The sequence below is a fragment of the Leptosomus discolor genome, chromosome 4 (assembly GCF_034619465.1).
Source record: "Leptosomus discolor isolate bLepDis1 chromosome 4, bLepDis1.hap2, whole genome shotgun sequence".
Taxonomy (NCBI): Eukaryota; Metazoa; Chordata; class Aves; order Leptosomiformes; family Leptosomidae; genus Leptosomus; species Leptosomus discolor.
This window is the reverse complement of record NC_141394.1, coordinates 24425624-24569802: the sequence shown is the minus strand read 5'-3', so window position 1 is coordinate 24569802 and position 144179 is coordinate 24425624. Positions and strand designations below refer to the sequence as shown.

At 44.6% G+C, this 144179-nt stretch overlaps 2 protein-coding genes across 4 annotated transcripts; one reads left to right on the top strand and one right to left on the bottom strand.

Moving 5' to 3' along the window:
- Window positions 1–47199: 47199 nt before the first annotated feature.
- ENPEP (glutamyl aminopeptidase) lies at window positions 47200–85131 on the top strand. Its single transcript, XM_086464145.1, has 20 exons — window positions 47200–47813; window positions 52778–52919; window positions 55494–55625; window positions 59770–59890; window positions 62048–62202; window positions 62832–62945; window positions 64594–64728; window positions 70927–70992; window positions 72388–72453; window positions 73750–73901; window positions 77422–77501; window positions 79181–79308; window positions 79423–79478; window positions 80302–80452; window positions 81213–81286; window positions 81388–81489; window positions 81599–81769; window positions 83693–83833; window positions 84653–84731; window positions 84982–85131. The coding sequence occupies exons 1-20, from the start codon at window positions 47200–47202 to the stop codon at window positions 85129–85131; spliced, it is 2829 nt and encodes a 942-aa protein (XP_086320271.1).
- Window positions 85132–118336: 33205 nt separating this feature from the next.
- PITX2 (paired like homeodomain 2) lies at window positions 118337–129659 on the bottom strand. Of its 3 annotated transcripts, none has more exons than XM_086464157.1 (4): window positions 129614–129659; window positions 129284–129421; window positions 120663–120868; window positions 118337–118900 (listed from the first exon to the last, which is right to left on the bottom strand). In XM_086464157.1, exons 1-4 carry the CDS (start codon window positions 129657–129659, stop codon window positions 118337–118339), a joined length of 954 nt encoding a protein of 317 aa, XP_086320283.1. The 3 variants fall into 3 exon arrangements, with proteins under 3 accessions (XP_086320283.1, XP_086320282.1, XP_086320284.1); XM_086464156.1 differs by lacking the exon at window positions 129284–129421 and adding an exon at window positions 121760–122023; XM_086464158.1 differs by lacking the exon at window positions 129284–129421.
- Between the last annotated feature and the right edge of the window lie 14520 nt (window positions 129660–144179).

The following is a 144179-nucleotide window of genomic DNA, read 5'->3' as shown; positions in this document are numbered from 1 at the left end:
CATAAGCACATGATAAGGGACAGCCGTGGCCCCAGAGCAAGCAGGGTAGGGTGGGTGGGAGGAGGAGCTGGCTGATCGAGGAAGGCCCCAGAGTGGGGCAGTGGGAGCTGCTCTGGTCACCTCCACATCCACCAGTGTCTGACACTGCTATGCCTGCCTTTGTGGAGCCTATGGAAGACTGTGATATGTGTTTTGATTGTCTGCTTTCTGGCACTTGCTTTGAATCTTTGATGCTAACACTTGAAAAGTAGCTGCAACTCTGCTAAAAAAAGTAATATTTTGACAGTGCTGAAATTCAAACTGTATGCTGAACTAACTTTTACTACTACTTTGTAAATAAGATTATCAAAGATGTTGATAAGAAGAAAGCTCTGACAATGACAAAGTTGATCACATACTGCAGCACCAGCTCTTCTCTCAGCTGCTTTTTGAAAACTCTGAGAGTTTTGTTATCCAAAAATGAAGTCTCAGGAGTTGACATAATAGCCGTTTCCTGCAATGACCCATTTGCACCATAAGCTTCAAAAAAACCCCAAACCCCAAAACACCACCGCTATGAGCCTGGTGAAACTTAGGAGAAAGTAACTTTGCACTCAATGAAAGGGAAGTCCCTCGATCTGGTGCACTCAGGGTTGTGCAGTCACTGTCACACAGCTCCTTCTGCCAGTCTCAAGGGGCAGAGGCACAAAACACAGCAGCAACTCTTTGCCACCGAGGCAGCTGCCACTGCCAGATGGGCTGTCCCCAGCAGCAGGTATGAATCGGTATGGCAAAGGATGATGCATGACAACTTTTCTGTTTTCTCCCTTGTGTCTTTAAAGGCCAATGATGATGCCAATAGCAGGCTGCCTTTCACAACTTGAACAGATTTTTTTCAAGCTGCTGCATAGTCAGCTGAATTGGTGGAGGCCTCTTTCCTTCCTTTTGCTGCTGCCTAACTCACTTTTCTCTCCCCTCTTCTTTCACCTTTACTCTTTTTCCTTCAGCTTCCTGCTCCCATGTCACTTCTCTTTACCTTGCTGAGCTCTCTTAATAATGAAAAGACACTTTAAGTAGCTGTAAATTGCAAAGATAGTCCAGAATATTATGTATCCTTGTCAGATGCGTTGCTAATTTAATGTTGTGTATTACAGTTAGCAGTTTCTTCTCTGTTTTATCTAATTAAAGTTTAATTCCCTCTAGTTGTAAAAAAAAAATAGTATTTTTCTAACTCAGCTTGTGTTCTTGGACTAAACTGTATTTTCAGGTACAGTTTTATTCCATTTGCAGACATTCCAAATCTCTCGATGTTTGTCCAAAAGAATCCAGCTTAGAATGCAGTTTAAGTTCCTTTTGCAAATATGCACTATACTATCCTGTTTTAAGAGAAAGGGAACAGTTCTTTATGGACAATAGCACAGTCAATATCTTTGGGGTACTTTAACGAGATCCAGTTCCAGATGAATAAATTAAGATTCATGACATCAAGCTTATTGGCGCAGTTGGCATGCTGGAGGGAAGGGATGCCATCCACGGGGACCTGCGCAAGCTTGAGAAGTGGGCCTGTGTGAACCCCATGAGACCAAGTGCAAGGTCCTACATCCAGGTCAGGGCAACCCCTGGTATCAATACAGGCTGGGGGATGGAGAGATTGAGAGCAGCCCTGTCAAGAAGCACTTGGGGGTACTGGTGTATGAAAAGCTGGACATGAGCCAGCAATGTGTGTTCTCAGCCCAGAAGGCCAACCGTGCCGTGGGCTGCGTCGAAAGAAGTGTGGCCAGCAGGCCAAGGAAGGTGACTCTCCACCTCTACTCCACTCCGGTGAGACCCCATCTGCCATACTGTGTCCAGTTCTGGAGCCCTCAGCACAAGAAAGACGTGGACCTGTTGCAGCGACTTCAGAGGAGGGCCACAAAAATGATCAGGGGGCTGGAGCACCTCTCCTATGAAGAAAGGCTGAGAGAGTAGGGGTTGTTCAGCCTGGAGAAGACTCTGGGGAGACCTTATTTGTGGCCTTTCAATAAACTTAAAAGGGGCTTTTAAGAAATATGGGAACAAACTTTTTAGTGGGGCCTGTTGCAACAGGACAACGGGTAATGGTTTTAAATAAGAGAGGGCAGATTCAGACTAGATATAAGGAAGAAATTTTTTTGCAATGAAGGTGATGAAACACTGGAACAGGTTGCCCAGAGAGGTGGCGGAAGCTCCGTCCCTGTAAACACTGAAGGTCAGGTTGGATGGGGCTCTGAGCAACCTGATCTGGTTGAAGATGTCCCTGCTCATTGCAAGGAGGGTTGGACTAGATGACTTTTAAAGGCCTCTTTGAACCCATACTATTCTATGATTCTAAGAGTGTGTGGAATTTTTTTTTTCTTTCTCAAAAGTTAAGAAATTTAAGAAACGGGTTTAAATGTCCAAGTGTTAAAATAATCCTTTTCCACCTACTATCAAGTTAAAAAACCAACAGTCTCAGGATTTCCCATTCAATGGTGCCAACAAGAGAACAAATCTCAAGGAAGTTGTAGGAAAGAGAGGCAACTGAATAAGCACAATAGCTGCAGCAGCAGTTATGTAGCCACATTTTTGATCACTCATAAAATAAACCTTAAGGTTTAATAGCTTAATTTAATAAGATATAACAGAGGACAATGGTCCTTGTTGATTCAGCTATAGATTCAAAGCCACCAGGAAGGTCTTCACTTAGAAAGACCACTTGTCTTCAGTGATCCCTTACGAGGCAAGGGCAGGCTTCAGTACAGCCATCAGGCTGAAGAAGTCCTTACTGGAAGAAACCCAAGTCCCTTGAAGGGGTGAGTCACAGCATGTCCCATAAGGTCCCAGGCTCAGACTCCAGGACACTCTACAGGATCTGCCTACCCCATGGTACTATCTTAACCAACACATCCCAAGGAAAGCAATGCAAATAAGATCTGCAGGGTGGGCAGCCATAGCCCTGAACAGTGACATCTTAGTTTTGGCTGACTTGTATTCCATTTAGAGAGGTTTTGAGGAATTCCTGAGGTCTTAGCTGGTCTTAGCCATGGGGACAACTGAGAGAGGGAGGAGGTCGTCACTCTTGTGCACTTAGCTACAATTAGCACGTAGCCCGTGCTAATTTGGTGGGAACATCTGTCTCTGCTTCTGGCCTGTCTCAAGTAGGAAAACTTCACTCAAAGCATCTTTACCTCCTCAGCAGATCGTGGGAGATCAGCTAATGAAATGTTTTGCTTCTGAGGTCTTGTTTGGGCCTTCCAATACGTTGCACTAGGTGCCCCAAAGGAAATAAGTAGGTAAAGAGAACAAAACTTCCCTGCAAAGGAAATGTCTATGGAGGGAAGACAACACTTCAATCAGAATCAGCACTCCCTGGCACTCCTTAAAGCTCTAGATGTTGCCTTTGGGACAGTGCAACTTGACTCTATTAAAAGGCATTGATAGAGCTTAGCCCACTGCACCAAGCACTTAGACTACATTTATCAATAGGGAGTTCGATGTGAAAGAGCAGAAAGCTCAGCATTGTGCAGGCTCACCTCTTGTTTCAGGCAAATACAAAGAGAGGAATTTTGCTGTGTTTGATTTTAAAGGAAAATGGCCTCCCACATGGCATGGTTTGTTCTCAGGTTACTTTTCCTTGGAATTCATCTTTTTTTTTGCCTGCTCCAGACAGTTGACTAGAGCCAGAGGAGTGATCACACTATGAAGATATTACAGAAAACACAAAGTAATACTTAACACCTACATGCAGCTTTTTTCTGCAACTTAGCTTTGCACTGAGCTGCCCATAGGCAGACCCCCACAAAACTGAAGAGAGATTAAAAATGATGAAAAAGAGCAACTGTCAACAAAACACAGCTCATCACTGTGTATTAGCCGTTTCCAGAAACACAGCTATTAGCAACAAGGGAAACACACGTGGCTAAATGAAGTAGCTTGAAATCCTGCCCCAATGCTGCATATACGAAGTGACTATGAGGTTGTAATAATGGTGACAGCACCGTTTATCTGGCTGGGAGTTACTGTTTTATCAAACAAGTAGCATTGCTGAAAGAAAGAGATCTGTGCCCCAAGATACTATAGCAGAGGTGGCAATTGAGTAGATAGTGCATTGCCCTCTTTATGATAAACACAATTATATAACGTTATTATGCAGTGGTATTTTTCACAGCCTGCTTTTGCATATATGCCATTTTAGAAACACAATAAATAACTGGAGGTGTTCTTCCCTATAGATTGGACTACCTGAGGTTGTTCACATACTAGACACTCAGTGCTCGGAAAGCTTTAAATAAACTGAGCCCAAAGAAAGGAAAAGAAATCGAATACACCATTAGAGGAATAGAAGAGAATTTATTTTCTCAAGGCAGTACTCTATAGGAGTTATGCATCAATTGCAAGTACAAAATGAAAACTGTGGTTTCCAAGCTAAAGGGTGCTGCTAAATGGGAACTGTTAACAGTGGGCTAGATGCACATTGCTTCTCACTTGCTTCTTTTTCCTTCACCAAGTGAAAAGGGACAGATTTTCTCATCAGTTCCTCTAAGTCTCACAATCCTTTTTATTTTTCATGCTAAGGACAGAAACAAGATAATGGAAAGAAAGACCTAATAATCACCTGCACTGAATTTCTTTCCCTCAGCTCTGTTGTGCTATCTGACCGCAGGAAAACAAAGGGTGGAGGGTAAACTGATAAAGGGGATTGGTTAGTTTTGATGCGTGAATCGGAAGAAAAATGCTGGCAACTATTAATAAAAGATTCCTGCTTGATTTGTAAACTAGGGAAAGGATGAAAAGTCATTAGAAGCTTGCAAGAGAACTCGGAGTGTTAGTGAAGTCAACCGTACTAAATCAAAACAAGCGTAGATGTTCACAGAGAAAGGGAAAATATGTGAGTAGTGCCTTCAAAATAGACATTTACAATCAGAGTATTTCAGATAGATCCTGAGGAATTATTTTTTAGCCTCCTTCAATAAATTCACAGTTAACATCAGATTCTTCACCTGGATGAGTCTGTTCTGAGACTTCACGTTTAGATCAGGAACAATTCGCTAGTTTTCAGGAAACTGGGTGTCATTTTCTATACAAACTCTAAAGCAGTATTCCTTAAACCTTTTACAGATGCACACCCTTTTGTGGTGCCTCTCTTTCTGAGTGTTTACACAAGCCAGGAGAAAAACTACTTTTAACTGCTGACAGAACATCAGTCACACCAAGGTGGATATTAGACTCAATTATAAAGATCCTAGACTCCTCCTCTTTGATTCCCAATGATCACAACACACTGAGACACATTAACTTGGAGTATAAGAAATGAGAGGGCTATTAGCGTAGCTGCTGTTTTATTCTGACATTCATAATATTGTCCACATGAAGTCCATCATTTCAAGGTAGCTATGAATAAGACATAAATCATAACTATAACCCTCCAGAAAGTCAAATATTTCTGGGAGCACTATGAACAAACCTGAACTCCCAGACAGTTCTGCTGTTTGAAGAATTATATGAGAATTTGTGGCTCCTCATTAGCAGGCAACAATTATCTTCAGTATTGATGCTACCCAGATGTGGTCTTGTTTAGCCTGAAAGCAGGAGAGAGATTCTGTGACCTAGTGAAAAGTATTAGAGAAAACAGTCCCAGCCCTTGCACAAGCTCACACAAGAGAACCAATCCAGAGCAGTAGTGCTTAGAGGGAAGGCACTGCGGTGTTTAAAGGGTGTTATTGTACAGTTCACCCTAAACTGTAGATTAGGTCTATAATTGGATACCTTATAAATGAGAATTTTTAAAGCAAGAAGTGAATCCTTACAAATGGGAAAAAAAGTGTCACTGAACTACTCTTCAGTATGGAGGTTGTTTAACGAACTGGATGAAGGGATTTTCAACTTTATACAAGACATTTTTATAGTTGGGCTATGTTTGTTAAACTTGCATTAAGTTCGTCACTGGTGTAATTCCAATGACACTAGGCATGGGAATGCAACCATTGGTTTGGGCTATCTGGTTGCTACAACTTTAGTTAGACTAAACTCCTCACCCTGAACTTATTCAAGGAAGCACACAGATCTGGGGAGAGCGGGAAAGAGGGAAAAAATCAGATAAAGTTGAGTGAAGAGAGAAGTGTCATTTAGATGCCTACACCCAAAATTAAAGCCCTGAACTTGGAGCTAGGTACTAATGCTGGAGGCATATTTTGTCCATAGATATTTCACTGTTTCCCCAGTCTTGACATAGCTGAGCAAAACAGCTTTAGACAGTGCCCAAGCGAAATCAGGGTCCAGAAATCAGCAGTTTTTTGGCTAAAATTCTCTGCAGACCTCAGTGCAGTAGAAACTTCTAGATTCCTATAGAAATCCTGAAATCAGCCTCCACAACAGAACCTGACTGAAGAGTGCATTTGTATTCCATACCATTGAAACAGCAAGACAAAAGCAACTGTGGGTTAATCATATAGATGAATGACAGGGTTTGAACACCTATGGACAATCTTCAGATTATTTATGGAGGAGAGAAACTACTGCTGTCTAGAGCCATTTTTGAGTGTCACACCAATACAGAAGTGTGTGTTATTTATAGACTTCAAATAATGGATACTGTATAAATACTTTATACAAAACAAGAATTAAATCCAAGGATCAATTTACCGCCCTCCATTCACATTTGTTTATTTACCTTGATTTTACTTGTGTTCGATCTATTGATTGCATCTACCTTTTATCTAGAGGGTTATTACATTAAATGTATCATGCCATTCATTTATACTGTATTTAAAAACAAGTTTTTCAATTAAAAATAGATCTTTTATGACAAAAACACTGACCATATGAAAGTCACCTGAGGTTAATGTGTACTCAGCTGGGAGAAAAGAGAGATGGGGATTTTTTTCCAGTTTAGGTAGCTGGAGAAAATCCATTCCCAAGCCAAATCTTAAAATTTATATTTGCAGTACGAACAAAAGCATTTTGGTAAACTAGGTGCAATAATGTTAAGAGAACTGTTCTTATTTCTTTTCCTTATTATAGAAAAGATATGCACATCCCAACAGTTAGGATTCCAGATTTAATGTCAAATCCCCATTCGGGCATCAAATTCTGATTTCATCACTTTAATAGAGGTTCAGTAACTTAAACGACTTCAACAGAATCTTAAATTGCCTTCACAAGTCTCTTAGTTTCTTTAATCATGTTTCAGTCATTTATATTATGAGAACTGCTGAAGTATGTTCCATGTAAATTCAGACTTGGCCTTTTGTACAGATTTATAATTGGAGATGAACATTCAGGAGTGATATAAATAACCTAATTGAGGGCAGCCTTGGTGTAAAGAACTGAGAGATAAGAATGAGACTACACAGAGATCCTTAAACTTCTGATTTAAAAACTAATTGATACAATTTATTTCAAAAGAAAGAAGGGAATGATAAGAAAGAAAAAGCTCTGCTGAAACAATTTCAAGGATTGCAGCTGAGAGAACTCTGTCACCCAGACAAAACAAATGGGGTTTTACAGTCAGGAGGGGAATTCAGTAAACATGAGGAGGGTGTCACTTGGCCAATTAGATCAGCCGAAACTGTAAAATCTCAAAGGTCATGCCAATTGTAATGGCAGTGCTAGGAGAATTAATTAAAAACTTGAGAATTGATTCCTCAAAGAAGCAAAAAGTGAAGAAATGACAAGAAAGAACTTACTGTCAGCAGACAAAGATGTACAAAGTTTTAGAGAAGAGAAAAAAAAAAAAGAGCACATGTTAAATTCAGAATGCACATATTAACTGACAGAAATTAAGGAAAATCGAAAGAGTTCTGGAAATGCTCCCTGGCTTTGCAAGAGAGATTCATGACTTACTGCTTTGACATCAAAGCCTTATCTGTGCTGAAGATGATGCTCTTGAGAAGTTAATCTTAGGCTAAATGAAAACTTAGATATTTTAAAAGACAGAACACTTAGTGGAGGAGAATTTTATTCCAGCTCCTTGCAAGTAAAGTTCAGACTCAGAAAGGGAGAAGTTCCTCATAACCATTAAGGATTACACACTTGGTGGTTACTGTTGATGTGGAAAGTGATAAGACGCTAAAGTGAAATGTTACAGTACAGAAGCACAAGACTGATGGATTTTCTCCAACAGATTTGCAAAGGGGACTTTTTTAAAAGAACATTATTTTTTAAATTAAAATCTAGGTTGGTTAGTTCTCTATATCTTTAATGACTTTTAAAACATGGTTTACAATCTGTTTGTACTTGTGAGTAAGAGGGAAATATGCAGTGTGATTTTTTTTTATGTGCTGACGGTATAAAGGTTCACTCATCCTATCTACAAACATCAATTAGGTACAACTAATCAGGACATTTGAGTGTTGAACTCTGGCAGCAAACACTGGATGAACTCTGGAGATCTACGTCTCTGCTTGCCTTTTTAAGAGTCAGGCAAGTAGGCTTTTAGATATTTGAATGAGATTTTTATGACAATCAAAGTGACTTCAGAAAGAAGTCAGATGCATCGGAGAGCACTCTGAGCTTATGGGCCAAATTCATCCCTGGGAAGCCTAGCAGCAGCCAGCACTTTTATTGCCAGCAGAGACCTCTGTCTAAGCCTTAGGAGGTGATGCTGAGAAGGTTACAACAATGAGGGGACATAAAACCAGAGTAGTCCAAAGAGAACTGTACCGCATCCTTTTTGTGTCAATGAAAAAAATTCTCACTGTTTCCGTGGGTTGTGATTAAAATTTACCAGAAGAAATGCTCCAGGACAAGGTTTGCAAGGAGTAAGAGAAGACTTTGACTGTGAGTATAAAAGGAAATGCTACTGTAATTTACTACACCTAGTCCTAGTCTTAGATTTCATAGAATCTCCTAGAATATCCCGTTCAAAATAAATCACAGGTAGCACTGGTTAAAGCAATTGCTGCTGAAGGTGTCATATATTTGTAAGACATATAGCTGCAACATGAGACTATTTGTGAGATGGAGCAAAGAACTGAGCAGTATCACAGCTCAGAGATAGTTTTGGATTCTTAATTATGTCAGCTCAATTGAGTCAATACAATGTTCTATCAGAATAAACAAAAGGCAAAGTGTCCCTAGACAGATAGAAATGCCCATATATAGACATCACATTTGTCTACACCACACCTACATACTGTGTTACATCTTTCCAAAGTTAAGCAGCAAACATGGATACTTCAGACATTTTATTTCAGAGGGAGCATTCCCAACAATCAGCAATTGGACCATACTGGTATCACTGGGATGTGGACTTATTTAGTATGGTCTCCCATTAAAACTTACTAGTAAGGTATGAGCCTGAGCTTCACCGAGTGCTTATATGTCAACGAAGACAGAAAATTCCTATTTCTTGTAGAAAATCAGCTGACCTTAAAGGCCTCTAACAAGAGCAACAACTTGTGACATGCATAAAGGCACTGGTCTGACGTGTGTGGGTAAATCTATTGACTGAAGGTGCAGAAATCCAAGATTTTGCATACGTTTTCACCAAAATGATCAACTGTGGGTTCTTTTTTTCAAGAACAGTAGGTGCTTCTGGACTTTTGTTTCTCCCCTAATAAACCTTATGGAGGAAGAAGAAAATATTAGGAGCATCGATGTAGAAGAGACTACTGCAGCAGTGTAAAAAAAGAGCACTGAAGAATGGGCATGATAGCAGCCTCCAAATATGTAAATGCTCTTCATTTGCTCCCAATTCCACAGCGGCTACACAAAATGCACTGGGCTTACACTGATTCAGGAGTATAGACTAGATAACCTCTCAACCCTCATTCCTATTATTTTCTATGAATCAGCAGAAAGAGAACCTCCCTTCTTGTGCAAATCTCAGTTCTTGAGTCTCCAAACTCCCATTTTTCTTTTCAGGTGTCTAAATTATATAAACACAGGAATCTTATCATTAGACATAAACCAGACCCAACACAATTACAACACAGATCAGTTATCAGTGGATTCTTGGTCCTGCCCTTATTGACTTTTGTAGATGAGAAGTGCAAACATAAAATACACATGATGCAAACCTTGTCACACACATGCACAAAAAAAATCAGAAATAATCGCTGTAGTGATTCCGCTTGTTTGATTTGATCATGTGCAATTTTGCCAATTTTTGTCATGAAGGAAAGTCCATTTTGTTCATACATTATCAATGTGAGCTAGGAAGCTTTCAAGGTGTCTAATGGTTACTGCAATCCCAAAGTGTCTAAAAGACCATTTATTTCATGCCCAACTTCATCTTTATTCATCACAGAGTAAACTATAGTTATACATATTCTGAGATTTTAATAAAGAGAGTTTTACTGCCACAGCCCTCTTCACCATATAAAAGATGTCTAGTCAAGCTGGCAAGCTTCCCTTTCCTTAGAACTGTTTTTACTGTATATTGAAAGTGAGATTGTAGGACAGCAAAACCAGGTGAAATGGGCTCACGCTGAACACACACTGAATATGAAGGTTCCCTCTGTCTTTCCTGACATTACCAGCTTTCCTCAGGCTGCATCATGTGATCATTTATGAAAGTCACTTTGTGATCATTTCTGGTAGACCCAAATTAGCCTCCACTGTTTTGTGCTGGAAGACAACTTGCCAGTTCCTTGGAGAAGCAAACCAGCAGCACCATAAACAATAAGCTCTCCAAAGTCAGGCATACACATGTTTCTTGTTTCAGCCTTGTCAGTCAAGCTACAGAGATCTTTAACTTCAATTATTTGTAACTGCCTGGAAATCAGCATAAACTGTCCATATGGGAAACCTGACGAAGCTGTCAATAATGCCTGTTTCACTGTAGATCTATGCCAAAGAACCTTCTGCTCACACAAAATTAGACAATGATTTTAATTTTTCATTTCAGTTCCCTTCTAGGTATTTTAGGAAGAAAGAAAAGAGCCTACAGTTAAGTAAAAATGTAAGTCAAGGATATATGCATGAGGAAAGCATAGACAGCAACAAACTAGGAAGCATAACATTGTATCCATTACTGAGCCCCCTGGCACATATTCGACTGAAGCTACTTTTGGCGGCTTGCACATTTTGCACACAATTTATGATTGGATCGTGTCTCACTAATTTTAGACTTCAGGCAGATTAAGTTTGGCATCTGATTTTCAATAATATGTAGGAAACACTGGAATAATTTACACTCCCATAGCACTACTATAAACCCAGAGTAATGCAATTTAAACCAGTAAAATGTATGAGTTTGCATCTGGGATGTTGAATTCATTTATTGCATAGTTCTGCAATTTATTTCTGAAGTAAAACCCAGGCTCTGTTGAAGTCAATAGGCATCTTAGCATCTGCTTCATCACGACCCAGATTTTAGCCTTATAATGTGTGCTTGCACAGCAGAGGGAAAGAGGCAAAAAAGAGATCAATACGATTTTTTTAGTTTCGTAGTCTTGGCCAAAATGGTCAGAACTTGGAGAGGGAGACTCTTTTCAGAGACTGCTAATTTTTAAATTTGGTCAGAAAGTTCAATTTGGTATCCTGCAGCTGTGGCTGACGAGGGAGATCCTCTGCACCCCAGGGAGGCTCCAGTGGCACAGGAAAAACAGCGCCCTCCTGAGAGCAGCTGCTGCAAGGGCTCCTTTGGGCCGGGAAAAGCTCGGTGCACACTTTGGCTCAAAAGAGAGAGAAAGGAGGCATTGCCAGCGCAGACCATTCACCCCGGGCGTCTGCAGGAGGTGCCAGGCTGTGGTGCTTTCCAAGCGGATCGAGGCCCGTTTCTCACAGCCCAGATTTGGCACCAACTGAGTGTTGTTCCTTGGCAGTGCCTGTACTGATTAAGATCACTGAAGCAAAACAGGGAGAAGAAACTATCCTTTCCTCCCCAAAAGCAGTCTCTGCAGTGCGAGGCTTAAGCAATGCAGAGAAGCTGGATCCCATCTGCTTTCTTCTGGGAATTACCAACACAGCTCTGCCTGAGTTCCGTGCCCATTTGTGACTTCTCATCATCATACAGCTAGTGTAAATGATGTGGAAATACTCCTACCCATGCAATTACAGCTCTTTTAATCACTGTGATACAAGCACATCTACGCAGAAAGCACTGGAAAAGCTGATATTACCCAGAACATTCCCCACAAAAAGTCAGCCATGAAAGCTAAGCCATTTACAAATTTTGTCTAGGACTGGATGTCTTTTCCTCCTGGAAGATCTTACATCGACTTAGGATTGCAGAACATATCTAGTTGTCTTAACCAGACTGTTGTACATCAAGGAGCTTGTGTTCCATGCACCAGCAGCCCTGAGGAGGCGCAGGCACGTGCTGTGCTATGCCGTAATGCTGCACGTATTTCTTAGCCTTCAGGACCACGCTGTGCTGTACAGATCCCTTAAACCTAAACTTAACTGCTTAACTGTAATGAAAAAGGCTGGAGGTTGCTCCCGCCTGGCACCAGTGATGATGCCACCAGCATGTTCTTGTCTTTATCTTGAAAGGAAGCAGCGTATTTTTCTTCTAAGAAAGCCCTATAAAAATTTTGAAGACCACCAATGCCAGCGAATCTCGTCCCTGACAGGAAGCGTGTGTGGTGCGCCATGCCCTGACGATAAGTCAGTCTGATGATGCACCAGTCCCAGGGTTCCCAGTGTCAGAAGGGACACAAGATTTTATAAGCTGCTGTCATCTTCGGTGCTGAACCAACACTCCTGGTGCAAAACAATGTAGAGGAGGGATTTTGACATCCTCATTTTCTCCTTCTACCTGAATACTCGTAGGGGCACATCAGGGAAGCTAATTAGTGCTATTCAGCAGATGCAAGGACAGCAGGATCTGACCCTGCAAAACAGCTGATTTTCCAAACCGTTTTCCCGCTTTACATTGCATTTCCATCTGCTTCTTTGAAAACTTACATGCTTATATCCAGCCCGTCAATAATCCCATCATGTACTTGGACAGCCAAAGTTACTGGCTTAGGCACTCAGGTAGCACACAGTTCACTGGGATCAGGTTTGATACCGAAGCTTTTCATGGAGTCAGGTTGCAGACTGCAGCTGGGAAAGCTATCGTCTTCTGAAATATAGCCCACTGAATTTAGCAATGATACAGAAGTGCAAATAGGTCTTTGCTTGCTGAGGAGCGCAGACAGGATCTTCTGTGTGTGTTTGCCACTTGCAGTATGGGGAAGAAATGACTGTGAGCTTGTAAGAAGAAAGGAGAAGTCAGAGAAAAATATGTCAGCACGTGCAAAATTGAAACCAGATATGCTCACACAGCAAACTCATATTCCTTGACTTCCTGGAAATCTGATGTCACCTCTCGTTTCAGATCACTTTAGTCTGCTGCATTTAAAATGCTTCCTTTGTATTTGGAAATGTTCTCTGAGCCTGCAGTTCAGGAAAGACTCTGAAATATCTTGAGATGAGAATTTCTTGATTCCTCATCCGGGCAGCTGAAATGTGGAAATTCAGGCACTTGTAAACGAGTTGCTGTGTTGTGCCATCCCTCCAGCCCCTGCAGGCTGTGATCTGGGGAGCTGGCAGGATACTGCAGCTGGCAGGGCTCCTGCTCCCTGAGCATGCGAGCGAGCAAGGCACACGCTGTCAGCTTCAGCACCTGCTAGCTGGGAGCAGAGCTTGCCGCAATGATGCGCTATCCATCTCATCACTTGCAAAAATACATCTATATCCGTGATAAAGCTGAAGTCTTGTGTTTCCTTTAGTTGGTTTTCTAGTGACAGATAATGCTGCTTATCATCCCTGTGCACCTCGTGCCCTAAAAGTTGTCCAAACAGCAGAGGATGTGAACTGCAAATTCTCTGTTGCAAATGCACCGTAAATACCTTGTTGAAGACCTTTTAAAGAATATTACCTACGGTGAGAGAAGTACCAATTTGGAGAAATCTGCTTTGCCATAATGGGTTCTCAGAGGTGCTTTAAAGCATCATCTTAGACTATTACTTTAAAACAGATAGAGTGTACCTGTTGCTGCCCGAAAGTGTGTGTGTGTGTGTGTGCCTTTCACATGGAAGTGCTATGGCACAAACTAAGAAATCCTCTTTTTGTCAAAAAAAAGGCTGAGCAACAGTTAACACTTCTCAGCAAACAGGCCCATACACCACTCCTGGCTATAAAAACAGCCATGAAGAGCAAGCAGTTGGCCTTAGTTTATTGTTCTGCAATAGAGTGTAACTTGGAACAAACAGTTTTTTAAAAAGCAGGAGTTTCAGGAAGCTCAAAAGTCTTCAAAACTGGCTTTTGTATTTTCCATGTTAAATACAACACTGCATTCCTGCCCCAAAAAATTGTTAGCATAACTGAGAAAAAATGCTCTATAGAAAGGCATAAGCCATCAATTCTAAAGACAGGATCAGCTCTAAGCATATGGAACTGAACTAAGGAAAAAAAGCTTCCAAAAATATTTGCGGAAGACATTGACTTCCTGTTCTTACTCTTCTTTAAAGGCTTATCATGAATCTTTTCTTTCTTGTTTGTTTGCATAGCTTTCTCTCAGTAATTACCTCTCTCCATCATTTAATTGTCTGCTAAGCTCCATATTAGTTGACTTATTTTCCTCCTTTTATTCACCTAGTTTTTCTTCTTTTATTTCCACTTAGTCTTTGCATATTTAAATGTCCTTAAGATTCCTTGAGGCTTTATTCTTCCAGACTGCTCACACCCTGAAAAGGTAGACCTGACAGTTCAATTTGCCTGAGGTCATCATTCTCTGGGAGAAGATGGCTTTTCTTTTCCTATCCTTCCAACTTCCTCATGGGTGCAGACCATAGCAGGTCTTTTCTTATTCCTCTTCAGAGAAGGAGCAAGACAGGAGGTTAAGAGAGAGAGAAAGCTAACAGGTACTGCTTGTGTTTCTTCAGATATCACTGCTTTTTCTCCAGTGATGAGCATCCTAGCAGGCCCCAAGTCCTTCAGTCATTTCTCTTGAGGTCTCCACAGTCCGGTAAATCTTCCCATACTTCAGCACTGAGGGAAGAGACACGTCTGGTCACAGATGGTCAGAGAAAAAAAAGCAAACCACAGTGGGATTAGAACTACTGTTTCTTAATTATTTTAAGATTTGAGCAGTTGGTGCTGCAAGAAATCAGCCAGATGACCCCTTTCCTGTTGCATTCAAAAAGGGTTTCCACTTGGGTGCTAAGCACACCGACCCCATCTTCAAGCAGAGGTCCGAATTGTCAGGTTTCAATAGGAAAACAGTACTTTCAATATCTACCTTCTGCCTCCTAGACTGTCAGGTAACGACATTTTGCAGAGGTAGGTGTAGAAACAAGCAGACACTGAGTGGCTTTGTACTGCATTATTGTGGAACAACAACAGACAGCTCTTTTAGACTTTCTAATCTGTGAATCTCTCTCACCACACACAGACACATATGAGAAACACCTGTAGGCTAACATCACCCCTAGTAACACAAGGCAAATGCACTTATGCATCAGCTGTTGAGCAGTGTGTGTTATGCAACGTGACACCACACACATGCCTGAGAGAAGAGTTCAGAGCAAGAAATATTTTGCAATTGAGACTTGTTTCAGTGGAAGTGACAGAGCAGTGAGATCAGCAGAGCAGTGCCATTGGATGTAGCTGCACAGAGATTGCTTGTGATCCACGTGACTGGCCAGTTGGTCAAACTCCTTATGGCACTTCTAACTGAGGGGCAGGCAGCACATCTTGTGCAATGTGTAGCAAGGAGTGTTTTGTTATGGCAACAATGCAACTCTTTGGTTATGACGTTCTCCCCGTTTGCTTCAATCCCAGACATCATTGGCTGCCTTGCACAGATATACATGTTTTCTCCCACCTCGCTTTCTACTTAATTTCCCCACTGTTATCACCCTGGATACTTCCTACTCATAGGGACATATATTCCACGTCCGGAAGAAGTCTTAAAGCTAAAAGATTGTTGTGTCCAAGATTAGGACACTGAAGGGATGAGGCTGGGATGAAAGTAACCAGTCCAAAAGTCCTATGTAGCATCTCGAACCAGACTTTCAGGTTAGTAGGAAACCATGCAAAGGGCCAGGATTTAACAACATTATTGTGGTGGGAAATGGACAGGTAAAGTTACAAGTGGAAGAAAAAGCGCAGGGAACAGGCCAGAAAGACAAATTCTTGTTTTAAAGCCATTCCCATCTTAGGCATACTGAGATAGATGTTACTTAATATAGTGTCGTGCAGCTGGATGCACACCTAACTCCTTCCAGGCTATGTTAGCATCCTGTTGCTAACTGGTTGCTTATCACTAAAGACAAACAAAATGCATGAACAACATTTGCAATGCAATGCAATGACAATCTATTAAATGAGGTAGGGTTCTGGGCTGTTCTGCTGGCTTTGCAGTTCTCACAGTGTAACCCCTGACACGTCACTGCAGCTTTCTTAATGTCTTTCCTGTCCCCACGACTGTGTCTAATTGCAGTTGGAGAGCACTGAGGAGAGGGATGAACCAGGACTTTTACTCTCATCAGCTGCTTTCTATCTAGCACAACGTAGGCCTTCTCTTACTTGAGAACTCCTGATATTCCTGGAGAAAATTGAACCAGAAATATTTATGTCTAAAAATCTCCAGACTTCAGGGCTGCCTTTGCTGGGCTCAGAGCACTGGGGTTTAGGCAGACCTAGCACAGGAATGAAACCGTCAGCATACTGACTGAAGAAAATGTTTTACATCATCTCTGAAATTGAGGATCACAAAACTTACAGGAGGTGGAGACCCACGGTGTTAAAAATAGGATATTCCTGGATGCTTTGAAGAGTTCAGATGTACATTTGAAAACCCCAAAAAACCCTTAAGATCATGATTTCCCTCTTCATCTGTAATCCCTATTGTTTATGGAGTATTTTAATTTATTTTTTAAAATCTTGCTACCTTATGAACATAGCTGAATCTAAAGTTAACCTTTGGAAACTTTACTAACATCTAAATGTTTCCAAATCTGAGATTTCCAGACAAAGTACTTAATCTTTGTCACTATGTTTTTATTTTCCTGAAAGGGGGCTGATTATTTTTTTCCCTGTGCAACAGATACCAGTTATCTTTGAGAGAAAGATTGGTTTGTGGTTAAAAGTGTGGCCCAGGACTCTGGAAATATGCATTTCTAGTTTGCTCTACTACAGGTAATCTTCATGATGTTGGGCCATTCATTTGATCTTTCCTTGGCCCATTTTCCCTCTCTAAACTGAAGAAAATAATATTCCCATACTTCATAAAAGAGTTATGAGCATAAATTAATTTATTTTTATGAGGTACTAAAGGGATTCTGATGAGTACCATAAAAAGGCTGACTTACAAATAAAACTCTGTATTCTGGTTTTCCACTGATATAGCTGTTTTTCTCTACTTCTTAAAGCAAGGACATTTTTTCAGAGTAATATTTTTCACTTTTGACACTTCTTGACTTCACCTCAGAACAATAAGTACTTGTACATTGCAGCTGCAGTGATTATTTTTATGCATGACATGCTATGCATGAAACTTTCAGTGTCCTTTATAGACAAACAGAACAGAATACTTTCTTTTAAGATTTATTTTTAAAGCCTGTGAAAAAGCACCAGACTTGCAGCTGACAAGGCTGAAGCATAGCACCTTTACACATAAAGCAGAAGGAGGATGGGAAGCAGAGAGAAAAGCACCACTTATGATTGCCATGCAATCCTAGGGAGGGTTGACTCACAGGTGAGACAGCAGAATAACATCCAGGTACTTCAGCCCCCTGATCATCTTCATGGCCCTCCTCTGGACCCCCTTGAGCAGCTCCATGCCTTTCTTATGCTGGAGCCCCCAGAGCTGAATGCAGTACTCCAGGTGGGGTCTCACCAGAGCAGGGTATGGTCAGTAAGGTTTAAAAAATAGGGAGCGAAGTCATCTGTTTATACTTAATGCATTGGCTTCTGATTAAACTCTGTCACTGTCATGTTGGGTCAGCAGAAAGGCTCATGAAGTGTTACAGCAATGCAAAAAGTTTATCCTGCTACCAAAAAAATAAAGTTAATTTTAATACCAGCTTTGCAAAGGAAATCATGTGCACGAGCTCATTTTGTTTACTGGATGTACTCATTTCTCTATGTATATTTATGATGACACCCAAGCATTACGTAGAAATTAGCTATGCAGCACTATTTCAAAATTCACATAGGAAATTAAAGCCTTCAAAATATGCACAGAAAGAAATCTTTTGACTACTATAAAAAGCACCTTTGAAACAACTTGAGAAAAGAAAGCAATTCAAAATCTTTTCCTGTGCTTGAGCAGTATTAGGAATAATAGGGAGCTGTGTGACACCATACAGACAAGAAGATTGTTTAAGTAAGCCCCTAGGCAGGGGAATTCAGTCAGTCCTCAAATTATCCTTCACTCAGAATCTCATCCAGCTGGATAAGAAAGAGCCATGGAAGAAGGAAGCATTTTAAGCCATATACTGCCACTTGCAGGTCAAAATAAGTCCATGTCAGCTGCATAAGGCAAGAATAGAAGCACACAAATCCAGAGATGTGTTTCTCGGTAAGAGACTCAGTAGATGCACTCTGGAAGAATTTATTTAACATCCTCGAGAGAGAGCAAGTTTGAACAAAGCCAGCTTTGCTGCCAAGGAGGAAGTGCTTAGCAACAACTACATCTCTTAGAATAACTGAGGTGTGTTTGGGTGACTGGTGGCACAGAAGGATGTCCCAGTTTTCACAACAGACGTGAGTGCACGGAAACATCAGCACGTTGAGAAAATGCTCTTGGATGACAGAAACAACTGATGACACAGTATGTGGTCAGCTTGGGACTGCACCAGGGTGAGTCCTGGGCTTGGGAAAAGGCACACATGCTTTTAAGCTATCCTGATCTCTCCTTGGAGCCTCTCTGGCCCTTGGTGCCAGTCCATGCTGCCTCAGGACAGGTCTACACTGTGCTGAGAGCAGCGTTCCCTGTGGGGTGGTTCTGCTACCTCAGGCTTGGGTCCTGTTCCTCCCTTCTGCCAAGGGAGAAGCCCTTACAGATTTGGCCATTGTAGGTTTGTGCTCTGAGCTACTTTTCTATAAAAAGGTGTCTGTGAGGCTACCTATGCTGAGGGCTTGATCCCTTGCCCAGAGGAAAAGCAGCAGTTCAGGCTATGGAAACCTCCTCCAGGAGCTGCATACAGAAGAAGCGAAGACCAGGAGTCAGGAGGGGAAGGAGGGCAGTAGACCTGCCATTCCCAGCCTACCACGATGCCTGGAGCCTCGGAAGCAGGCAGAAGAGCTGGGAGGTGACAGAGCCAAGGTGACGCTAGTTCAGTCTATCCCACTTGGCACGCTCGCCAGGCTGAGGTCCAGCAGCGTTTCACCTCAGGTGGCACTTTGAAGCCGCTGGCTACATTTAAGCAGCCCTGCAGAGCTCTTGTAGTCTTGAGAAACAAAACACAGCAGTGTTGGCCTCTGGGTGTTCACTGCAATTTATATTTGAAGGGAATTCACAGACTTTCTGCTGGTTTTGGAGGAAGCAGGGACAGAAGAAAATAGAGTTTAACACATATGTAAGAGGTGGCCCTCATCTCACAGCAGGGATGCATTCCTGCTGACATTTTAAATTAATAACTTGTCAATGGGGCCTGAATTAGACCGTAAATATCATATTACTGCACATCCATATTATTCCTGCATGATTTCATCACAATAACATCCCAGCCATAATTTGGGCTGATGTAAAAAAATAAAAGCAGTAATAAGTGTAAGACTATGAAAATATTAATTGCTTTCAAGTCAGGAGGGTGACCAGGCACTGTACCCGTTCAGCAAGGGAAGACAAACTGGGACGTGTGCTCTGGCTCATACGCTGCTCTACTCTGACCCACTCAGACAAGTGGAAAAGAGAATTTTTTGATTCTGTTGAAAGGGTGACTGAACCTTCTTGTCTTCGGTTTTTGGGTGCAAGACTAGCTGATTGCACTATAGGGAAGAAATAGCTGTGTCTACTGTTTCCATGAAGTATTTAAAATAGCTGAGATGCTAGGAAGCTTAAATAATGGTATTCACTAAATTAAGTGGAAGTGAGAAAAATGCTATGGAATTAATTGGTAATAGTAACTGAACATGCTCCTTGATTTAAAACTTAATTGCCCTGTTTTAGTAGAAGATTATACACATTTCACTGGTTGACAGAGAGATAATAATAGTTGAACTTAAGCTCAAAGTCATTACTCACTATTTCCAGATCCTTTCATTCTTGCAATTTTTGTAATTAGGGATTTTGTCTTAAGCATCCTATAACAGTTATAAATGGTTTACATTTGTATAGGATTCTCCCTGACAATTTTTTGTAGAAACTTGCTAATTTGTACCATGTGTTCGAATCTGTCGGACTGAATTTAAATTATTTTAAAAAGCAAATGTGCTACACATACATGCATACAACATTAACTTGGGAACTTAAAGCATTGTGTATCTCCATATTAATTTTGTTTGCTTATTATGACTGTAGTATAGTATTTATATTTCTAAGAATTTTGGCAAGTCTATATCAGCAGAAGTACAGCAGTAACTTAGACAAACTAAGAGTGTATTAATATTCTAAATTTGGGATTTTCATCATTTTCTACTGTTAATCTTTCTAAAAGAAATACAAACTTGGTCTCTACTTGGAATAAATGTATTAAATTGGTTTTATAAAAGCCTTTCAAGAGCAGATGAAAAGGATATTTGATTTTAAAAGTTTGTATGTTTTCAAGCTAGACCTTACTCATACTTCTATGTCAGTCGATTCCTCAAAGGTATAGACATCTGTCAGTCAAGCAACTAATGGAGAGATAAGAGCATCCTCACCATCTTTCCCAGAAAGTGCTGTATGTAGCCTGGCTGTAACTCTCTGATTAAGAGGGAAAAAAGCAATATAAACACGTTTGTTATTCACACCACAAGGTTCCATTAGCGAGCTTTGGTTGCTCTCAAATTCCTTGGCCCGTATCTGGTTTGATGCTGCAGGCATCAGAGAACTGCATCTGATTTCTGTGACCAAAGGGTGTGGGAAAATTACAGCACGATCAATTAAACCAAACCTTGCTCTGTAACCTGGGCATAAATTTGCTTCCTGGAGCATGGCTGAGCAATTTAATTCTCTAGAACCTGGATTTGCTGAAATTGCTTTCCACTTCTTATAATTTAGTTTCTTCCTGTATCTTCTGTTTTGGGGTCTATGTATCAGATGGCATTAATATTGACCCTACAAATGAACCAAAAGAAAAACTTCCCAAGTAAAAAAAAAAAAAAATCAAGGATTTTGACCACTACAATGAAATGCTATTGAGGAAATGTTAAGATAATAAGAAAAGCCCTGAACACCTGGAATTCTTCTGTCAGGTCCTTAGGTTGCTAATATAAATCAAGCACAACCGAATCAGAGGATGCTTGCTTCTAAGGTTTCAGACAGCAGTTACCACATGTTTTTGAAAAGTATACTGTATGAATCTAAGTCTGGGCCCTGTCCCTTTTCGTATGTGCTCAGGTCACATTCTCAGCTCCCCACCCCAACAAAGAGTTGATTGTTAACCTTCACGGACACGTCAGGGTCCGCTGTGCTGAACTCGTCGTCACACTTTCTTCTCCTTTCATGCCATTCAGTCTCCATCTCTAGCTTTGTACGTTGCATAGAAAATTATATATGTAGGTATTCTGCCTCAGTGGCCCAGCACTTTGTGAGCCAGAGAAGTCAGAGTTTCTTTTTGTGAGGTTAAAGTTCATAGGATTTTTGCGTCATGCGGGAAGAGCCTGATACTGGCTAGAGAATCTGAAATAAATGTGCTCAGCACGAAGAATTCATTTACTGGGCAAATTTTGGCAGAAACCTTCCCTGAAGCCCTAAGACATGCTGCTGTAAAAATTAGCTGAACCCCCTGAAATACATTTTGATATTTTTTCATCCATGTTCAGGTCACAGCTGTTACACAACCTCCTTCAGAGGATTATGGAAATAGTGATCTAAAGCCCCAGCTGATCAAGATACTTGTCTGGGATATGAAAGAGATGAGAACTTGGACCTGGGATTCCTCTGTCACAGGGAAAGCTTGGACCTGTCAGTCACATCTGGTGAGGAGAAGGTCAGAGGGCTTACAGCAAAGTAGGAAATTAAAGTTGAACGTTGGACACTTTGCAGAAAGAACAGAAAAAATTCCCACCCTACTGCACTAACCCTGTTGCAGGAGGCACTCCCCATGCTTTTGGGTGCCAAATTTCTACCAATACATCTTTTCCTCCCCCATGGATTTCGTCTCTGGCCCCAGCCCAGGACTGAGACAACATTCGAGTTTGTTACACAGATGAATAAAAGTTGAAATTTAAAAAAATTGGAGGAAATGCAGAGGAGGCATAACACAATGAAGTTTCGGTTTGAACTATAGAAGACACAAACCAAAATACTATATCCCTCTTCAAAAATTGCTTAAACTTAGACTAAGATTTTAAAGTTTATGTCAATTTTCCAGCTTAAACACATGTCCAAATTACATAAACCCTAGGCCACTGGCAAATAGAGATGCAAACAGCACCCGTATTAAGAAAACAAATTCAGTTCCAAAGGAAGATTTAAAAGCATCAATAAAGCAGGCTCCTAGTGTGAAGATGCCCACAAATGAGAAATGCCATAACCCCAGAGAAATGTTTCAGAGGCAATCCTTATGAACACTACACAGTTTCATGGGCACCATTTAAAGACAAAAATATAGTGGTGTAGTGTGTAAGTCACAAGAGCACTTAAAAGCCCTATTACCCAAGAGAGAAAGAAAAAAATTCAGGATTTTCCACAGGTAACAGAAAGAATAGTTTAAGACAAATATAATATATTCTTGTATAGAAAAGAACTAATGATTCACTTACTTAGACTTTTAATGGCTAGAATGAGGTAGCTGCATTTATTAAAGGAAAGAGTCATGGAAGAAAGGAACTTAGTAAGTGTTTGGGGCCAAGAAGCAGCTTCATCCTTTTATGTATTTAATACAAAGACATTTTTCACATTTGGTTATTAACTTCTTGGACATTTTGAGTTGTTATTTTTAAGGCCACTATTATGAATGGGTAGAAATACTTAACATAATTTTAAATGATGGAGAGTTAAAGGGAAATGATCAAGCATCTCAATTTAGCATAGATGTTGGTACAAAATAAAACCCTAGATCTAAACAAGAATGCTTTTCTTAAGTAGCTTAATGACAAAGAAGCATTTCTGACTCTATCACACCTCCTGTATTAATATAGCAAGGTATTTTGATAACTATCTTTGACGTATACAGTTAAAGATCTCATATAAATGTCTCAAGGCAGTCAGTAGAGCAAGAAGTCTGGGACTATACAGGGTTATCAGTTCAGAAGGATGTGGTGCTGGTTTTGTTTCAAGTCTCATAGATACTGATGCACTACTTAGTGCCCCAGTTGCTACTAACAGGAATATCAAGTTCAGTTGTATGACAAGAAAACCTGTAGCCTTTCTAATTTAAGGGACGGGTTCAGAATTTCATCAAGTACACCTGGAAGTTTCCAAAGACAAAGAGAACCTAACATACCTCAAAACACTGGTGTTTTCTAAGCCAGACCCACATTGGTTGGAAACTGAACCCTGATATTTGAACTTTTGCCTCTTCAGGCTAGTTCTTGTAATTCAGTTTCTTCTTGCAATGCAGAAGACTGTTACAGAGTGAACTTTCCTTCTGCATCCAGCAGGACAAGTCTGAGTTGTAGCCAGTGCTCTACATTTTGGACCGACAAGGAGTCAGGTCCTCTGACTTCTCCTGTGCCATTAACCTAAGAGCACAGGCCAAAGACACTGCATCTCTCTGCACGAAACCAAGTGATAGTTCCGTCATGTTTCCCCAGGTTTGAGGTTATGGTCCCTCAAAGCCAGCTGTGGACTAGCGCTGCTTCTTTTGATCTCTAGTGATGCTAAGCTAATCAACCTAAATGGACCTGAGCTGCTTTGCAGAGAGTCTGGTTGCAGGTTTGCATCCAGGTTATCAGTCAGGGCTCTAACAGCTGCAATGGAGAGCTAAGCATCCTGGTGTTAAATTCTGCCAGGTACCCAGCACCTCCTCTCTCAGACACTACTTCTGAGCGCCGAGATGTTCAGACCTTTAAAGAATAGGACAATGTCCCATTTATTTTGTTCTTCTAGTTTTAAATCCTGTATTAATGCTGTACTTGTTACTTGGCCAGCCAAATGAGACTGTGCCTGTTATAAGTCAACAGCTGAGAAGCCTGGGGTTTAATACTTCATATAAATTCTGGCACCACTCAATTTCCTCAACAACATGTTCTCAGAGTTGACTGAAATTCCAGGGGGGAAAGAAGTGTATCCATACATTAATGGGATATGGGAAATGACAGCTCTGCCTCTGACAAAGTTTCTTTAACGAGATGTATAATTTTTCTCGTTAGCAAACTGAAGAGGTATGCTTTTTCTGTTAGAGATGCAAATGTAACATTTATACGGATCAGTAAATACTTTTCCACTGCAATGTAAACAGGCTTGACAGTTTGAATTTGCCACGAATTTCACTGATAATTATGGAAATGACATACAATAGCAAAGGAAACTATTTTCTTAAATATTCATGTGGGAATATTTATGTTACAATTATTATAGCAAGATACATAAGATTCAAAGTATACTGACCATAAGCGTACTGCAGCTCTATTCTGCATGAGCAGTAAGGAAAAATTCATTGCCATCCTTTATAGTTACGGCCACAATAATTATTACAAATCATTCTTATTAGTCTGCCTCCAGGGGTATGGCTGTGTAACCCATCCACAAGCTAAGTATGTACTGCAATGTAGACTGCCAGAATATGTCACCACCACTGTGCACCGTACAGGATTGCTCAGCCCCTTGTGGCAAGGGACCCTTGGCAGAACGAAGGATTCCTGGCATTTCAACGATAAAAAAAAAATAGTTTCTGGACTGGTCACGTTTTTTGGTTTGAGGAAGGCCTGCCTCCAAGTAGTAAAATCCCCCATGTCACAGCAAGGTATCAAACACATGAACAGAGTCTTCTCGTCTATCCTGACATGGTGCTCTGAGATAGAAATGAACCCCTTTCTTCTCAAATAACTGAACCAGGTCATCATTATTAGCAAGAATGAGAAGAATTTTAGATCCTGCCCCCAGTCTGAAGGCTAAGAGAACTCATTAGTAATATACTAAAGTTAGCTGGCCTACAACTAATGCCCACTGAAGTTTTCTGATAGCAGTATCTTAGAAAAGGCCTGTTTGTAAAATTTGTTGCAAGAATGGAATGTTTTGATAATTATTCAAAACTCTGAATCTTTTAAAAGCCTCGTTAGACTTTAATAAAATCTTCTGATTTATGGGTCAGAGTTTAAGAGATAAAATAAGGAAAAGATCTCACTAAAATAAAACTCATTGAAATTACAGAAGATGAAAAAGAGGGATGAAGTTAAAACAGTGTCTTCATCCCAGTTTGGGGAGACTTTACAGAGCCTTAAAGATAAAACACCATTTGTTGTCTAGATCTTTCTTTGTTCCAGTCCTGTGAGGAGATGTTAAGGTAATATTAGATCTTGCTTCCCAGCAACTCTTTCCACATACATGACAAGCAGAAAATTCCTTACCTTGCATCTGAATTTAAGACTAGTGACATGAGGAAAACAACTAAGTCTTTAAATGATGTTAAAGTTCCTTTTTGTAGGAGAAATATGCAAGTTTCAGACACACAAGACTCCCCCAGTTGAAGTAGCTTTGGTACTTGTGATACAGACCTCTCTGAACAAGGGTTTCTTGACTCTTTTAAAGTCAATGCAACTGTTGTCACTGAATTTTCGGCAATCTCAGAAAAAAATCAGTGACAATATGCCATTAGTTGTTGGCTCCTCTTCAACGTCTGGAAGACCTGGTTCTTTCCTAGCAAGGTCACAGTGATGATTGTTTCAATGAGATCCCACTATGAGTCCGTTACGCCTAGGATACCTACTAAAAATGTGGAAGCTGAGCAACTGCTAATAACCCCTTTGAAGATTAGGAGAATGGTTTTCACTGAGGTCCCTGGAAACGCAAACAAGAATATTTACCTGTAATTTGTTCTCTGACCTTTTCATACTGCTATGATCAGGATTCCAGCTTTTCAGATTAACCCCCAATTGACAGTAAGAAGCCTTACCTCTGCACCAGGCCATTACCACAAGGAAGTGGCTGTATACCATAAGCAATGTGAATGCAGCTCGTGTGAGCCCTTAGCCTGTAAAATCAGAGATCAGGAAGAAGAAAGTGGATTGACAAAGAAACAGATCCTTGCCCCAGAATACTACCTGCAATCCTCCTCTTTTATCTAAATTGGTCTTAACCAGGGCAAGTTGGTTAAAGGTTGTCATACTAGGGGAAGAGCAAAAAAATATTACACACATGGTATAATCTTTACTGCATTAGTCCTGTTAATCATTATCTCCTTGACAACTAATGTCAGCAGCAAATTACAAAGCAGATGAAATCTCTAATTTCTGATCTGATCTCACCATTCCCTTTGTATTTCTTAGTGTTGCAATAGTAGAGGCTATTCCTGAGCGGAACTTCCTGAACTTACGCTAAAATTTTTATGGCCGCCTATAAGTTTTGTAAGACTAATCTGTATTAGCAATAATACTGACCTTTAACACAAAGATATCTAAGGATCAGGACACACTCTGACTAAATTAAACATTATTGCATCCTTTAAACCTAGAATTCTTACGGTATGAAGGAAGTACATGTAATTTTCTGATATAAATCTGTACTATATTAATATTACTTGGTTTAGACAGTTCAGAAAAACTGATATGATACTATGAGTAATACCTTACTTTGTAACATGTAGGAAATATCCTTCTGCATCTGCAAATATCTCTGTATTTATTGTCCTGTAAGAGCATCTACGAATCACACAAGCATCAGATCTTTAGTGTGGCTACAACTGTACAGATTCAAACCTCTGCCTCCAGAAGATTTTCTTGCTATCCTTGCATTTGGATTCAGAATTAACATGTCCTTCAGCTAGTCAACAGCATAGGAGGGCAGTGTTCAAGAGGAATATAAAATACAGACAAGGGCAATGGGGTGCTCTGATCTCTTGAGGGATCCCCCCTTTCATCTTTCACAAAGGAGCACATTCAACAGTGATCCACAGCAGTACTAATAATCAGCAACGGTCAGCTTTGTTAGCAGGAAGAAAACAGCCCCTATACCTCTCTGGCATTCACTTCCACTGAGAGTTCTTCCTCCCCTTTGGACAGTGACCCACACTGGCAAGGAGTCTGCCCCAGCCCCGTGTCAGCCACACGAGCAAACTGTACCCAGTGCTCACCTTCTGCCCCAAGCTCAGATTGCCAGCTGCAGCACATGAAACCTTATAATCCCACCATAGTTAAGTCCTTCTCCAGACAAAGGAGAGCTGACAGCTGAACGAAAGGGAAGATTTCTTGTCATTCAGCTGCATCATGCTATGACACTTTGGAAATGAGAAGAAGAGGGCACTGGAGTTAAATAAGTAATTAAGAATTTAAATAAAAGAGAGCATCATATGAAAATAGATATTATAAATACCTAGGAACTTCCTATTTCAAAATTCAAGAATGGAAAGGTAAGGGTTACGTAAAGCTAAGATAATTTTTCCTTAGATATGGACCAGGAAGCACACTAGTGTGATAATTGTCCCAGGAACTAAGGTTCAATTGTAATGTCCCAGCACAATTCCAAGGTATCTGAGCACTAATAACAGTTATCAAGTCTTTGCTGTCAAATGCATTGCAAAGAGAGGACCTGGTAATAAGTTAACAGAGCAGTTTAAAAGAACATAAATGCTCTTATGCACTCAGAAGCCCATGTGTGCCAACATGGAATAAATAGCATTTTCCTTGTTCAAACGAGCTTGCATATTCATCGCAATTCACTGCACTTATTTGCTACTAAAAAAGTGTTATAGAAAGAACAATATCTTAGCAAATCGTCTGTTGTATCAACCCAATTACTGATATCCAAGCCACAAATCTACAACAGGGCAAAACATCCCATTGCTTATAGCCTCACGTGTAGGTCCCAGTCCAGTACCTCCATGTATGTTCATCTGACAGATTTCCACAGAAACTTTGGACATTGTTGAAGCCCTGAAAGGCTGAGATGTTCTGCAGTTTGTCCAGGCTCAAAGGAGATCTATGATTGCACTGGAACTTCCCATGAGTTCAGCAATAGAGGGTATCAATTAAATGTTAAGGCACATAGGGCTGATAGGCTAAATCTTGAGGCCATCAAGATGTTGCCATTTAATAGGTAAAGTTAAAGCTTAATTGTTACTTTGAATATATGCCTAATATAGTGGTGCTGTAACAGATTTGTCACTGCAGTATCTAAGAGACTAAGATGGCCATCATTAAGCTGGCATGGTTATTTATTATACCTTTTACATAGAACTTAGTAAACTATAAGCATGCTTTCAGTCAAAGTGGAGTAAACTTGAGGTATATCATGATGTAAGAGCTGCTGCTGAGGGGAGACGGTAAATAGAACTTTCTGTTGGAGGCAGATGAGGATCCCGTTGATCCCTAAGATTAAATCAGACCAGTTTCAGTGAAGAACCTACACCTCTTCTTTTGAAATGACGCATCTATGCTAGCTTCTGTTCCCCTTGACAGTTCTGCACTTCAACAGGAACTTCAGGCTTAGGGTTTACGTCTACTTCCTTGGTATCTCAAGTGGCATAACAGTGACAGGCTCTGACCCATCTTTACTGCAGTCATGAGACTGAGAAAATGCTCACGTATAAATGCCTGTGAAGTAATCATGCGCACTTCACACGGATGCCTGTTGATAAATAATTGGCACTGGTAGATTTTATGGCACATAATGCATTTATCTACTTTATAGTGCTGCTGTGCCTTAGAAGAAAGGGAATTAGTCTCAGCAAAATCATTAAAATCTTGCAAACAGATAACTAACTAAATGGAAGCTTCATTTTCTTTTCTGCAAACATCTCCAATGTTAGAGAGGAAGGCACAGGTAGAAAATGAGAGCTTCTGTCCACACTGTAGGACTTTGCCTGCAGGAACACATAACAGGTATCTCCTGATCCCAGCACTTTCAGAATAATAAATCTTGCTCTCATTGACATGACGGAACTCCACCATTGTTAAAACTTTTTGCTCAGAAGCCCTGAAACCAAAGCAGAGCATCAGTACTGTACTTCCAATGTATCCTTGCCCTTTCAGTAGGAGAGGAACAGGTGCTGAAACAATTGCAGACTTAATGAAATTGGGCTTGATCATTGCAGCTTATAAAATAGTTCTGCTGAGGAAACATAAAAACAAAAAGCTGCATTTGGGTGTCAGAAACACAGCCCCCACAGAGCTCCTTTGAAAGGAATGATCCATGTCGTTGTTGCTTCCTGAAGGTACCAAGAGCTGAACAATTCCCTCCTCTCCAGGTCATGTTGCTAATACAGAGTGTGCCATATAGGTCCCCTCAAAGGTGTATCCCACACATGGAATTAACAGGTATATGGTCCTACTGCACCTGTGCACATTTTCTTCCTGTGGCCCTGAAGGCTTAACACACTCTAGAGCTTAAAAAGTTTTTTCTTCCCCAGAACAGATGTCTTAAGTCACTATTTACTTGGTGCACTCAGAGAAGCTCTGTAGTGTCTATGTCTTCCACATGCTTTCAACATCCTCACAACTTCCAAGGCTCCCTGATGAGGCATACTCTGCAAACAGCTATTCTTTCAGCCAATCCAGCCACTTCTGCAGCCCAAGAGAAATTACAATGTGCATGCACACACTCTTTCAGCCCTACTGATAGTCTTGATTTCTCAGCTGTTGTACTCCGCTGTTTTATATATCCTGCAGTAGCAGAGCAGATGTTGATTTTGTGGTGATTTTTAGATCTTCAAAGATCGCAAGGATACAAAGAAGGAATCCTGAATTTTTATTCCCACTCTGACACATCTCTCCTGGCTGCATCATTGTGCCATGCAGGTGGATAATCGAGGTAGTACATTTAAAACAGGAACAATATAGCATATTAGGTAGGTGAGTCTGCATATCAGGTCATTCAGAACTGGCTTGATTGTCCCTGTGCAACTCTGTGCAGTGTTGTATAGTCCAAACCACCACAAATTATCACTAAAGTGGGAATGCTACGTTCCCGATTCACTGTGTCATTACGGAGTTGAATCCTTTTGTAATGCTGTTCCAGATATATAATAGCCATGCAGAAATTGCAGTAATAATCATAACTATTTTTCAAATAGTTATCTAAGTCATTTGAGCATCACGCGTTTCACTAGCCTTGCTTTTTTCTTATCTCTGTTGTGTGTCTCATCTGTAATTTAGGTCTTGGCAGGTGCTGCCTGGCTAAAGGTACTATGAATTTCTTAAGGTTGTATTCTGCTAAACACTCTCCTATTTGCTGCTAAACAAGCAACTTGATTTTTTCCTTCCTTGTTTTGAAGGAATCACTGCTGATCATGGTAATCTGCACTTTGGCAAAGCTACCCTTTTTATTCCTCATCAAAAAAAGTCCTCATCAATGTCATTGTTCAAGATCTCTTGACACTGTTAGAAATACTGAATCTCACCCCCACTCCCCTGCTCTGACACACTAGCCATTTCAATAATTTACAAGAAGCAAAGCCATTTTTGCACTCCCGTGAGTGCAAAACAGGCCTTTAGGGCACCGACCAGCCTTATCTGGGACCCCACCCAGACCCCTAACTATCGGGGCGCTGTTTGAGATCAGGTTGGGTTTTTAATCCCTCCTTCAAGCTCTGACACACCCTGTGCCTGGCCAAGGTCTCTCACACTATGGATTGACTTCCCAACTAGACCCCACCCCTGCCTCATCACTGTAGGTGTCCATGTGGCGCCCTAGTACTCTGTCAGAAATCTCACTTTTAAGGGTGGGGACTTTCCTTGTGCTAAATTTTTGGTGCTATGACCAGGAAGTCTGTGGCTTTCCCTTTAAGGCAAGTCAGCTTCTTCTTTAACACCAAAAGCAGCCTACTTTGAAGTCCAAAACTGGAGCCAAGGAAATATTTAGGGTATGAGGAAAAACTGCCAGTCCAGAAACATGCCAAATATATGTTTTGTGGCCATGCAGAGTTTTTGAAACATTCTGTTAGAAACTGAGTAAGGGGGGAGGGAGAATTTCAATCTTTAATATGCTTCCAGGTTCAAGAAATTTTTTCAACAATACTTACCTGTAGTCAAACTCCAAGGCTATGTTCTTATATTCTGTTTTATTGTACAATATAAAATGTTATTGCTTTGTCTTCAGTTACCACTGCTTAAGAATTTGGAGCTGTCATTGGTTTGCTTGGTTTTTAGTACCTTGCATAAAAATATCTAATCTCAGTAGAATCATAGAATCATCAAATGGTTTGGGTTGGAAGGGACCTTAAAGATCACCCAGTTCCAACCCCCCACCATGGGCATTGTCACCTTCCACTAGACCAGGTGGCTCAAAGCCCCATCCAGCCTGGCCTTGAACACTGCCAGGGAGGGGGCAGCCACAGCTTCTCTGGGCAACCTGTTCCAGTGCTTCACCACCTCACAGGAAAGAGTTTCTTCCTAATATCTAATCTAAATCTGTCCTCTTTCAGTTTGAAACTGTTATTCCTCATCTTATCACTACACTCCCTGATACAGTCCCTCTTCATCTTCCCTGCAGGCCCCCTTTAAGTACCGGAAGGCCACTATAAGGTTTCCCGGGAGCCTTCTCTTCTCCAGGCTGAACAACTCCAATTCTCTCAGCCTGTCCTCATTGGGGAGGTGCTCCAGCCCCCTGATCATTTTCATGGGCTTCCTCTGGATCCACTTGAGCAGGTCTGTGTCTTTCTTCTGCTGCAGGCCCTAGAGCTGAACACAGTACTGCAGGTGAGGTCTTACCAGCAAAGGGGCAGAATCACCTCCCTTGACCTGCTGGCCACGTTTCTTTTGACACAGCCCAGGATGCAATGGGCTTTCTGAGCTGTGAGCACACATTGCTGGGTCATATTCAGTTTTTCATCCAACAGTACAGTGCCCTCAAGTCCTTCTCCACAAGGCCTCTCTCGACCCACTCATTGCCCAGCCTGTATCTGTGCTTGGCATTGCCCTGACTCAGGTGCAGGACCTTGCACTTGGCCTTGTTGAACTTCATGAGTTTTGCATGGGCCCGCCAGGTTGGCATCCCTTCCTTCCAGGGTGTCAACTGATCACACAGCTTGCTGGCATCAGCAAACTTGCTGCAGGTGCACTCAATCCCACTGTCCATGTCACCAACAAAGAGGTTAAACAGCACCAGTCCCAACACCGACCTCTGAGGAGCACCACTCTCAATTGATCTCTACTCAGATATAGAGCCGTTGACTGTAATTCTTTGAGTGCGACCATCCAGCCAATTCCTTATCCACGGAGTGATCCATCCATCAAATCAATGTTTCTCCAATTTAAAGACAAAGATGTCATATGGGACAGTGTCTAACGCTTTGCACAAGTCCAGGCAGACGACGTCAGTTGCTCTTCCCTTATCCACCAATGCTGTAACCCTGTCACAGAAGGCCGCTAAATTTGTCAGGCACAATTTGCCCTTAGTGAAGCCATGTTGGCTGTCACAAATCACCTCCTTATTTTCCATGTGCCCTAGCATAGTTTCCAGGAGAATACACTCCATGATCTTGCCAGGCACAGAGGTGAGATTGACTGGCCTGTAGTTTCTTGGGTCTTCCTTTTTTCTCTTTTTAAAAATGGGGGTTATGTTACCTTTTTTTCCAGTCAGCAGGAACTTCACCAGACTGCCACAACTTTTGAAATATGATGGACAGTGGCTTAGCAGCTTCATCCGCCCATTGCCTCAGGACCTGCGGATGCATCTCATCATGTTCCATGGACTTGTGCACCTTCAGGTTATTAGCTGGTCTCAAATCTGATCTTCTCAGCAGATGGTTCTTCATTCTCCCAGTCCTTGCCTTTCCCTTCTGCAACTTGAGCTGGAGCACTTGTCAGTGAAGACTGAGGCAAAAAAGTTGTTGAGTACCTCAGCCTTCTCCATACCCCGGGTAACCAAGTCTCCTGTTTCCTTCTGGAGAGATCCACATTTTCCCTAGTCTTCCTTTTATCGTGAATGTACCTATAGGAGTTTTTCTTGTTGCCCTTGATGTCCCTGGCCAGATTTGATTCTACCAGGGCTTTGGCTTTCCTAACCTCATCCGTTGCTGCTCGGACATTTTCTCTGTACTCCTCCCAGGCTACCTGTCTTTGCTTCCACTTTCTGTAGGCTTCCTTTTTGTGTTTCAGTTTGGCAAGGAGCTACTTGTTCATCCACATGGGCCTCCTGGCATTTTTGCCTGACTTCCTCCTTCTGAGGATGCATTGCTCCTGAGCTTGGATGAGGTCATCCTTGAATATCGACCAGCTTTCTTGGGCCCCTTTTCCCTCCAGGACTGTATCCTATGGGACTCTATCAAGCAGGTCCCCAAAGAAGCCAAAGTCTCTCCTAAAGTGCAGTGTGGTGAGCTTGCTGTGCACCCTTCTTGCTGCCCTAGGGATCTTGAACGCCACCATTTCGTGGTCACTGCAGCCAAGGCTGCCCCTGAGCTTCACATTCCCCACCAGTGCTTCCTTGTTGGTGAGAACAAGGTCCAGCACAGCACCCCTCCTCATTGGCTCCTCTGTTACTAGGAGAAAGAAGTTTTCACCAACGCATTCCAGGAATATCCTAGATTACTTATGCCCTGCTGTGTTGTCCCTTCAACAGATATTGGGGTTGTAGAAGTGCCCCATGAGCACCAGATCTTGTGAACATGAGACTGCTCCTATCTGTCTATAGAGTGCCTCACCCACTCGGTCTTCCTGGTCAGGTGGCCTGTAGCAGACCCTCACTATAAAGTCGCCTGACCCTGCTCTCCATTTAATCCTGACCCATAAGCTCTTGGTCGGCTCCTCACCTATCCCCAGGCAGAACTCCATGCACTCCACCTGATCACTGACATAGAGTGACACCCTCTCCTCGTCTCTCTGCCTGTCCTTCCTGAAGAGCCCATATCCTCCCATTCCAACACTCCAGTATTAAGAGTCATCCCACCACATCTTCGTAATGCCAGTAAAATCATAGCCTACAGGGGTGTGCACATCTCTAACTCTTGTTTATTCCCCATGCTACATGCAGAAGCCTTCATATGCTGAGCTGTAAGATACTAGTAATGGGTGTGACATCTCATGATCCTGCCACACATAGGCTGTGGAAAGAAGTGTTAGTTCAAAAGTCACATTGTTGTATCGACTTTACAAGTGGCTGAAAGGATGTTGGCTCCTCTGTTTATAATGTTAATGGGAGCTCTTGTACACTTCTTTCTGACAGCAAGTTAGGCAGTGAAGGGGCTGGGCAGAGATTAAATACTAATTCAGAAACTTTCTTGGCACGGAAGCAGAAGTCTTTTAACATCTGTCTTGTACCCAGAAATAGTAAGAAGAATATCTTATAGGAGCATTGAATTTTATTTTTATTGAGAAGTTACTGTATTCAGGTCTCCTGAATTGTGAATGTTTCTTTAATAACTGTTAACATACTTCTGGTAAATGGATTTCTTCTTTTTGCACTGAAATTTCCAGAATATGAAAAGTAAGAACTGTACCAATCATCATTAGCATAACTGTAGAAAAAGTGGTATGTTGAGTAACTTCATTATTTCTTTAAAGCAGTGCAAGACAAGAGGTTTCATGTAGCTCCTATGAAATGCACATTGTCTTTGTTTACAGCACTTTTTCCATCTACTCCTTGCTCAGATTATACTCTCATTCAGTTGATCATATCAGTTGGTCAGTGTGAACATGAATCTTTCTTCATTCAACATCCTTCTTCGTCCAGTAAAAATTTAATCTACTTATAATATTTCTGACTTACTAACCCAGAGTGTCAGCGTGCTTTACCAGCTTCAAGACCAGCATCTCAAGGCAGGGCAAGCTGTACTACTTGCTGTGTAGTCCGATATGAAAAACCTGCAGACCTTTCCTGTTAATTCCTCTCTAAAGAACATAAGTTTTATCATTTTACCATATGCCATGCCAGGAACTGTCACTAAAGATAGTACTTTAACCCTGTGTATGGAGAAAAGCTTCCAAGCATCTCCACTAAACATCTCTCTTCTGCAAGTGCTCTGTCCTCAAAGTTCTTTGAAAGAAAGATTAACATTGCCTATTGGAAGATACCAGGAGAGATGAAATTAAGACCTTGACAAGAAGTACTATACAGGTATATTGTTGAACAGGATTCAAAGATTAAACAAAGACAGTCATGGCATAATGGAGTTGAGGAGAACAACTTTGGATGAGATGAGAAAGCAACTGACATAAGTGTACCTCTCATCACTTTGGAAAAATGAACCCAACAGGAATAGTGTCAGCAAGTGTGAACTGAGACCTCACAGCCATATTCTAGAAAGTGTAGTGCTTCTTTTGAGTGGCACCAGAATAAGTATGAAGGACCTGAACAGCTAAACTTTTGGGTGCCTGTGTATTGTTATTGCAAACGAATCCTGTGCATGTCAGCACTTTGAGCATTTTAACAGAGTAGGTTCCTTTTTCATTCCAGAGAAGTAACTTAACAGCTATCAAGCACAAGCAATGGTGCAGTTTAAGTTACGCAGTAATGAAATGTTGGAGTCTGGCTCTAAAAACAGCTAGGTTGTAAAAAGAAGTAGCACAGTTCACTTTGTAAAAAAGTACGTTTCAGAACCAGAATGACCGAGTGCCCCTTAAGTATCAGCAATATTAAACATCTGACTTCAGAATGGGATAGCAGAGAAAGATTATCGTTCTGCTGTTTACATGAGTAAAGGGAGGTCATATAGGTGCAGCAAAAGCCTGTCCCTTTAGCCTGTTGGCTTCTTTTTAACAAAAACCGTCACTGAAAGATGCACCTAAAGCACAGTCATGTGCTGGGTAATCTCCCACACAAAAGAGCATTTGAAATTTAGGGCCTTGTTCATACAACTCTGAGGTTGTTTAGCTGAATGTCACTTTTTAAAATCATTCGGTGGTGATAAACGTTCATACCAGTCTATTTTTCACACTTGCTCCACTTTCTGTATGTGAGAACACTAATGTTATTTCTGTGTAATTTGACAACTATTAAGGCCACTCCTGATGAAAGAATAAAGTCCAACTACATGTAATAAGGTAGAATAACTTCTAGCATTTCAAAACATACCGGTGAATCCTGAGTAAACTATTAACCTGTTTAACTAGAAGACTAATCACAGTACTATAGTACAGGAATCCCTCTGAAAATGAATACTCGGTTTCTGTTTAAGCAACATGCTGCTCTTAGAGCAAACAGCTGTGGCTACCTATACTCAAAATACTGCAAATCTATCAGCACAAGTCTGAAACAGGACAGAATCTTGACACCATTTGCGTAATCAAGCATATTGTTTCAGGTTCCCTCACTGCCACCTTCGTACAGCTGCAAAAACTAATCTGTTTTGTGCTTCTGGGCATTGAAGAGAACAGGCGTGTTAAATCCAGATGTTCTCAGGGCAGCCTGCATGGGAGGGAACACAGTCTGGCTCTTCCACTCCAGCCTGAGTGGCTGGCCAACAGGGGAGTGGATTATCTTCACAGAGAATCTAGTGTGATGAAAAGGAAACAATACTAAATCAGGAGGAAATAATTTTATTCTCCACACCTGTTCTTCATTGATATGTGAGTGAGACATCTGTTCCTATTTACAAATGAGCAATGAAGTTGCCATCGAGTAAGACAATGGAAGCTTGTCCTCATGAGAACAGCAAAAGTACCTTTTCAAGATAGGCAGCTCAGGAAAGCAGCACGGGTTTCCACTTGCTGAAGCAAGAAAGTAAATCATAATCTGATACAAAAATCGCTCAGAGCCACATTTCCACCACTGCTGGGTTACTTAGTTCACAACTTTTGGAATTCAATTATCTAAGGTATAGAAGTAATTGCACAGCTTTGGGGACAGGGATAAACACAGATCTGGTCCTGGCTGCTCTTACGTTGATGGGAGATGGACACGAGAGGCTGCGTGTGTGACGTTAACACAAGGGAATGGTATCTGAAGTGTTATATATCTGTCATTGAGTCACACAGGTGCCAAAAATAACCCAACCAAAACCAACAAGGTTGCCTTATTAACTGCCCATCCAGGGAAATATTTTTACATATATGCATCCTCCACAGAAGATACACAGAAATCTCACTTAGTCATCAGGCCTCATCTTAGAAAACAAGTTCCTTTAGCTACCACCTCCTCTGACCACTCTCTTCCCAACCTTTTTATTCAGAGCAGTTGAGGCCATTTCCTCTGCTCCCTGGTCATTGCCTGGCTTCACCCCTTGCTTTCTGGGTGAGGTTGTAAATCCCAGCAGATCAAGGGATTTGGAGCTGTATTTAAGAGACTAGTTCATGATGTTCCCAGGGGGGAGGCAGCTTTAGTGATTTGCTGCATAAAAGCACTTTCTTTCCCTTGTTACAATGATTTCTGACACTCTTAAAGCTGTAAATGTGTGCTGGAAAACACCCAAGAAACTGAATTATTGAATTTTCACCGGGCAAAAGGCATTGATGGGTGAGGGTCTTTACTGACCCCAAAAGAGGAATGCAAAGGCTTTGAGGAGGCACTGTATTTAGCATAGTAGAAATGAATCAGAGACAGTAGAAATGATGGTCTGTCCGAATTGAGATAGTTCCCAAGGATTTAGTTAGCAGACAGTATGGACAGACAGTATCCCTTGTTGGGGCAGACAGTATCCCACTTGGTTGCTCGAAGCAGTTGTGATACAGGACTGAATGCGGGATCAGCACGGCTCTGGAGAATCTCTCTAATCCCTGATACGCTGGGTGCTCTGCCCTGGGTGAGGCTGCGGGATTAGTGCTGAATTTTATTTCCTGGTGGAATGACAGAGCCAGATATCAGAGTCCTCCTCTGAGCCCTGCACTTACAGTCATCAGATAAAAAGCATTAATAGGCCATAGAGAGAATTTGCCTGGACACGTGCATGACCTGAAACAACATCACAACTTTCCTCTCTGCGGGACTTTTTCAACATATTGCAGGAGACAGAAAGTCCTGATTCTTACCATACTGCAGGGAAAAGCCAGCACGACAAGAGCGCAGACACACAGCTCAGTGTGGTGATGGCAATAATCCAAACAATTGGACAAGCATAACCAGAACTCACTTCTTTGTTAAAATGAGGCTGTATTTCTGCCTGCAAGTCTAGATATAGTCAGGGGTATAATACTGTTTTTGATAGGATTCCAGGAACGCGGAGCTGCAGCATGTAATACATATAAGCTTTCAGGACAAACTTGGAAAGCTGGTGCTGACTTTTTTTACTACTTATCTTCTTTTTTGCTTTTTCTTCACAAAAATGATAAATTAAATTACAGTTCTGGTCATTCCCTTTTTTTTTTTTTTTTAATTTTTCTGAAGATCCAGAGATAAATTGAATGCTTAAGTTCATTAGGAAGCACTTGAGAAACTGAGCTGCTTGTTTAAACGCTTCATGTGAATTTGGGAGTCTCAGCTGAGTGTGTGCAATATTGCCACAGGACAATAGGGAACAGCTTGTGCAATATGTTAAACTACAGTGAGTCTGCCTGAAGGTAAGACTCTGAACTGTGCTTTCTGTCCAGCACTGAATGTGCAGGTACCTCTTAGAGGAAGTTAAGAGTTAAGAAAAACAAACCCCACCTTGGCAAAGCATGAAAAGTCCTTTCTATTTTTCTACCTAGAACATTTAGGGGTTTTACCTGGTACTGTTAGAACAGCACTGTTAAAATGTTCCATATAGTCAGTAGCATGCCTTTGCAATCTAGGCAAAATATCACCAGAATATGAGCAATTCAGGTATCTGTCCTGGTCTGGGACAATAGATAACGATAATAGTAAGCAGGAACGACTGGGGAATGGAAATAGGTTTCAGCGTCCTTTTACATTAACAACTTTGTGGTCAACTACAAGGACAGTATTGTTTTGAGCCTCTCTGTAACTTTTGTTTAGCTTTAACGCCTTCTCCCATTTTTTGCCTCCTAAAGGCTGTGTCTGAAGATATGAACATCTCTGTCAATAACAGAGATATTACAGACCAAAATAGATGGAAGGAAGAGGGCGGCATAGCTTTTGGAAAAAAAAAGCTGATCCTCCAACTGGAGTAGACAGACTCGGATCTTGTACAGAGGTGCCTTTATGTCATAGTCAACTTGATGCACAAATTTTTATATAAACTTAAGAAAATTATTAAAGTTCTGTCTCTGAGAGAGCTTTTTGTTACTGTGTATCACTGTAGCAGTGTATCTTCCTCAAGAAGTGTTCCATTCTAAAAATCACATGGAACTTAGAGGTGTGAGGACACATTAAGTAGATTGAACATTGCTTTATTGTTACCCTAAGTATGTACTTCAGAAACAACCTTTTTTTCACAGAAAAGTAAAGCATGATCATTGTAAAACTATGCTGAACAGTTTGTCCTTTGACTTTTTAATCTTTAGACTGACTCACCAGAATTGAAAAATGCTGTTGATTGCGCCATAGATTGAGTTCTGATAATTCAGCTGGCGATTGTCTGAGAGTCCAATAAGTGCTCTTCTCAGCTGAGCAGATATTTTAATGGAATTATTCAATTTAAAAGAACTTCATTTAAAGTCATGTGTCATTATGAGAAGTAAGGCAACAGAATGAGAGTCTGTCGTGTAATACAAATACATATGTTGGTTTACAAATAATTCAGATGAATAGCACATACCTACCTGCGTACATGACTGTGCTAATATAATTGTCCTATCACTTCATTTCATCCTCCCTCTCCATTTTTTATTGCCCCACTTTTTTCTTGTGTCTAATACCAGCAGACGCACTCTCTGGGCAATGACCAAGTCTCTACTCTGTCTAAAACTATTAGGCTGCTCTTGAACGTAAATATATAACTAGAAAAAACTTCTGTGAGGAAGAAGCATCAAACATCCTATGGCTAAATGTTTCCCTCAGATGTAGTCATAAATGTAGGCCTGCACTTCTCTGTTCTACTTCTTGATCTCTCTGCAGTGGATGGAAACATTATTATTGACTTCAGAAGGAACAAGAAACTGCTCCAAAACAGCATATACAAGTAGTAGTATGTGTTTCTAAAAGACATTAGGACAGAGGCTAAAAAGTTGGCATATTCATTTATTAGGGTTGTTGATATTTTTTGAGGCTACTATTACCAGAAGCTCTTGGAAGGAAGATTCCCGCTAAAGTCTGTCATTGGGGTTTGAGGAAAAGGAAAAGAAAAAATTGAATTAAAGCGAGAAGGGAAAGAAGGCTCTGCAGGAAGTGCCTGGCTGTACAACAATATCCCATCCGTTAGCTTATCCTGTAAAACACCAGTGCTTAAACTTCTCCAGGAACAGCAGGGACAGTGACTCTACAAACTTAAAAGTGATTTGATGCGTAAGATCCAATCTCATTTGACATCTGTTTATCAGTGGAGAAGGTCTTGGACAAAGAGTTAAAACCTTGAACTGGATCCAGATAACCCAAGACTCTATTTGGTTATGTCCCCAACTCTAAGCCTCTTTGGCTCTGCTTGGTGTTGGATGTAAAAGATGCAACTCCTTAGTTGTTTTTAAAAGGAAGATGAAATTTTGCTTTGATGATCGCTAAGATCTGATGTTCCTGTGTTTCTTTGATTTCTCTTCTGCTGCTTTTTCTTCAGTGCAATCTTTACCAAGTGCTAAATTTTGCTGGTCTGTTCATTTATGCTCTTGGCAACCTGTGCTGCTGCACACAAGCTCAAAATAACATGTTATATGCCTGAACAAAAAGAATCCCCATCCTTGTGTAGAAACACCTACTATTTTAGTTGCAGCTGCTCGTAATAAAAATTAATTTAGATGTGAAAACTTACTGTTGGCCGATAAAATTGTACTCCCAGATCAGCTTGGGTTTGCTAAGACAGAACAAAATATTTTATAGTATTCTTTCTGTGTGAAAACATTTGTCTGACTATTGCTCTGAAGGACATGACTCCCAAATAACAACAAATATATATTACTCGTGTCAGAGCCCTCCTCCTAATGTGACACCCCCTTTCAGGCAACCTTGCTAACTGGCAGTCCAGTGCATGTACCCCACCACCCCTCACATATGCGCCTGTTTGTGAAAGTGTGTGTGGTCAATGACTTAGGAACTTGCCTGTGAATCAGTCAACTGATCTCTATCTCCTGCTCTGCCCAGCCACTGCAGCACCTGTTGGCAGTGGCTAGGGGGAGGTAGTTTCTGATGAAAACTACCTTGAAAGAGAGAGAGATTCCATGGGGATATTGCAGGGCAAAACAGATTAAGTAAATGTGGTTGAAGTACCAAAGACATAGCTTGTTCCATTTCCATTTTGCAGGCAAATAGATACATCCCAGGGGGAGGAAGGGAAGGAAGCCAGATCTATAATTGTTTACTTTCTTTCATGCCCCAATCTCTTGATTAATTTTCAAATGCCTTAATATTACTACAATCCTGTTTACAAAGGGTGGGAGGGAAAGGATTTTTTTATATATAATAGTAAATGAAATGGTTTATACCACTGCAATTGTTTCCTCTTTTATCAGCTTTGCCACCCTGGCCAAGAAAATGAAACAGGTAACAGACTTGGAAGTAACCTAAATACATGTTGACAGACAATTCCCCTGAGATTACATCTCCAACTAAGCAAAAATGTTTAACTGCTGTCTCCTCTTCCATTAACTTGGTTTCATTTATGAGACTTTTCTAGTGCCTTAAATCACGCAAGCAATTATTTTTCTGTGACTTGGTGTGATTTCTGACGCACTTTCAGCAGCAAAGGACCACATGAATTTATAACAGAACATCAGAAATCTTCTTGGTTCACTGCTCTGCTTCTCAGTGGCTTGCACTAGATGCTTCATAAACAGCACCTATGGCCTCTCACTGTGAATGCCACTATGAATGAGACATATGTGAGATTAACATGAAAGGTTTTCTTCTAATCTGTGTCAAATTTATTGCCTTTGAAATCTCTATGAGTTTCCTTGCTATTATATTACAGGATAGGTAAACTGTCTTAATCTAAGCTACCCATTATCATATCCTATTGCTCTTTTTTCAGATTCTCAAGCACTCTGCTACTGCCTGTTATGGAATTGCTCCCCATGTGCACAGTTGTAAGAGAGCAAGATTCAGTGTCTTAATCTCTTTTGGTGATTAAAAGGATGATTGAACCTTCCGTTCTGTTTGTGTTGCCAGTTAGTTTGATGTCTTCTTTTATTTCCACTGTATCTTTTTCAGTAAGACAAGAAACCCACAATTTACTATGAGTGAAAACATGCCTTCAACTGGAAATAGTGTTTTCCACAGCAATCTCCATTACCTGCTCAATGAATCTGGTATCATACTTGGATTTAGTACTACCACTGCATGCTCAGCAGACATGGGCTAACTAATGCTTTGTTTTCATTTATTCAGCCTCTGAACACTTGTCCCTGCTTGTAAGGGAGAAAGCAGTACAAGTAAGCTTGCCCTGAAGGTTAACAGTTTCAGGCTTTGGTCAGTCAAGGTAGGAAGGAATTTTACACCTCTCCTCCACCAAAATGCTTTTCTTCTCATGCCCTGCTATCTAGACATAGAAACAGATCAATATAACTGTGTACCAAATGACACAGCAGTGCTCAAGGTCAGAGATGGCATCTCAGGGAACTGCAACTCATATCAGATAGATTAAAAGTAGTGCCCTGAATTGCAAGTGGATAGAGGAGGTCTTATAAGGTATCAGTCAGCCTCACTCACAAAAAAAAGAGAGTGGAAAGCAAGTTTTTGATTTTAAGAGGATAAAACGCCTCCAGAAGTTCATCAAGGGATTTCCACTGAATTTCTACACTGAAGTATTTGGTTTTCCTGTGGACCTGCTGGTGTTCCAACATATCCTAGAGGCTACACCGTAAAAGCTTGTTGCTTTTCTCACTTTTGCTTCAACCAGCATGTTATATATGGAGTTCGTCAGTCTGCAGCAGGAAATAACGCAGTCCTCCCAAGGCACCGCAGCCAACAGTACCCTACAGCTGGGGCCAGATTTCAAAGATCTAAATGGGGAAACAATTATAACTGAAGAAATCCTGACTGTCTTTCTCAAACCAGTTCAAAACATTTGCATTTCCAAACAACACAAACCAAAAGGACTTGTTTTGTAGTTAAAAACTGTCATACAAAAGATTATGAGTGAAACAAGGACCGCTGCAAGCCAATAATTACTAAGACTTGTGAACTCTAGGGAATTAATGATTGCTAGAGGGTGTTCAAAGCCAAAGATGGAGACAAGATCAGTCATTACAGACATAGGAAAACACTGGACAAGGGAATTATTTCTGACACAGTTCATTTGTGACCTGGTGGAACACCACAACCAGTTTCACATTTCTCAAACTAATGTCCTAAACTTTTTCTTGGTAGGGGGCCACAGGGGAGAGGTCTACAAGTGCAGCTCTGCCAGAAAACAGTCACTATAGCAGATTGCTTCATGCCTTCTTTTTTTGCAATGACAAATATAACAAGGAGTGTTAGTTTAGCATAAAGAGGGCAGGGAGGCTCCATTTATTATCCCTAAATCTCATAGCAGAGGCAGGTCAGAGAATAGAAGGAAATCAGAGGTCCTTAGACTCTGCTGCCCTCATGTTGCCTTAATGTCCCTGAACACAGGGAGCCAAAGACCTCCTTGGCATAGGCCCAGTAAGTGTTTCATGTTATTCCAAAGATGGATTTGGCTCAGAGAAGTTTCATTTGTTATGAGTTGCAGTGGAGTTTTTTTCTTCTTCTTTTTTTTTTTTTTTTAGCATACTTCATTTATGTCCATGTCTTTGATGCTTTCCAGAGCAGCTCTCTTCTCATTGTCAGCTTCAGTTAAGGATTTCCTGGGACTATGTGACTTCTCCTTGAATGCCTGCAGCAGGCCTGTGCTACCGCTGATCCTGGCTATCACTCATAGAAATTTTATTCCATTTTCTGAACTTAAAATTGGAAAATATATTGGAAATGAATGACTGACAATTTGGGGATAAAAATTAGGAATCATTTATATTTCTGGAAGTTTTCTGAAAAGATATCTGTATATTGCTCCTACAAACATGTACATGTCCCCACCAGCAAAGTCATGACAGCGCAGGGTGACTTCATACCCCCCTCTATTTTAGGTAGTCAAAGGGGCAAGGTTAAGACAGTGTGATAACTCTGGTGCAGACTGAGAACTAAATTCTAACTTAAAGTGAAATTGCTTAAATTAAAAATCAACACTAAACAAATCATAGCAGGCGTTAGCATTGTCCAGGTGACTGATTGTCAGAGTGTTTTAATCTCTTTCCAGTTTTCTAGAAATTAAACTAAAGCAAATTAAACACCTCCAAGCTTGGTCAGCAGTTGCCTGCAGTGATGCTTGTGGTTTACGCTGGAGCAGCTTAGGGTGAGCTTTCTTCCACTTTCCATGTGGGGATTCATCATCTTGTGTCAATGCGAATAGGTCAGTATCCATACCTTATTGATGAAGGCCATTGTGGTCTCCTCTCTGAGGAGGCAGATCCTTTTCCCTGTCCCTTTCTACTCGGAAACAGCCAAGCAAGGAGAGCACTGGCATTGCCTTTGGGAGCTCTGCCCTCCTTTATTCCTCCTGTGTAGAGGAATTAATAGTTTGAGCCCTGTCTTGTCCTTGGACATGTGTACTGGGTCATTGGCAGCTAGGTAGCTTCTCAGCACTGCTAGCTGATCCCAGTGGTGTCAACTAGGAACAAAGCATATTTCTGATACCGGAGGCATAAGTCTGCACATAACTACTACAATCAGAAAGATATTATACCTGGTTTTGGCTGCAACTAGACTTGAACCTCAGTTTTTATCAAGAGAAGATCAATGTTAGAGCTTGCATGTAATGGTGCTACTGCTCTTGGCTGGCAGAAGACACCAATAATCTCTGCTGCTTGTTGAGCTAATTCATTTGTCACTCCTCATTAGCTTAAATGACTTTTACTGCTAGTGTTGTTTTTAAGGCTTAGGATAAGAAATACATATGGTTTTGCTGTTTAGGACCAGCCCATTTCCATATGTTTTCTAGCTCTTCTTGAAGGATGTAATTGTTACCAGTGGAGAAATCTGCAAGTCTCTTCATAATTACAGTAAATAACCTGCTCTGTAGTCTATAAGCTCAAACAGTATTTTTCATCTTCAGATTAAAAATGTAGCAGAAAACCTCATGGCTATGGAGAACGAAAATGGAAGTGACGTAAAAAGCATGCCTGAAATCAAGACACATTTGCTATCTCATCACTTACAGCCTGCTCTGGCTTAAGATGTCTTACTTAAAATCTATTCTCGTTTTTTCCTTGTGCTGTCCAATCAGAACAAAAGAAAATCTCAAATGGTTTTAAATGTTAAGACCATGATCTTCAATGCTGGCTCTGTTGCTAGAAGTTAAATTCTTACCCAATCCATTAAAGAGCACTGGTTTCCCATGTCATATCTAGTTTTGATCATAGCAGAGAAATGGGAAACAATAAAAACAGACATAATGTGAAACAGATTTTTAGCTTTCTGCTTGATTTTTTTTTTGCATTGGTTTTTCACTTTTGCAAATATCTGTGTAAGAGTTAACTTGATGCTCTGCAAAAGAAAGACCTTTTTTTGTCTCAGTTCCTGTTGGAAAACCTTGCCTTTAAAACAAGATGCTATATAAATAGCAGTATGCTGTAAGAGCGCTGATGCAGACTGGGTGGCTAAAGTTCCCTGTGGTGGCTGGTGATATTTCAAAGGAAGACTTATAAAGCTTGTGAGCAGATCCATTTCTAAACAGACTGGATGAAGTCTATCCCGGAAAAGCTCTTTCCCTTGTTCCGTGCATCTCACTCAGAGCATGTGTTGACTGATTCTAGGGCCTAAGTCAACCCATCTAGGTGAAACTTAATCCACCTCAAAAAAAAAAAAAAAGAAGAGGCTAAGTAGTCAGAGAGTTGTAACTGATGTGAAGAGCAATGTTAATCTGTCTCGTAATAAACTAAAACAGGAGGTATGTAACCAAACTGATGTGCCTGATTAAAAACCTACTCAAGTGGACTCCATAAGTGTAGGAAAAGGGTTAAGAGACCCAGGGACCAAGGTTTCTGTTCTACACTGTTTTCCTCTAGTTCAACATCAAACGAGGTCAAGACTACTGCTGTACTCAGTTTCATACCGCGTTAGCAACATCTTGCTTGCAGGCTTAGCAAGACCTTACTTACAATAAGTTCCCCCAAGCAGAATCAAGCTCTATTCAATTAATTTGTTTCAATGAAGAACCACATCATGACAACATGTAGTAAATGCTAAACTAGATCTTTAGTATGTAAACCATTTAACTGCATATTTAGAAGTGTCTCTCACAGCAAGGGTTCACAGGCGGCATTGTAATCGAGCTGACCAACAAGGCAACGCTATCCCAAGCCACCAGCCTGCATGTGTGGTTATAAGGAACCTCCTAGAAAAATGGCCCTATGAGAGGGGGAGAGGAATAAGACATGTTTTAAAGTTTGAAGTCAGTGATCAAAATTTATTGTTCCACTGTGCATTCTTCTGCCCGTGACTGCCTTGAATTACTCAGCAAAGGTAAATGAGCCTAGAAAAGGGGAGAAACAGTTGAAAAGGCTTCGAAAGATGTATGTGAATTTTGCTGGACTTTTGAGACTTTGGAGATGTCATTTCACAAACGATAGGGTGGAAGTTCAAAGAAATCTTTGCTAGTAAAAGGAAAAAGTAAAAAAATCCTCAAACCTCAAAAATCCAAACAAGACACAGAATGGGAAAAAAAGGAAGAAGTAGTGGCAAAAGTTGAGGTTTGGAGCAGTTACACCTCTATCTGCAAACTCTTTCTGAAAGCTGCTGACAGAGCTTTGGCATCTGATCATCTCCTAACTGCTGATTAACATAGCACTGTTTTATATTTAACTCAGTCCAGAGCAGGAGGGGCTGGGGGTGGGGTTGCACTGCTTATAAGGGGAGCACGGCAGGAACAATGTTCTTCTGTGTCGGTTCCTCCGTCTCCCAGCCCAGCTGCACTCCTTTTGATCACTCACATTTCCTCCAAATGCATGTTGTCTTTAATTAATTGAGTGTGTTGTGGAAAGCGAGGTGGGGGAGACGGGCAGAGAACAGCTATAGCTACACAATTAAAATACAAACCAAGTCTGCTGAGTTTACTGAATGCAAGCATTGAAGTGACTAATAAGTTTTTTTATGGTTAATGTTTTGCTGTGAGAACAGACCCAGGAGAAGAGATGGAGGGCATGGATTTTGAGGATAAGAAGTCCAAGAGGTACTGCATGAAGGCAAAGCATGTGGCTGTCATCTGCGGCGTCGTGGTTGTTGTAGGTCTTGCTGTGGGGCTTGGCGTGGGATTGAGCAGACCTAAATCTCAACAACCTTCAGAGGGAACAGACCAGCCAACAAACCCTCCTCCCCAAGTGGAGTTGGGGCCTTGTCCTCCTAAAAATGACGAGACTGGAGACTGGAGACATTTTAGGCTACCTACTTACATCAAGCCTGTCCACTACGATCTGGAAATGAAGCCTGAAATGGAGACAGACATTTACACTGGGACAGTCAGTATTTCTATTGCTTTGGAAAAATCTACCAGCTACCTGTGGCTCCATCTGCGAGAGACAAAGATTACAGAAATGCCCACACTACGGAAATACTCGGGACAGCAGATTGCTCTGAATGACTGCTTTGCGTACCAGCCACAAGAGTACATAGTGATGAAGGCAGAAGCAGAGCTCTCTGTCACTGATGAAAGTGATCCCTATATACTCACCCTGAAGTTTCAAGGCTGGCTGAATGGTTCCCTGGTTGGGTTTTATAGGACCACCTATACTGACAACGGACAGATCAAGTAAAGCAGTTTTTCTTTTATTTATGAAACTTTCTTCTTTATTTCTGCTTGCTCAGGCCTGCTCTATCCCTGTTTCAGCTTCTCAGTCTTGTCTCTCACCAACTTGCTGACGTTTCTGGGCTGTTCTTTAATTTTCTCATTCCCTTAAGTAAGATGCTGTATTCAAAACCCTTTGGCTGTTGACAAGTGAACGAGAGGTTTGTTATTATTATTCTGAAAAACTTTTTCATACTCTATTGGTCCCAGGTTACCTTGGAGCTTTACAAATGGCTCCCTCAGAGAGCTGGAGGGATCGAAGCCTGTTTTTATCTCTGTGGTAAAATAAATAGCATACAGCTTTCACCATTCTCTCCTGTCACTCCCCAAGGTAATAGTTTTGGTGTAACATGTTCTTGTGATAGTTTTCCTGACATCGTGCCTCCTTGATGTTGTAAGCCTAAGGAATATCCAAACAAGAACTTCCTGCTCCTTCCTGCAGCTGGTTTAAATTATGGGTGGGAAAGCCCAAATGATGAAGGTTATCTTTGACTTGCATTTTTTGTACTCCAGCTCTTCCTTTTTGATATATCAATAGTTATTGAAAGAATACAAAGCCTCTCCCAGTTCAGCTAACCCATTCTATTTCCCTGGTTTGCACTACTTCAAGGTGGAAGCCTGAAAAAGCCATTGCCCACTGCTCAAAGGCATTTCGTCGCAGTTAACGTATAGAGAGAACACTCAACCATTTACCAATATTTCAGTTTCTGAAGTGACTCATTCCAGCCTTTACGGCTAGAAGATAAACTTGTCTAGACTTTTCCAAGGCCCTGTACCAGCAACATGGAGACAAATACTGGTGTGTTTTCACAGCACTTGTTTGCCCTGTTGGGACAATGATGTTATGAGTGAGAGTAGCATCAGCTTCATTCAGACGCTGACAGGCAATGCCAGGAGTAGCAGCAGTGACAGGCACCACCAGCAGCAAATCCAAGAGGCAGAGGAAAAAGCAAGCATTGATTTTTCATACTTAAACATAGTTATCTGAGCTGAGAAGAAGCCATGAAGAGAACAGCTCGAACCCCAGACAGATCTTTCCCTCTTGTTTTCCTCCATCTACCACCTCAATACTGCTCTGACTTGGAAGGTGCTTTGTTTTATACTTTGAGCATCTGACATCTCCACAGTATTTTTAAAGTGTAACCTCTTGGCATCTTTCTGAGTTGAGGTGTGTTGCTTCCTTTTTATCAGTGGAGGATACCTAGATATTAAACGAGTTGCCCCAGGTCTGTCACAACACCAGAACAGCAGGACCAGAATGCAGGTCTCCTGAGTCACAGAGCAGGAGAGGTGAGCACCCATCCCTCAGATCCAGATGGTGTAGGAAGACAAGGAGCAAGCATCTGACATCAAGAAGAAAGAACTTCTAAGCTAAAGAAAGCATAAAATGTGAGGTCACTTTGAAAGAGTTCCTACTTCTTGATTTGGGTGCTGGAAGCTACAATTGCAAGGATGATCCTAGTCAGCAGGCCGCAAACACTCAATACAGAAAGGAACTTGAGTGTGTAAGTTTATTTGTTAGGCTTGAGAAGGGCTCTAATAAGAATGAGGGAATGGTGACTTCTGAAATGCTTTTCATGTGGTTAAGTTTGGGCAGATTGTTTGTGGGGGTGGAAGAGGAGATGTACATGATAGTGATAAGTAAAGCTTTGAAATGAAAGCAACTACCAGCCAAGTGGTGCTGCAACCACCAGCCAAGTTGCTGCTATGCGGCATGAGTGTAGGTGATAGGATGGGGTGAGGAAGGATGTCAAGGGAAGGGTTTTATTGCTTATTAAAACCGCATTTTCCCTTGGCTTTCTACTCAAAATCAATGCTGACCAGAATTAGCTTTATTTCACCTTTGCCTGAGGAGACATCACCCTTGGAAAATTTCAACCCAAATAGTTCCTTTTTTGTCATGTTGTAAGAAAACACAAATTGCATCAAGTAACAGCAAATGTCAAGGCAGTCTATTAATAGTGGATGTCAGAGAGAAAGGGGCTGAGGTGAAAATGAGAGCCAATGTGTAATTAACCTACTCCCCCTTCCCTTCTGGGCAGTGTTAGAAGCACTGAGAGAATTAATAACACTGGAAAGTCAGTTCCCAGGGCTGAGCTGCTCCCCAGCTGCCTATCTGTGAAGGCAAAGGTTTGCCAAAGCATTGCTATAATGCCTTTTGTTTACAAACTGGGCACATGTCCAGGCTCTGCTGTCGCTTAGATTCAAATCTCCCACCACATTTTGTGGAAAACAGGTAGACGTGTGCTGAACATGCCTGCAAGTCTGGGATCTCTGGGAGGCTTAGTGAGAAGGACACCTCATTTGGGAATCCTGTTTAGACAGATCACACAATCCCCATCAGGACAAAGGTGCTTTTGGACATGCCCAGAAGCAGATCTTGAGATACCCTGGGAATACAACTATTTAAATTGACATGCACATGTGGGTATGGAGCAGTAAAACAGAAAATTTGAGAATGTAGATTTTAGACATAGACCTGCCTAGACCCTCCTGTGGGTACTTGAATCCAGCTGTAAGCTATTGCCCTGTCTGTGCATTTCATTTCCCCATTGATGAAAGGGGAATAACAGTCCTTCTCTACTTTGCATGACGCAATGAGCATAAATACATTACTATTGTGTTATTTTCAGATATTAGGGAAAGGAGCACAACAAGAATCCTTGCCTTGTGTGATGGCATTTTTTAACTCCTTAGTTACTATTCCAAAAGAATGTGCTAAAACCCCCTTTTATTTTCTCCTTAGTATTACAGATAATACAAACATGTCACAGCAGCTGGTTTTGCTTTTGCATTACTATTAGCGACAAGCTACGGCTTCCCTTTTATAGGAATTCTCTCTGTCCTCTGTAAAAGGAGAATAAGAGGCTTATAAAACATACTCAGCTGGCATATCTCTAACAGAGAGACTGGTATTTAGGATTCTATTGATTAGGGAAAGGCAAAATATTTTTTAGTGTACAAAAGTAGCGTTCCTGGATTTCTTCCTCAAGGAGAAAATTTTCTCTGAAGAAGAAATGAATCCAAATTTAGGGAAAGACTAGGAGAAAAATGCTTTTATTTAGCTCAACGTGAGGGGTTTTTGCACTAATCCGCTGTGCTTTGGGGGGAAAAAAAAAAATGAGGGGGATCCATCATGGTTCTAAATGCAGCACTTTTATTGCAGGAAAAACAGCTGGATGCAATCTCAGCCAGATCTTCACTTATTACTATCATATTTACAACTGTCACCTCTAGTTCACATTTAAAGGTCTCAACATGAACAGCAAGTAGAAGGGTAGAAGCCACCAAGCACTGAAGAAAATCTTATCTAAAAACTACATTATACAGTTTGAAAGGAAATTACAACTTTACATGTTTCTAGTGCCACTTCTATGAATGCTATATAGCCTGGAGTTCTCATCATCTACCCCATAGGAATTGTAGGGCTAAGGTTTTGCACTGCTGATGTCTGTCCTCCTCCACAAATACATGAGAACAGATGGATTATCACCTTATAAATCAACAGAGATATCACAGTGTTATCAGTCTGTAGGAACAAGATATAAATGTGTCAAAATATATAGCCCATTTTTAAAGCAATAGCTGTGAAGCATTGCCCTGGAGACTTGAAGTTAACTTAATTGTGAAATAGCTTTCGAATCCTACAAAAAGTAGAGAGTGAGATCAAACAATTTACCAAGCAAAAGAAACTCTATTGAGCCTGAAGTTATGTTAAGGTGAATGTTCATTATGCTTTCTGCCCATGAGTTACTACTCCAATGAACATGAATGGTAAGAACTCAGACATATTTCCTCCATCAGGCTTCTAAATGACCCTTGCTGCTACAAGTTCCTAATGACCAGTTTAGTATTTAACTGTCACAGGGAAATGCCAAGGGCAAGAGAAACATTGAAATACTGGTTGTCAAGTGAGCTTGTAGGATTGCTGCAGATCTGCAATTTATGATGTACACTTTTAATTACTTTTTGGAAAGAAAAACTACCTTAATATAGTTGGAGCAGCTGTAGAAGCACTGTCAGAAAATGCTCGACATTCCAGATTAATTGGAGAAGCATCTGTGATCCCTTTCACCATCAATCACTGGAGAATATTGTCTGCCACTGGTTCGTTAATGGGGGATCCCGATACCGCTGTGAGAAGCAAGCACATGATATGAACATTCACAACCTTCACCTCATTTTTTTGTGTGACCCCTATTGTCTAGCTCTTCCAGCTGTTTTTGCACAACTGAGATGACTTTCTAACCCCCCTGACACAGCTAGCATAGCAACAGTTAAGTATTAGGATGTTCACCTGAACTTTCCATGCTTTCTCCAGCAGTTTCGTTAATGGAGTCAGGGCAACTAGCAGAAAACTCTATATGTGATAACTGCAGAAAAAGAAACACACAAGCAGGATGAGATTTTAGGGGCACTTAGCAATTCCAAGGTGTCTTCTCAGGAGATGTTCAAGACTCCAGTTCTAAGATATGCTCTAGTGTATAAACAACAGATGGAGTGACTTAAGTAAACATCCCTGTACCAGGACCTTAATTTTCTTTCAGATTATACCATCGGTAGTTTATTCTAGACGCATAAATCAATGGGAAAGCTCATCAGGAAGGTGAGCAAAATTTTTACCATCCATGAGGGGTCATTTCTATCTTATTGCCTGGCTCCTAAAAATATTTGATGATAAGAAATTGGCTTTAGCTTTTGCTCTGAAACCTAGAGGATGTTGATGACAGACTTTGAGGTGTACATGGTACACATGCCTATATGGTGTTAGCTTGTGCATTTCTGATGTCAGCTACTTTTATGGATGGGCAAGTACACAGAAATATTTGTAGTTTAGTTTGTGAAATGGCTAAAAATTATGCTTAGGAATTGCAGATAAGATTTAAAAGGTATATAATGAAGGCTTGCCAATGTGTTGTTTTTTTAAGGAGCATTGCAGCTACTGATCATGAGCCAACAGATGCACGGAAATCATTTCCTTGCTTTGACGAGCCCAACAAAAAGGCAACTTACAACATATCTATCATCCATGAGGACGCGTACCAAGCACTTTCAAACATGCCAGTACAGGTATGTATTTTCCAACTCTGCTGCCTAAATGGAATGGTTCTGTAAAGCCACTGGAAAGGTAGCATGGATCACAAGATCCTTGCGTGCTCACAGACTCTACCACCCAGACACTGTAAAGCTAATAGTTAGTAAATATTCCATAAAATAAGGCTGGTTGGTTGGTTGCTGAGGACTCCCAGTGGTCCACCAACACACAATGTGGCAATACAGAGCCAAATCCAAAGCAGAAATGAAACGTCTCTTCTGTCTTTAGCTAGACGGCCCTCTACTCAGATATTCTAGATAAGCATCCTCTACTGAGTATAAATAGGTAACAGCAAGTTCTTCAGTCAGACCAGGTAGACTCTGAGAAGGAATAATCTGGAAGACAGCTGCTTCCCAGATAGGAAGTCTAAAATGATCACTGAAACTACATAATGGTGCAAAGCGAGGGTCTGCTGATCACGATCTAATGGCAAAGGATCCTGCTAGCAAGAAAGTCTAGGATTACTAATTTTAATAATACAGGATCTGAAATCCCATCTGTCAGCTCATGGGTGTGGACACTTATCAGTCCACCATAACTGTAATTTCCTAAATAATCTATTTCTGGACCTGGTGGGTCAAATTCCAAGTTTTGTACAAAATTCAACGGCATCAATTGTCTGTCTCTGGGCCCTCTGGAAGAAGATTGAATGACTTTCAGCTGAGAGAGTTTCTAAGGAATAGTTTAACTGAATGTGTAGTCCAATGTATGATTTCTAACGAATATGTTCTGAAGCGGGAGATAAAGTGCCAAGTTTTTTTAAAAAAAAGAAAAAAAGAAAAGAGCTTCCAGCCTCCAGGCTGTTGGCAATAGCATCTTCCCAATCACTCCCCCGCCGAGAAAACAAAGGTCTGCTTTACTGTGTACTGCTTTATTTAAAGAGTCCTCCAAACCTTAGCTATCCCCTAGCAATGTAGTCTGATACAGCTGCCTCGCAGACTCTTTGCAAATTAAAGCTCTGACCTATAGTTATTAAAAACATTTCTATGATACCTAAAAGAGCACCATGATGGATGACACATGAAAGGAGAGTGTTTGCTGCACCTTTCCTCAGAGACCTTAGATAAATGAGGATACCTGTAAGGAAGGTGAGGGGAAGAGGCTAGATGTTATCAAGATCTAGTCGGTTTTTAGACTTTACATCTTTACACGTGGACCTTGCCTCTAGTAAGGACGTACAAAATAAGCTTTCAAAGGTTCTACTGCTTGTTAACTAATTTGCTAAAATCCAAGTACAGGCACTTGGTAGATTACGCTGGGGTCATACTCAGGTTTGACTAATGTATGATAGCAGAGCATTTTTTCATCTGGTATGCTCACAAGGTCAGCAGTTCTGTTCTTAGTAGTGAAAGATCTTCAGGAAATCTTTTAAATGGATGGAAATGTAATAGCTTGTAAATGCAAGGCACATTGTATGTTACATGTTCTGTAGTAGCTTTGGTGGTGTGGAGCTTTATAATCAAGATGGCAAAATCAGCTCAGCAAAATTGGAAACTTGTACATTTCATTTGCATTTTTCACTAGAGTGAATTTTTTTTTATGTTTTTGTCACCAAAGTTCTGACTTTGTTGAAAGAATAAAAATTATTGAAATAGCATCAAAATGAGACAAGTAATGGAAAAGTAGTTTGTGAATATCTCTGTGAAAAGGGGTTTGTAAATGTATCTGTGAGAAAGCTTTTTTGCTCATGGAATCATATTACCTGTAACATTCACTATCTATGCTTCATTTATATTGTATTTATAACAAACAAATCTTACAAAGTATTGTATCTCTAGTAGAAGGTTAATGCCTTTTATATGCTGTTTGCTTTTGTCCTATTAAAGTTAGTCACCCAGTCAGAAGCACAAAAAATTATCAGATAGGCAATAGCAGATAATGAATAGTAGAAATAAATATTTAGAGAATGAATCACATAAAACAGGTTGTGGGTTTGGTCATACAGTTCAGTTGAGAGTTAAGGACATTTGGGAAAATCAGGAATGGCTTTTAATTGATTTAAAAAATAAAAACTATGGTCAGCACTAAACCTCACATATGTTTAAAAAACCCACCACTTAGCAGTACTAATTTGTATCTGAATGAGTTCAGGATAGATTCAGTAGACTGGTCCTTATCCTAAGCAGCATCTCTACAGCCCCTGATTCCTACACGATACATGTATTTAAGAGAGAAGAGACTCTCTGATCTGTCCAAAATGATGTTATTTTATGCAACTGTTTCAAGAACAAAACACACTAGTATTCACTGGAAAACTCCTATTGGCAAAATTCTTGTGCATGTAAGTGATTTTAAATCCTTGATGAAAATTAGAACCAGGTAAACTCATTTAGCAGAAAAAAACAAAGTCCCATTTCATGTATTGCAGTATTACAAAAAAAAACTTTTTGTCTGTTCTCATGCCATCAGCAATGCCATGCCAGAAGAGGTGAACATGAAGAGGTGATTTACCATTCCTACGTAGTCCCAGCCTCCATAGAAATATTGTACCCTCTCTGCATGTGTTTGCAATTGCAAAAATCAAATTAATTATTTTTCCATTTCTGCAGCAAACTGTACAGCTCGGTGGTGGCTGGACTCGGACAACTTTTGAGAAGTCAGTTCCCATGAGCACTTACCTGGTATGCTTTGCGGTGCACCAGTTTCAGTGGATAGAGAGAATATCCGCTAGTGGAAAACCTGTAAGTCCTGTTGCAGCCTGAACATGGTTCAGATAACAGATGTACCATGATTTGCATTTAAAAAAAAACCCAAAACATCTCTTTTTTAATACAAACAGGTACATATTTTTCCCTTTCCTATAGCCTGTTTTGTGCAGCCTATTTCATCAAATTAGGTGTCCACACTGGTCCATCTGACCCTGGCCACGTACAGTGTTTTGCAGTCCTTCCCTGCCTCCTGTCTTCGTGAGATCCCCCTCAGTACCTCCCATACAAGCACATCAGTGAGAAAGAAGCACTATTTCTCCAACCTCATCCCTGACTTAAAGCCCAGAGTCTGAGGGCATGTACAAGTCCAGGGTTACAAGACATTCACAGGCCATGGATACAAATACTTTAGAGTTTTCTGTGTGTTAAAAGGTGTGAATCTATGCACTTGATGTCTTCCTATTTACAGTCCTGGAGACACAGGACTACTATGCTATGTGCCATTATGTATTTGCTCTAATACTCATTTTACAACAGTGGCTAAAGGCCCAGTGTAAGTTCTTTACAAATAAGTACAGAAGTGATAGTGCCCAGCTAAACGGCTGGATATTTGATAAGTGCTCTAATGAAGTGCATATGTTTGAATCTGAATCCATAAAATTAAAATAGCACCTTTATCTAGATGCAACAGATAGTCCAATCCAGTTCTCACTTAGATTCAAATCTCCTGAAGGTGCAACTGGTCAGTCATAAGGAGATCACGAGACATTACGCTGAATCACAACCTGAAAGCCTAAATACAATTTGCTTCTCAAAATAAACTCCTCATTTAGCCTAAACCTAGTCTGGGATTCTCAACTCTCTCTTAATTATCTAATGGTTTACATCTCTATTTTCAACTGAGACAGAGGATGATCCCAGGGCTGTGTGCTCTTGCTGCTTCCCCTTCCTTTCCCCTTAGGGGTGTAACACATGGTCTTGCAGTTCAGCTACGCTGGCAGCACTTTCCTCCTCTTCAGGAGGCAGTGACACCAATGGACAGGGAATCTGGACCAAAGCCCCGGCCAGATCGCTGTTCCCCTAGCAAGTAAGCTCTTCTTGACTTTCTCTATCTGAAAAAGCTTGGCAAATCCTTACTTACTTAAGTCTGATGTGAAAATCTGCCTTGCATAAATCTCTACGGTGCTGATCCAGTTCTTAGCAAAGACTTCCTGGCACAGTGCTGTGCTGAGGCATCCCTCTTCTATGCCCTCACTAACATCATGCTGTACATTTATATTATTTCTTGACAATTATCTTAGGCTAAATTACACTTAGCCAAGCAAATGGATCCCGGTTTGAGACAGCAAGGCAATATTCTTAGATCCCTGCTGCTTGGCTAAGTAATTTGCAAAACAGGAGAACATTTTAGGCCACCCAACCACACAATTTTGTTAACCAGATGCTCTTCATCGCAGCTACTCCATTCACTATCAGGGCCAGGACTTGGTTGTTTGGCTTCGATAGATATTCTCTAGTGTTTAGTTATTTTAAGAATCAGAATTTGTGCAGCTTTTGGAGAACATAGTGCAGTAGGAAAAAAAAAAGAAGTGATGAAGAGGTATGTAAAAATCTTTATTTTCCAGATGCAAAAGTTAACATTCTCTGCCTGTCCTTGCCACACTCCAGAATATGGCCCTGAGGTCAATATTAGTTTTTTTTTTTCCCCCAAGAAAAACACTAAAGCCCTCAGTGTTCCTGACTGATTGTGGCTTTTCTAAATAGGGGGGAGTGTTCATTGAAAAATGGCAATTAAAGTGTGTGTGTAGAATCAGGTGTATTTGTGTCAGTATAGAGGTTGCCTGAAGAAACATCTTCTAATTCAGGCCTTGGTTACTACATATTTTGTTAATGCCACTCACTAAACAATGTCTGAGGACTTGCCTGCACTAGAAAACTTGGGTTTTAAGTGAGGTTAAAATCATAACCATTTCTTTTAGCATGGACATTGTTTTACCAATGTAAAGTACATGTATAACATAGGTTTTAATTAAGGGAGCCACATAAACGTCATTACTAAAAATTACTTTTTCCCCAGGAACACCAGGCTCTCTTTAGAGTTTTTAATCAGATATTTAGAGAGTCCTTCTTCTAACCAAACAGTTCCTTTCCAAAAAATTTGAAGCCCAGCTGAGCAAAGAGGTATTTAGATTCACCAGCTACTAAAAAAGAATATTCCACAGTTTGCTGTATAAGTTTCCAGCAATAAATCCCTCATCCAATGGAAAGTACCAATGTGATCCATATATTCCTTTCATAAACAACAGCAACAGCATAAAGCTCACATGACCCGGTAAATTGTTTAAAAACTTCTGTTCACCCTGAAAGCCGTCTCCCTAACAAAGACATTGATGGAATCAATGGCAGGAATTCTGCCTACGGCTGGAAACAATGCTCCTGAGCTGATTACCTGTCAGGTACCAAAAGTCTGGTTTGGAAAATCGCAGAAGAGATTATACAAATGAAACCCAAAGTCAGTTCTAGCGCACTCTGAAGATTTTGGAAACCATTAATATGGATCAGCTAGGGGACCAAACACTGCTAAATTGGGTAAAGAGCTTACTGAAGTGGAAATTGCAGATTGTAATTGCAAACTGACCCTGAGGGAAATCCCCTGGTTGGAATGGATTCCCGATTGAATTTCATAAGCTTTTTTTGGTTTTGTTTTTTCATTGCAGCTATATTTCTGTCTACTTTCCCATCCTCCCCTCTCATTGGAGGAAGCGTAATTTCATGGTACTGAAATCAATGTGTTGTCGGGCTCCAAGAGGGCTCCAAAAGCAGGCTGGAGCCTTTGCTCAATTTGGATCCTAAACTCCTGGCTGTAAGACAGCACTGAGAAGTAAACAAGCCACACCAACACAGCAGAAGAATGTGGCCCATTCATAGATGAGAAGGATTGGTTTTCCTAAAGCCAGAATCTTTTCTCCATCTAAAGATCTCTTACATTCCATACCGGAGATTTCAGGGGACAGTGAAGAGAACAGCCTACAGCTTCTGCCAGTGGACACTCCAGTGCTATGGCTCTGCTCTGGGGCAGATATCTGTGTGAGCTTTGGGACAAAGAAATTGAGGGAAAGACCCTCAAACGATTCCATAAATTCTGAAGTCAAATCTTATCTTGACGATGTGGAGATGATGTCCAAAAAGGCTTTTTCAAGCTGTAAACCTCATGGTTATGGGTGCCATAAGGACCTTAGTCCTCCAGGACTTGAGGTTTCCTATTGCTTGATAGTAATAGTCAAAGCAGTCCCAAACACCAAGTCTCAGGGATGGAAAGGTCAGCACTCAACACACCGTTTTTTGCATTCAGGAAAAAACATATGTTCATATATGCAAGAGGAGCACAGAAATGGTCACTGAACTCACACAGGGCTACCAAACGTGCTGGTTTTCCCGGACCTGCCTGGTGGGAAGAGAGACAGCTGATATTTGTCTGGGATTTCCAGAGGCGCAGCAGCCCAGCAGGCACCGTAGCTGTGACTGGGCGGCTGTAAGGCCTGAGGTCATGGGCAAACAGCCACTCAACCTGCATGGGCTAGCATGCCCAGGAAGAGTGACAGATCTGGTAAATGCACTGTCTTCAAAGGGTCTGAGATTCCAAACATATAAAGACAAGAGGAAATTGTGATAATAGTAAGTAGGAAAGGTAGGAAGAAATTGAAGAAAAAAAAGGTGTTATGGGCTTTAGATATGTTTCAGGACAGGTGTGCTCCTAAAGATTGGTCTGATGGAATCAGTCCAGACCAATGAACTGCTCAGAACAAGTGGATTCCCTTCAATTGTGCTTGCACAGGCTACCTCCTTGAGAAAACCAGGCCTCAGGGAAGGAGAGGCTGGTATGCACCCAGGCCCTGCTCCAAGCTTGGCCATTGTGAGCTTCTGGACCTGGGTCTTGCCAGCTTTAGGCATACTGTGGAAAGCGTGCATAGCTTATGTTGACTTGGTCTCTCTTACATACAACATTTGAAAATATTTTTTGAATAAATGTTTAGGGAACAGAATTCAGTGTTCAGGCCAGTCTGTTAGAGAAAACCTGCAGTGTTATAGGTATGTATGTTAAATAATTTTCAATGCTTGCCACCTTCTAATTTCTTTTAACTGAAGACTGTTATAATTGTCTCCTTGTATTTTACAGCTGAGAGTTTATGCCCAGCCACTGCAAATAGACACGGCAGAGTATGCAGCAAACGTGACAAAAATTGTATTCGACTTCTTTGAAGAGTACTTTAATTTGAGCTATTCTCTTCCAAAACTAGGTGATTATTAATACTTATATTTTCCATTTTGTTTGCTCACTGTCACAGTTCCATTTCTCCTACAGGTCTCTGTGCTTTGGTGGAAAACATCATGAAAGCATTTGTTGCTAACTGCTGATATTATGTCAGGATGTTTTAAAACTGTACCCATGTAGTTCAAGATATTCTTAAATATCATGATGGAAAGTTGATACCAGTAAGAGTTTAGTTACCAGTTCTCACAGTTCAGTTTGCTGAATTGAAGCACCAGTCCTGACATGGTTATTTTAAAGTGTCTTGTGGAAAATCAGGGGGAGCATTCATGTCATCAGCAAAGGAACATCATGAGCTAAAATAGAGTCAGAAGTTTTTTGACAAAAATATATGTCACTTCCATGGGAACTTCTGGATAAAAACCAGCAGTGAATAAATGAAGATGTAAACTGCCAGAGAGTATGTCATACTATTTATTAACGTTAGTGCAACATGGGCATGTATTCACTTCTTAGAAAGATTAATGTGGTTCAGCATATAATTTGTAGCTTCTACTGCTGGGCTAAATAAAGACCCAGAGCTAAACAAGAGTGGGCACACTGTCAAATTTTGCCCGTGGTTACACAACAAGAAAAGAGAAAGTAGTGCAGTTGGGCATCCTTTAGCTTGGGCTCTCTGGACTCTGGATCTGGTTTGTGCTGTTTTAACTAATAAAGTTGGGAATGTAATCAGAGTTTTGGAAATGCCCCCTCCTAAGACCTCCAAAGAGGTAGTTCAGTTAGGTTCATGAACTTAAAAGGATGGAAAAATATTAACTAGAAACAAGTTAAGGCAATGTAATAGGGAAAAAACAAACCCAAACTTTGAAGATGATTAACAATGCTATGCAAACCTTTTGTTGGCTATTCATGCATGTACCTGTAAGGCTAACTTGTATTACCTTAACAACGGATTTTTACCTCCTCCTTTCAAAATATCATGTGAGTTTACTGTAAATATCTGTTTTTGTTTCAATGACAACTGAATTAGGGAAACTAGTAAAATGTGTTGTTCTTTCACACACTGGTCTCCAGTAATAATTGGGACTATATTTCACCTATAATTCATATTCAAACTTTCATTTTCATAAAAGTCTGATGACTTTGCCATGTCAGTGTACAGATAGGGGCCTGTCTATGCTACAGGGTGGACTAGCAACCTCAGGTCAGCAGTATCAGAGGGCAGATGCTCTTGTAGATTTTACACTGTTTTTCTCAGAATGTCTATTTGTTGGATCACAAATCTTGTCTTACTATGTTATTCCCTCATTATTAGGGAATTATTAGAAGTCATCTAGATCAAACCTGATGAATCAAATATGTTTCTGCATAATGATTTATTTAAATATTGTAATTCACATTGATTTATGGCTTCTGGCATTGCCATTCTCCTTGTGATCCTTATTTTGAATGTCAGTGAAGCCCTTGCCCGACTATCAGCTTTGATTCTGTAATCAAATTTTTAAATTAAAATAAGTAATTCCTATCTTCTGTTAGGGTGGAGTGAGGGTTGTTCATTCTATTCAGTTTTAAATCCATCTGTACTTTTTCACTAACCCACATAGAATGGCTGTGGTCATTATTTGCAGAAGAAAATGCCAGTCCAGTTGAGTCCACAATTCTCATTTAAACCTGTATTGATTGCTGACTATAAATGAGTGACCCCCATAAATTGCTAGGAGTAGAAGCAGATGTTGTTCACTGCATGGGGGATTTACTTCAGTTAACATGTCAATAAATATTTTTAATACAACAGTGTGACAAACAATGACATGCCTCATTATGCTACAGATATTTTCAGGAGGTTTACTGCATACAGCACATCCCCAGACAATACTATTAATTTCTGGAGCCAAAATTAAGCAATGTGTGATACGCACGCTCCCAGGAGGCGGCATAGCGTCACGTCACAGGACAGATCCTCAGCTAGTGCAACTGATCCTGATCTCAGCAGAGCCACGGTGCTTGCTATCAGCTGCTCTAGGCCAGTTCCCTGCTTCTTAAACACAGGTTATAGACTGTAGTACACAGCAGTAAGCCAGAACCATGAATGGTAAGCAAAACACGCTGCGGATACACAGAAGGAGGATGAGCTAAATGGCTTAAAGGATACAGTGGTAATCATCTTATCTTTCTTTCAACGTAGATAAAATAGCTATTCCAGATTTCGGGACAGGTGCTATGGAGAACTGGGGGCTGATCACATACAGAGAAACAAACCTGCTGTATGATCCCAACGAGTCAGCCACTTCCAACAAACAGAGAGTAGCTGCTGTGATAGCCCATGAGCTCGTTCATCAGGTACATTTTCGAACACGTTTCATTTCTAGAGTGCTTCAAATGCATAGTCACAACATTTTAATCTTAAAAATATTGTCATTAACTCTGTCTCAGGATCTTCTACATGTGCTCACAATTCAATTGCAAAATATCGTGTTAAAATGTTCACCATTAGAGCTTTAAAGTACCGTAACTACTGCCTTTGAATTTTTCTCAGGAAGTTAGATGCTTGGGTCCAGACGGTGAGCCAGCTTATGAAAATCGGTCTGAAATGTCTTAAAGGAACTAATTTGCATGTGCAGATGTCTCTTTTGGGCAAGAAAATAAGGACAACTAAACACTGTGGAGGCTGTCTGAAAACATACCCTTACAAGCACGAATCATCAAATCAAGAAGAAGAAACTAAAAATATATTCAGTGGCATATGAATCATTAGCAATCTCCCCAGTAATATGTAATTTTATAATAAAAGTGATGTTTTAACACAAGGCGAGACCTGAATTCCTAGTTAAACCCCAGAATTATGATAATTTTCATCTGGCAACAGGAAGAAAAGTGAACCGACGAATGTTCTATGTAGAGATGTGAGATGCTGAAACGTACATTTACCATTTAGCTAACACTATGTCTTTCAATGTTTACAATTGTAGTGGTTTGGAAATATCGTGACCATGGACTGGTGGGATGATTTGTGGTTAAATGAAGGATTTGCCAGTTATTTTGAGTTCCTGGGAGTAAATGCTACAGAACCAGATTGGCAAATGGTAATTATTTGTGTCTTGTGGCGGGCTGGTGGGGCTGGGGGGAGCATTTTGGAAGTAAAAATTAGACAAGGATGATGAAGACTTCAAGTATATTTATAGAAAACTGACATACTGCTGTTCACTATAAAGAAAAAGTTGGTTTAAGCTTTTCCACCTACCTGTGTTATGGTCTGAAACTAGTCAAAGTAAACTTTGTAAAGTTTGAGTCTGCAGAGAAGACTCATTCTTTTTTAACAAGTGAGTGAAGTGTTTGGTTATAATTATGGCAAATAATACCTAGCTGGATTCTGGACAGAGCCTTAGCAATTTTGCAAGGTTGAAGACAGAGATTCCCTTTCATTTATTTAGTTGGGCTGTAGTGTGTCCTTACAGGACTTGTCTTAGGATCATTATCTGACTTGGTGAGTGCTGGGAACCTGGACCTGTCTCCACAGCTTAGGCTATTCATCAAGGAAAATATCAGATCCCCTATTCAGCTGTTGCCAGCATTTTAAGTGTCATTTCAAATGCTTCAACTCAATCTCTACTCCGCACAGCGCAAAAGTAGTGATAGTGAATGAATGGCCCACAGCACTAACCGGGCAGCAAAATCAACTCCAATCACTTTAAGCATGTTGCAGACAAAAAGGGCAGACTTAAATATGCATTATGCTCTGAGAAATCTTAACAGTGCGTGAATAAAGGGAGGTTTCTTGTAGCCTCCTTCCTCCCCTCCCAAACAGATATGATGGCGCTGAGCATACATATTTCCCCTAGCTGCCCAGGTGTAGTGAGATTCTGGTTACTAGAAAATAAATAGCATATGCCAGTGGAAGGAAGCAGGGTAGGTTTTGCATAGGTTGAGCCCATTGTCAAAATCTACTGGCCCCTGAGCCTAGTGACTTCAGAAGCAGGCAGTGCCTACTCGGTCCTTCCCCTGCCTCCCTCCCTGCTCCCTCTTCTCATCCACGTTATGTGAGGCTGAGAACAAAATTATTCCTGACACACTTTTAATATTGAAGTAGAGGACCTGTTGCGTTAACTACATAAGAATAATTTTAACTACTGAGCCTAAAATTTAAAAGACATTTCTGTATCTAGACACCATGTTAATTTAAGATCTAGAGCCGTTTCACTGTTACATCCTAGTGAGTATTAGAAAAGAAAACTAAATAGAAATTAAGTGGATTTTGGTCCATATTGATTGGGAAGTGAGGGGATTTTGACTGCAGGCCACTTAATCTTTTAAAAAAATTTTAAGTACTTTTAAAAAGTTATAAACCTTGGGATGGGGAATGCTGCCTCCTTCCTCCCTCCCTCCCTAGCTCCATTTTTGTAAGAGGAGCCCATAATGCTTTGCAGATATTATCACACTGCTGAAATTGGTAATACAAGCTCCTTTTTTTTGCCTACTGTGGGGGGTTTTGTGTTATGATACACATGGGAAAATGGGATTTGCAAAAGCAATTTATCTTGGTTAAGCAAAAAATTTATCCCTCCCCGCTCAGACATACAGTAAGAGTTTGCAAGTTCTTCTTTAGATAAGGTGAAATTTCATTCAATTTCCAACTGCCTCCCCCTAGAGAAGCTGCAGTTCAAACTACTTATTTTATGAAGTTAGGTGTATAGTCCTGCCTTTGTTTCTATTCTAACATCTTCTCTTTCTCAGCTTGAACAGGTTTTAATTGATGATGTGCTTCCTGTAATGAAGGATGACTCTTTGTTGTCTTCCCACCCAATTGTGGTCGACGTGTCATCTCCAGCTGAAATCACCTCTGTGTTTGACGGGATATCCTACAGTAAGGTAGGATATTCTCCTGTTGTGACTTTGGATGCAAAGAAAGTTCAGGCTTGGGAGAGGAGATAAGAGTCAGGGTAGCTGGTAATCAGAACTCCTAATCCACTTGGGCTCTGTCTGTGTGGATGCTTTTTCTGGGACGTTCCTGATTGCTGTCAGTGATGATTCAGTCACAAGCAACTGTGAGAGGAGCAGTGCAGCCAGAGCCTCAATCAGCCACTGTGCGCCACGCAAACCAGCTCACAGCATGCAGAGGTGCAGGGAAGTCACAGTGTCAGCAGCTTCTGCCACTAGAGTTGCCAGTTTTAAAATCATCCTAAACCAGATGCTAAGCTCATCCCTCTCCCGTCACCTGAAGTGCTAATGTAGCCCAGTTATGTCAAGCCTCATAATCTAATGCAAGGGCAGATGATGCAAGGGCAGATGTCCAGGTGTCCTCTTTTTCACTTCCCCATCACACCTTCAGGGCAATACAACTTCTATTTTGAGGAGGCAGGGCAGGGAACCAAGCAGTGAAAACAGGAAGTAACTTTTTGTCTCATTTTGCTCACAGTATCCCAGCCACCCAAGAAGCCTTAGCAAAGATGGGCTACACCAGCCTCTACTGACATTGGCCCTAAACTGGGAGATAAGTTAGCTCCACTTTTCACTGAGAGTTGTGGAGTTCAGGACTGACTTGGAGCGTAGTAATCTGTAGCCCAGGAGGTGATAGAGGACACTTGTTTGACATGGTTTTTGCTCATCCTGGGGCTGTCCCTGTCAGTGGTGGTGGGAACCAGTGCCTATAAAGGCTCTCTCAGGAGCTAGCTGGAACTGACTGGAAGAGGCCTGTGTGGATGAAGAAGGAGCTCCAGGACACAAAGAGAAAGAGAGAAGTTACAGAGAGTGCAAGAAAGGACAGGTAGACTGGGAAGAATACGAAGAAGTTGTCCGAGCAGCCAGGGATCAGTTAAGAAAAGCCAAAGCCCAGACAGAATTAAATCTGGACAGGGACATCAAGTGTAACAAGAAAAACATTTATAGGGATGTCAGTGATAAAAGGAAGACTAGGGAAGCTGTGGGCCCTCTCTGGAAGGAAACAGGAGAACTGGTCACAAGGGATATGGAGAAGGCTGAGGTTCTCAATGACTTCCTTGCCTCAGTCTTCACTGACAAGGGCTCTAGTTGCACTGCCCAAGTTGCAGAAGCCGAAGGCGGGGATTGGGAGAAGGAAGATCAGCCCACTGTAAGTGAAGATCAGATTCGCGACTATCTAAAGAACCTGAAGGTGTACAAGTCCATGGGACCTGATGAGATCCATCTATGGGTCCTGAAAGAACTAGCAGACCAAATTGCTAGGCCACTTTCCATCGTATTTGAGAAGCCATGGCTGTCAGGGGAAGTGACCACTGACTGGAAAAGGGGAAACATCATGCTCATTTTCAAAAAGGGAAAAAAGGAAGACCTGGGGAACTACAGGCCAGCCAGTCTCACCTCTGTGCCTGGCAATGTCATGGAGCAGATCCTCCTGAAGGCTCTTCTACGGCACATGGAAAATGTGGAGGTGACTGGTGGGAACAAACATGGCTTCACCAAGGGAAATACTGCCTGACGAATCTGGTGGCCTTTTATGATGGAGTTACAGCATCAACTGACTAGGGACCAGAAACTGATGTCATGTATTTGGACTTCCACAAAGCCTTTGACATTGTCATGCATGACATCCTGGTCTCCAAATTGGAGAGACATGGATTTGGTGGATGGACCACTCGGTGGATTAGAAATCGGTTGGATGGTTGCACTCAGAGAGTTGTGATCAATGGCTTGATGTCCAAGTGGAGACCAGGGACAAACAGTGTTCCTCAGGGATTGGTACTGGGACCAGTGGTATTTAACATCTTTGTCAGCGACATGGACAGTGGCATGGAGTGCACTCTCAGCAAGCTTGCTGACAACATCAAGTTGTGTGGTGAGCTTGACACACTGGAGGGAAGGGAGGCCATCCAGAGGGACCTTGACAGGCTGGAGAGGTGGGCCCATGCAAAACTCATGAACCTCAACAAGGCCAAGGGCAAGGTCCTGCACCTGGGTTGAGGCAATCCCAAGCACAGATACAGGCTGGGCAATAAATGGATTGAAATTAGTCCTGGGGAGAAGGACTTGGGTGTGCTGGTGCATGAAAAGCTGGACGTGAGCCAGCAATGTGTCCTCACAGCCCAGAAGGCCAACCGTGTCCTGGGCTGCATCAAGAGAAGTGTGTCCAGCAGGCCGAGGGAGGTGATTCTGCCCCTCTACTCTGCCCTCGTAAGACCCCACCTGGAGTACTGCATCCAGCTCTGGAGTCCTCAACACAAGAAAGACATGGAGCTGTTGGAGCGAGTCCAGAGGAAGGCTACCAAGATGGTCAGAGGGTTGGAACACCTTTCCTATGAGGACAGGCTGTAAGAGTTGGGGTTGTTCAGCCTGGAAAAGACAAGGCTCCGGGGGGACCTTACAGCAGCCTTCCAGCACCTGAAGGGGGCCTACAAGAAGGCTTGGGAGGGACTTTTTACAAGGGCCTGCAGTGATAGGATGAGGGGTAATGGTTGGAAGCTGGGAGAGGGAAGGTTTAGACAAGATATAAGGAAGAAGTTCTTCACCCTGAGGGTAGTGAGACACTGGAACAGCTTGCCTAAGGAAGTTGTGGATGCTCCATCCCTGGAAGTGCTCAATACCAGGTTGGATGGAGCCTTGAGCAACCTGGTCTAGTGGGAGGTGTCTCTGCTATGGCAGGGGGGGTTGGAACTAGATGATATTTGAGGTCCTTTCCAACCCGAAACATTCTATGATTCTATGAATACTCTGGGACTGTCTGAGCCGCAAGACGCTGGGATGCTGGTGCCATCCGACTGCTGTTGTGACCAGGGTGCACAGAGGCCTCCCTGAGCCCGCAGCCTCTGGTAGTACTAGCTGTGTGGGGCAGCAGCCAGGAGCTTGGCACTTGTGGAAAATTAGAGAGGCCAGCAGCTGTGCTGAGGGTCGCCACTTTGACGTGGTCAGCAGGATCCAGGCAAAGGGGCTGAAACCGGCCCGTCTCCCTCCATATCAGATATAGCCAAAGCCATTTTGTCCTTAGACAACCCTTAGACACAGAACAAAGCAGGTGTCCCCCAGAATCCCCAGTATGTAACCAGGGAGTCCCTTGACTCAAGCATCCTGACAACACTTGCTTCTAGTCATTTTTTTCAGTGCATTAAGAGGTAAGTCTCAAGAAGCACAGAAGGAAACACCCCTGTCCCTCTTCTCTCTCACCACCACATGTGCCACCATGGTGAAGAAGAAGCTGGGACTCTGCTCACTCTCTCCTCAACCAACCATCTCCCATGTTGCTTCTGACCCTGATACACCATGTTTATGTTGACAGCTTCTTGTATGTCTGTCAGTGTTTCCTATCTGATGCCATAACAAGTCTCCACTGAAAGCACAAAATCCACCATTATTAAATCCTGCTTGTTGCTTTCCCTCCAAGCTCCCATTATCAGCTAAACGTAAAGTATGTATTGCATTGACTGTAACTTTAGCTGTGTTAGAGTCTGCAGCCATAGATATTACTTTTATTAGCTAGACTTGATCCATTCATTTCCATCAGTTTTCTGTTTTCAATTATTAAATTCTCTATCCAACAATATAACCAGTATTTATTGCAACATAAATGCCTCACAGTCAAATCATAAACCATGTGAAAACCTGCATTGTGTAACACTGTTCTTAAACCAAACTAACAAAAGTCAAGAAACATACAGAGCTAAATCAAATACTCTGGACCAAAATGTATTTTAGTGGTGAGCTAAGCAAGAGACATATTTTTGCATGGTTTGAAAAGACAATGGAGAAAAAAAAAATCCCAGTTTTTATTCATCGCTTTGTGCCTAGATAATTGCCACATGAACTCATTTTTTTAAGCAAAAACACTTGAGGACTTGTGCATTGTTTGGGAACAGTCTGCCTGGGATATAATTTGGCTTGGGATATAATTTGGCTTGAATGAGAAAGTCTTCACGTAGATTTAGCTCAAATTACTGTTAGTATTTATACATAAATGCATGACAAAATGTACTTGTTTCTTTTTGGCTTTATTTTGCATTTTTCTTATAAAAACAATCTCTTCATGATAATATCCATCACTAAACAAATAAAGCATAATTTGGAATGCTCTCTGTTAGTTTTACCAGAGCAATTACAGAGTTTATACAATCCTAAAACTCTAATTAATTACCTAAGAGTCTGTGAAGTCATTGCAGTGTATTCTGTAAGGGAACCTCTAACTGCTATATAATCGGTTGGGCACTATGTGCCTAGGAAAGCTATGCTAGAGTAGAGCTGGTGACTACACAATTAATGTATATAATTTTTTTTATCTGCTCTTAAAAAGTAAGTGCATCTCACCTGTTTTCTGGTTTAATCCTGCCTCTTAGCTTGGAAGATATTATTAGACAATGAGATTTTTTGTCTTTGGAGTTCAAACATTGCTTACCTTTTCAGAAAACAGATACTTAAATGAGTTCTGCTAGAAATTTGCTCTTGGACCCCCACATTTTTGGAACCTCTCAGCTAAAGAAGTTTAGGATTAAACATTTCACATTTCTGCCACATACAATCTTGTCATATGTCTGGCAATTACTAAAACTCTTTAGGAGAAATTATGTGGGTGTTGATGAAAGACTCCCCCCCACATCCCCATCAGAAACAGTCAGCTATTCAAATCAAGGCTACCTTCCTGAACCTCCCCAAATAGCTGAAAGAAAGGAAAGTTATTAAAACACTGGAGTTCCTATAACCAGTCATTTTGTTAGGATGAATTTTTCTCAAACGCACTCCGTCGTGGACTACAGAGGAATGACAAGAGTAGGGGGAAGAGACTGAAAAGCAGTAGTAGAAGATACAAGGGGCTAACTACACATTGCAATTTAAAGCAAAAGAAATCTCTGCTGTTTCCAAATGCATGTACAAGTGCCTGTTTCTACTCTCACTTTTAATACAAATGGGAGGGGATGGTCTATGAGAGGTGATATCAGATAAGTGGCTGATAGACAAAGTTGAGGAACTGAGGTACCCTAGTGCTTACACATGACCTGATGATCAGCATTAATCATAAGCAGCCTTAGGTTTACCACTAATGGATATCTGTTCTAGATTTTACTGAATCATTTTTGAACATATTTCATGGCAAATACATCACTGCATCAGAAAAGAGTCATCTGCTGAGAACCTTGACTCTGCGACAATAGTCTGGAAAGCAGTTTGAGGCATATCTGTTTAAACAGTTCCTCTTCTGTGACTCGTGCAGTCAGGTTGTTATTCTCAGACATGTAAATAGGGGAGAAAGGATTTACTGAGAATTCAGATAACATTCTTGTTTTCATGGGACAACTGGATTTTTAAACCATTCATAGCATTAGGCTCTCAGCCGCCCTTTGATTTAGTTTGGAAAATGAAAACATGCTAATCCTAAAATCGCATTTTGCATTTTAGATTGGGTTTGAACTGTTTTTGGTTTTCATCATTTTGTGCTTACTCTGTTCTTTGTTCCTCTTGACTGCTCTGCTTCTCCCTCTTGTCTTCCCTTTACTTCTTATTTCTTTCAAGATCTTAATTGTTTGTTTTCTGTGACACCCAAGTAAGTAACTGCTCTGATCCCAATTCTACCCTGCTTCAGAGGCCGAAACTCTTACACCAGTCCTCAGCAAAGCTCATTCTGAATCTTGAGATGGCATCTCTGACATGTAAAGCCTCAGACTTGCAGCATTTTTGGAGCTCCCTACCTGTTGGGCGTTCAGCTGAAGTCACTTCCTCTGTCAGGCTGTGCTGCTGGACAGGGCTAGTTCTCCAGCTGCCCTCACCCCTGTCCTGTTCAAAGTGAAACAGGGATCACCACTCACACAAACTGGTAGGGCAGCAGGACAGTAACCCCCAGCAGCAGGGCTTGGGAGCCCTTCCACTGGCACAGCTGAACTTGGAAACGTGCATCTAATCACAGGTAAAGACCAACTCTCACATCCAGAATAATGCTCCAGGAGGCAGGCATGCCAAGCCATGAAGGAATTAGAAAAAACACTTCCTTAGTCACATAGATGGTTTCTAATTTTGCCTTATAAAACATTCACTCACATGTTGCTTTTCAGATGAATGGAAATCCAGTGTCAAAGCAGCATGGAATGACCTTCTCCCCTTTCCCTTTGTCCTCAGGGTGCATCGATCCTCAGAATGCTTCAAGACTGGATTACACCAGACCTCTTCCAGAAAGGCTGTCAGGTAAGGGCGTCACCAAAACACTCCAGAAATGAGGCCCATCTTCATGTGACAGTAGCACAGCCGTATTCAAAACGGGAATATCAGAGATCCTGGTATTAGAAGCAAAAGTGTTTAATGCATTTCAGTACTGAGTGGACAATGTCAAAGGGAAGGAGTTCCATGGTCCCACAGAAGCAGGAATGTGAATTGCATTAAGATCTGATAGCCTGCCAGTGAGGACCTAAATTCATGACAGCTTTTAGTGGAGAAACCTCCTCCACCCCACTGTTGTCCTGTTGTCAGCTAGGATCCCCTTGTTCAGCTGTAAATTATGTCTGCAGCTTCATCTGTCCACAATCCTCCAACCCACCCAAGCTTGCTATGCAGAGACACTCTTATAGCCATAAGCTCATCTGTGCCCTGATGCAGGGACACCCAGCCCTAGGAAGCCCGGGTAATAAGGAGTAGAAAAGGAAGATACAGCACATTTCATAGTCCTTTCTTGTGGAGGAAAAAACATGATGCTACAACATTATGGGAAGAAAAAGAGAAAGGAGCCTTCCCAGAAAGGGGAAGGTTATCTGCTCTTTTCTCTGAACCAACGTCTGTCAACTCTGAAGAGTTACAGCTCAGGTTTCTTCTTAGCTCCTTCCCTCCTTGAAAGCATCTTTATGGGCTGCTACAAGAAAGTTGTATTTTCCTTTATTTGTTCTTTCAAATATTCAATCAGGACAGTTCCACAAGATAGGAAAATACAGCCACATTGTCCACAAGAGACTAACACTCCCCCTCTACTCAGAGCCTTCAAGAACATTAAAGTAGGCAACTGTGGCTAACAGTGAAACAAACAGCACCATCTACTGACTAAACATCACCAGGATCCAGATAACAGGGTAGGAAAGCAGCCGCTGAGCAGCCAGGTGAGACACAGGACAGGAACTGTGTTCAAGAGGTGCAAACAGCTGAATACCATTATTCCCTGTAACAGTCATTTTGATCACAACTTAGAGGTGACTAGACATTCCTACTTCCAATCTGAGTCCACAGCTAGTGAAATATAGCTTCCTCCTTCTAAAAAACCTCTTACATTAGACAGAAATTTGCAACAGGTTATGCTGGTATCCATTCAAACAAAATACAAAGAACTCTTTAGTTACATATTTATTTCACACTAACAAGTCACACTGGAAAATGCTGACTTTTAGACTTAAGGGATGCATTGGAAAGCAAAGGAACTTCATCAGCTAAATATTGATCCATTTAACCTCCTGCTCACAATATTACCACCCATGGATAGATACTCTGTATAACTGATCTGTACTCTCTGTATCTCTGTACAACTGAACACGTGTACTGCTTTCATAGGCAAAGAGGAAAGACCTAGTAGTATTTTCACAGTTTTCTACCTCTGTCTAGGCATATTTGAAGAAACACCATTTCCAGAATGCCAAGACACAACAATTTTGGGAAGCTCTGGAAGAGGTATGTTTTGTAGCAACTCAGACCCTTGCTAATAAATGTTTCATATCTCATCCACTGATTTCAATTTCCAAAACTTTTTATATTCTGTAGCTCTTCTGTCAATGAGAGATCATAAGCTAGGCAGCCTCCCAATATATTCCAACACATCTTATTTCTGGCAAATATATATTATTTCCTCATTTTTTGGCATAAGACAGTGGGAGTGGAACACGAAACAAAAAAGGAGGCCTTGCTGACAAACAGCCTGCTACTGAAACATTCCCCACACAACTCAAACTCATTTAATGGGTGAAAACATCCCTCATCCACCCACACATGCACCCCACACTCTCCCTTATCTCTAATGACATTCAGTTGTTTGAAAGCTGTCGGCAGCATCCATTCCCAAGTAATTCTGGTGCTTATCTCCATCTCTGTCTTCTAAGTCCCAGCTGTGTCATTCTCTGTGCCATCATTTTCTGCTCTTTCCTTGTTCTTGAGGCTGGGCTGTTTATTACCATTTATCTTATTACCGCCAAAAGCCCACCTGCATACTACCAGGTTCTTCCCCTGATGATATTTCCTTTCCTCCCACCACTGTGAACACTCATACAGCCCAGGTTGTGCTTTCATGTCTCCTTTCAAGTTCTCATCTTCTCCTTGGTCCCAGACTTCTTCCTGCTCAACAGGACTTCTTCCTGCTCTCTCTCTGGTGCTCTGCATCTTCACACCATTTACCTCATCTGAAGAAGGAAACAGTAACCCTAGCTCCCTTCCCTAACAGGCGGCATCCTGGGCAGGCAGTGGCAGCTTTCTCCAGCTACAGTCTCTAGGACAGAAGATCACAGTCCTAGAAACATGGATCAAATTTTACATTAGTGCACCTGCTGGTGGTTAATACTCCTCCTTCACACTCAAAACAGGGCATACTACAAGGAGACTTCTGGCTTTGAAAATCCTCTTTATGTTCTTTCTGTCCTGTTTGATTATTTCCTCAGACAAAAAAAAAAAAAAAAGGAGAGATCCTGGAGCATGCAAGGGGCCTCAAAAGGTCCTCAGTATGTCTTGTCCATGTTACTGGCCAGTCTCCTGCCCACATACTTCTCATTTCCTCTGTCTGTGTTCAAGTTTCCAGCTCATTCCTTCTTTCAGTGACAGGCACCATAAAAGGATTTAATGGAGTATTTTTGGTACTGAACCTTCTCTTTCCTCTGCCCCTTTCTGTTCTTCTTTCTCTAAGTATCAGAGATATTTATCTTTGTTACCTCTTTGGACTGAATTTGCTTTTTCACTGCAACATTCTCCCCTCATTCATAGGCAAGTAATAAACCTGTGAAGGAAGTCATGGACACATGGACTAGGCAGATGGGCTACCCTGTTTTGGAGATGGGAACTAATTCAGTATTCACACAGAAACGTTTTCTCTTGGATCCCAATGCAAATGCTTCTCATCCTCCTTCTGATCTTGGGTGAGTTCCTGCTGTAAATGTCTATCCAAAACAGGTAGAAATACTCTACAGATACTCTCTTCAACTGACACACATGTAGGCAGTGTTATACCCATTCTTGCTAAACTTACTCTCAACATTTGTTTTTAAAAAGAAACCAGCAGCAAGATAGATACAAATATTTCAAATTTAAAACAACATCAGCCCTTTGTCTCAGGGTTTCTTTCCGAAACACAGCAGAATGAAATTGGACAGAGTCTCTCAGAAAATCTTATTTCCACACACAGACAGCTCAGATAATTGCAACTCATCTGTTGAACCACTGCAAGTTATAGTCTGCCAGACTAAGGAAAACTGACACAAAATTGTCTCTGTCCAGAAATCAGACACCAGGTATGTTATAGCATGATAGTGTATTCCTGTTCCTATATGGTACGGGATCTATAATACCTCACAGGGTCTTCACATACAATGCAGGGTCTTCTCCTCATGTCTTAAAAACATGAGTTACTGTGAAATAGCTAGTCATGTATAAATACTAGTGATCCTCATCAAGAGCTATTTTTTTCCTATTTAATTCAGGATGGTATTCCTTAAGTTTACTCATCTAAAATGTTAGATAGTTATCAAGTCAGTTAGCTGTCTTGGGCCCTTATATGGCCAGACAGCCAGCTGCAGACACTCAGCTACCCTATTCAAGACAGGTGGGATACTGTATAGGAGCACATTTGCTAATTAACAGATGACTAACCTGAGGGAGGATGAACCCTACCTGTGGGCTGGTGGACCTGCACAGAAAAACAGCTCAGCTGCACCATGGCATTGACCAGCTGAATAACTGTTCAGAGCTGGCATCGTGTATATTCTTAGCCAGCCTCAATTTTGAGGCCATACAACTTTGCCAACATTTCAGTGAAAGAGATTCAAATTAACCCATATTAGGAAGGTTTCATTCCTTGAACCGGCCCAGTCAACTAAACAAGTAAAACTTGCATGTGTGAGCCAGAACTAAATCTACCTAAATGCAATTTTCCATTAGCTTCTACTAGTTACTTTAATACAAAGAGCAAGAATAAGGAAAAAATGAAGAGTTGTGGCCACTTTATTTCGTTCTGATTAAAAAGAAAAAACTTGAGCAGTGAGAAGGCCCCTGGTACTGGCAGTTTTAGATAGGTATCAAAAGAGTTGGGATGAGATAATTACCTGTGTATTTGCAATGTTGTATTTCTCCCAACATAAGCAGAAAAGTTTGCAGGCATTTGAAGCCACTCTAGCTGCAAAGTACAGCACTGTGCCATCTGACAGCTAGTGTTACACGTTATTAGGGCAAAACTACTTCTTTGTATTAAAAATTTTGACTTACTACACTACGCTCTGAGGGAACAGACTCAGGAATCCTACTTTTGTGTGACTTTAAGATTTAAAGTACATTGCCATTTGTCATTTCTTGAGTAGAAATCCCAGCATTGTTCCTACCTTGACCTGTCAAGAAACTGACCTGTGCACTGCCTCTGCTATTCCCAAAGTGAGAGGGGAATTTGTTTCTGAATATGTACTTTTTATAAATGACTTAAAAATAAAAAGTGAAGTAAAATACATTATAATGCTGATATATATCCTGGGACAAACTTACTCCCCAAGCCACTGAAAATCAACACCTCCTCCTTCCACCCTCACATATGGGGATGAGGAAGCTCCTGAAGAGATCCTACCCCAGATGGGACTGGCCTATTTTGTGTCCGGGTGCAGGGTTTTGATTTAAGCAGTGAAAATTTCAGGCCTTGTGTATGCTTTATTCTCTGAACCCTGCAGGGATAATCTCCTGCAAGCTGCCTGCTTGTTTCAAGCATGTTTGACTTGAAAGAGTCCTCTCCTGCATGCTGGCACTCAAAAGAAATGGAAGTTCAAAAACTCGTGCTCTTAAAATAGTGCTGCTGGGCAAATATGTAGCTACAGCATAGCATGTCAGGAACGTGTCCTCAATACTCACAGTTAACAGGACACAGCTATTTTATCTTATGTTGAGGAAAAGTATTTGCGTATGTAATCTCAGGAACACATTAAAAAAAATAATAAAATCCACCTCATTAAATGCGTTTACAAAACCAGGGTTTTTAAAAAAAGAAATCTTTTATGTACTTTTTCTCAGGAAACACAATACTGGGGCTTCTGATCAAACAATAACCTCTCTAAATTCCATGGCAGTAAGCTCCATAAGAGAACTAGTAAAATCTAGAAGTGCATAAATCTGTTAAGATATTTTCATTCAGAAGGCACAAAAGAATAGCTGATCTTTCTCCTCTCTCCAGAGGTCCCTTCCAACCCCCACCATTCTGTGATTCTGTATGCTCACAGCACAGTCTGCCCTCCTCCTTCCCTGACTGCCTGGTCACGGTCTTAGGCTGTGCCATGGCTCCTCTCCAGCCCAAATATCTCAGCTTCATCCTGGGCACGCCCTGGACTGAGGAGCCTGCACCTACCCACTGAAAATATTCAAGGAATTGAGGAGCAAGATGTAAGGTTCACATTTGGCTCTCAGTGCTTTATAATGGAGGAATCAGCGTTGTCTTGGAGAAGGAATATAAGCTGGAAAAGGCAAGAGGTCCTACTGACTGTATTGCAGCTATTGCTTATGCTCTTTCAGTTTTCCCATCTGTAAAAAAGGTTTCATAGTACTTAACCACCTATTTCAAGTCAGTTTTGCAAAGATTAACCGCTGTCTGCACAAAGCCCCAGACACATCAACATTTATACTGACACCAACCATCCACGTACAATGAACTTTTACTAAATCAATTGCTTTATACAGTGCTAGACTGTTGTCCGACATGACATGAAGATAGTGCTCGGCAAGGCTGCATGTTCCAGAGCTGTGGTAATAAGCCACACAGTATAGCACAATGGAAAGTCTTTCACATGATCTCTCTCTGATTATGGGTAATTATTACACTCTCCAGCAAGAGATGAACTAGCAGTTCCATTGATTTAAAAAACAAAACAAAACAACCCCAACAGACAAATTGTGCAGCTTTTAGACTTAACTTTAGGCACCTAATTAACGCAGTACCATGTTAATTTGACTAGCACGTCAACATCAGACACTGGACAAATTCTTACCCTGCTCCCTTGCTCAGTCCACCAGATGCATTTTGAGAACTCTATTGATAAATACAGAGCATGAGGACAAGCTACTGCTATTCCCCATCTCTAGAGCACGAGCATGCTCAGACACTTCATGCTTTTTATTTTACTTTTCAGGGAATATAACTGCCTCAATCATACCACACTGATATCTGATATTTTGCTGCCTGAATAGAGTATCATAGCACAGAAACATCTTTACAACATAAACAATAGCTATCAGTAAAATGCTGTGTTTTGTTACAAGGGATATTTGGTACATGTATATGTACATAAACACACAGCTGGCCTCATAAAACAAGATGTAAGCATCAAAATAAACAAAAAGATACGTTAGAGTTTTATTTTTAGCTTTGGTTTCAAATGTCATTTGATTGTCTTTCCCTTTAAATAATTTCAGTTACAAATGGAATATACCAGTGAAATGGAGACTTGGGAGTTCAACAAATTATACTTTCTACAACACATCAGATTCTGCAGGTAAAATTCCCCTTCTCTTTTAAGAGTAATAAATGGAAAATGCATTACAATGTCCTTATCAAGAAATAAAATACAGAATTAACTTCCATGCTTTTCAGTTTTCAGGTCTGGGAACCAGCACACAGCTTGCTTGGGCTGCAGTTAGCAGTCATTTCTGCAATAAGATGATTATTTCTCCTATACACACATTATGTCAATTTAGACTCAATTCAGTAAAGTGCTTAAGCATGTGTTTAAATGCAGTCCTATTCAAGGAAGCATCTAAGCATACTCTTAGTTATGATGTACTAAAGTCAAGGGGACTTAGACATGCCCTTTGTCGAGTCTAAGAAAAGAGGTGAAGTGGCAGCATGATGGATGTACCTGTGGCATGGTAAACTGGCAGTCTGAGTTCAGTTAGATAAAAAGAGCTACAAATGATTAAACACACTTTCTAATGCTGATTTCAGGAATGAGAAAATACCTACACAGGTATTTTTGATGATTGTTCTATCATGTAGTCAAATCTGAATTTCTCATTCTACAACTCTAGTGGCCAAAAATGGGGAAAGAATGGGGATAAAAAAGGAAAAAAAATTACTGACTTTCTGAGTTTTTAAATTTCATCACATGTTGGAATTTTGGAAATACCACAATCAGTTCTTCTCTTTTGTACTTGTTTGAATGTTACCTATTTAAAATGCAATTTGTCATTAGTTCTGCTTTTTTGTTTACCTGGTTGCTTTTAGTATCCCTGAAAAAGCAAGCAAAAAACTGTTACGTCATGATGCAAGTCAGAGATTAACACAAAGAAATTTTCCTTTCTAACTTCCACATGACATCACAGTGGGCTGCAGGAGGCTATAACTTGACAAAGTCTGCAAAGGCATGATGAGGTGCTTGCTTCTACATCCGTAAAAATTTTGGCTAGTAGGGCAAACAGCAACTGTAGGGAAAAAATGCCTTTTGAAACACCTTGTATGGGTAATCCAAACAGAAAAGAGCTTTTAACTCCAGCCACCCTCAAACCACAGATTGAAGACCACTGCTTTCAATGGGCAATAGGAAAACTGTCATAACTAGCAGCACCAACTGGACCAGATCAAGCTTCTGAGAAAGGAACATTTTTCAAGGATTCATTTAAAATTGGAAATTCCTTAAACATGAGTGCTTGGGTGAAGTCAGCCTATTTTGTAGTTCTTTTATCTATAACTACAAAAATGAATCAGAGGAGAGTACAGGGAAGAAAACTCTTAAAAAGTTAGCTGAAATAAACTGAAAAATTAACTAATGGAGGATAAAATATGGGAACTTTAAAACTAATAGTAATTATAAGAATGAAAAACCTTTCAAAAGAGATATTTGCAAAAACTATGTCTTCGCAATTTTTTACTTTTTACAATGACACAAATTTTCAATATCCTCACCCTAATCACAATGATCTCCATTTTAAATTTAACAAACTATATCTGGCCCAAGTAATTACCACAATTCACTATTCTAAAACAAGTACTGGCATTCATTAAAATCTGTAACAACTCATCTTTACTCTTAGCCATTTAAAAAAAAAAAAAAAATAAGGTTTGAATGTTATTTTAATATTCATTAAAACCAAATATTAATTTTGGAGTCAAGGGATCTCCGCTGAGTTCTGTGTCATGTAAGATGCACACGTCGATCACTGTTTGTTTGTTTTGCAGGAATTACGATAGCATCGCCTCCTGATACTTCTGTGAATATTAATCCAGACCACATCGGATTCTATCGGGTGAATTATGATAGTCAAAACTGGGCCAGGTTGAGCACTCTTCTGGTCAGCAACCACAAAGTGAGTGTCATAACGTTCACCTGTCTGGTGGGTCTTTTATAAAGGTCTGTAGAGGCTGTTTTTTCTGCAAATAATCTACACATTCTTGATCATTCTTTTCATCTTTTCACACAGGATTTTTCAGCTGCTGACCGTGCAGGGATTTTGGATGACGCCTTTTCTTTAGCAAGGTAAACCAATTCCCTGCAGAAATTTCAACACAAGTTTTTCACTTTCCATTGCCTATTCGTTAGAATTAACTCAGGTTGCTGAAAAAAATTTCGGATTTTTTTACAAGTTTTAATTGTTTATTGGTTTATGATATCCCCCAAAAGGGGCAAATTCAAGTAGGCAATGGCAACCTGCAGTACCAGTGTAGTCAAGCAAAATGCTCCCCGTCAGTTCAGTGGCAGAAAAAAAAGGGCTTTATTTGCACAGGTCTTAGAAAGAGTTGGTTTTGCCATGTAAGTAACAATAATAGAAACACTCAAGAAGAAGTTAGGTGTCCAGAAAATCAGAGGCATGCCTACAATGCATAACATGGCATTAGGAAGTTACCACCTCAGCTATCTTGCTTAGAAACTTGCTTGGAAACTTCTAGCTCTTGTACACAGCCATGCTGACACAGATAAACTTTAGGTGACCTTCTGTGACAGCCTTTAAGTCTGAATCTCCTCAGCCTTTCAGGATGTCTCCCGAGCTAGTAATTCCTTTTTGTGTGGCAGGAGTTAATGTAGTCTGTTGAGGGCTATCCACTTCTGGGCACGCTGGGCTGCTGCACACTGTGAGCAGCCCCCTCACAGCAGTGAGAGCTCTTGCGGTTAGGCATTGACCAACAGTGATCCTCTGTGGTTTCTTTGGAAAACACCTCCCAAGTTACATTCCAGACTATTTTGCCCCTCACAAAACTTATTATTTCAGACCTTCTAAAGTAAATAGGGTTCTAATATCTTTAAAGCAGCAAGGTCTTCCAATTCATTAAAATAACAGAAGTTACGTTTTTTCCTTCCACAGACCTGGACTAGTGAGTTACTCTGTTCCCCTGGAGCTCACAAAATACCTAAGAAATGAAACAGACTATTTACCTTGGCACAGAGTTATATCATCTGTAACTTACCTCGCAAACATGCTTGAAGATGATACGAATCTCTATCCCCGGGTTCAGGTGATGAAGCAAAAAAAAAACATTGCTGCATGGGACCACTGGATCTGACAGTTCAGGATCTGTAACAGCAATAATATTGAAGTTCAAGTGATTGTCAATGTTGCTGAGCTATCAGTATTGACTTTTTGTTACTGTACTCTTAAAAAAAGTGATGAAAACTGCTTAGTGCTGATCTCTGAATTACCTGGATTCTCAATTCAGTACTATGCACTTGGAGGAAAGAAATTATGCCTAATTATTCCTATAATCCATCACCATAAGTCACAGTATAGACATTTGTTAGTCAAGGCTGTCGTGCATCCAATAAAGATGTATAGGGCAGCAAAATCTCTATCATCTGTCCTCTGCATGAAGGATGGCTATACCTCAACGTGGCAGTTTGAGATAGCAGGTTGGTTTGTTGACCTAACATGCTGAACATGATTTAACGGCCACTAAAATAAGTATGTCCTGAACTCAGCATTATCTCTGGAAAATGTTCGGGGCAGTATGTCCTTGCTGTACCCCAACCTTCATTTTGGAGCACGGACAAGGCTGGAGAGAAGCAGGTTGCCTTTGTCCTATCTGCACATCAGTATTGCAAGCACTCAGACTTGGCATGTTGTGGTGATCTGGAAAGATCGTGTGTGTGCGTGTTTGTGTTACTTTTTGTTTAAGAGATAGTAGTTCTGGGAAAAATGAAGGAGAGTAAACTATGAACAAAAATGTGTTATTATTTAAAGAAATATACACAAATAATCAACACCCTTTTCTACCTCAGGAATATTTTCGCTACCTGGTAAAACCCATTGTGGATCAACTGCACTGGAATGATTTTGGAGGACATTTGGAGAGGTTGAACAATTTTATTTTTTTTTCCTTTTCGTATTATTGACGGATTTGAAGAACGCTAAGCAGAAGGAAAATATCTCTCTCTCCCTCTCTCTCTTTTAAAGGCTTCTCCGTGCATCTGTTCTAGACTTTGCCTGCAGTATGGATGACACAGAATCTTTGAACAATGCTTCTAATCTATTTGAGCAATGGCTACAAGGAGAAACGTGAGTGCTCACAGCTTTTGTGGCTGGTGAAGAACACAGCATGTGATTTGGTCACAGATCTCAAGCAGGAAAGGGGGAAAAATATTCAAGTACTGTTTCTTTATTTTAGTATTCCTGCAAATCTCCGACTCCTAGTATATCGCTATGGGATGCAGAACTCGGGCAATGAGTCATCATGGAATTACATGTTCAGGAAATACCAAGAAACTTCATTAGCACAAGAAAAAGAAAAGCTGCTGTACGGCCTGGCATCAGTAAAGAACATCACCCTTTTGGACAGGTGATTTAAACACACAAAGATTTTTCTTTCCCTACAGAAGCAACTGGTCACCGTTTTCTCATTCCCCTCTCCTCTCTCCTGTGCTGTCATTTTTGTCAGATTGCAGCATGAGGAATGCAACACATTTTCAAGACCAGTTATCTAACACCCCCCTCTGAGATTGTACTATAACAGAAAAAAAGCTTTGCTCCTTTAGTGGAAAGACATTGAACACATGGTATTTTCTGCACACAATCAACAGCCTTCAGCTCTTCCAACAGTGCCTTCACCCTGCGTAATTTTAGCTGCCTAATAATTAAGCATCAGGAGAAAAGTAGTTGTCCATGTTTCCTCTATAATTAGCGAAGGGAGGCAGGACCTCTAGAGCACTGTTCTATCACAGACCAGGAAAGGCACTTAAAATCAATGGGAAGAATTGCTTTTTGGTGTTGCTAGTCACCCTCCACTGGCTACTGAGGGAGTTTGCTTAGACTAGATGTCTACCTTCTAAGTAGCCAAAATTAGGCAAAAAACCTTGAGCAATTGTTACTAACAGCCCTATGAAGGCATTCATGTGAAGTTGCAATGCTCCCTGAAGTGCTGTGCAGAGGTACTTGAGCTAGAACCAGAAATGGTATATTCATGCCAATGATGGGGAGTACAGATACTGCTCGAGGCTGATCCAGCTGTCAGGCTGGTCAAACATCTCCCCAGGCTGCTGCTCTCCATAAACACACCAGCTCCTTTAAGCTTGTCTGATAAGTTTGCATGTACTTGTATCGTGTAGCAGAGATGCAGGCAAACACCTTCATCAGGGCTGTTCACCCCTTTGTTGGAGCCCCATCAAATATCACAAGATGGAGCAGTCTCTGCCTGGAAATGTTCCAAGTTTAAACAAGATGAAACAAGGAAGTACAGGAGGTTTAGGAAGAATAAATATTAAGAGTTAGAGTAATTAAAATAGTGGTAGGAGGCAGTTGTATCATAAATTCTTGTGACCACAACAGCCGTAATCTAAAGCCACTCAATAACTAATCAGTGACATGATTAAGACATGGATTAATTAGCTAGATCAGCCTATATCTGCACAAAATAAAAAATCCCCCCTAAAGCAGGACAACTTGTCTCTTAATTTACTATTAAAATAACAACGAAGGGGAAAAGAGCAAACAGATTGAGAAAATTGTCCCTTGCATATTGGAAAAAAGAAGACAACTCTTAATCCCAGCACACAACAGCCTAAGGGTGCTTTTGTGCAGCTGCTGCTGTGAAGCCACGACCATACTACTCCTCTCCCTGTAAACGTGCTTGCTGAGGGAGTCCTCCACTCTCTCAGTCAAAACCATTTGTGCTGTAACTGAAAGTATAACTGCAGCACTTGCAGGCATGCTATGCCCAAATGAATTTTAATTTTGTGTGGATAAGAGTTTCAGAACAGCACAGATTTCAGTGTGAGCAAGCCACCTGCATGTGTGTTCATGGTCCCTATAAGATCCTTATAGCCTGGACTACTACGTTTTTGGCACTTGGCTACCCGAATGGGCTGGACTACCGACTGGTCCAATCTTGTTTTCACTACTTGATTAAAATATAGGAAAACTAAAGGGTTCTGGCTATTTTCAGGTAACTTAGAGACATAAACCCTACTTACGTTCTAAAGAGATGCCTAACTGCTTAGATTTCTTTCAATTCAGTTCTCTCTTGACACACTTATCAACAGATACTTGTGGTTTAGATCAGTGTACTTCATCTCTAAAATGCTACAGACAAAAAGAATATTCCTGCTTGGAAATGGGCTGTAGACTGTGGTAGCAACTACTTAAGCAACATTAGCATTGCATTATTTCTCATCATCATCAGCTAAGTCTACACTGAACGTGTTAATTTTGCTTTCCACGGTCTTTCACGGAAGGGTCTCATTGATTCTTATGGCATTTCCCTTAGGTATCTGAAATATATTTACAACACCAGCCTCATCAAAACCCAAGATGTGTTCACAGTCCTGAGATACATCTCATATAACACCTATGGGAAAACCATGGCCTGGGACTGGATACGACTTAACTGGCAGTACTTAGTTGACAGGTACGCCAATGAACTCACTGGAAACTACATCCATCTGTATATCTTGTTATATGCCATGCTTTTCTATATTTTCACCATACAGCTATGATCACTGGCCTTTGCATAACAAAAACTGAAAGCTTATTCAACACGATTATATCCATCTGCTGTGAAGAAGTACTTTGTTGCTAACTTGAAAACCATTCTTCCCCTAAACGATCACTACAAATAAAAGGTGATTAAAAAGTGTAGAAAGTTCTATCGAGGCCATAGAAATCTGGTTATTGCATGGAAATTAGTCAGTCATGTCTCCACTCTTTCTAGAAGCACTAGATGGCACTCTTTCAAGAAGACCTTGCACAGAATTTTTTTAATTCCTCCTAGCGGTACCAGCCAGCAGCAGATGTACAGACGAGCGGTGGAAGTAACAGCAAGCATTTTAGCTTTGCTTCTCCCTATTTGAGTGACTTATCCCTCCTTCCTCCTCCTTTGTAAGTGCTTGGTGAGGGCACAGAAGCAAAGCACACCTGCAAGCCTGGACCTGGGAACTGGACAGCATGTCTTGCTGAGCAGTAATACACATAATTTCCAGCACGAGACAATAACTCATTAATGAAAAAAAAAAATCCCCCAGAAAAGATCACTCCATTAGTAAACACACTTGAGAAGAGCACAGATATTTTATAGGAGTACTATTTCATAAATACTTCCAAAAATGCTGAAATCTGAGTGAATCTGTTTTATTCTAGCAGTTAGAAGTTTAAGCTTCGGGTGGTTATTTGTGCCTTTTCTTTTTTAATGGTTTTGCATCAAACATAATTCATTAAATTGTTTTTCTAGATTCACTATCACTGACAGAAACCTTGGTCGAATAGTAACTATTTCCCAAACCTTCAACACTGAGCTCCAGCTTTGGCAGGTATGGTGACAGAACTTCTCTCGGTTTTAGGTTAATATATTAAACAATCTACTTGCCAGAAAACTCGACTTTTTATCCTCTAAATGTTTAAAGCAGTATGAGTTACTGTAAAACTATCCCAGTGCTACTAGCCTGAGCTTATATATCTCTCCCAGCCAAAACTGCCCTTGACAGGTTCCTGTAAAAAGCCACTTGCCCAAATAACAGCATTATTTGCTTCATGTCAATCCTGTTTCTCTCTCTTTTCCAGATGGAAAATTTCTTTGAGAAATACCCTAATGCTGGGGCAGGAGAATTGCCCAGGAGTCAGTCAATTGAGCAGGTGAAGAACAACATTGAATGGATAAAAGTAAACAAGGAAGAAATACGTATCTGGCTAGAAGCACAGACAGGCCCTTAAAGTCTTGCTTTGTTAAAAATACCAGGCGCTCATTCTAGGCACTCAGATCCTCAGAGATATTTAGCAATGTGGATTTCTCACCTGAGTACCTTAGAGGACCAAGGCCTAATATTTTTTCTACAAACACTCAGGAGAGCAATGTTTCTATAGTTGCTGATCCCAGATCCTGCCAGCACTTGTGTGCAGGAATAGCTTTATATTTTGAGAGATGATTTGCCTGAACAAACAGGACAAATGTTTAAAGTTACTCAAGGCAGAAGTGATGGCAATACTGGGGTCCTCACTGGTCAAGCTGGTCTCACTCCTTCCGCATACCACTCTGAAGAGCTACTTCCTGGTTCATGCAGAAGTATGTCTAGTACACTCAGGGATTTCTTTCCAAGTGCACCTCATAGGAGCTCTTTCCTGGAGGAAAGGGAATTAAGCAGTAATTTTAACATTGTCTGAAAATCATCCCCTGTATTTATAGCCATAAAAATACTGCATTCGGGATTTAGCTTTGCATTCTGATACTACAGAAAGGCCAGTTAAGCTTCCCTCTCCATTGATTTTTTAAGTTTAACTACCGGTACACAAGGGATCAATATTACCAGCTTCTTTTTCAATGTGATTCATTGGGATTCTGTAGCTTGGCTAGGGGTTGTCTTGGGTTTTTTTGTCTTATTTCTAAATCTTGTCAAAAGGAGAACTTATGGCAGCCATTACTGCAAATAAGACATACAGTACTTACTGCCTTTTTTCTTAGGGAAAAATAAAATTAAAATATACCTGGAAATCTCAGTCTCTTTCTAATAAAATGATAAAACTGCCTGGTGTATAGAAAAGCAACTGTTATATAGCCCAGCTATGCCATACATATAGCTTTAGTGAGTTTTGAGGGGGAAAAAATTTATTATCTCCTCTAAGAAAATAGCAAAAAAAAAAAAAAAAGGCAAATTCAGGAAGAGAGGGCAGATAAGCCCCACTGCTGCAATTCAGTCTCTGCAGAAACGCAGGCAGCAAAGAAATGACTCTTGGTCCCAATTCCTTTTGCCACTACAATGCTGGAGAAGGCAGTGGGGCCACTCTGCCTGCCCCTCCAAAGCTGGGAGCTCCCAGGTTTCCATGTGCTGTGTCCTGACACTGTACGGGCAGTAGACGTGAGCATCAGCCCTATCCTCCTTGCCTTCTCCTTGGTCTCCTGAGTGGAAAGGTGCAGCAGAAGGGAACCAGCTAGAGCCAGTCCCTGGCCAGATGCCCTGGGAGCAGGACCACAAAGAATCTCACAGTAGGTAACCCTGGGAGAGGTTAGGCACAGCTGCAGGAAACTGCAGTGGGATGGGAGGACAGAAGCATGGAAAAGCACTACTCTTCCTTTCATCCTGCAATGATATTCTAAGGGAAAACTGGTGTGTTGAGGAGATGGCTCTAATGTACAGAAATCCTGGGATACAGGCTCTGCCTGGGCCTTGCTACAGCACAGAGGGCTCCAGAGAAGCTTATATAGTCCTAGATGGAAACACTTTACCCCATGCCCCCAGCAGATTCAGGGCTGGTACGGTTTTGGGCCTCTCCCTAAATACCCAAATAGCTGTGACAAGCCCAGACAAATCTGATGACCAAGTCAGTTGTCCTGTCAAAGGAAAATGTCAGTCATTTGCCTCCTGAAAACAAAACATGACAGGATTTTGACTAACAGTGGTTACAACTTGCTATAGATACCAGCTGCTCTTCAAGGTAAAGAGGTGGCAAAGAGCCAGGCAATTCCTTCCAGTTTTTCTTCTTGCTCAGATTCACACACCAAAGACAGTGAAAGTGAAGCTGCTGCCCACACCCAAACCTCCAGTAGCTCAGCACACAGGGAGCAGGCTGCCCTTGGGCAGCTGCCTGCTCAGCAGGACACATGCCAACTCGCCTTCATGATTTTACAGTTTCGATGAGTGAACTGAGGGAACAGAAGCCAAACAACAACTCTCTTGGTTTCAAGGTCACGAACTGGTTTGGTAGCATCACACTGTAATACTATCAGCATGTTGTATCACTGCAACTATACACTAGTGTGATCAGCTCAGAAAAATTGTCTGTGCGCTGCTGGTGCTGCGTGTTGTGATTTAAAGTTTTTAACTCCAGCTGGCCATGATGTGCAACAATGCAAAGCCAATATGAAGATGTTCATACATATGAACATGCACATAGTTCATATGTGCACACAGCTCAGGTTTTTTCCGTTTCAGAGAAGATTTAATGAAATTTGGCAGAAAGAACTGGTTCTCTAACTCTTCATTAGCTTCTGCCACAATTTGCTGTAGAAAGAAAAATATGAGTACTATGGGAACGACACAAAATTAAGTAGTTACTTCAAGAGATTTCTGTCCTTTGTTATGTGTAGCCCCTACTACCACTAGGTGGGATGAGGCTGGCCAAGGGTGTCGGCTACAGTTATAGTAGGCTTTCATCAAGGAAAACATAACAAGTAATGAAGATTTTCTGTGGTGCTGGAAAGCTATAGGTAAAGCAGCCTTCATCCAGATCACACAGACATACCACTATTCCACACAAGGTACATATTAGTAGAATTTTGTATCACTGTAGTAGAAAAAATAAAGAAAGGTCAACCAGAGAGAGACAGCAGAAAAACACCAGTGAGGTAAAGAGAGAGTGAGAAGCTAAGAACAAGCCTGAACAACTACTGGGCTCATGACTGAGTGAATGGAGAAGAGAAGGGGATTTAAATAGTGAGCCAAGCACTTGCCACCTGTTATTTGATTCTCACTCTCTTCAGGAAGATGGAACCATACGCAGCTTTTGTGCCTGAACCACACTGGATCAGAGACATTTGACTAGTGCTTGTATCTTTTTGATGTTACAGAAAGGTTAGCTGGATTCCTACACCGGTCTGAAGTGGGTAGGTGAACATGGAAGTAAATCCAAAAACCCTAGAAGAAGGCTGCTTTTATGATAGGGTAAAGGTTCTGTCAATTTTAAATAATGTTCTCTAGATTATGCAGTGCTCTTGCTACCTTTAAACGGCTCATGAAGAATGTATTATATGGCATGTGCCTCTTTCAGACTGTTTGTCCTAGACGGATAACAAATCTGGTACATGCTAAATCTTTCGGTCAGGAACTAGTGCATTTACAAATGGTCTGTGATAAGCTTAAGAATGCCAATTTGAAACTGAATCCAAAGAAATGTGAACTGTTTTAAAAAGAGATAATTTTCCCTCGGTCATTCGATCAGCAAGGAAGGAATTTCTACTGATAAAGGCAAGTGAGGGAGTGCAGAACCGGCTGGCCCCTTAGATCCACACAGCTTTTTGAGGCTCTGCTATTCCTGTGGTACCACAGCAAAAGCTATTGCATGCAGTGAGGTAGAGAAATGTTTTGCGTAATCGAAGTGCGATGTGGTGGAGTTAAAGAGGGGCCACTTGTGACTGTTGCAGTGTTGCCTTACACTAGCTCTGCAAATCCTTCTCCTATCAGCCACAGCTGTGCGTCCTATGGAGCCTGAGCCCATGGGCCCCAGGAGGCTGTAAGCCTGATAGGCGCATGAACACACTTTATCTTGATGATTCAGGTAAAGAAACAACTGAAAACACTGTGTTACTGCATGGAACAAAAAATGGATAGCACCAATGCAAATACCAAGGTGGCTACAACTCCCCAACTGAGTCTGCTTCTAAAGCAGCAGTTAAGATTGCCACAAAGTACGCAGACATAAAAAGAATACCACATACATATGGTATGTCACACTGCTAAATTAGGACATGACTAGGGAGTATCCTTCTGGTCTTCCTACAATGACCAGTGCCATTTCTTGGCTACCATCATTTTGGTGATGGAGTCTTCCAGCAGCTTTTGGGGCTCAAGATGAAAGGGCAAAAGCTAGCTTGTGATGGGCTCAGGAGAGACTAGCTAAACAGGGCCAGAAGGGTAGGACCTTACCCTGTTGCTAGCAGCAGCAATTCCACACTGACAGATTAAAACTTCATCTTGTGTTATACGTATCCAATTATGAAAGTTAGTCAAACAAAGCTGTGTTTGCTTTCCCAAGTGTTCTGGCAGAAGCCAGCTGACCTGGAGGTATTCCAGCTTCACATCCACACCTATGGCAGTTGAATGTATGCTTGTATGTGGAAAACTGGTACAGAAAGATATAGCTATATGAGACTAAGGAAGTGTTCTTCAGCTCACAGGCACTACAGGGGTTCATACGGCTGACCATAAACCTGAACTTTTCCAAGATGCGCTTCAGAAAAAAACACAATTCTATTTATAAAAACATCTGAAAAGTATTTAGTTCAGATAAGGCTGAGAGTTCCTGGCCTCAATGTATATCCTAAAGAGTTGTGAGGGAAGAGCAAATCCTGAAAAATACGACCATGATGCAGTATCTGAAAGAGACCATTCTTAACTAGCACTCACTGGTTGTTTCAGTAATCCCTCACCCACAGAAAACCTGTCCATGTCAACCCTCTCTTCTCCACAAATTGATGTCCAGAGACTGCTATCAAGCTGACATCTGCTTGCTGGTGGTTTAATGAAACTGAATGCATACAGACAGTCTCAAGAACAAGGCAGTCAGGGAAAGGAAGAGATCCAGGCATGAGAGAGGACTCTTCAAAAGGAAGGCTGGGGATACAGGGTCATTATTCTTACTAAGAATCAAAGTTACTTTGAAATAAATGTTGCAGTTATATATGTGATATCTACCATACAGCCTTCACCCTAGCTTAAACCATCAATGTTAGTTTTCCTTTGGAGATGGATGAACTAGCCAGGTGACCTCTAAATATCCTTTCCAGCACTTTTGAATTTTTAAAATTCAGAGACTGGTCACTGACAAGGAGAGCAAGGCCAAGCACAGATCATGAGGTTCTGCAATTCCAGAGCTCCCATTCTGTATTGCCTGCTGTCAAATGCATTCACACACCACAGGTCAGCGAAGAAGCCTATCCAACCGCATACCACAGAGCTGCAGAGGTCATACCTGTAGCAGCTCTGTAACTTGGGGATATTTTTTATGCCTTTTGCAAAGAGGAAGCCTGAAACCAAACAACTGCGGGATGCTCTCTGGAGGGTAGTTAACATAGCTACTAGCCAGAGCAAAAGTCACACAACGTTATGGCAAAAAAGGTGTTAAGCTGTGGGGCAAGTTTTTATAAGCAAAAAGAGTTGCTGTGGCAGTCTAAGAAGCAGATTTTCCAGGTGTCTGGTGGGCAGCCAAAAACTGATTTGATTCATTTATTTTAGCAAATAGTCACTTTCAGCAAACTGGAATTACAGCCCACCCAGGTTTGTTAAGCAGCTTCAGCTGGAGAAAACACTATGGACCTGAAGTTATAAAATCACTGATGAAAAGTTATCACCCCCTCTTTTTCTTGGGCTGGAGCACTTGCAAAGAAAGCAAGCAGATCAAGGCTCAGTTCTGCCTCCTCCACAGAAATGCACATGAACTCTTCCACATAACTATACTGGGACTGGTTCTCCAAATTCTCTTGTGATGCTTAAATAATAGCCAAGATCAAAAGCAAATTAGTAACTTTCTAGCTTGGTGCTTCACATGAGCATCCAAGAACACAGGATTGCCAGATCTTTATATTTATTATCATTTTAAGTAAAGAGGGATGTCTTCAACAGAGACTGCTAATAAGCTCAGATCTGCATTAATAGGCCCTAAGTAATTAGAAATGTAGAGGAACATCGTTCCGTAGTACAGTGGTTTGAACAACAGCCTGAAAGGGCAGATGTGGTTTAAAATTCTCTCCAGCAGAAACAATAATTCATCAAGTCTTGCACCTCCCACACAAGGTCTCCAACCACTGCACATAAGGGACGTTCCTCTCCTCCAGTGCTCTTGTAAATGCAGCCCTTCTTTTGCTTTACCACCTCAAGGACTCCAAACCAAAAGGCTCAGTCTTGTGAAAGGGAACGTTTCTGTGTTACGTGAGACAAGATTTCAGCTTTTCATTTCCTTAGCAGAAAACAAAGCTTCATTCAAGCTGCACAGACTCGCTCCCCTCCTCCCTAGTTCAGGAGAAAAACAAACAAACAAAAATGTGCTCCCCCAGCAAATGCCCCGAAATAACACGACTGTTGGCTTCATATGTGGGCTGCTGAGCTCCTCGGCCAGACTGCAACAGAGGAAAGACAAGCTCCAGGCATGAAAGTGAACCAGCACAAACTAGGAGGTGAACTGGAGCAAACTACACCCTCAGGTATCACCCTAGCCACAGAACAGAAGCATACAATTGCATGGTTTGAAAAAGGCTGATGCAAGCAGGGACTGGTTTAATGAACCTTGAGTCAGTCATCACGTATTATAGAAACGGAACAGCCAGCAGAGCCAACAATGCATAATTAGCATTGAAACAACCAAGGGGAAGGTCAGTTACAGCTAAGATTGGATTGCAGGAGGGGGAAATCAGGTATGGTGCCAAATAGCACGTCTTAGCTGGCACTAGAATGGCCCAGTCAGAAAAGTCAGGGGTAGGATGAAGGACGTTATTCGTGCAAGCATGATGCTATGCTAACACGCCGATACAACGTCTTCTACTCTGCTCTGCACCCCGGCCAGACTGCTCCCCACGTCCCCTACTCATGTCTGCAGACGCACGGCTAGAAGAGAAAAGAGCAGGGCAAGAAATGTTTGGCCATGTTTGCATTTTGAAAGAACGAGGAACATCTCATTTGGCCAAAACAAACTGCTTATTATGATCTAATGGATGGGTGGGTTTACTCAGGAAAAAGACATTTCTGATGTACCTTCTGGGCTGTCCAAAAGAACATGGAAACCATGTGCAGGACAGAGGAACAGAGAGGCAGTTAAGTTGCCAAAGCAGGCTGACACGCGTGTCCTAGTGACACAGACAGCCTGTGTTTTGTTTATTTAAACACACCTGGTTTAGATGTTAACAACTCTGCACAAAGTGTTTAAGAGTTCTTTGCAAAATATTGAAGGGAATTTTACTATTTTAGCTAGGACACCTTACTTAGGAGATGAATGCAACCTATCAGAGACAAATCAGATGGGGAAGATTAAGGACAGAAAACAGAAAGCATCAGAAAACGTATTAGTGAAGTATCATCAAGTTTTTACAGTGGGAAATGTATTACCCCAAAAACATATGCTAAAGTAAAACACAGATTTCCTACTATAATTAGGAGCTATTGCTCAAATACTTCTTGAAATGTAACTCAAAAATTTTGATCTATTTTCTGTGTGTGCTAGAAAAAAATGAATATTGGTAGTCTGGGAAATGTGGTTTGTCCATGTATTTCCTAATCTCACAGGGCAGCAACAGCTAGAACCATTTTATGGTTAAACGAATGGTTTAGCAAGGGAAATAAATAAGATAACCATGCAGATATATCATGTTGATGAACTTTTTTTCCTCTCATAAAAGAAAGAAAAAAACCCTCATTTATGGGAGATGGAGAACGTGCAGCGAAGTTTTTCCCTATTTTTATTTCTCCACAGTGTATTAAGAGCAGCCTCTAGCGACATTTGGTTGCCATTACATTTAATTATTCGGGCTTTAACAGCGTGCATGGTTGTGGTAACACTTCCTTAACTATTTGTAATTCATCTCCAAAAAAAACCCCAAAGTTGCCTTATAAGATCTTACGAACAGCGCCAGTCATTAAGCACACAGGTGCATCTAAGTAACATCATGTAAGACTACTTAACCTAGAACAAATGGGAATCATTAAGGCTAAAATTTGTAGGCATGGAAAAAACAACTAGCCCCCCATAAAATAAGCTTCTGTGTTACTTTCGAAGATTATATTTAACCGTTTGAGCCATCAGAAACTGCTGAAAATGCAAATTATATTTCAAAAAGCAGTGAGCACTGCTACAAAGGACCAAGAATCCAAACACTCAGAACTCGAGTCAGTCACGACGAGCTCGCATACGCTGCCTGTTTGCAGCAGGCGCACTGGGCTATGGCACGATGGCTGTTGTACCTCAAGCGGTCGTTTGCAACTTTTTCAAGAAAGCTTTGTAGCAAAAACAGGCATGTGTAATTTGCAGCAATCATAAATGCCCATAAACTGCCTTACACCATCCTGAGCCAGGTATTTGTTAGCTTTTTTCACCTATAACAACAGAGACATTAAAAAGATTTTACCTGTCCTTGCAAATTTGACGGTCTTTACGAAGACACGCCACACACTTGTGCTTCAGGTGGTTGTGGGAACAAGCGTCTGCCCGTGGTCATGCCAGGTAACTCGCTGAGCTCAGCAAAATGCTGAGGGGCCACGGCAGGACCCACGCTGCAGTCAGGAATAAGCTCCCGCTGCCCGAGGTGTGGCAGGGAATGCAGAGCTGGTGCCACAGAGCTGCTCCCCACCAGCAGCAGTCTCCCCCTCAGGCCTGCTGGTAGCCTGCGACAAAACCCTCAACACTTCCAAAACAGGCTTGTGTTCGTTTTTTTTAATCCATTGCTTTTGGGAGTTATATGTTCTTTTATTCCTCCCTGAAAATAAGTTAGGAAATATTTGTTTAAGAAAACCTAGCACTTGCCTTTAAGTCATTATTTCATTTACAGCAGAACAAATCATCCACCACTGCCTGTGGTAGCTGCTCTCCTGCAGACATGGTTCTGCTCAGACCTCCGGAGAACTGCTCCATCCAGACAGGTTTTGCTTACAGAAAATGGACCCAGGCTTATGGTCAAGACTATGTCTGTAGCCTCAGCGATTCAGTGACACTTTCACAGTGTTAAAAAGGGAGGCTGGAGAGCAAGAGCAAGGCTGGGAAATGCCTAGGCAGGACAGCAGTCAAGTGTCAGGCACTTGTACCCTTAGCACCGAAAGGGCAGCATCTGGCAGAGGCAGTGCTGCCCCTCTCCCTCAGGCAGACAGGAGGAGAAGCCACCGGAGGAATAGGCCTCCCTTGCACAGCTGACATTACACAGGCTATGGGGAACAAAGCCCTGCACCCAGTGGTGGGGCAGAGTTCGCCCTGACAGAAACGAGGTTTTGGAGCATGAGGTCCCTGTATTCAGGCATGTCTCCTGCCTCCTCTCACACCTACCTTCTCCGGTGAGGTGGCCTTGCTCTTACGCAGTCTGAGGGGGCCAAGACCTCTTCCAGATACTCATCTCACACCTGTCAGGCCACTGTGGGGGCACAGGTGGGGTCTTGGCCCTGTTGCTGGGCTCTGGCTGACAGCTGAGTTGGGCCCCCGTGGCATGGCGGCCTCCTGCAGCTACACTGCTGCGAGCGCCCGGGGTGGCTCTGGCTTTGCTTCACGCTGGCCATTGGGCTGTGACCCCCCAAAGATGTCACTGACTCAGCTCCCTTCATGGGCTGTCCCCAGCAGGGTCACCTACGGCCCGCTCTGCCTCCTCACCACGGTAGGGTATGGCAGCAGAGCTTGGGGATGAGCTCAGCCCGAGGGAGGGGAAGACCCCTCCCAGCACAGCATGTCCCTGGCCATCCCAAGGCCGCCATCACGAGGGAGAACTCTCTCAGGGGGCCGGGAGCCTGTCAAGTGTTTGAGTTTTCTCCACGTAGCAGGCAGGGCTGCAGAAGCAAGATAAAAAGGCCCTGCCGACATACTGTGTGGTCTGCAGAACCCCGTCCCTGCTGCGTGAGGCTGGACAACACCCAAACCTGCGGCAGGTCGAGTCCCCCACACCGCTGGTGTGTGAGGGAGGGCAGGGGCGGGTGGCCGGGGCCGCTCTCTCGTTACAGCCACTCATCGGAGGCTAATCCAATCATCCTACTAATGAAATCAGGCTGTGCCGCTAATGAAATCACCCTGTGGCAGCCAGCGTCGCTTCGCATCGCTGCTGCTCTCGCCATCAGGTCAGCCGTGCTGGTGGGCAACCTCTGCTTAGAGCCCCCCCAGACCCACTCCCACTGGTGGGGGCAGGCAGTGGGTCCACTGCCAGCCACTCCCGCAGCACGGGCGCAAGCCCTCCGCCATCAGCAGCCACTGCCCTGCCCAGCAGACGGCGGGGAGCAGAGAGCAGGGTGGCTGATAACGAGACACCAGTTACTGGTTTTCCACTTTGCCGCCGGCATGGTTTTGCTCGGGGAGCTGCTGCCTGCGTGCGTTGGGAGGGGAGGCCTCCCGGGCCAGACCCTCCTCACATGATGGCCTCCCCAGGCCACATGGCAGAGATGCTTGGGGAGGGAGGTGGCGTCGGCAGCACTTGCAGTGACTGCATGGCTAGCTTCAGGATAATGTTGCTAATGAGTACCTCACATGAACTAGCAGAGAAACATCCCAGTACCGTCATCCTCGCCTTTCCGGGAGTTATTCCGAGTGTTCCTAGAGTGGGTCTATTAATCAAAAAGAGAAAGGGCATGCATTTCCTTATGAAATGCTGTACTTCTGATACTACCATGCCAACATGGTAGGAGGTACTGAAAAGAATGTTAACGATGTTCTTTTTTAATGTCTTTTTGCTCCAGAGCCTTTTGAAGATGCCACAAAATATGCCATATTAGTATTTTTTGCTGCAAAAGCTGCTGGATGTAGGGAGAACATCCTGAAGCATCTGGCTCATGTTTGGAGTGAGGTCTACCTTTAACTGGATTTTTTTTTCCAAACAACTTGGAGTTGAAAGAAATGAAAGAGACAGTGATAACAGTATTGTTTGTATGAAACCTATTCATAGCAAAGGCTTTAGCATTCTGTGAGCTAGCATGCGTCTCCAAAGGTCTGATAGTTAATTGGTGCGTTGTTTAAGGGAAGGTTTTAATGGTGTAGGAGTCATAAGCCTTTGTAAATAATATTATCTTAAATGCAAAAGGCCTTATCACGTGCTCCTTGCTCAGGCAAATCTCCTCTTGAGATCATCTGGAGTTTTGTCTGAGTAAGGAGCGCAGAATCAAATCCATAATGAGCCAACTGCTTAACCGAGAGGTACAAAAAAACATTCAAGCAGTTTTCAGTCACATCTGCTAAGACATCAGTACTGCTGCGATCTCACTAGAGGGAGCAATTTATTTTGAAATATTAGTCAATATTAGCTCAGTACTTAGCCAGGGCAACAGTGGGTCAAAATTAAGACTTTTCTGAAGTAAATACGCATTTTAAGATGAAAAGGCAAACATGCTGAATAGAGAAATGAAAAGACAACTCTAGTTAAAAATCCTAACTTCTGAAACAAAGTGTTGTAAACAGAAAAAAGAATCTATGCGTTTATGTTTTATGTTGTTTTTCCTGCTGAAACACCGACAGTAGATGTTTTGTCCCTATTTCCAGTAGAGACTACTGTTTTCAGAGATTACAGATCATTTTGGTTGGCCCTTTAAAATAAAAGTTTTGCTTTTATTTTAAAACATGGATAGAGCTATTGTCTTTTTTATCATAGGCTGTAAAAGGAAATAAATTCCCAGATGCATCAAGATTCTTAAAAGTATTGCTAGCATTCAAGTTCTGTCAACATTTGCATCTTAAATCATTATTTAATGTTGAGTCATAAACACCTTTCTGTAAACATTTATTTAGTGCCTGACAAGGTTTCCCCTCTAAAGGGGTGGGGGTGGAGTTGCTCAAAAAACCCAGGGGTTTAAAATATTTTTAATTATATCTTTAAAGGCTATGTCCTAAATCTGTCACGGTTCAATACTGTCCTTATGCAAAGTCTATATCTGGGTAAGTTTGTTCTGGACTTGTACAGTGCCTGGCACAGTAAGGTTCTCAGAGACCCGAGGCACTGCAGCGAAAGCAAATAATACAGATTTAATACTGACTGTTTATGCAGTCTGACCCTGAGTGGCACTTAGCTCCTGGGTCCTGCTGTCTGCCTCAGCTACATCTTGACTCTGTGTTGGGATGAAGTGTTGGAATGCAATCCCTCTGCTTTGCCCCCTGCCCAGTCTGGCGGGAGGAGGGCTATGGGCTAGGAGGGAACAAGAGTGACCTCCACAAGGTGTAGTAATATGGAGCACCCCTGTCCCACAGGCGAGACATGGCCACCAGGAATTAATCCCTCCTCACAAAGCTGAAACGATCTGTTTTGTGCATCTATGTGAGTGCAGAAGCTAGCTCTTTGTTTCATGCACTCAGCAAAGAGTCACTGGATGCAAAATGACTGTCTGCTCTGGTGGGTTTTGGATACAGCCTTTAAAAGCCCTAAACCTGTCATCTAGTCCTCTAAAGTGGAGTGTTCTCTCTATGGAGCACCAACTGTGTGATATAATTTGCAGGACAGGAGCTGAAAAGGTCTACATGTTACTAAACAAGCTAACGTCACTACCGCCCACGATATGTATTAGACCAAAGTTATCGGTATTAGCAGAAATTATCAGCACTACAGTTGCATTTGGTGACGATGGTAGCTCTGTGCTTTATACAAATAAAAATCAGTTTTTACTTTCCAGATCTGACGTACACAGACGACAGCTTCCGCCCATATTCTTGCTGCGTTTCAGGAGGCTGGGTGGAGGTATGCGCTCTGCACTACCCCAGGCATTGGCCGCGTGCTGGTACAGAAAGCACGATGTTATGCTTAAGGAAGACACGCTTGCGATACAGCAGGATCCTCCTGGATCTAAGTGCCATTTATCACAGGGTAAGAAACTGAAACAGAGCCCAGGGAAAGGAAGAGGAAAAGAAGAGCCATGCAATCTTCTTCTCTGTCCCAGCCTGGAAGAACAGCCTCTCTTTTACTGCCGCTGACATTTTACTCTGAAGAAAATCAAGTCTCAGTTTTCACCGGAAAATTTTAAAAGAATAGCAAGCAGAAGCGAGTGCAGATTTAAGGCTACCTCCAAATGTGATTGAGTAGCGGGAGAAAATAACTTTCTGTAGTTTTAATCTCTACTAGTCATGGAATCAGACTGAGATTTTCTGGTAATACTTTATAAAAAAAAATCAGGTCCTGGTTTATTCTACTTGCCTTATTCTACAGGTGAGTGCAGATTTAGTAGATGTGGCGTCAGGCAAGGAGGAAGGAAAATCTGACAGACCGACAGAATGTGACTAATAACCAGTTCATATAGAAAGGCTTTTTGTTAGCGCTGATGTAACTCCTTTGCTGAGCAAGCAGGGAAAAATCTGTTTGGTTCTTCAGCAAAGTACTGAAGCACAAAGCCTAACCTTAACTACGTGAATACTGTCAGTGACCGAATTTGTGTATGTATACCCAGTGTTAGAAATTTTAAAATATTTGCATCCACATTTAATTGCTGAGGGATCTCCCACTACTTTGAGAAATTTTCCAGAAAGAAAAATCTGCATACTAAATCAGATTTTTAAAAAAGAAACAAACATGGGTACAAGTTGCCTTCATGTGCCTCCTCTCCAGCTTACGACCATTTCTGGTGACACCTGCTACTCTGTGTGAGTGTACATATATATATATATATATATATATATATTTCTGCTCTCTTAGAATTATTGCAGCACCTATCTTTATTGCATTAGGTCAAATAGTACTGATAATAAGCAAATGGTAGGTAGTATGTAGGAGACCATGCTGTACCTAAAAATTCTTTTAGCAGCTTATCTCAAACGAGGCAGCAGCAATAGCCTGAATTCTGAATTCCTTGACTTCTGTTAGTGAAAATCATTGGTGGCCTAAAAAACGACCTGAACAAGTTAGGTATGTAAAGTGCATGTAATCCTTTAATATTTAATAAAAACATAATATTTAGTTGTCCATCTCATCAGAAAGTTCTTTATGGACCAAGGCTCCTCTGGACTAGCAGTGATGTTAAAAGAACAAGTTAGCCTTTAACATAACAAATTTACGATTTTATTTGTTTCCCATCAAAATGTGTTGCTGGTTCAACGGAGATTGAGATTCTTAGTATGACAGACGTTTTAGGAAAACTTTGGAGGGCTCTGTATTTCTGTTACTTTAAAATGCTTAGTATTACATGTAAAACCAAACATGTTATGTGTAAAAAAATATATACAGCTGTTGTATTTTTTACAACCCTGAACTTAAACACAAATTCCTTCCTTCCCCACATATGGTTGGAGGAGGGGGGTTAAGCTTTCTCATTCACAAAACTACGCCTCATTCACACAACCAGAGTGCTGTACAAAACCCACAAAGGCATCCAGTAATCAATTGTTTAGAGGAAAGTGGCTTCATCTATTTTTGCTACAAGAAAAAGTTGTGCTTTGCAAAAAGCCCTTTGCCCTTTGCCATGTGAATTAACAGTGTACTGCTGTTAATCTAAGTGGATTAAAAAAGGGTAAAGACTCCTGATCCATGAAAGCCTGCTCTATAGCTACATTTTGTACGAGTGTAACTGTGTCGGTTGTGTGGGAGACCTGAGGAGGGAAGCAAAAGGGGGGTCTTTTAACTGCACCTACAGCTTCTGGTATCAATTCACTCACAGTGGCAGGACGGTGCTTGCAATTCATTCCTTTTCCTGGGAAGGAATAATAATATCAGTATGGGGTCTTTATATTGGTATAATGGCAGTCACGACATGGGGGAGTGGGGAAAGATTGTGCTGGTGTTCTTATGCTCGAGTGGTTGAAGCAACACGGCTTCTGTGTGCAGACCCCGCTGAAATAATGCATTTCCCAAGAAAGACAACACCGCCATTCTGCAGTAATAAAGCACTGGGCTTAAGAATTTTGCTTATGAGCATATCTAGGAACTTGGCATGCTGACTAGATAAATGTTTAAAAATAAGTCTAGTGCCCAAGCTGACAAGCTTGTGCCTTTTTGAATATAGTCATCTGAAGAAGAAAATGGATTTATCTGAAAGTCTGTTTCATTTGACAGAGGTTCTCATCAGGGATGTAATGCTTACTTGCCATTTTCCTTACTCACCTGAATAGTTTTGGTATCTGGAGACAAAGAAGATTAAGAGGGTTGTAGTCTATTAATCACCCTTCTCTTTGTTCTCAAGCTACCTCTCTTCCTCCTATCCGTCCTCCAAACACACCTCTCTTGCCAAATCTTTAGAAAAAAAATAATCGCTGCTGTATTCTTTCAGGGACTCTAGCACTTACTGGTACAACATGTAATACTTGTGTCCAATTTGTTTTGTTGGTATCTGAATGGGAGCCAGTAAAAAAAAAAAAATCATATAAAAATGGAATTTTATAAATAACAGATGTGAGCTCTTTTTGTGAAAAATGTTTGGTTTTTAAATTTTGTTCCTGTCTCTATTTTCCTGAGGGTAGAGGGCAAATAAAATTCTCCAGGGGAAGACAAAAGGAAAAGTATCATCTTCATTTTTAACATGGTGAAATGAGCACAGAGAGGCTAAAGTCAAGAAGTTTTCACAAAACTGGGATACCTCAGAGGTGACACACGATTCTTTGGGTACTCACTGTTTCATGGTACAAATCCCACTGGCATTATTTACCTGTAACATGTCTAGCAATTATTTCCATTGGACAAAATAGGGTTTGAAGAAAGGATTTTGCAGAAAATTGTCTTGTTTGGTGTTCTGTTAGAGCCAACACTTCTTAGCCTCCTGCTCTGTTACATGAGGATCTGGGTGGCACTGATTACAAACCTCCTCAAACTCCAGCTCCCCACATCTCCCTTCTCTAGCTGTCATAATAGCAAGTAATAATCTCCATGCACAGCTATGAAACTGCTCATGTGTAGATATAAGCTACTAACTGTTGATGTTGACTTGTCTCCATCCCAGGGCCTATTGCAGCTCCATGCCAGGCGTGGTGAATATTGCACAGCAAGGTCCTGACCTGACATGGGTCAGGACTCATGGGCTGGGGACATTGCTAGGACACAGACGTGCGCTGCAGAAGTCTAAAGTGCTGCCACTCCTGAGCATGTAGGCACCATCCCAGGAGATGAAGGCTGCACATCAGTACTGCTCTTTGGTCCCCTGTCCCCATCCACAAGTAACGATTCAGCTTGAGGCTTCTCAGCAGTGTAGCAAACCACCATTTTCCTCTCCTGGGATAAGAAGACAAAAGTAGAGGCAGCCCACTTTGCCAGATGGAGGAAAGAGAAAACGGGATAGGCCAGAACCGAGCTCCCGTGTGCAAAATGCGGGGGACTGAGGCATGTCACTCCCAGTCTGGCTGATGGTGACAGCCCTGCTTCCTTACCAGTCACAGCTGCTGCCTCCTCAGCCCAGAGCCCTTCCCAGGTGGAAGCTGCAGCCACTTGGCTTTGCACAGCCATGGCAGAGGTGATGCAAGCAGCAGGGCCCAGCCACTCGGGCTGAGCTGCTTTCCCCAGCATGAACTTCACTGTGCCAGCGAAGAACTCCTCTAACCACAACCACTGTCATCACCTTCCTTATCCATGCCAATTGCCCACTGCTCATGCTTACAAGCTCCAGAGGTGATATAACGCATTGCAGTTCTTCCCTTGTCTGTGTTGTCTCTTGTGGTGTCCAGCTGGGCATGCCCTTCCGTCTCAGGTAATGTTTAGCTCTTCATCACCTCTACAAAGAAAGCACTCAGCCCTCCCTAAATTTCAGTCTGGTCTGGATGACTTAATTCTTTTGGCAAGTTCTGCTTTATAAAAAGTGGCGATTCCAGCCACCACTTGGCCACAAATTCTCCTTAAGATCTTCCAAGCTGGCCAAGGACAAGCCTGCCCAGCGCAGTGGAGCGTGGGCTGGATAGCTGAGGTTCAAAAGTGCAGCCTGAGGATCTGTTTGACAGATGACTGGGTGGTTCCAGAAAGTGAAGCAAGCAGCAGACCCCATCTCACCATCATTGTGGGGAATCAGCTGGGACATACTGCAGCATTTTGACTTTGTAACACATTGATACATGTTTCCTACAGCAGCCATAATCTGATGAGAGCTGGCGGAGGCTACAGCACGTGTAAGCTTCAGAGAATTTAGCTGCCCAACTCTAACAAGTCTCTCCAGACTATGTCCAAACTAAAATGTCACAAATTTGGCTAGTACTACTTAGGAAAACAAAGGGTATGTTCCTGATATCAGAGTAACCCCGTCAGCAAATTTACATCCCTGCTCCTAGCGTATACAAGCCAGTGCTTTGCAGCAGCATGGAGGTGTTTTTCTCCCTTTAGAAAATGAGCTAAACAACAGATAAATTTCGTTATCCCTGGAAATAGTCTGAGCCATTTCTGCTGAATCGTTAACCAAAAGATAAATATATCATCAAAGACAGGCATCCTTCATGGATGCTTTTAGTATGAAGGAAAGTACAGAAAAATTTTAGTAAGTGTCTAAAATTGTCTTTTACAAAAGGCAACTTCACATTCTTACGGATGCCATGTAGTGCCATGTTTCCCAGTAACAGCGCTTACTATTACAGGCATCTGTGCCACACCTTTTGCTGAAGTACTTCTTCAAGGAACAGGAAAAATGTTTCACAAGTAGTGTGTTAAAAATAATCTTGCTCTTCTTAACCCATTAGCAGTGGGGTTAAATATGCTTCAGTGTAGGATCTTCCCCCAGCTGCTCAGATCCCGTTATCCAAAGGACCTCATGTGTGCTGCCTTCCCCTCCCCTACAGAGACAAATTGAGTTGTCCGTATCCTATTCTCATCTTCCCCTTCTCACAGCTATGGTGACGGAGTTTTACAGTCCAGAAACCACTGAGCTGCAAGCAAAAATATCAGTGGTTCCTCTGCTTGCTTGGAGGTGCATAAGCAAACAAAGTGTGGTCTGGGACACCATCATTCTCCCCCTCAAGGGTCTTCAAAGCAGCTCTGATAAGCAGCATCCTGGGAATGTAGTTTCCATGAAATAGTTTTTGACAGCAACATCTAATCTACTGAATAATATAGTCCCGTGGGATTCACAGCTCATTGGGAAATACCCGGATTCATTGAGAAAAAAACTTCTCCAAATTCTCCTAGAAAAAATCTTCACAAGCAGATCCCTGGGAGGGTCAAAGACCTGGGTCTACGGCAGAAGCAGAAGCATCTTTCTGTGAACTAGAAATCATCATTGCCTTTTGCATATGGATGCATTGAGGTGGGGAGGTTAAGTGACGTACCCAGGGTTACAAAGCAACCAAGTGGTAGAGCAGAAAAAGAAATCTGGTGTCCTGACTCCTATTTGTCTGTAGTTTCTATTCTCTCATTCAGTGATGCTTTCAAATCTGTAGTTAACTTTACTATAATGCATTTAGAATGAATACAAATAAATATTTTTTCTTGTAGGCAATAAAGATGAGTTGATTCTGCACAATTGTAAAATTCTGTAATGGATAAAGAATTCTTCATTTTATAATAGCTATTAGAATGTTTGTTTGTAGGATTTTCTTGGGCTGGAAACTTCAGAAGAAGCATTGCTTTGAGCTAATCATTTAGCAAAGGACAAAGATGCCTTAGATTGCTGACTTGTCCTATGGTTAATGGTTCTCTCAGGCCTTTCTCTGTCAAATGTGGCAACTATGACATCAAATATTATCTCTGTAAACACATGCCAACTCAAAATAGCACATGGCAGGGAAGGACGAAGAGTTCCTTATCCTGTATTTTAGCCAAGATTATGGTCACCATCATGTTCCTCTTACCACAGGAAAAAAATAGACTTTCAGTTCAACTGAATTTTCCAAAAGTTAGTTTTTAAAAATAAATGAGTTATGCAACAAATCGTTTCACTTTCAAATTAGCCACCTTAGGGGATCATACTCCGAGTGCACAAAATACTGAATTCTTATTTCTGGGATGCCAGAATTTGAGTTATGATATACTATTTGCAGAGGCTCACGATGGGCATGAGGATAGCTACAGCTACTAGACTTTTCCCCAAAGCTCTCGCAGGGTGATAGACCAGCAGTTCAGACAACCAGACTGTTTTGTTGATCTGCCACTGATCTGCCATGTGACCTTGAGCAAGTCTTTTCGCTTTTCTCCAGCACTGTTTCTCCTCCTACAATTTGCCTTATCTGTTTAAATGGCAGCCTTTCTGAGCAGGGAATTTCTCACCTTGTGCTAGCTAGCAGTGCTTCGCTGAATGTGAACCCGTCTTCCTTGGGATTATTGTATTGCAAAGCTAGCAAGTAATGCTACCAATTAAAAGCAGTAGTATAAAACACTAATAAGCTATTTTTCCAGAGGGGATCTTAGCACAGCCAGAGGAGCAGTGATGCCTCTTTCTCCAGTACTTCACTTCTGCCGCTCTTCCTATCCAGGAGCTGAAGCTGTGATGTAGCGTCACCAACACTGTCGCTTTATGGTCAGGTTTTTGGGGGCAAGCCTCAAAACCTTGAAGGCGTTGGGTCAGCAACACGAAGCAGAGCTGGACAGGCTGTGGCTGCTGAGCCGCACTTAGCTTAGGAGCGGGCCAAATCGGCTCCCATGCTGGGCTTTATCAAGGAGGACGAAAGGTGCTCCTAATCCTGGCCATGAGTGAAAGTGAGCCTGAGGAGCTGCCAAGGTTTTCCTCTGCCTGCAGTGCTGGACCTCAGCTATCTGCACTCGCAGCCCAGGTTGGCAGTATGCGCTGTGCCAGGGGCTGGGGACCACCAGCAGTGGTCAGCTCCAAGGAGGGTCAGGCTCACAGGCAACACAGCCCTGCTGAGCCACCCGAGCAAAGCCACAGTCATGCCAAGTTCTCTCGCTTTAACCTGCACACCCAGCCTGAAGTGGCAGAGGACAGATATAATCCAGGTGATCTGCAGCCCACCAAGACCCCCGTGCCTGAGGAGGTAGTTTATACACAGCTGAATGACATGCCTGCTGGGCATTGAAGAGCCACAGCCTGCCCTAGTTTTTCCAGCGTGGATAATTGTCACTGGCCATGTCTTGTCATGAAACACACCATGAATAAGAACAGGTACAGAGTTAGAGGCTTGCCATCCGTGCCTTCAGAGTCACGGCTAACGGTGCATCTCTCCAGAATTTATATCCAAGAGCCTCACATATCCATTTAGCAGGGCATTTGCATGTAGGGCACCTGTTCCTGGAAAAAGTGTAAAATAAAAAGCACCCTAAGGACAGGCTTTTCTTCCTTCTTCATGACACATTATCTGTAGATGTCTCTGAGCAAGCAATTAGTACAGCCTGTGGAGCCGTATCATGCCAGACCCTTGGTTAGGGATCGTGACCTATGGACCAACGGTGCAGGGAAACTCTATCTTCCCCCAGAACAAATGTCACTAAACACAGGCTGGACGGAAGATATGTTTTGATTTGGGATCTAATGTGTGCTGCAGCTTACATTGACTTTGGCCAAGCAGCTTATTATCCTAACTAGAAGATGTTTGTAAATATGCTCAGAAACGTCTAATATATTTTACAAGCCAGGCGAAAGCTGTCAGCCTGCAGCACATCCATAGCAGACCTGTTTCCCTGGCATTCCTCCTATAAATTAGAAAAATGCCCAGACTATTTAAGGCAGCAGTTCACAGAGAAGGATTTCTTAATACGGGTCTCAGGAGAAGTGCGCCTACCTACCTCACGAGCACAATTTTGGAACCTGAGGCTTTCTCCTGAAAGGGTTGTTTGCTCGGCACACGCTCACTGTCCTCACAGCATCCTTTTCCCAGCCAAGCACATGCCTCCCCCCTCCATCTGCAAGCCGGGGAGAGTCAGCGTAAGGGAGTGCAGGCTGCGCCTTTCTCTCGGTGCACACACAGCAAATCCCAGAGCTTTCTGCCTGGAATCCCCCTGAGTCAGCGAACAGCTGGGATTCTATCCCAGTCAGGAGGCAGCTCTTGGAGGAACATCTGGCTCCAGTCTCTATCTTGTCTGCTGCTCCTTCACACATCTACTTCCTTATAAAGAGCTTACTAGGGGGGAGCGGGAGGGGAAACTGGCTCCAGGTTCTTTTGGCTACTTAAAGAGGACCACCCTGTTGCTCTGTCAAACAGAAGTTATATATTTCCTACAAAAAATATAACACTTAAATAAGGGAGACAATTAGATGTAGTTGCATTTGCCTATTGCAATGCATCTCCAAAATCTTTGGGATGACTGGGAGGTTTACATGCAAGAATGCTCTGTGCCGCTCACCTCATGTTCAGTTTGAGCTCCCAGGGTGTTAAAGAGGGGGGACTGCACAGAAAGGGCTGAGTGAAACCTTTGAGTGTTTAGGGGAATTGTATTAAACATTAAGCAGGGATGTCAGTCCACCCAGCCTTCCAGATGAAACCCTTGCTTTGCAAATTGCCCCAAAAGAAGTCAGTGGCAATATTTTTAGAGGCTCGTAATTCTTAGTGTGAATAATAGCGGTCGAGTGTCTTCTCCAACAATTTCCAAATAAGCACAAGTCAAATGAGAGAGGAGAAGAATAAAGGATGCTGCTGCGGAGCAATAGCTTTGAGGGAAAAAATTGTGATTTTGTGGTCAGTCAAATATGGAATGTGCTGATGGTTCCTTAAGATTTTCTAATGGAAAAATCATAAGCTGCAAATAGTTAAATCAGAATCTCTATTTCTCAGCAAACATCTTAAATTACACATAAAAATCTCCTAAACGCTTCAGCTTAAGGGAGGCCCTGGCTAGCTCTAGATCCTTCGCCTTTTGGGGATTTTGCAGCAGACCACCCACTGGGAAAATGAGAAGTTGGCATCTCTACCACCGTGGCACTTTTTCTGGAAGTGACTCCCTAAAATGCTGTGCTATTTTTCCTGGGAAAACGAAATGAAATGGTCTAACCTGGTCAACATGATTTGACAAAGTAGTGAGGTATAAATCACTCGTGACATGACTTTTTCTAAACTATTAGGTACTCTATTTACATGTATTTGGACCAAATGTCCTGCTTCACCCTGCTACTTACATGTAATGTAATCAGCCCATACTTGTGCAAATAAGTCTACAATTTCATGCAAAGGCATGTTATATGCTGTAGATGCCTTGTCTCAGATAATGGGCAAGTTGTATTAATTATTATAAATCTGTCCCAGTCCATTAAAGCCTTTCTTTAATGATGCTGCAGTGAGGTGGCTGCTTCATTCTGAGTCAGTTTCTCCTGTAACTATGCTTGCGTTTTTGATTGAAACCTTTTGTGGCACTTAGTGGAGGTAGGCTATTTCCAGTTTATAGGCCAACAAGCCACTTTGTCTCTAGAGACTCTTATGAAGTGTATGCTCTTCACCTGAATAAAAGGCCTGGAGTTGGAACTGCTAATCTTATGCATGCAAAACCAAAAAAAAAAAAAAAAAAAAAAAAGAATGCATGCGTTATGCGCAATAAGTACCCATTGCTAGGTAGAAATTAGGTATTTAGTTTGCTGTCCATGTACTGAAATGGTCTTCCTCACCAACTTAGATGAGCATTTCACAACCACCAATGCACTTTTATCATCACACCATGTGGGAAACAGTTATTGCTCTAGTTCAAGCACGAGCAGTTGAAAGCAGTACCTGACAAAGTACATCTGAACCAAGCCTGTGTGGCATATGAGCTACGGAGGGCTCTCCAAGTGCCCATCTCCTCTGGCAGAGGCCAAGGACTTGATGAGAACACATTGTAGATCCTTTTTAGCTTGCTTGCATCCCTGGTTTCCTTCCTGTGGTTGAATATATATGACTGTTCAACGTGGTTTTGACTGCTTAAAGCATTATACCAAACTAGATGGCCAGGATATGCACCTGGATCTGAAGATCTGGAAGGATCCCAGATCTAACACAGTCTTAGTGGCTTGACCTTGTCCATGTGCCTGAAACACGAACTAGCGCTGGTGTCCTGAGTTCAGCAGATGCACAGACAACTTGCCACCTAATTAGCTAGGCTCAGCTTTGGAGGCTGGCATTCTACAGAATGGGCCCATAACACCACGGCCGAGGGCCCTATATGTAGAAGGATCCAGGAAACATGGTCTATCTGATCCTCTGTGCTAAAGGCTTAGGGTTGTTCTGCACTCACATGCATAGCATCCCACAATAGTCTCGTCCTTTTGGTGCTGGGGGCCCAAACCCAACTCAGCCCCCAGCTCCCTGGAGATTTTACTGTTTGCTTACAGAGAGAGTTGATAGACAATGGTTCATTTTCAGAGGAAAGAGTGGTCCCATCTGTAAACACTTCACAGGGAAAACAGGAGAGCAGGAAGCAGCTGAAAGATGGGTTAGTACAGTCTCCAGCCCGCAGCAACTCTCACAGGAGCCTTTTGGCTACAGTCTAAAACATCAAGAGCCCCTTGAGGTACTGTAAGCGCATCTAGCACCAGTTACTAAGCTAGATTAGACTGCATGACAGCATTTTAATCACAAAGGCCACAGAGCCAGGATTACGTATCTAAAGTCATGCCCTTAAGAGTTAAGTAGTGTTGGACTACAGCGCTATGCATAGATGAGTGTCAGATGGAGTCTTGAATTTCTTGCCAGGATATCAATAACTGCTTTTTGTGATTTTACACTTTTCGCTCATTTGGCTAAAGTCCATGTTTGCAGCCTCAAATCAGGAATCTCCTCATGGACAGAGTAAGGCTTTTCTTTGCCCTGCTGGGAGACCTCACTGCACTGTGGACAACTCCTGAAGCAGGTATCTTCTCAAAGGGAAGGACCCCAAATTTCTCTTCAATGGAAACAGTGGCAGGACAGAACCAGTGGATTTCTTAAGGCCTGTGCTAGGCTCTGCGATTCTCTTCTCTTTGTAATAGCCTGGCGTTCATAATCCTCTGGGATAGTCAGGGTGGGCATTCTGCCCACAATGCTCCGTGTGCTCTGCTTACATATATGTATAAACTAAATTTTGCAGTGAAATTAATCAGATGCCATGAAGAATAACAAAGAACAAATTATGAGAATCATCATTACCTTTACAGAAACTACATTAAGATTACTAACTTAGCTGTCCCATTTTCCCTCTGTAAGCTTATTTCAACTAGATTTTTTTTAAGAAAGTGTGCCATTAAAATAAACCAGTAAAACATAATTGCTTGGGTATCATCACCAAAGAATGAGATTCAGAATTATCACTCCAATAACATACCACCCCTGAGCTGATTTAGAGAGCTCATAGAGTTTTCTTATGATGACACGCATTGGCTTTGGTGGCATTGTATTCAACAAAGGTTTCTTCTTGTGTCAGACTCTGCACAAGACCTCTCACAGGAACCAGAAGTAGGATCTCTTTTCTTCTTCTCAAGCTACTTCTTCTTTTCTTCTCACTCTTCCTTTGGCTTCATTTCTCCAGCCAGAAGAGAAAAGGGAACCACTCTGTGCTTTCAAATACAGTGTGTTTCTAACACGAGGCTGCCCATGTCCCCAGCCTCCAGACAGGGTCAGCTTGCTCTTCATAGCCTGGGCCGAAGGTTCTCTTCCTCACTCCATGAGAAGCCTTCATAGAGATCTTTTTGAGGTTTTGTCCAATTTTAATCCACCCATTTCCCTAAACATCAGATATCTGCTGGTCCCAAACAGCTGATCAATTTCTGTGGCAGGGGATTAAGTATTTTCTGGTTGGGAATTCTTTTTTTCCAGGCACAGTAGAACCTGTCCAGTTATTCTCCTCACCCAGCCGTGCAAGATGAAATTGGCCTGTCTAAGGCCATAAGAAGGGAAGCTGTTCCCAGTCCTTCCTCTCCAGCCATGGAGCCTGGTCCTGATTCAGCATGGCCTGTAGTCACATGCTCCATTCCTGCTGTCTTCCAATACGAGATGAGCACGTGCTAATTTTACCTTGGAAGCTGATGGGATTTAAGCACATGCATACATGCCCCGTTGGATCAATGGCGCGTCACAGCTTCTGCTCCTTCCAGCACAAGGAGGAAAACATTACACTGACCAGTGTAAGCACATAATATTTCCACATAAACAATGCTCAGTCAGGTCCCCAGGCTGTGTTATTTATGTCCCCAGAACTGCCAGCTCTACCAGAGGGGATTTGAGCGGTCTCAAATGGCAGTGCCTGGCCATCGTAAGAATTAAGTACTCCATTGTCACGGAGAGAATTGTTAGAGCTGCGCTCCAGTTTCAGAAGCCTTTCTGTTAAGAAGGCAGAAAAATGCAACATTCCCTGCACCCTAGACAATTAAAAGGAAACACCCTATAAGATGCTGAGAGCCTACAACTGTCACTAAGTCAGCAATGAGGCTGCTTCTCAGAGTAATTATTATTTTTGTTGGAAAAAAAAAAAACAAACACAAAAAAACACCCCTGTCAGTGGGAGCCATTTTCCCTGCTCTATATTGGAGGCTGAAGTTTTGAACAGCATCTCAGGTGTGTGCACCAGGACTTAAAAAAACAACCTGTGCTATGAAAGGTCCCTCCCCATGTCCTTCACTTGGACTTGCTGAGCCATAGCTGTTGACATGTGAGAATGGCTGTCGCCCTGATCGTGTCACACTGACATTATTTGTCAGGGATGTTGCTGGTCACCCACTGATTACAAGCTAAAGTCTCTGACCTCCTGGCTCAGCCAGCAGTTACAAGTACATCAAGTAGGACAAAGGTGTCCCTTAACATCCAAATAAACCATGAGAATAAAGCCCGACTGCATGTTGGTGTTAACAAAACACATGGAGTATTTTTATCTCTGGAAAGCTATTTCCTATTTGTAATACTACTTGAAACCGCTTCCAAGTCTTCATTTGATGTTACGTGTATTCATATATTTTGTGTGTCTTGTTTTCATTTTCCAAACATGTTTATTAAAAAATGTTCTCAGGGTAATGGCCCTTATGGTAGGAATTTCTGTTTTGGGGGAAGAATACCAGAGTTTGAGCTTTTTGCCAGCAGGATGTGAAAGCTGAAGGAAATAACAATGACTAGGGCTAGAGATTTGTCACAGGGAGTTAGAACGCGAAAATTTACAGTCTGGCCATGAGACAGTGCAGGCTAAAGCCATGAATTTGTAGGAAGCATTGCCAAAAGCTGGATATTATTATTTTAATCAAACTCTGTTTTACTTTGCACAAAAAAAAAAAAATGAGAATTGCCAGAGACTTTGGCTCCACAGATAAAGGAGAAAGGGCAGAAGAGCCACCTCCGTCTCCACTGCTCTTCCCGTCCCAGCTGAGGAGTGGGAAGCACGCATGACCTTCCCTGGAGAAATCATGGGAATTCAACCGCCCTGAACCTCATAGGGAGAGTTTCTGCTTGCTTGGGAACTCCCCTCGCAGTCAGCGCTGCCAGCTCAGGCTCTGCTGACTTTAAAGGAGCACCAAACAGGCTGGGACCCACTCTCACACCGACATGCCGTCTTCCAGCCTGGCAAGAAATAATTTCTTTCGTAGCTGTGCATCCACCAAAGCGGGTGCAAGAATTTGCGGTTCGGAAGGTTGAAAACGACTGCATCAGGACAGGGCTTGTAGATTCCTGCTCCTCCAGATAATGCAGCCTTGAAAGTGCCTGGCAAGGATTTTCATAAAGGAAAGGCTTTATGCTCCTTTATGCTCATATTGTCCTGATGACCTCAATTGTTGGTGTTTTTTTTTATTAATTGAATGAGAGAAAAGAGTTCTCTTTACTTTTATCTTAACAGTACAAGGTCTGGATCTGCTGGAAAATTACTTGTGAGACCTCTGGATCTCTTATTTGCACAGAAGTAGCCACTTATATTTATTGCTTTACATATGGCCACAATCCAGCAAATCACTCAAGCATGTGAATAACTTTAAGCATGGAAGTAGTCCCCCATGAGCCAGTGGAACTACCACCACACTAAATATATACATCAAGTGATGAGCCTGGTTCCACCCTCGTGTTTTCCTGAGTGCTGCTATTTCTCCACACACACACCCAGCAGGCCAGGGGCTTGTTCCTCGGGTTCCTTTCCAGTTGCATAAATCTTGGTCGCAGATTTAAACTGTGGGCTGCATTGATTGCTGCACGCTCATTGATCCTTGCCTGTGCCTACCCAGCGAGGCCGAGCAGCACCTCACTCCCTTTGGATTAAATATTCTTCCTTTTTTGCCTTTAATCCAGAGAAAAATACGTAACGAATTTGCAGGGCGAAGCGCTGCTGGGTTTTATAGGACCTTGCTGCCATATATGAGTATCTCTCCTTATCACACACGCAGAGGCACAGTCCCCCTCGGAGGGCGGGAGCAGCAGGGACATCTGTGAGCCGCCCCACCTTAGCTGGCCCCGGGGGGAGGGGGCTCCTGCCGCCCTGGAGGGTTAAGGGCCGTGTCTGTCCCGCTTGTTTTTCTCCCTCCCCGCAGTTTGGAGGGAGCGAGGCGGCCCCAGGGCCCCCGACGGCTGCGGCCCCCGGCACCTCGGCGGTCCCCCCGCGGGGCCCCGCTCTCCTCCCGCGGGGACAAGCCACATCCCGCCCCCCACACCGGGGCGTGTGGGACCGAGGTTAGGACCGCAGACGGCCGGCGGGATTTCGGGGGAGGGAAAGGGGGGGAGAGGAGGTGATGGCAAATTCTCCGTAGCAAGGGTAAGACGTGAAGCCGAGAGAACTAAGTGCATACCAGGATTTATAGGTGGACTTTACGGGACGTTTTACTACAACCTGGGAGATGATTCATTTTTATACGTAGCACGTTACACCGCGGGGCCGCTCCAGCCGGTTAATGTTCAACGCGGGCCGGGCTTGGCGGCGGGCGCAAGCCGGCGGCAGGGGAAGGGGCTGCGGCTCACGGCCCCGCTCCGCGCCCGGCCCCACAGCGCCCAGCGGCCCCACAGCCCCCGGGCTGCGGCTTGGCAGCGGAGAGGGTGAAGGGGAAAAACCTTAAAAAAAAGGTCAGGAGGAAGGAAAGAGTGGAAGGCGATCAGGCTCCCGCGCCCCCGATCAGCTGTGGGTTTCACCGATGCGGTCTGTGCGGGGCTACAGTCGCCGAAGCATCCCTCGCATCTGCAGGCAGCGGCTGCGGAGCACAGCCCGCACAGCGCTCTGCGTGCGTGTTCGTGTGTACAATATCCGTGTATGCGTAATATAGAGATGTGTGTGTGTGTATATACATGTATGTGTGCTCATATATATGCGAGCGTAAATCTGAGACGCTTCCCCGCTGCACCCAGGCTCTGTGGGGAGTCCCGCCGGGCCGGAGACGGGTCTGTCCCACACTCACACTTGCACACTCGCACACACAGATACAGGGCTCACACGGCTCCTTCCCCAGCGCCGCGCCCCGCCGCCCGAGCAGGAGGCTGAGGCCGAAGGGCTCCTGGCTCTTCCTCAGTGCTGGACCGAGGCACCCGCTGGCTCCTGCTCCCGGGTGAGCTGCTGGGGGCTTAGTGTATTTTTCTTTCTTTCTTTCTTTCTTCCTTTTTTTTTTTTTTTTTTTTTCCTCCCGGTTTTCGGCCGGCAGTCAGTCGCGTCCATCCTCCGCTCCCGACGGCGGGTTCCAGCCGCGCAAATCGCGCCGCTGGCCCTCGGGGCTGGGGCCGGCTCAGCCAGACACAGACCCCCCACACCCCCCCCGCCCGGGGACTTGGCTCTCGCAGAGCCGCAGCCGCGCAGGGCTCTACCTGCCGAGCGGCCTTGCCGCCCGCTCCCCGCGGGGCTCAGGCCCAGGCCCCTCCCGAGGCGGTGCGGCGGGAGGTGACCCGTCCCCACCTCGCTCACGCTGCCTCCCTCCCGCGGGGCCGCAGCCCGGGAGGCCCCTGCTCGCACGCCGCCACCGCCGGGCTGTGCCGCAGGAGGGGCCGGGCACGGGCTGGCGGCGGCCGTGCGGGGTCGCGGGGCCGGGGTCGGGACGGTGCCTCCCCCCCGCCCCGGGCAGGCACAAGCCCGCCCTCCGAGAAGGCAGGGCCGGAGCAGCTCCCGCTTTGGCGGCGGCAGCGTTTGGTGCCCCCCGCCTGGCTCCGCGGCGGCGGGACCGACCCGCGCTGCCCCCCGCGCCCCCGTCGCAGCCCTCCGCCTTCGGGGCCGGCGGGGGGTGGTCGTAGCCGCAAGGGACAAAGCGAGCAAAGAAGCCTCCCCCTCGCCCCCGAAACCACGGATCGACCAGGGGGAAATCGGTCCAGCACCGGCAGAGCCCTGGCTCACCGGGCGGGCAGCGCGGAGCTGCCTGCGCCCTTGCGGAGGGGCGCGGAGCATCGGTTCGCCTCTGCCCCTCTCCAGCCCCGCGGCTCTGCCCGGCACAAGCTGGGGCCAAGCTCGCGAAAAACGGCCTCAGACGCCTTTTTAATTAAAAACCAAAAAAGTCCTTGGTGCTACAAATTTCCAAGTGAGGGTTTCTTCTATTTCCTCTCTTCTCTTCTCTGAGAATAAGGTGCAGACCGGAGAAATTAATTCCAAAAGGGGTTCGCATTTAGAAAACTTCAGGTTTAGCAATCAATTAGTCCGTCATTGTATGGAGCTCCGAAGGTGTAAATCCTTCCAAGTTCCTGGATTATTGACTGTTATGGTCTATCGAGTACATAATATTCAGACCTGCACATGTATTACACGCGTACCGAAGGAGGCGTTTAGCAAAGTAAATTATATGCCCCCAAAACGCCTAAGTATTAGCGCCAGGGCGCCGTCAGCCGTTCCCCTGCCCTCTCTCCTTGCCTTGAATCGGGCTGTGCGACCCCCCACCCGACTCGCACGCCCCCCGCAAGCCCCTCCGCGCCCACGCAGCGCTGCCGGCGCGCCCGGCTGTGGCCGCGGGGGCCAGAGGGCTGCAAACCTGCCCCACGCCCGCCCCACAGCGCGGCCAAACGGCTCGTGGAAAAAAACTTCCCCGAGCTCAGATGTCAATTTTCCCGAGGAAGCTCTCTCCCTCCAAAAATGCTAATGAATCTCGTAATGGGAAAAAAAAAAAAAAAAAAGAAAAAAAAAAGAAAAAAAAAAGTTTCTTTTATTTTATAGGTATAAACAACTGTACAGGTATGTAAAAATCGGTGCCCAGCTGTTTTAGGAAGGCGCATGGGGATGAGGGCACACGTACATAAAAACAGTGCAAAGGGAGGACAGGAGGACATGCACAGAAAATCACCCAAAGGAGATACATCGGTATTTACGGTTAATTTCGAGCTTCGCGAGGCGCGCCCATCCGACTGCCAGGGCCCTGCGCACGCCGGCGGGGTTCAAAGTGCGGGAAGGTACTGTCCGAAAACAAAAGAGCGGAGCCGAGCCGGGAGAGGAGCGGAGCCGGGAGGGGAGAGGGTGCCCGGGGCCGCCGAGGGACCCGGCGCCCCCCGGCTGGAAGGGGCGCGCTACCGGCGCCGCTCCGCGCCTCCAAGCTTGGGAGGCGGCGGGGACTGCGCGGTGGGGGCGCGGGCTGGACCGGTCTGGCAGGGCTGTGGATTGGGATGTGGATTGGGATGTGGATTGGGAAGCAGACGGCGCTGCCCGCTCGCACGCCCGGAGCTGGGGGCCGCGCAGCAGGCAGCCCAGAGCGGCCTTCCCGAGGGCGGGGGGGAGCCGGGGGGTGGCGAGCCCGTTGTTTAACCCCTCTGCCCCCCGCCTCTCCAAATAGATATTTTGCAAATTCCCCATTTCGTTGTTGCTTTTCCCCCTCCTCTCTACGGCCTCCATTGTTCCAGGTTCACACTGCCACTGCCGATAAGGGGAAGAAAAGCCCCGGGAAAAAAAAAAAAAAAAAAAAAAAAAAAAAAAAACAGAAAAAGAAAAAAGCACGAACCAAGATTTTGATTTACGACCTAATCAAAACATTATATCTTTGGTCAAGTGGCGCAGAAAAATGATGACCCTCAAGGCTTCAGCTAGGGGGAGAAAGAGAAATTCAGATTACACTCGGAGTGATTTATGTCCTCTCTGAGCGGTCACGTTGATTTTTCATCGTTTGAGCCATTACACACTAGAGTGGAAAACTCTGATACAGTATTTTTTTGGCCTGGAAACAGTATATATTACTCTTCTAAACGTATATGAGTATACTATATATTTTATATATATTCATTCTCCACGCACACACATATTCTAAATATATACACGGCTATTTTATATCTATATACACATGAGAGGACTATAAATAACCAATGCCACCGAGAAGAAACAAGAGCCGAAAAGAGCGTGTAAAATACCGTGCCGATACCCGCAGCGATCCGCTCGCTGATTTTCGAGCCCGTCCCGCCGAGAGGGTTTGGGCAGAAAACCACCCGCATTTCTCCGGCTTCCCTGACCCCCGAGGGGGGCTCCCGGGCTGCCAGCCCCTCGCCGGCGTTGCCCCCAAACTTTCCACCCGCAGCCCAGCGAGGAGGAGGAGGAAGAGAAGGAGGAGGAAGGGGACATTTTTGGAAGCCCCTGGCACTCACCCGGGTGAGGTGTTGACACGGTGCGGAAAAATCGAGGGGAGCGGCGTTGGGTCGGGGAGGCGGCGAGGCCGGGCACGGCGGGGGGGGGGGGGGGGGGGGGGGGCCGCCTCCCCTCCGCCCCAAACACGGAGGTTCTTTCACTCCACAGACCCCCTGGCAACAACACACAGAGGAAAAGAAAACAGAAAAACTGGGGGGGCGGCAAGAGAGAGAGCGCCAAAAAAAAAAAAAAAATTAGATTCAGGGAAAAAAAAAAGGGGGGGGGGAATAAAAATGAGGGGAAAAAAGTGGGGGCTGGGGGCTGCCCACGCTGCAAATGGGAACACGAGGGGGACCCCGCTTTCAGGTGGGGGAAGCATTTTCCCCGTGGGAAAGCGCAGTACTCTGACCTCTTCTCTGTCCCACTCTTCTCCTCCCGCCGGGGGAACCCGGGGGTGGGCGAGGGCTCCGCAAATTGCGCGCTCGCGGAGCCCTCACCCACCCCCGGGTTCCCCCGGCGGCGACTCCTCCTCGCCTCACCAAAGCGCGCAAGGAGCGCGCAAAGCCCGCGCAAGGGGCAAACTCGTCCCCAAAGCGCGGTGAGTTTTCTCCCTGTCGTCCCCTGCGCACCTCGCCGCTTTACGCGCCCGCGGAATTTCTTCCTATATCGATATTCCCGCCGGGTCCTGCCACCACCCACCACCCACCCCACCCCCTTCATCTCCCGTCAGCCCCTCCTTGCCCGCCCGGGGTGTAAGCCGCTGGGAGGGCCGAGCAAGCAATTCATCTTGATTTGTTTCAATTGTCCGGCGATGGCAAAGTTATAATCCTGTATAATTTCACGAACAAGCAGGTTGAGAATGAATGGGTCGATATTATTTAAAACAAACCACACGAGAGCACGACCTTTCCCTTCAACGACGTGTTGCAGCACGAAGTCGCAGGAAACTCGGGGCTAACCTCTCAACCCCCGAGCTCCGCGGGGTTGCGGTTATTTGGGCTGCTCTTTGTTTCTCTTCACGTCTGGAAGGGGGATTTGGAAATAGAAATGTAATATTACATGAAGGATCTCCCCGCTGAAGGGAGAAGGTGAGCGCAAGGGGCGGCAAAGGAGACAGATTATTTTGAACAGGAGCAGTTTGTTTGCAAACTGGTTTTTCTTTTCCTTTTGACTCCCCACCCCCTCTTCTTTAATGTCATAAAAGCTTCCTTCACAGCGGGAGAAATTTATGCTCGAGATACAGCAACTTTGTGACTGGTAATTCTCGAGGCCAACGATGTCAAATAATCCATTTTCTTGGGGCTGAGCGGGGGAATAAAGGGATCCTGCTGCACAGGAGGCAGCATGTCCGAGGCCCGCGTTTCTCTAGCACGCAACCTTAGAGAGAGGGATTTTTTTTTTTTTTTTTTAAGGTGAAAAAAGCGCGCCAGCATTTATTTGTATTGCAATAAAAAGTACGGCCCTGTGTTTTCAGAGATACAGTGTCAACGATCAGTCAATCACTGCAGACCAGTTACTGCTGCACAGCTTGGCTCAGTAAATAAAAATCCAGACAAAACTGTATGCTGTATATTTTACTCCCATGAAATAAAACACATTTTTTTCATGTTTGCTGAAAAGTAAAACAATAATATTGTACGAAATGTTATACACAGGGCATGTTTTACATTGCAATATCAGAAACATCATTGCGTCCACCAGAGGTACTATTCTAAAACTGATATTCACACAATGGGGTTTTTTTTTAATAATTATATGTTAGAAACATACAGTGTCGCATTTAGTATATACATTCCCTTGCTCGCAAGCGAAAAAATCCTAATCGCTTCTGTGTAACATGCTTTATTTTAAAGCCTAACCTTTTAAAAACACTGTTGTGATATTACTAACAACTGCTTTTATAAAATTAATTTGACATTTCGATATATATACATCCTTTCAGTCATTTTTATGTTAACAATGCTAAACTTAAAAAATAACAAGCTTATAGTAACATTAAAATGTCATATCATATCCAGTCAAACATTTGTCCATATATATATATATATATATGTCCTTGTAACTGTTGAAATACTCTTAGTGAAAGAAAGATCTCAGAATCTGTAGGAGGTCCTTTGAAAACAAAGGAACAATCTTATTTCAGTGGTTTCCTCTTTTTCTCCTTTCTCTCTCTCTCTCTTTTCCTCTCTCTCTGGCTCTGATTTTTTCTCCTTTCTCTTTCTCTCTAGTGCCCATTACTGCCTAGCGTAAGTCTCTGCGGGAAATGGGGAGGGATTCCCATGCAGTGTTTCCTACTTGGGCGTCTCACACGGGTCTGTCCACCGCGTACTGGCAAGCGCTCAGGTTGGAAGCGGGGTTCTGCACACTGGCATAGCCAAAACTGGAGTGCTGCTTGGCTTTAAGTCTCAGACTCGCCAAGCTCGAGTTACATGTGTCCCTATAAACATACGGAGGTGTTGGAGGAGCATAAGGACAGGCTGGCGTTGGCACTGCAGAATTCAGGGAGGGATTGCTCAAGTTGTTCAAGTTATTCAGGCTGTTGAGGCTGGAGCCAGGGACCCCGGTGACTGCAGAGGGTACCATGCTTGAAGACATACTCATGGAGGAGATGGAGTTTGGAGGGGAGAACATGCTCTGAGAAGACAGAGGGTTGACATTCATGGAGTTGAAGAAAGGAAAGCTTTTGGTGGAGAGGGAGGCAGAGGTCAGGCCCTTGGCTGCCCAGTTGTTGTACGAGTAGCCGGGGTACATGTCATCGTAGGGCTGCATGAGGCCGTTAAATTGTGGACCGAAGCCGTTTTTGCAAAGCTCGGCTTGCTGGTTCCTTTCTCTCTTTCTCCATTTGGCTCTGCGGTTCTTGAACCAAACCTTTGGAAACGGGGGGAGAGGGAGGGAGGGAGATGCGAGACGCAAGTTAGTCAGGAAGCACCACCACCACCGCAGCCCCTCGCCAGCTCTCAGGGCAACAGCCGAGCGTGGCCGTGTATGTATATATATGTATATATGTATATAAAATCGTATACGTGCATATATATATACATATATAGGTTCGCCGCCCTCCCTACGGAGCCCCGCGCTGGGCCGGGGCAGCGATGTGCTGCTGGGGCCGCCGAGCATCCCTAAGGCCCCGGGGCCGCCGCGGTTTAGCAAGGCAGATCCGTGGCAGCGCAATTCCCGCCACTCCCCCCCGCCATAATTCGCGATGCTCTAATTCGCGCCAGAGAAGCCAACGCTTCCTTCTTCTCGCTTCCCCCGCCCCCCCCCCCCCCTCGTTTCTCATTTTTTTCCCCCTCCTTCCTTGGCTTATTCCGCACTGGAGCCATCCAGGAGAAATATAAAAGTGCAAAAAGGAGGGCAAAACGCCTGGAAACCCGCGGAATTTTAAGGCGATGTTTCCTATTACGGGGAAGGAGGGGAAAGCCAGCAACTAATAAATCCTTGCTTCAGTTTGTTAAAGTTACATGTTCCTCCTGCGCTAAAGCTTCCAGAGCCGAAAGCCACTTTCTAAACAAACTTGTTCGACTGCTCCTTGGCGAAAAAAAAATAAAAAATAAAAAAAGAAAATCGCCATTTAGCAACGTGCTAGATGAGATCTAAGGGACTCTCCCCGCAGACAATGGGGAAAACGTTCCCTTTCTCAATCCACATCTGGGTGTCTGACCCGTCGGGCAGCCGCCAGCAGCAGCCTTCCCGTGTGTATTGGAGCCTCCCCGGGGGTTTGCAGGAGCCCACCCGAGCCGAGCCGGGCAGGGGCCGCCCGGGCACCACGGGGACGGGCCGCGTCTGGCAGCACCACGCCGCCCGAAACCAAAACCCCCGCAAAACGCCCCAAACCCGCTGCCTAAAACCAAAACACCCCGTCTGGCGACAAAAGCCAAGCCGCAACCGACACCGCTTCGTGCTGCGGCGAGACACCAGCCCCGATCGGGCCCCGGGCCCCGCCGCGGGGCTGCCCCGGCCCCGCTTCCTGCTGCCGCGGTTCTCGCTTTCCTCAAGCGGCCTCGGGGAGAGGATTTACGTAGGATTTTCGAAAATCTGGGGGTTCGGCCCCCTTGGGAGCTTGTTTTGGTGGTTCCCCACCACCACCATCACCCCCCCCCCACCTCTCAGCGCAGCGTTAGCAGGGTCCGGCCTCGGTATCTCTACAAGCGCCGCGATGGTCCCATAAATCTCAGAGGGGGTAAAGGGCGGAGAAAGACGCTCTTCGAATTGTGAAACCAAAAGAAAGAGCAAATGCAAGGAAGGGCACGTCAGGAGTGCCTCGGAGTGAAGTAAAAGCCCTTGTGTATTTTACATCTTTTTCTCATTAGAGGCAGCGCAGGTTGCAGCCTGTTCCAAGTTGCTTTCTTGGCTAATGTTTTCATTAGCGTTTCGATCAAAAGGAGCAGGACTCATTGCACGGTGAGGGCGAAACATGCAGCGAACCATATTCCGGAGAAAGAGAGAGAGAGATCCCAATCTGTCTCGCTTTGACAGAAATGTCCTGCTCAGCCCTGCTTTTGTGCAAAGGCTCTGAAGTTTGCGTACAAACTGAAATCGAAAGCAGCTGCAAACATTTCAGCCCTCCTCCCCTTCCACCCCCCACTCCCACCCCCGCTGCTCGGAGCCGGGATGTCGTGTCGGGACTTACCCTAACCCTAGCCTCGGTGAGGTTGGTCCAGACGGCGATCTCCTCTCGGGTGGACATGTCCGGGTAGCGATTCCGCTGGAAGGTGGCCTCCAGCTCCTGCAGCTGCTGACTGGTGAAGTGAGTCCGCTGCCGCCGCTGCCTCTTCTTCTTGGAGGGGTCCTCGGGCCCCGCATCCTCGTTCTTGCTCTGCTGGCTCTTATCTTTCTCTGTAAGGGGAAGGGGGGGTGGACAAAAAAACAACAAGGCGGAAAACGAGGACGCCTCAGCCTCTGAAGCCTCCGCTCCGGCGGCTGGGGAAGGGCTCGTCCCCAGCGCTGCCGGGTCCCGAAGCCTGCCCTAACGCGACTCGGTGGTATAATGATTAACCCTCCCGGCCTCCCGCCGCCGCGGCCCCTCCGCGCCCCGCGGGCACCCACGGGTGGGGTCCTCCAGGAGGAACAGCCACAGCCAGGGCGGCGGGACGGAGCCGCATCCCCGCCCGTCTGTATGCAAGTTTTTCGCCTATCGATATACGCAAGTTTTTCGCCTATCTGTATCCATTGTATTTTCCCATCTGTACACACGTAATCCGTATTATTTGCTTATCTATGGCCATATTATTCGCCTGCCTGTATCTTGCTATTCCTTTGCCTGTATCCGGATTATTCGCCCATCTGTATCCACATCGGTCGCCTATCTATGCCCACGTTATTTGTCCGTCTATACCCGTGCTATTTGTCCGTCTATACGCGTATTTATCCGTCTGTACCCACATTATTCGTCGCTCTGTATCTATGTTATTGGTCCATCTGTATCCGTATTATCCGCCCGTCTGTATCCATATAATTCTCCCGCCTGTATCCGTATTACTCGCCCACCGCTGTACGCGCTACTCCCCTACACATGTCGGCACCTCCCCATACGCCGGCACACAGACACCGCGCGCGAGAAAACCCACGAAACGTGTCCCGGCTCGGGTGCGGGGCGCTCCCGGGCAGAGGGGCGGCGGCACAGCGCGGGGCTGCCGGGACCGCCGGGCCGGGCCGGGGCTGTGCCGGGCCGGGCAGGGCAGTGGGGCGCCCGGCGGGTGAGAGTCCCTGCCGCTCGCCCCCTCTTACCTGCGGCCTCGGGGCTGGAGGTGTCGGAGATGGTGTGCACCTCCAGCCGGTGCTTGGCGGACTCCAGGGAGGAGCGCGCCTGCCCCGGCGCCAGCGCCGTCGCCATGGCCAGCGCGGGCTGGTGGTGGTGGTGGCAAGACGATGAAGAGGAGGAGGAGGAAGGTGAGGAGGAGCACAGCTTATTCCCGGCTCCCAGGCGCTCCAGGCTTAACGGGTCCTTCATGCAGTTCATCGGCAAAAGGACCCCAAAGTCTACGTGCGCGCCTGGGGGGTCGATAGGAGAAGGTGTGCGTGTGTCTGTAGGTGTCGGTACGTGTAGGAGGGCCGGCGCGGCGCCCCCTCCGCGGGAGCGGAGCAGCCCCGCGGCTCCGGGGGATCAGGGCTGCTGGGCGGGGAGCCGCGGCGGGGCGGGCGGCGCTCGGCTAGCGCCCGGGAGGCACGGCGAGCCCAGAAGCCCCCGCCGCCCGGGGGGGGCGCGGCAACGGCGGCGGCGACAGGCGAGAGGGCGAGTCCGGTCCTGCAAGAGCCGTCACGGCGACAGAGCTGTTCCCCGGCCAGCGGCCGGCGGCCCCCGGCCCGCCGCGGGGCTCCGCGGGACGGGGGCGGCGAGGCGCGGCGGCGCTCCGCGGGGCGCTCCTCTCCGCTGCCCGCGCATGGACCCGCGCCGCGCCGCGGCCGGCCCCGCACCGCATCAGCTCAGCCGCTTCCCTCTTGGCCTGACATCTTAAACCGGCGGCGGCCTTCCCCGCGCCCGCACGTCACCCGCCCCCGCCCCGCCCCGCCCCCGCCCCGCCCCTCAGCGCCCCGCCCCCGCCTGCGCCCCGCCTCGCCCCGCCCCTCCTGCGCACCCCTCCGCGGCCCGCGCCGCCCCCGCGTTCTCCCGGCAGCGGGCGAGCCCGCCCCCCCCCCCAAAAAAAAAAAACCCAGCCCGTTTTCCTCCCGGTTTCCCCCGCGGGTGGTACCCGCGCCCGGAAAGCCCCGGTCTCCGCCAGCCGGCCCACGGGGCGCCCCGTCGGGGCGGCTCCGGGCACGCCCGCTCTGCTCCGCGCCCCTCCGCGCTGCCTTGCGCACTCGCGGAGCGGCGGGGATCAGGAGCGGAAAGCTCGGCGCTGCCAGAGGCGCCGCATAAGGGAGGAAGAAAGCGAGGAAGCCCCTGCCCCGACTCCCTCGTTACGGAGAGGGCGGAAAACAACGGGGAGGGGGTTGCGGCCGGTCAGACGGCGGATCCTTGTCCGGTAACAGCTACAACAACGACAAGTAAACTCGAACGACATCAGTCACCACCCCTCCGCGCCGCGGCTACCGAAAGCTTCGCATCACACCCAAAAGAGCAAGGAAGAGCGGGCGCACCCCAGCGCCGGGGCGCTCTTAACCCCGCGCTCGCCGATGGCCTTGGCCCCCTCTGCCTGCACCGAGGGCGGACAAAACAGGGGGAACACTCTCGCTGGCACTGCCATCCCTGTCCCCTCCTTGCACACGGGTTCCCAACAGCGAGTCCCCAAGGAGGCTTTTCCAGTCCGGTTTTACACCTTATTCGATCCGCAAGGAACGTTCCCCGCTCCCGGCGGGGACCCGCAGGGACAGTCCCGCTCCCCGGCGCGGCGCCCACGAAAGCCGCCTGCAGAGTTTGGCCAAGCCCGGCACCGGGCCGGGCGCCGGCACACAAATCTCTCACCCCTGGTCTCCCGACCGACTCCTGCCGAGGTCTGCGGGGGCAGGATTGGCCCCCTCGTCCCCGGGTAGCGGCAGCGGAGGGACGGGCTGCGCTTTCCCGCGGTCCCCGCTCACAGGCCCGCTTATAGCGCGGCGGTGAGGCTGCTGTGGAGCCAGGTCTCGCAGGAGGAAGGAGGAGCGGGGCTGTTCCCAGCGGGGGCAGGTTGCCCTCCCGTGCTGGTCAGGACCCCCTTGGGGCAGAGGACCCCGTCCCCGAGCCCTGCCCCCGCAAAGCCGGCGCTGCACCCGGGGACCTGCGGCCCTCTAAGGGATGGGGTGTCCGAGGGAGCCCAGGCATGGAAAATGCAGGTTGCGCCTCTATTTTGAATTCCTCTGCACGGTCACGGGCATCGAAAAGTTACCGAAGACTTCCCCTTCATGTGGCACTCCGCACCTGCGTCCCAGCGCCCAAACTTTTCTGTATCCCATTGCTTCCCCCCTGCCCCCCGCAAGGGTCCCTCTTAGTCGGTGATGTTCTTTCGAGGTACGTATCATCCCTCGCAATCTTACTTATCGCTAAATTATACATATTACTTTCGCAGCCTGTTAGTAAAGAAGGTTAAATTAATTTACATTCTGCTCATTATCTGGTGTTTAAATGACGTGTTTTTATCCCTGAGATTTGGCAAAGAATCTCTTTCCTCAGACCCCACAGCGTTTCGACGGAGACAATGCTCTTACATTTGTAGTGGATTTTAATCTGATAAGACTCTAATTTGCTTAAGTCTTTTAAATAGGGGGTTTAAAATGATTCTAGCCGTTTTCTTATTGAATTTCCTCTAATTCCCCCAAGATCATAAAGTATATGTGTAAAGTAAATATTTCCTCCCTTTGCACCGGCAGCAGATGACCTATAACTAAGTCAATATGAATCCAGCTCCATTCTGCACAATTTGTTTACCAATCACATCCCCGTTTCTTCTTAACCTCTCGCTACCTCAGTGGTCCTGCACCCAGAAATCCGCCCCCACCCACAGCCTCGCCCCACGGCGGGACCGCGCCAAGGCCGCGGGCGCGGAGCTGCCCCGGCCCCTCCAAGCGGGTGCGGCCTCGGCCTCGCTGCGAGGGGCACTGGGAGGGGGCGCCGCCCTCCTCCGGCCCCCACGTCGGGACTGTAACCAGCCTGCAAAGCCCTGGGGAGGGGATACGGTGGTACCCCCTCCACCATTTATTTTTTCAGCCCTCTCGCAGATGACCCCTTTTCCCGCTTTCTTTCTTCTTTTCTTTTTTTTTTTTTTTGATTAATTTCTTTTTAGTTTGGGGAAATGCTGGTTTCATCCGCAGCGATACGAAAGAAAAGTCCCTCCCGGCTGCGCGGTGCAGAGTGCTTTTTACGCACTTTATGCTCTTGCGGGGGGCAGCGCCAGTGCCCGCCGGTGCCCGCCCCGCCGCGGCCCTTTCTGTCCCGGGACACTCGGTGGGGGCAGGCGGGTGCCTGCCCGTTCCCCCCAGGGAAGGCGGAGAGGAGGATCAGGACCTGGCCACCGCGCCGCTCTCCCGCACCTGCCCCAGCGCCAGCCCCCCGTCCCCCAGCCCCAGCAGGGAGAGACCCTCCGGCCGGCCCGGCTTCCCCAAAAGCGGGGTACTGCACCGGCCCGGGCCCCAGCGGCCCAAAGGGAGAGGGTGCCGGCATTTTCTTACATGCCTTTGATTAAAACTCCCCCACACCGGGCAGGAGGGGAGCTACCAAGCAGCATTAGTTGTCATGGTGACCATAAATCACGTAAATCCAAAAATACCCACCTATAATCTGAGATGAAGCTTTTATTTCCCGAGTGAAATAATATTTTAAAAGCTGTCAGCCAACTGAAAAACAACCTAATTGTAGTCACCTGAGTAATATATTAGCGGTAAAGATTTAAATTAAAATGTCAAAAGTGTTTTTGAATTTTTTTTCTTTTCTTTTTCCTGCTGGAAGCTCCCTTTCCCTTTCAGGTTCGGGTCCTGGCCGCAAAGCAGCTCCGGCCGGCTCACCCGCGTACCGACTCTCGGCGCCTGCTGCGCAGGGCTGCCACCCACTAAAAAAACCACAGCCTCTTTTGGGGAAATTCCCCCCTGCCCCTTTCGCCCGCTGCGAAAAATGGGGAATTGGGACTGCTCCCCACCCCGTTGCACCTTCTATGTTTCCTTTTTAATTTCGTTCAGGTTTTGGTTGTTTGTTTTGTTGTTGTTTTGTTGGGTTTTTTTTTTTTGTGTGTTTTATTTTGTTTTATTTTTCAGAAGGTGTTTTTTAATCTCCTGCTCCCGCCGGCGGCATTGGCGGCCTGGGCTTCCCGGTGCTGGCCCCAGTGCGGGAAGAGGGTGGGCCGGGAGCGCGGCCGGGAGCTGAGCGGCTCGGCTGGGGGTGCCAGGGGTGGCGGGTATTTATTTTCCCACTTTTCCTTTTATCTCCTTACGGGATCGTTGTTTCTAGAGTAATGCTCTCCTAAATGGATAAATCGGTTCTTATGTAGAGTCTCCAGCTAGTCCTGTTGTCTTTTACCTTTGGCTTGTTGTCTTTCGCCTATCTCGGATTACCGGGTATTCTCCTCGATGAAGAGCCATTAATTACCCATTCAGTCAATATTAGGAAGACTACAGAGCTTTTTACATAGGATTAAGAAGACATCAGATTGTTCCCTTAGTATATTCCTACTCACGAATAAGCTTTCGTTATACATTTAGTTTTCCCTGGAGTGAGGCTAACAACTGCTGCATATATTATTTTCAGACGACGATGGGGGTGGTGGTGAGGAATTATATACCCGAAGCGCAATAAATAACTTTTAATTTGCGCTAGGCGGGGGCTGCGGGAAGGGGCGCGCAGCTTCCCTGGCGCCGCGCAGGGGCAGCGCACCGGCGGAGTGCCTCCGCCCCGGCCGGCGGGGACCGCGGCTCCACCGCTCGGGTCACAACTCCGGCCACAAACTTGGCCGCGTTATGTGGCGGGGAAGGCGCGGTGCCGCTCTTCTTCGATTGCAGGCCCCGCTTCGGCTCCTCCTCGCACACCCCCCCCCCCCCCCCCCCCCCCCGCCCCCGCCTGCTCCCTCCCGCGGGGGCGGAGGCTGCGCGCCCATCTCGTCCCGGCGCTCAAAAAAGGCACCAAGGACCTTTGCTTTGCACGGTGCCGTGTCTTCAGCTGATCTGCGCGGAAAGCTGAGTCAGCGCTGTGGGTCTGGGTTTCGAAAAAGAGATGTTGAGTTACGGAATATTCAGACCAAAGAATTTTTTTTTTTTTTTTTTTTTAAAAAAAAGGAAAAGTTGAAACAATCAATTTGTGATGCTGAATGACGATACAAGGCGGATTTTTTTCCACGTTTTATGTTGGAGGCTGCTGTTTCAGCAATACCCAGATTATCGATTACAGAAAAGGATTTCTTAAGCAGAATGCACAGAACTAACGAATTATATAGATTATGTATGTATACACATAACATGTACACACATACATAAATCGTTTAAGCATCCTCGCGCCCTGCATGAAAAATATTCGAGTAAATCCACCAGCAACCATTTACGCGTGCTGTGGGGCCGGCGAAGCGTGTGATGAAGTTTTCCTAATTTTGCGGGGCTGGTCACCCAGCAGCAATTTTTCCTCTCTCTGGGTAAACATGACACGCGCTGGGCTGCGTTTGACACTCTAGGCTGCAATAATATTTTCATACTTTCCCGTTTTTCTTTCACCGACGTGGCCACGGATCCGTTTCTTCGGGAATAACCCTGCCTCCCCGCAGGAACCCCGAGCGCCCTTGTGGCTTTGGAGCGTCCCCTAACTGAATTTCGTTTCCTCCTTTCACAGGAACATCTATTTGACCAAACATTCGCATTTTTTACTAATATTACCAACGCTTGCTAGCTAGCGATTTTTCTCCTTGTGCTCACCGATGGTGCCTCACTTGCGAAATTACCTGACCGTCCTCTTAATTTTCGAACCTGAATTCGGACAGACGGGGTCGCAAATCACCCCCCGCCCCGCTTCCCCGCTTCCCACCCAGGGATCAGACTTTTTCCGAGGTAAATCCCATAAAGCATGAAGCCCTGACGGTCAGGCAAAACAAAAATCAACGAGCACCGCGCGATTAAAAGCAAATCAAAGCCAAGACCAAACAAAACCGGCTCGAAACACGAGAAACACCCCCCACACCCCCTCTCCCGTTGATTTCTACGACTCGCAGCGAGTCGCCCGAGCGGCTCAGGGCGGCTCAGGACTTGCCATTATCCCTCGCACAGAGACACGGGCTGGGGCTGCACGCAGGGATCATCCCCGCGTCCGCAGGGATGCATCCCTGCCTCTGCAGGGATATATCCGCGCGTCTGCAGGGATATATCCGAATCAGCGGTCGCCCGCGCTTCCCTTCCCTGTAGATGGGAAGGTTTCAATGGTCAGGCAACCCCGCGTTCCTTCCTCGGCTCAGACCTAAATTTTAATTAATGGCATTAAAGGTGTTTAGACAGCGATTTCCCCTGCAGCCCGTCGAGTAAAAAACAGGCCGGCTGATACGGTAACGAGGCAGGAAATTTTGCGTGTACTACAATAATCCGGGTTCATAATTGATGGTTAAGAAAATAACCATTTGTTTCTCGGCAGAGGAAGCAAAAGTTACCGTGTCAGGGAGCATATGTGGATATTACTTTTATAAATACCTAGTCGAATAAAGCTGACTTGGAAGGGCTCATAAATTTATTATATCAGAAAGGTCCTCACTTTCCCATTAGATCGCGCTAAGGGCTTTGATTAAGACCACCTGTTCGGCAGGAGGAAAAGGCAGGGGAGGGTAAAAAGGCCTTTCTTATTTGCAAACCATATATAAAGCAATGTCACCCTTCCTTTCCACGTTATTTAACACTTATTACTGGCCGAGGGAAAAAGTGCCAGACCCTGGTAAAGCCTATTTGTGCACAATTTAATATCATGTATGTTTCCGGGATTAAAAATTATCGGCTCGTAATACCTTCGCGTTTGGAATTACCCCGGATTTTGCTCGCTAACCTTCCTTTAGCCTAAGCATTTCTTCTTCTAGGGGTTTTGATGTCCAGCTAGCCAATCCTGCTTAAAGTCTCCGGGGGAGGGTTGACTCGGGAAGGGAACGTGGCTCCTCCTGAAATCGCTGGATGTTATTTGAGAAATACCGAGCTGTTTGGCCAAACAGGGTTAATACGGTATTCTTACAAGGAAGTGTTTAACCACGAGACCAGGAATACGTGCATTATTAATTCACTCTAGTTTCCTGTATTATTAATTCAGGTTAATATATTTTATTTAAACAAAATTACGTTTATCTTGGATTAAACAGTCTCTCGAAATACAGAGCGCTTGTTTTCTTCTTTGTAATATGTTTGCATTGCTGTTTTTCTTTACCACCCCTCGGGCTCGTTTACCAGACCCCCTGAAACGGGCAGGGTAAGAGAAGGCAGGAGCTGGCTCTGCCTGCAGACGGGGCGCGACGGGGGTGCCGGCCTCTGGGGGCAGGAGAGGGCTGGCGGCCTGTTTACGGGCAGCAGGGGGGTCAAAAATAGAAAATAAAAATAAATACGAGAGCGACGCTGCGGGTGTCTGAAAGGCGCGCTGACAGCCACGCTTTTTTGTGTGTGTGTGTGGGCGCTGGCGGCGGGTGTCAGTGCGCGTCTGCGGCCGCGGGTGCCCGCGCACACCCCTTTCCCCCTCCCCGCGGCCGCGCATCTTCAGGCGCAAGCGGCGCCTAGGCGCCGAGCCGCGCCGCTCTGCGCAGCCGGTGGGCAGCAGGGGGCGCCCTGGCGCCACGCTCTCGCCCTCTGCCCCGGCAGCGCGGCCCGCGGAGGGGCGCGGAGGGGCGCGGAGGGGCAGCCGCTTACCATTGGCACTAGGGTGCGGCCGCCCCAAGAGCTTGCTGCCGGCGGGCTCCCTGCGGCCCTCCGGCGCCTCGCTGAACTCCCCCTTTTTGATGTCCGCCTCCTTGGAGAAAAGACACTCGACGGCGGCTGGCTGCACCCCTGGGGACGGGGACACGGGGCGGGGGGTGGTGGGGACAGGGGAGAGGTGGTCAGCGCTCGCTGCTGCGCACCCCTGGGGGGAGGCGGCACCGCTTCCCGGGCACTGCCCCGCCTGGATCCGCACCCGCGCACCGCACCGCACGGCAGCGGGGCCGCTGCACCTCCGGCTCGGCTGGAGATGGTTTCTCTTACCTAGCTGAACACAGGCGGAGACAAGTTTGCGGCAGTTGGACTCCATTACCCGTTATCTGCAAAAGATGAAGGCATCGGAGTTTTAAAACAATTATTTGGAGAGCGAAAAATAAATGCAAAAAAAAGAAACCCAGTAGCCCCGGGAGCCACGTCGCAGCGATGCTGGCGGGACCCCCACCTTTCCCCAGCGATGTCCGCACGGTGCCCGCTCTCCCTGCCTCAACCTCGGGTCCCACTCGAGTCCCACCATGGGACGGGCGCAAACCCCGGTGGCGGTTCCCCAGCCCGCCGGGCCGCTCGTCCTCCCTCCACCCCTCCTTGTTTGGGGTCGTGAGGAGGGTTCCCTAACCTTGCGGCCGTTCCCTGCCCCGGGACGCTCCGACTCCTGTCCCAGGGGTGCCGTGGAGAAGCGGGTAGCGGCAGCCGCGGCCCCCTGCGCGGTGGGAGATGCGCGGCCGCGGCTGCGCCCGCTGAGGCCCCGCTCCCCGATTGCGCCTCCGCGCCCCCCGGCAGCCGCCGGCGCCTCCCCCGGTCTGAGAGGTCGGGCAGTAAAATCACCGGATTAGTGCCTGATTGAGATGTCTGTTCGTGAGATATTACAAAATTCATTATCACAGCTCCCTACTAACTCGATATGAAGTAACACAGATGGGATTTTATTAGTCCAGGCTCCAAATGTTTACTTATGATAATTTCGGGGGAAATTTGCATGTCGCCATCATTTCGGTAATCTTTCTTCTTCTTCTTCGCCTCTTTTTTAATGTCTAGACCGGGCACATTATTAGCTGGTGCTTAGAAATGCGGCAGCCTGGAGCCGAGGCACGTTTGGGACGAGCAGCGCCCGCCGTGCGGGGCCCCGCCAGCTCCGGCCCCGCCGCCCTCCGCCGGGCAGGCACGATGGGACCAGGGGATCAAGGGGAGGAAAAGCGGGGGGGGGGGGGGGGGGGGGGGGGAGAAGGAAAAAAAGAGGTGGGGGGGGATAGGAAGATGCGGTTATCGGGACTTCTCCGGGTCTCGTTGTGACACGGCGGTTTCTACTCGAAGCCGAAGGACGCCAGGGAGAAACTCCACTTCTTCCAGCAGTCGGGCCTAGCGCACGAGTTGTGCCTAAATTCACCGGGGAGGCGATTAAGAGAACCTTAATTCTTCGCCGACAGTCCTTAAATCGGAATAGGTCTCCGTCAATATTAGTCCCGCATGACAAATTCCGCTGCCTTCCCCCGCCGCGACGACTGATTTATCTCACGAGTGGAGACACACGCTCCCCCCGCGCACACGCACGGCCGCCGAGGGGAAGTTTCTCCTCTCTCCTGAATCGCCGGTCTCCTCGGAGAAAAATGTCTTTCCCGGACGGATCGTGACTCCTTCCCCACTCCCGGCTGCCCGTGCTGCTCCTTCCCTTTTTCCTCTCCGTATCCTCTTTAATTTTTATTGCAAACCACATCGCAGCGCGGGGCCAAGGGGAGCGAGAAGCGTTTTCCCATTGTCTCCGGCCCGGCGACTCAAACGAAAGCGACTCCACTCACTTTTCCATTGACTCCCAAAACTCCTCCGCTCGCAATTAATTATCTCAGCCCCTCCTTGCACTCACAACCCCAGCAAACGCACCCCCGTGCGACCCTTCCCTTCCCCCGCGGCTCGCTGGTCCCGCTCAGCAGCAACCTGCTCGGGGCACTCCGGCCACAACGGCTGCGGGGCGAGGACAAAAACCGATGTCACATCGGATTTTCTCCTTTTTTTTTTTTTTTTTTTTTTTCCCTCTTATCGACATCTATCGCGGAGAAAAAAACAGACCCCCAAAGCCCCAAAAACCAGAGTCTCCTGGCACATACCTCAGCAACGCCCGAGACACTGAGGAACGCCCGAAACACCGAGGTCCGTGATTTCGGCAGAAGGTTTTTTGCCAGAGGCCCGTTGCCCGTGGCTCTCAAACAGAAGCGGGGCTCCGTGCGGGGCCTACCCCTCGGCGGTGCCCGCAGGGGCAGCTGGGCCCCGCCGCTCCCCTGCGGATGGTACTGGGGGGGGCGGGGGGGGGGCCGGCCGCGGAGCCCGCAGCCGGCGCGGCAGAGCCGCCCGCAGGATTTGCCGGCGCCGGCGGGAAGGTGCCGCCTGCGCGGCCGCCCCGCGGGGCCGCTTCCCCGGCGCCCGCCCCCGCCATGGGAGGCCGGGGCCGTCACGGCGGGGAAACGGCACGGGGGCAACCCTCGCTCCCCTACCGCCTGCCGTGCGGGACGGGGCCGCAGCCGCCCGGGAGGACGTCGGCAACTCCATCCCCCAGGACCCTGCCCGGCGCCCCCGCCGCCCGTCTCGGGGTGCACAGAGACGCCGCCGGCCCGGTCCGTAGCCCCGCGCCCGTCCCCCCGAGACCCCCCCGAGACCCCCCCACTCACCGGGGCCGGCTGCGCTGTCCGCCCCGCTGCTCGCGCTGCTGGTGCCGGTGCTGCCGGGGGCGGCGGGGCCGCGCCGGGCTCCTGCGCTGGCTGCGGGGCCGCGGAGCCGCCGCCGCCGCTGGCTCCCTCCTTCCCCGGCCCTCCCGCGCCCCCGCCCCGCCCCGCCCGCCTCCCCGGGCCCTGACGTCACATGGGCCCCGCCGAACGCGCCCCGCCGCCGCCGCGGGGCCGGGCCGGGCGGCTCCGCGGCGCTGCGCGGCGCTCCGCGGGCACGGGTGCAGCGACGGCGACCGGCCGCGGAGGGGGCAGGGGGCAGGAGGAAGGACGAAAGGCGGCGGAGGCGGCGCGGCGGGGGGCTAGATAGCCAGAGGAGAACCGAGGTGAGCGGGGACGGCCGCGGTCCCTCCGCGTCCGCGCAGGGCGCGCCCCGCTCCGCCCCGCCCGGCCCGGCCCGGCTGGGGAGGGGGGAACAAGTAACTGTGGCCAAAGTTTCCCGGGCCGGGCCGACGGCTGTTCTTGTACCAGGTGTGAAGAGGGATCGCCAACGCATTGTGAGAGGTCTTCGTTTCCTTTTTTTAACCCACTTTTTTTTCTTCTTTTTTTTTTTTTTTCTTTTTTCTTTTTTTTTTTTTCTTTTTAAATCCCGGGGGTTCTTGTTCGTGCTCGTATCGCTAGCGCAGGGCCGGGGTAGCCGAAATCCTGCCGCTCATCTCTGTTATTCGTCCTGCCTCGTTTATGGACGGTGGCGAGAAAACACTACGGCAGATTTTCTCCCCCTTTTCCCAAAACGACACTGAACTGGCCCCGGGGGGGAAGATTATTTTCGATTTTGAGATGTTTTTCGTGTTTAAGAAAATAACGAAGTTGGATATCTCTATTTAGACCAAACTAAAGCGATCGGTTTTTTACTCGCAGCATTTCGGCGGCTTTGTTTATAGAGGGACCACGCGAAAATAAAACAGACGCTTTCTTAACTTGGAGGCTGCACCTGATATGTTTGTGGCTATTTTTAAATTATTTCAGCCTGGAGTGAATTTTAGTTATTTATAGGCGTGGGCAGGGGGTTAGGGGGAAAGAGAACCCTTGGAAGCGGGCAAGTTTTCAGCGGGTCGTTTTGCTGGCGGCTCCTGGGGAAGCCCAGCCGCGTTCAGCAGCACCGCCACGTCCCGGCGTGCTCAGAAAAGCCCTTTGAATGCGACGCCGCAGCAGTCGCCACGCCAAGCGGAGAGGGTGGCTTCCCCTCGCACGAAATGAAATCGTGTGGGCGTTTTTCTAGGGGGAAAGAAATTAATTAATCCTCGGCTACCCCGGTTTCTGACCTTAAAGGGCTCTGCCAGGCGCATTCCAGTTTCCCCGCGCATCCGAAGAAGCAGTGGGACCGAGGGGGACTCCCAGCTCCTGCCTCGTACTTGGGTTTCCCCGGGAAAAGCAAACGGCTTGCGCCGGTGCGCACCTTCCCCACACCCCACAGACCCTTCGTGTTTTGGACAGGGAAGGCAAGGCAGGCTGCGGCGCCCGCGTTGGCAGCGCGGCCGCGGAGAGGGGCCGCTTGCGGATCCGCGCCCGCCTCCGCGCCGGGCGGCAGCGGGCTCCGGCCGCCCCGGAGCCGGAGCGGCTGAAGTGAGCAGCTGGTGGGAAATGCAAATGGCTCCTGGAGAAACATAAGATAGAGGGTGATTTTCATTCCCTCCTCGAGTGTGTGGAAGGAGCTGGACATACGTTTCACGCTCCTAATCCTTCTTTTACATTTTTAGTCATACTCCTATTAAACAACTAATTAATGCCCAGAATCACCAGGGAATACATTAGACATGCTGCCGTGGAAGAGGGGTTCCAGGGTGTCTGGAAACTATGGAGCCGACTTAATACGCGGATTTCAAATTTCCCCCCCCCCTCCCCCGCTTCTGTCAAAGCAATAAATGTAATAATAGATTTCAGGGCGAGCAAAGGCCGAGGCGGCTGTATTTATAGTCTGGCTCCCCCCTCCCTCCAGTGTAGTGACAACAGCTTTAAAAACCCCGACGAGCCTCAGGAGCCCTTCCTCTGCGGGCTGAAGCGGGGAGCGGCGACGGGCTCGCAGCCGGCGGCCGGCACCCGCGGCCCGGCTGGGACGGGCTGGGAGTCCTCCGCCCCGGCCCCCCGGCAGGCACGGCTTTCTGCACGGCTTGGAAAGAGGGCCGGGGTTACTCCTCGCCTCGACAGGCGGATAAAGCTGTTTTCGTAAATGCCTATCGCGACTATCCGTTTGCGGGCACCTGGCGCAGCCAGCGGTGCTCCCGACGGCGGCGGGAGCCGCGCGGTTTCTCCCCGGGTGATCCCGGGTCTCAGCGTGGTCGAACCGAAGGAGGAGACGGGCTTCTTCCCCGCTGCCGGCCGGGGAGGGTTTTGCCCAGGTATGGGGGAAGAAAAAAACCCAACCACCACCGCCACCTTCAAAAAAAGGCAAAGCTTATCTAGCGGTGACTGACCGCAGAGCCGTGCTCAGGCGTCCCTCAGTGTCCTGCACCGGCCGCCGGCGCTGCGGGACCGGCGGAAAAGGGAGTTATCCTCGAAAGTGTGCGGTGGGGCAATTCACGGCCATTTACTTTCTTCATTCCCGGATTATGATCTGAGCCCTCACAAGCGATCCCTCCCGTCTCCCCCCCAGCCTCTCCTCCCACCTCTCTGAGCTCCTTATCTGACAGCAAACGAGTATGTAAATACCTATAGCTGGCTATGTTTAACACACTCAAACATTATTGATTTGTTGGGCTGCTCGAATATTTTCTTCCTGTCCAGATCTGGTTTCAAAATTGCTCATTCAGGCCGTTCGTCCCGGTGCTACAATACAATAATTGTTAAAAAATTAAGCATTTCAAATGGACCCGTTGATTTGCATATAAATTAAGATTACCATGCCTCGCGTATTCCAGTGGTTTATAATAATTTCGAAATCAGCGCTTAACCACTTGATCTAAAATAATATATAAATGTCTGTATTGACTCACTAATGAATTATCTAATTAAAACGTCCGGAGGACTTCGGTCGTTAAGAAGATTGTTAAATCGGGACACATTAGGGATAAGGATGACAATGCGAACCGGAGCGGAGCGACCTCTGTTAACACAGCGTAATCTAAGCTTCACGCAGTGATTCCCCTATTTATTTTCCTTTGCTTTGATCCCTTACACCTCTCCTATTTATATATATATATATATATATATATATACATATATTTAAGGAAGGAAAAAGACGCATAAATATCTCTGGGTTAGCTCCGAGCCGGCAGCCGCCGGTCCCCGGGCGGGCGGGATGCCCTCAGCCGGGGCGGCTCTCGGCTCGCACCTCCCCGCAGCGACCGGCTGCTGGGAGCGGGGAAGCGCCGCCAGAGCCGGCGGGGCCCGTCCTGCGATAGAGATGCTAACAGGGCACTTACCTTCGTCATGAGACTAGGGATAAAAAGGTAGCTCTTCCTCGGAAAGGCAGCGCAAAGGAATGCGAGAAGTTCAGGAAAAAAAAAAAAAAGAAAGAAAAAAGGAAAAAAAAAAAAAAAAAAAGACCGGCGGTGCGAAAATCTGTAGCCTCGGGGGCTAGCCAGCAACCTCTTTCATTTCAAGCACTTATTGATTTGCTGTTGTCATCTTTGGCGACGCAGAAGGACACTTGAAAGAATTTCTGATGGGGCTCTGATCTGAGAAACGAGGTGACCTGACCGGGCTCTCACCAAATTCTTAATTACCACATCAACTGCCTTAAAAATGAAAAAAAAAAAAAAAAAAAAAAAAAAAAAAAAAAAAAAGGAGGGAGGGTGTAGGGAAAAAAAACGGGGAGGGGGGGATCTTTGACAGCAACAGAGTTTGCTTATCCGAACTTTTTTAACCACTCAGAAACTCATGTTGTCTCCTGCTCCCAGCGCTGTAACCGCAGCACCGCGCTCAGGCACCCCCTGCCCTCCCGCCCCAGCCTCCCCTCCTCGCTCTCCGTCCACTGCCGCCGCGGCCAGGAGAGCCCACGGGCGCGGAGCAGCCGCGGGGCGCTGCGGAGGGACCGGCGGCGTGAAACCGCGCTCCCGCCCGGCGGCCAAGGCTGAGCGCGCCCCCCTGACCCCCCCCTTTCCTTCAGCCGGACCCAGGGCAGGTCTGAGGAGCAGCCCTCGGGGGCCGGGGAGGCGAGCCTGGGAAGGGAGTTGCAAAAGAAAACATTTCAAGTGCATCAGATTGCAGAGGAGAAGGGGAGAGAGGTCAGAGCGAGGGGTGTGCGTGCGTGCGTGCGTGTGTGCATGTGTTACACTCCACCAGCCGTGCAAGCCTGTGACTTGTCTGCAGCCAGCTGTTCGAGTGTCATCAGCACTGGATGTATACACTTCGAGCTGGGGAGCCAAAAGGAAAATTCAGACCAGGGAATCCACACGAAAAAAACATCGTCGAAGGCAATGGAAGGCAAATAGCTTTTGGTGCTGGTTGTACACAGACGTGCAACGCTGACAGATGACAGCAGTGCTCCTGGCTGAAGAGAAATACGCTGCCTTTGTCCCACATGGTGCACACACATACGCACATTCCTTCTTCTTCCTGCTCTGGCTGCTGTTTCTGCTGCACAAAGCAAACCATCCTTCATGGGCATCATCTTCCCTCCCCCCTCTTCTCTCTCTTTTTTGTTTCTATTTTTTCCATACCCGCCCCTCTCTCCTTTATGTGTAGTTGCTCTTTATTTTAGTGTCAGAAAGCTGGGGGACAGGATTAGCACATATTTTGGCATCTCTGATTCTACCCACCCCACAGCAGTGGCCGGACCCAGGCTGTGAATGCTCAGTAGGCTTTTGTTTTGCATTTTGTACCCTCATTAGCTGTGAAGGTGCATTGTCCTTTCCAAGCAAATGCCAGTCCCACCAGTTCATGTCCCCCATCAAGCAGGGCTGAGAACACCCTTGCTGTCTGTATGTGTCACACCTTTCCCATTTCCCGTGGGCTGGCTGCTCAGCTGTGGCAACCAGGACCGTCTGGTTATACTTGTGTCTTACACTCTCTGTGGATCCTCCGCTCCTCCAACTCTGGTTTGTAGGGTGGCAACACTTATCAATAAGGATTAGACGGCCTAGCGCCCATTTTCAAGCCTCATTGTATGGCTTCAGTCATTTGTGACAGGACTTTTCAACCAATAGATTGCTCATATCCCGCGTCCAGCACAGTATACTTAACATGTCTATCTTCTCCCTACGTGCCTGATGCTTTGCAATACTGTCACCAGACTTCCTTCGGTAGTGTCATGCTGTAGCAAAGGGAATGAATGAAACCACCCCTTGTTGTCTTACAGGAACTGGATTCAAATTTGGGGAATTGGGGAGCTTAGCAGAGAAACCCTAGAAGCGGTGCCACTTGGATTTTTTTTTTTGACATGGCTTTCTCTGTTGCTTTGAAGATCTTTTCCAAAGCTTATGGAAATCGAAGATCTCTGTGTAGTGCTTAATTCGTTTTCATCCATACTTGGTAAAATTAGACCTTCTGGTAAGTGCTGCAGGTGCAGGCTGAAGGGGATGTCACATTTTTCATAAAACAGGTACAGCACAAGAGTGCTACCAGTGTTGGAGCGTCACAGCCTCCCTGCTGCTCTCATCTGGAAAGCAGGCAAGTGTCACACCTCCTGTCTGTCATGGCGCGGAGGGACCCATCCCTCACACTGTGAGTACTGGCAGTGTTTGTGCTCACCCTCTTCAGGGAGCCTCTGTCATCCTCGTCAAGTGGCTGCTTCTCCTGTGTCTCACTTGCCTTTGTTGCTGCCAGTCCATCCCTCAAGCTACGAAATGCTCCACTTAAAGTGCTCATGTGTCACTTGGGCTGTGGCCTTTGCATGTTTCTGAAGGAGAAGGGGGAGAAATGATGCCAGAATGACCCCAAATTATCTGCATATTGTGGTTTTGTTACAAAAGAGAGTACCTCTTCTTACTTTTATTTTTTTTTGTTTGTTGGGCATGACGTAATTGTGAAGAAGCTTATTGAAGAAGAAGAGGTAAATGTGCATTGCTTAGGCTTTGCTCTCCTCTCACACACGGTTTCGTGGTCATCCAGTGCGATGATCTGCGATTGATCTGTTCCTGGGTTTTGGTATCTTTGCTGAACTACATGCTGCTGAAAAGGTAGATGCACACAGTAAGTACCCACTCGTGTCTGCTCTCACGTCATTCCTCACAGCAAACCATTTTCTCTTCTTTCTGCTTTCTCTGGGCTGTCCCTGCCCTGCTGCGGGTCACCTGTGGCCGCAGACCCTCAGGGCGCTTGCCCCTCTTCCTCATGGGGGCCCCCAGAGCGCATCTCCCACCTGTGGCTGCTGGGTGTTTTTGGTAAAAAGGTTTGTGGAGGGGTGCTCTGTGTGCTTTGAAGTTTTTGGGGCGCAACGGTCAGGTTTTGGCATGTGGCGGGGCTGTCCCACTGCCTGGCCTCGGAACCATCTGTGACTGGCCCTGGGTGGATCATGGATACCTTGGGGGCGGCCGCCCAGCAGCTCCACTGCCACTGCTGTGCTTCCTTGCCCATAGCCTCTTTGCCCATGGCTGGGACATGCACAAAACCCATCCAGGAGCGTGAAGCTCCATGAACACCCATCCTTGCCGGCAGTTGGGTGGGGAGAATGAGGGGAAAATCCCACTTGGCCTAGGGAGGCCCCGCTTCTGGGCTGAAGGGACACCTTCCACTGCCTTCCTCTACAGTGGGAGGAGAAGGGACATGGCCAGCAACAAGACAGGTTTCAGTGCCCAAAGAGCTGGCTGAAAGCAAGGGAAACGGAGCTTAAATACAGCCTGGCTGCTTAATGGGGGTGGCCAAGTAACCCCTGTCACTGTGAGAAGAGACTCTGGCCCCGACGCCCCCACCCCACCGGGAAGGCCTTGCCGCCCCAATGCCAGCCCCTTGGCAGTGCTCCTATCCGAAAGTGGCTGCCCAGCGGTCAGGCCGGCTGGTCAGACCATGTCCCAGCCTTTGGAGAGTCTCAGTGCTTTAGAAAAGTTAAGGCAAATGCTCGAGGAAGGGCAAAGGCGGAGGCACCCGGCGGGTTGTTCTTCATCTGGGAGTGTGGCCAAGCTCTCACTCACTGTAATACACCGTGTCAAAGAGCTGGCTCCTTATTAGACACTGCTTTTAAAAAGTATTTCACTTGGAAACATAATGGTAAATTTTCTTCGCCAGTTGAGGGCTGCTTCCCTACTTTATTTCCCCCTCCCCTTTCACTACTTTTATTTGAAGTTGTTCTGACATACTCCATCAGAGAAAATGTCGAATGCTTTTAGAAAAATATTTGTTCTGATGGAATTTATGATGTGATCTGCTATTCAAATTTATGGTTAGCTTAATGTGGTAGGTTAGATAAAATGACTCTTGATGACATCGTGGCAATCACATAAAGCCATACTTTCAGGCATGTTTGGACAGCTTACCAAAAAGTGTTTGGAAATCAAACGCAGGTATAATAAAATGCAGAATAGAGTTGGAAAGATCGCCAGGTTAAAAAAACCCACACAGTCCAAACCCTAAAATAAAAGACAAGTTTATAGGTACATTATAGGAGCGTCGTCATTTTCCCCAGGCAGAAGAGACACTGACTTATAGGTCAGACTTGAAGAGGAAAGGTAAAATGTACTTGGTGTTTCTTTTTGGGAATTATGAGAAACGAAAGTGTTTGCTGTGTTCAAATCACTCCAGTAGACAAGAAAGGAGAAGAGGAGAGTCTGCCAGTATGTTTCTCTTCCACATTTCTCTCCTTTTGGGAGTCTTGCTTCCCAGCAGAGCACTGTGCCTGCTGTTTCTGCTGCTGTTCTGTACCACCCTGCTGAGTGCAAGCACGGCTTGGTGCAGCTAGGAGCCATCTCCTTTCCAACCGCTTTCACTGATGGTGTTGATACAACCTCAGGAGGAGAGCATGCCACATAAACCAGTTCTCTGTTCAGCTGGGCCCTGTGCCCTCAAGCCTAACTAGCTATGCACTGTAGACTATCGTGGAACACGTGTTAATGGAGTTGTTCACGGTAACGATAGCCATTGATCTCACGACTGAACTCTTTCCACACCGACGTATCTCACTTTTTCTATCTGCTGTCTACTGGCCTTATTTTGCAGGCTTTTGCTATCCTGGGCAGAGTTTACTCATGCCACTATTAAGATAATTAGGTAAGAGCCACGCTGCCTTCCTCTGTTTAGCATTATGTTATTTAAACAAATACATTCCCCACATACCCTTTGGGAAGAAAAGAAAGAGCCCTTTAAATTTGGCAGACAAAAGTTGCTGAGGCAAGAGGAGACCTTTCCGCAGATGATTTCTCTGTCTTTGTCTGCTACTGAGCAGCTGTAGCTAATGTTGGTTATTGTTTTTCCCTTCTGATTTCTGAGACCAAATATTTTCACACAGCCCATTTGGCTTTATTTTTCTTTTTGCACTGAGAATGCAAGGGACCACAAATGCTTTGTGGCAACCACCTTGCCATGAAATGAAAGCCTGAATTAAAGCAAGTAGGCTCAGAAAACACTGTATAATAAGAACAGGCAGGAAGTTATTTCTGTCTTCTTGGATTTTAAAAGCTACTGAACATACCTGTGATTATAAGTGAGCTGTAGGTCAACAAAAATGGCTGTTAGTGCTTTCATTATAATCTCAATTGTTAGGAGTTTACATAGCACAAACATTTGCTTTGTGGTGAAAGTACAGCATGTAAGCCTTTTGATCTGTAAGCAGTGAAAAAAACCCACAACTTTTTTGCTTTGTTTTCATTCCCTCCAAGCACACTTTACAAACTGGGTTACAGCAGGAGCGATCTGATGTTTGAGCTATAAAACATGGCATGAATATAGATGACGTTGGCCACCCCCACTTTACTCGGTTTGGGAGAAAAATCTTTTTAAAAGGCACTATAAGATCTCTTCTGAGTGTGCTCAGTAGCAGACTGCACCGTCTCTGCAAAGAGATGAGAAGCCTGAAATATGGGCTTTGCCTCATGTATAGCCCTGCGATGAGTAATAGGCAGAGACACTCCCTCTGCTGCTGAGACCTGTGAGACGGCAGAGAGAGGCTCAAAATACGGTGAGTGAAGATTTTGAGATTTGTCAGTTCACACAGGGCAAGGGAGCAAGGAAAAGTCTTGAGCTGTTTTTCTCTTTTCTTTTTTCTTTTTCAATTAAAAAGGCTCCTCTTCTGCCACAGAAAAGAAAGGCAGCCCACTTGCGGCTTCTCCAGGCCTTCCCAAAGAAATCAGCAATGAAATGCTGAACAGCTGGGCTCCTTCTTGGCACTTCACAGACAGGGGGGTGAGAGAAAAAGATTTCCAGATACTAAAGATTTCCAGGAGCCGCAGCTGCTGCTATGGCAGAAGTTTTCCCGGGAAGGAGCAGGTAGGGAGCTCTGTAGTGCCTGGGAAGGCTGAAACAGCAGCAGTAGGCACAGAAACGTGTGTGATGGGCAGCAGCATCACTGCCTGCCAAACTCTGTTCCTGCCTGGTACCCGAAAAGGCCAAGCAAAGTCAGCTCTCGTGCAGCAGAGGTTGTGGCCGCCCAGTCTGTATCAAATGACAGGCTGTTTCTTTAGAAAACCTGTCTGTGGGTTTTCCTAAACTGCTGAAGCACAATGAAACACAACACGTTCCACTTTTGGGCTGTCATGCCTGCTGAGCTATGGTACAAACAGTAAGTAATCCTGTATTTGCAGATGATATGATAACACAAACGGAAGGCATCTTTAGGTCATGTAGGCATTCCTTAATTTTTTTTTTGTGCTTGGAAGGATGAACTAGAGTTGATTATGATCTTCCTATCCTAGCGCCCTGCCAGAGGACTCACTTTTTGAGACTCTTTCCTTGTTTCTTTGGTCTCTCTCTCCCACACCAGCTCTCCAGATATTTGATCTCACACATTTACTCCAGGTTTCCATTCTGGGGATGTTTACACAGTTTATATGAGGATTAGAATTTCGTCTTGTGCATTTTCCTAGAGATACAGAAAACTCACCCCAGTACAGAACCTCATCTTCCTGCAAATGCTAGGTGTTACTGAAAAAACATAGGTATGCTGAAACTTCTCGAGCTTAAAGAGGCTTTTTTTGACATGTAATTTTTTAAGAGACAAAGATATTTTGCGTTTCTCTTATTCTGATAAGTTACTGACTTACCAAAGGTTGACTTTTTTTCCTAGACCTTTTTTTCCTTCAACACAGAAAAGTGCTGCCTTTCCTATTAAAATTTAGCATTGTCACAGGAAACCAAAAATATCGGTCTTACAAAAGTCAGTGCGAGGGAACCGTGAGTAGGAGAGGAAAACACACCCAATAGTAACAAACAGCATCATTTCCTTAACTCCTAACACCTGTTAACCCCAGTCAGGTGTTGGCAATTTAAATTCCAGCTCTGACTATTTTGGTTGGAGTTGAGGGTCTGGTTGTTTTGAGGAGCTGAGGACATAGACAGGTTTCATTCTATCTCAAAGATATATTGCCTAGGAAGAGTTTGTTTTGGTTTTATTTTCTTATTTTTAAGGATAGTGTGAGTGTGTACACATGTGGGTGTATGTATGTAAATTCACTAGAAGAAATTGATATTCCTGGCTCTTTTCACGGATTTGATGTTTGTTAGAAGGTTTTTTTTCCCCTTCTGCTGAGGTAAGGTTGAGTTATTCATACTTCTTAATAATTCCTAATAATGATCAGAATTAGGCTTTGAGTTCACATCTAGAAAAGGACCCTAAAACTAAGTAACTTGGTTTGAGGAGGTATGCTGTGGATACCTTACATCCATAGAGTTGATGTCTTAGCCTATTTCTCTGTCCTTCAGATGGATTTATTGTATGGATGGTCAAGTTAGTTCATGTCTTCTAGTAGCTGTCTTGTATGAAGTTGGAGGAGACCAGACTGTCCTTGCTGGTGGGATAACAACTATGTTTTCTGATTGGCTAATGTGATAAAATGGGAGTTAGGAAGAACTCATGTGCTGAAGGAGTGAACTAGGCTGATTTGTGGTCAAGAGGATTTTACCTGTAGGTGATGTGGTAGGTAAAAGCCTGTGGACTGTTCTTACCTAACTATTGCTACTATGCATAAAAATTCTGCTTTTCTATAGTCTCACAACCTCCCTTACACTCAGAAATTGCCAAATTTAGGGCTATCTGAGATGTCGGGTTTCCTGTTTTGTGCTATCATTTCATTAGCTCTCTAGCTGGCATAAAGTTTTCAAGGGATGGCAGCACCTGAAGCTTTTAGGGTGTCTTTGTTTCTGCTCTTTGGTACAACAACCCTCTGTTCTTCCTGTTTGGTTTTTATTTTTATTTTTTTTTGGCACAAGAAAAGGTGGCAAACTACGTCTGCTTTTCCCCCACCTTCCTTTCTAGTTTTATTAGGTTCTCTGGTAGTGTACTGAGTGTATCTAGATTGCTACATTTCTGATTTAATAAACACCTCAAATATACGAGAGTTGTGCTCTATGCTTATAACAAAGCAAGTAACTGAAAAAATTAATTTGCTTTATTCTTTCTTATTGTATTCCTATCCTAAATATGTCAAACTCATCACTGTTCTCTTCCTAAAGGTTAGACAATCCTAGTTTTGGTAGTAACAAAAGAGGCTGGGGTTTTGGGCAAGGTTAATCTGGATTTTAGTGGATTAGCAGGCTAGCATTTAAAAGATCTTTAGTGCATCTTGAGTTCTAAATCATTCAGCTGTTATATATGTTAGGGGTACTATACAATAGCTTCAGTTCCAAGTATTTTACAAATGTTTTTTTCAGATTAAAGCATGCCTGCATGTTCTTACTGAATAAAAGAAACTGATTGTGCTAATTCAACACACTTTGAAAATAATTTTTTTTGGTGTGTAGGCTAGAATGTCAATTTGGCATCTGGAGGCTGTTGCATCTCTGATGGGGATTTGTTAAATGTACCTATAATGTAGATACTAAAACATCCGCTTCAGTTCTGTAAACAGTCTGACCTGAGGGGAAGAAGGGAAACGTAATATTAAGAATACATTTAGAAGTGTCAAAATTTGTGCTCGAGTGTTTAACTTCTGGCAGTGACAAGGCTGATACAATCCATAGACGTGCTAAGTGCTTAGAGCTCTTATTAGTGTCAATGGAATAAAGATGGGCCACTGTGGAGTGGCCCAATTATAAAATTTACTCTTCCTAATCATCTGATTAGGATAACAATGACACTTTTGCATTGTCATCCTAGC

What these genes read in the sequence shown, in the direction of transcription:
- ENPEP (XM_086464145.1), top strand. Translation starts at nt 47,200, where the DNA reads ATGGAGGGCATGGATTTTGAGGATAAGAAGTCCAAGAGGTACTGCATG. An exon ending in CCCATGAGCTCGTTCATCAG is followed by an intron (nt 62,203 to 62,831) that starts GTACATTTTCGA and finishes TTACAATTGTAG; the next exon opens with TGGTTTGGAAATATCGTGAC. An exon ending in GACGCCTTTTCTTTAGCAAG is followed by an intron (nt 79,479 to 80,301) that starts GTAAACCAATTC and finishes TTCCTTCCACAG; the next exon opens with ACCTGGACTAGTGAGTTACT.
- PITX2 (XM_086464156.1), bottom strand. Translation starts at nt 129,659, where the DNA reads ATGGAGTCCAACTGCCGCAAACTTGTCTCCGCCTGTGTTCAGCTAG. An exon ending in CTCCGCCTGTGTTCAGCTAG is followed by an intron (nt 122,024 to 129,613) that starts GTAAGAGAAACC and finishes TCGACCCCCCAG; the next exon opens with GCGCGCACGTAGACTTTGGG. An exon ending in CTCCAGCCCCGAGGCCGCAG is followed by an intron (nt 120,869 to 121,759) that starts GTAAGAGGGGGC and finishes TTCCCCTTACAG; the next exon opens with AGAAAGATAAGAGCCAGCAG.